The 144,179-nt window shown below is 43.2% G+C and overlaps 3 protein-coding genes across 7 annotated transcripts; 2 read left to right on the top strand and 1 right to left on the bottom strand.

The window, feature by feature from the left end:
• Nucleotides 1-15,699: 15,699 nt before the first annotated feature.
• NPAS2 (neuronal PAS domain protein 2) lies at nt 15,700-72,741 on the top strand. Its single transcript, XM_061988492.1, has 20 exons — nt 15,700-15,746; nt 23,106-23,254; nt 26,445-26,536; nt 29,768-29,857; nt 35,409-35,529; nt 36,550-36,663; nt 45,537-45,655; nt 47,925-48,007; nt 48,703-48,809; nt 49,966-50,113; nt 50,715-50,796; nt 51,482-51,623; nt 52,883-52,989; nt 53,161-53,253; nt 59,580-59,726; nt 66,847-67,041; nt 68,115-68,302; nt 68,831-68,923; nt 70,576-70,762; nt 72,142-72,741. The coding sequence occupies exons 1-20, from the start codon at nt 15,715-15,717 to the stop codon at nt 72,313-72,315; spliced, it is 2,463 nt and encodes an 820-aa protein (XP_061844476.1). The 5' UTR covers nt 15,700-15,714; the 3' UTR covers nt 72,316-72,741.
• Nucleotides 72,742-75,929: 3,188 nt separating this feature from the next.
• RPL31 (ribosomal protein L31) lies at nt 75,930-81,837 on the top strand. 3 transcript variants are annotated; one of them, XM_061997646.1, is made up of 5 exons: nt 75,930-75,991; nt 76,707-76,823; nt 79,134-79,259; nt 81,087-81,199; nt 81,771-81,837. In XM_061997646.1, the coding sequence occupies exons 2-5, from the start codon at nt 76,717-76,719 to the stop codon at nt 81,800-81,802; spliced, it is 378 nt and encodes a 125-aa protein (XP_061853630.1). In that variant the 5' UTR covers nt 75,930-75,991; nt 76,707-76,716; the 3' UTR covers nt 81,803-81,837. The 3 variants fall into 3 exon arrangements, with proteins under 3 accessions (XP_061853630.1, XP_061853639.1, XP_010201143.2); XM_061997655.1 differs by lacking the exon at nt 75,930-75,991 and adding an exon at nt 76,180-76,183; XM_010202841.2 differs by lacking the exon at nt 75,930-75,991 and having other exon boundaries at nt 76,685-76,823.
• Nucleotides 81,838-82,773: 936 nt separating this feature from the next.
• Nucleotides 82,774-136,519, bottom strand: TBC1D8 (TBC1 domain family member 8). 3 transcript variants are annotated; one of them, XM_061997606.1, is made up of 20 exons: nt 136,203-136,519; nt 119,758-119,913; nt 115,353-115,471; nt 113,231-113,459; nt 109,250-109,490; nt 102,053-102,260; nt 100,642-100,836; nt 99,215-99,397; nt 98,663-98,813; nt 97,337-97,551; nt 96,259-96,376; nt 91,829-92,114; nt 91,202-91,331; nt 90,261-90,359; nt 89,671-89,739; nt 87,800-88,040; nt 85,992-86,057; nt 85,273-85,362; nt 85,029-85,129; nt 82,774-83,762 (listed from the first exon to the last, which is right to left on the bottom strand). In XM_061997606.1, exons 1-20 carry the CDS (start codon nt 136,327-136,329, stop codon nt 83,301-83,303), a joined length of 3,486 nt encoding a protein of 1,161 aa, XP_061853590.1. In that variant the 5' UTR covers nt 136,330-136,519; the 3' UTR covers nt 82,774-83,300. The 3 variants fall into 3 exon arrangements, with proteins under 3 accessions (XP_061853590.1, XP_061853598.1, XP_061853606.1); XM_061997614.1 differs by having other exon boundaries at nt 119,803-119,913; XM_061997622.1 differs by lacking the exons at nt 91,202-91,331; nt 91,829-92,114; nt 96,259-96,376.
• Nucleotides 136,520-144,179: the final 7,660 nt, after the last annotated feature.

The raw sequence follows: 144,179 nt of genomic DNA, 5'->3' as shown, positions 1-144,179 counted from the left end.
CATTGGCACAGGCTGAAAGATTCAGAGTTCTGAAGTTTACACATTCACAAAGTCTTGGTGTTCAGATTTAACATCATGTACTTCTTTCACTTGAAGTAGAAAACAATAGGAACCAGCAGAAAAGTTTTCTCAGGAGCTTGCCTTTTGAAGTATCTAAAGGAAGGAGAATGAGGGGGAAAAAATGCCACACACAGAGAACCAAGTATTTTTCTGTTTAAAAGCAAAACTCCCCAGACCCAAATACCTACAAAATAGTAGGGCAGTAAGATGAAGTACAAGTCATTTAAAGTGAAGTGCTGTGATATCAAGTTTTATACTACCTTTGGCATGGTTTCTATAAATGAATGTCTTTTCTGGACACTAAAGCTGCCATAGTTTCTATAGCCACCCTTGAGACAGCTTTAAACCCACCAGACAAGGAGCAGCAATTACCATCTCCACAACCAAACATCCCAATCCATCCTGTGACAATAGCTTTTTTCCTGGAACTGCCTTTGAGATCCCTCTTTTTGTGTGGATTTTATAACCGGGATACGGGACTTTCTCTTTTCTCCCCACCTCAACCCATAGCCCTGCAATTTACCGCTACCACTGCTTCATGCAAGGCTATGAGCCAGAGGACTTGACTCGACCTCAGCCTCAGCTCCCTGCCAGCTGCTTCCCTCTCTTTTCTCCTCTTTCTCTTTTTCTTCTTTCCCACCCCCACCAAATCGAGCCACCCTAAACAACCTTATTTTGGTGACACTGGGTAGATGTGTAAACTAGCAGACCTACAGTGAACTGCACTGGTAGTTCACTACTTGTTTAATGGCAGATCAGATATGCCTGCAAGAGCTTCAGTCACAGTACTGGCTACAGAACAGAGGCGATGGAAAGTTTCGCACTTTCTGTGGTACAGTTAAGCCTGATTTTTTTAGATTAGTAGCAAAATTCATGATGCATTAAGAGTTCAAGTCCTATTTTCCATATGTGGTGTTCCAGTAACAGCCACGGCACACTGTTTGAAATTAAATGTGATTCAGCAAGGGTAGAGACCTATAAATTATGTCATTTTTTTTCCCCTCCTAGTTTTTACCCTGGGAATGATGAAAGACAGGTAACAGTGTGCAACAACTCAGGCCTTTTGGGACATAGATACATGCTTGGTGTGTCTGTATGAATATTTGACACAGCATGCAAATAAAATAGCAAATCAGCTTGACATTCTGACAGCAAATTTTCTTGCAAGTGGAAAGGGAAAATGCGCGTTCAGAATGGAAAGCAGCACTCATCATAGCCAAAAGATGCTTTCCCACCAATATCATCTGGCACAGATGAGATAGATTATTTTGCAGTTCTAACTCACCCAGTACATAAGTGTGAGGTGAATCAGCACATCAGTATTTCACTGTGGTTTTCAAAGTGTCTCTGCTCTTTCTTTTCAAAGTTAATATCTGGCAGAGGCACAATTTGATATTTTGCTATGGGGCTTTTAATGACTTCTCTGTTTCTGAAATGCTGCAATTGAGTGAATATGCTAAAATTTAAGTGTGCTTTACACTCTGTGGACTGTGTTTTGCTTTTAGCCCATGTTCAAGAGGACATTAGCCTGAGACTTTTGGAAATCTCTGTTTCATTTGGGTCAACAGGGAGAGTTTAATGTACAATATGAAGCAGGAAGATGCTGGTGTGTGAATAAAAAATATAAACAAAAGGAGCTATAGTACTCTCTTGTTACCTCATTTCATCAGTTTAAAACTGGTTTCATGCTAATGAGCCCCAGGTCACTGAACTGTAGATTTTTTAAAATTGAGGGTTTTGAGTTGTTTGATTGGGTAGGATCCCTAGGAGGATGTCTGGACTCCGAAGTCAGATCTGTTTTAATTGATCCTAAATAATCAGATCCAGGAACAACTATATATTGAAATTAATTAATTCAAGCTCTGTATTTAAATTGACAACACAGCTTAAGCTGTAAAATTTGTTTTCTTTAGTGTTCTTCAGGATCCCCCTTTTCAACTCACACCATTCTAAATTGATGCCTGGCCTGGGGGCTATTCCTGGAGCACCAAGGAAGAGCAAGGCTGGCTGCCTTGCAAGCTCCCCATGCACCACCGCCACGCCACGTCACGCAAGACAGCAGTGTTGTACCACAAAAATAGAACACCTATCAATTACGGTTGAGGAGGCAAAAACCTCCCTACAAAAACTCGTGTAAAATTCCCCGTGAATGTTGAAGCCAGTAGCAGCAAAAGGGATATAGGGTGCAGTAAGAACTGATGAATTAGAGAATTTCCCATGAGGGAAAGTGATTTTGCCTGTTAAAGTTGGACTTTCACTGCAGAATGATTAAGCAGAGATCTTTTTTTCCTGCTTCTGTACAGGCTTTGGGTTTGTTTTCTCTTCTTCACATCTTATTGGTTTTTGTCATGCTGACCTATAAGAATTATTACCTGAAATAAATTAAAAAAGGAAACAGGAGATACGATACGCTCAATGCAGTAAAGGTTTGAAATTCTCATCTTTTATCATTTTGTTCTTGAAATCACTGTATTCCCAGTAGCACAGCAAAAATCATTTGCTTTAATGCAGTTGCTAATAATGATGGTATCAACACAAACCTCTGTTTGTTCATATGTTGAGCCCAATGAATAAAGAAGCTTATCATTTATCTGTGTAGAAGCTTTTAATTAGTTTTCTGAATTTACTCCAGAGATTAATGGGTAGATAATAGTCAATATATGCTTTATTGTTTTAATTTCTTTATTGAGATATCTGAATTTATGTGCTCTTCCCTCTTTGATCTTTTAGTCTCTCTCTGTGTTAGTGAGTAAAATATTTGGCTGCAAACAGACTCATAAAAAAGTTCCACTAGTCCATTGCATCTGGATGGTGGTGGGTGGTTTATAGTGTAGGGGACAGCAGCAAATTCTGCTCTATCAGGGATTATAAACTGAACTCAGAAAAGACTGTTTATATTGGTATCACTTGCTAGTGCTTTTTAGGGATTTATGGTAGCTGATTTGGGAGGTGACTTCTGCTCATACACAAGATGAATACTTTATGAACTTAGGCATTTCTTTTTTGAGATTTCTTTTGACCTTTTCCTCCAGATTCCCCTTTTCCTCTAGGCCTGACCTCCAATTACTGTTCGGCACTGCAGCATGGCTCCTGCAACTTCTTGGTCTCCCGCTCGCCATATCTGGTATGGCAGAGCAGTCCTGTTCAACCACCTGATCTTTTAGAACCCTCTGGCAAGTCTGTGTTCCATGCAGTGGGTCACATCCTCTGTCTACTCACGACACACATGAATCTTGTTGAAGCCCACCTGAGGACCCAGAGCGGGTGAAGCTCAGGCCTTGGGCTGTTCAGGAACAGGGTTTTCAAATTTATCCACCCAAGGGAGCAGTGGTGTCACAGGCTTCCCTGACAGCAGCCAATATCCACTAGCAGTTGCCATCACGGTGCAGGGATTGTGCCCTGTTGTTGACAGGAAGGGAAATTGAGCCCAAGCTCATGATTTGTCTTTACTCTTCTTCATTTTCTGCATCTTGTGACAAGGTGCACCTTCAAAGTGCAGATAAAAGGGAATGGAAATCTTAAGTAAACAGTGTGTTACTTTTATTAGAAATAGTGCCCTGTGTAAATATAAAGTTCAACATTATGGTTTTGTTGGCCCAGTAGGAGAAGTATTAAAAATGCTCATTAATGGGATTTAAAAGCAGGAGTTCAGTTATATTAGCTACAAAAATATGATTATCATAATTAAGATTGCAAAGCACTAATGAAGCTCTTTAATAATTATCTCTTTTCCCTAGAGATTCATTTCATAAAACTTGATTTGAATTTTACATCACATTGGAGAAACTTATCCATTGTAAAAAATGGGAACCACTAGTAGTATGAAGAGACTGAGAACAGCGGCACTTTGCACATCAGTGCAGGGGACATGCCAGCTCCACAAGTAGAGTGTGATTCAGACTCACATAGGAGGGACTCAAGGGCCTAAACATTCAAGATGGTGCAAAACACAAGTGCGACCTTGGCCTGATGCTCTGTCTGAACTCTTGCAGGTTTATGGAGTCAGACACCAAATTGGTGAGAATTCATCCACAAAGTGTCACGCAATGGAGCAGGTTGTGTGCCTCTGTGCCCCCCACTTCTCCCCATCTTAGTGGTGCCCAGCCAGACCCTGAGCTGATTGCATCCTTTCTCCTTGGTCTTATCAGAAAGTACCTTAAAACCCCCTAGGTTATAAGGTTCACAGGAAGCAGTACAGAGCAATAGTCTACATAGTCACAGGCTTGCAGGGCCCCTCCTGAGAAGAGAGAGATGGCAAGTCCTAAAAATTAAATGGCAACAAATTGTCCATTTAAAAATATCTCCCCAAAACAGCTTTTTATGATTCATCTCCCCAGATGATTAAATATTTAGTTCTACTGACAGGAATATGATAGCTACTACAGAGCAGAAAATCTATTGCAGTTTGTGAGTTGTAAGCAGATATGTTATCAAGCTGTTAACACAAAAGTGTTGGGATTATTGTTGTTGATATCTGTATTTATTTCCTTATATTATATGGGGATTTTTTTTCACCTGTGCAGCAGCAGGTATAGACCACAGCTTTGCCTCTTGCACAGAGCAAGAGTTGTTTCGTCTTGCAGGCTTTCTGCAGGGACGACCACTTTTCCCCCCACACATCCCACCTCTGGGCCACATCAGTGGCAGAGAAGCTGAGATGGATATCACCCATGGGTGATGGGTATCATGCTGGAATGGGTGGGGATGAGGATGGGGAGAGCACTCACTGCTTCACTCAAGTCCAGATCCACTCCCTGGAGCTCACCTGTTCTTACTGGTTGAAAAGGCAAGCAAGGTACCACTGGAGGAGATAGAAGGCAAGTACACTGAGAGAGGTCAATCCTTCATTCATAGAATCATAGGATGGCAGGGTTGGAAGGGACCTTTAGAGATCATCTAGTCCAACCCCCCTGCAGAAGCAGGTTCGCATAGGAAGTCAAGTGGCATAGGAACATGTCCAGGCGGATCCTGAAGACCTCCAAGGAGGGAAACTCCACAACCTAAGGTTCTGCTGAATGGAGAGGGAGCTGCCACATCAGATTAGGTGCCTAAAGCTAGAAGGAAATTTGGCTTCATGTTTAGTTTCTGCTTTCCTGCTAAAATTTGAACAGAAATTTGTGGCCTTTTATTTCAGCATCTTATACATGAAGGGGACACCATCACAGCTGTTGCAAATAGTGACAATTCAACGCACTCATAAAAATTCAGAGTTCCTTTCTGGAGTAAAGTTTTCTACTATTAGCAAAATTACTCCCAGGCTCAGAGCTTTTAAAAGAAGAATAATTTGGTCCTTGGAGAGCCATCCATAAATGGTTAACAAACAAACAAGTGGAAGGAATGACACCAACCTGTGACAACTCCCGGACTTCTTGGTTTATACTCCAGTGCCACTGTACCCTGTTAAATTAGATGCAGAAGAGCTTGTCAAGACTAATAGTGATAGAAAAAAAGAAGATGAGTTTTCAACAAATACATCTTTATATGTTATATTCACACATTCTGCCAGTTTACGTGTACTGACTGAGCATTTTATCGTCAGAAGATCATAGGGCAGGTGTTATATCATTCTACTTATTTAAATGTTTGCAGAAGAAAATAAACTTTAACAGATTATTACAACCTAGAATATTTTATAACTGAGACCATTTTGAAGGGAAGATTTCAGAGCTGATAATTGCAAAATAATCTGTGCAGCTCTACCTCCACATTTAGGCCTGAAATTTGAAAAGATACACAAACATGAGGGATTTCTTATAGCAGTATAGAGTTAAGCATCTGTTAAAATCTTTGTCCATTTGGGACTTCTGATACTATGAGGATTAAAGTTTTATAAATACCTAAAAGAGATTAAGAACATGAGAAGCAGAGAGAGAAGAATAACAGGTTTTGCAGTCAAGGGCCATTCTCTTCTTTTTTGCTAATAAAGTGAATATTTTCTTTAAATTAACATCTAAAAGTGACATGACATACACCTAACATATAGATATACAGTGTTAAAATGTGTATCTCACATTCTTTTCTCCTAGATGGCAGGTTTATAAAGCAGGAAGGATGTCAGCATAGAGGAGAGAGTGCACAAGCTATTTCACAGAATCAGAGAACAGTAGATGTTGGAAGGGACCTCTAAAGATCATCCAGTCCAACACCCTGCTTAAGCAGATTCTCCTAAATCAGGTCACACAGGAATGCATCCACACAGATTGTGAAACCTCCACCCTCCCTGGGCAGCCTGTACCAGGGCTCCCTCACCCTCTCAGGAAAGAAGTTTCACCTCGTGCTCTAGTGGAACTTCCTGTGTTCCAGCTTCTATCTATTATCTCTTACCCTGTTACTGGCACTACAGAAAAAAAGACTCCCCTCATCCTCTCAACACCTGTCCTTTAGGCATTTATAAGCATTGATAAGCCCCCCCTCAGTCTTCTCTTCTCCATACTAAACAGACCCAGGTCTTGCGAGTTTCCTCATGAGTGATGCTCCAGCCCTGTCATCATCTTAGTAGCCCAAAACTGAACTCTCTCCAGAAGCTCTCTGTCCCTCTTGAACTAGGGAGCCCAGAACTGGACACAGGACTCCAGATGAGGCCTCACCAGGGCAGAGTAGAGAGGGAGCAGAACCTCCCTCGACCTGCTGGCCACACTCTTCTTGATGCACCCTGGGCTGCCATTGGCTTTCTTGGCCATGAGGGCACATTGCTGGCTCATGTGTAGTTCATTATCAATCAGGACTCCCAGGTGTCTCTCTGCAGAGCTGCTCTCCAGCAGTTCGATCCCCAGCCTGTACTGGTGCATGGGGTTGTTCCTCCCCAGGTGCAGCACTCTGCACTTGTCCTTGATGAACCTCAGGAGGTTCCTCTCTGCCCAACTCTCAAGCCAGCCGAGATCCCACTGAATGGCAGCAAAGCCTTCTGGGGAATCAGCCAGTCCTCCCAGTTTGGTGTCATCAGCCAACTTGCTGAGGGTACACTCTGTCCCCTCATCCAGGTCGTTGATGAAGATGTTGAAGACTGGCCCCAGAATCCATCCCTGTGGAACTCCAGTGGCCACAGGCCTCCAACTCAATTCTGTGCCACTGATCAGCACCCTCTGGGCTCTGTCATTCAGCCAGCTCTTGATCCACCTCACTGTTCACTCATCCAAGCCACACTGCTTGAGCTTTCCAATGAGGATGTTATGGGAGACAGTGTCAAAGGCCTTTCTAAAGTCAAGGTAGATGACATCTGCTGCTCTCCCCTCATCTAGCCAGCTGGTTATGCACTCATAAAAGGCTATCAGATTGGTCAAGCAGGATTTCCCCTTGGTGAAGCCATGTTGACTCCCCCTGATAACTATCTCTTCCTTCATGTGTTTAGAGATGGCATCCAGGATTTGTTCCATCATCTTTCCATGAAGAGAGGTAAGGCAGACTGGCCTGTAGTTTTCTGTGCTCTCCTTCTTGCCCTTTTTGAAGACTGGAGTGACATTGGCCTTTCTCCAGTCCTCAGGCACCTCACCTGTGCTCCATGATCATTCAAAAATTACAGAGAGCAGCTTAGCAATAACACCAGACAGCTCCCTCTGCACTTGTGAGTGTATCCCAACTGTATTTGTAGTGTGTGATGCAGTATAGAAGAGCAAAAGTATAATAAAATAAGCTTCGTAAACATATATAATATAGGAAGCAATTCAATGGGTCTGACATGCTTAGGATGTTCCCAGTGGTAGCCAGCTCAGTGGATCCAGAATCACAGGACAAATCAGGTTGGAAGGGACCCCAGGTATAACCTACTGCTCAAAGAAGGGCCAACTCTGAGGTCAGACCAGGCTACTCATGATTTTGCCCAGTCAGGTCTTGAAAGCCTCTGAGAATAGCAATAGCACACTGCTTCTTTGCTGGGCTGTCCTCATGAAGAAAAATTTCTCCTCTCTTCTTTCCACATTCTCCTTTCATCTTGCAACTTATGCCCATTACTTTTTCACTCTCCCATGCTGCACCACCACAAGGAGTCCAGTTCTGGCTCCTCAATGACTCCTTGTAGACAATATGGGGATTGTTTGGTGTCTCCAAAGCTATCTCTTGTCTAGATTGAACCAGCCCAGCTACCCCAACCCCTCCTCATAAGACAAGTATTCCAGCCTCCACCACAGTGGAGGCTCTCTGCTGAGCTCCCTCCAATTAATCTATATCTTTTCTCTGCTGGGATCCCAAAACCAGACACACTACCCTGTGTGTGGTCTGACAAGTGAGGCAAGGGGCATAATACCTACTATTGATCAGGCTGTGTTCATGTCTGTAGTGATAGACATCCTCATCACCAAGGCATACCACTATTCCATGCACAGTGCATTGCCTGCTGCATGCCATGACTTTTCTTCACGTGCCCAGACATATGCTCTAAGAGGACTCACTCCATGATTTCCAAGGGACTGAAGTGAAGCTGACTTGCCTGTTGCTCCTCTAGTCACCCTTTTGGCCTTTTTTGAAGGCAAATATTTACCTTTATCCAGACATCAGGGACCTTCCCCATATCTGTGACCTGTTGAAGATGAGAGACGTCAGCCTAACAAGGAAACTGCCAATTTCCCCAGCATCCACGAAGGGAGGTGGTCAGACCCCATCAACTTGTATAAGTCAGCTTCCCTCAAGCTCCTTCAAGTTCCCTGAGTTCCCTCACTCATTGCTTGTCCTTCTATTCCTCATGGACCCTGCCTTCAACACAGAGTCCTGGGAGACTTTGCTGGTGAAGACTGTAGCAAAGAAGGCATCAGTACCTCAGACTTACCTATGTTTGATGTCACTAGTTCATCTCCTCCCTCACTCCCAATACGGCAGCACTTTCCTTATTCAACCTTTTACAACTGATGTAGCAGCAGAAGCTTTTCTTACTGCCCTTGACATACCCTGCAAGTGTCAAGTTTATGTAAGCTTTGGCTTTCCTGACACTATGTCTACACATCTGGTAAAATCAATACAGAAAGACAATACCTCGACTGGTTGATTTACCATCTCTTTGCTCATGCATAAGCTTTGACAAATGTTTGTCTGTGCACAAATTAGGAATAACTAAGCCTTTAGCTGCCCAGTGCCTCAGTTTCCTTGTTGAAATGCACCCATTAACTCCAATGAACTCGTCAGGCTTTTAAAAAACCCTGTTTCTACAAAAGGCACAAGTCATCCTTCATCCCTATGCAGGGGTCTGAGCTATCTCATAAGCACCATGACAGGCCCAGGTGCTTCATCACCATGGCCCATTCAGAAGTCAAGAGGGCTGCCAGCAGACCACTGCAGTCACATCCTCCATTCATCACACACAGCGGTGTTACCAAACTGACCTACTTTCCCCATCCGCCCACGGAAGGCTAATCCTGTTTAGCATTGCTGGAAGGGGACGGGCACGCGGAGAAGTGCTCCGAGTGATACAGATGGCAGTCTTTGCTGATTAATGTTAGTTTAATTTGTTTGCCTTTCTATTTCCAGCCGTGCAAGGGGAGAGCTAAGCAGTAGTTGAACTCAGGAATTCACTTAGCCTGTTCACTGGAGTCTGAAGGGCTTTAGTCATTCAGTAATAATAATAAGGAAGATAACGAGCACATATGTACTGATCTTCATCAGAGATCCCAAGCACTGCACAAACTTTCTGTGTTTCTCACAAGCTAGAGGTAAAGGATGCCTCTTGCTTACCCTGGCCACGCTCCAGCATGGCACTGCTGACAGCAGCCATCACAATCCAGACTTAAACTGATGCAAATTTTGCCATATCCGTAGGACATTTGCAGACAACTCACCCTAAAATTCAGTCAACACTGGGGCAGGGGCAGGGAAGCTGTCACACAGCAATTGAAGCAATATTTCCGACCTACAGGAAAGAATACTTCTTTCCACTAAATGGGAATAAGAAAAAAAAAAATCTAGAATACATTCTGAGCCTCATCTTCACCTCATCATAATGTCATCACACTCAGCTGCATTACCTGTGCCCATGTCCCAGCCATCCCTGATTCAGAAGAGTATTAATTTATGTGAAATTCCATCATTTTCTTTGTCTGCATTTGGATTATTTTTAATGTCTGTTTTGCTTTAAGCCTGTTACCATTGATTGTACACATATGTATGAAGCATAGAGAAGCCCACAAGGTTCATGAAGTCCAGTATTTTCTCAAAAAGTTTCTTTCTCTTCTTTTTTGGAAATCTCTAAATAACTTCTTCTCTAGTATAAACATTCAGTAATCCACTGAATGCAGGAAGACTAAGCTGCATGCTATCAGGCAAAAAATAGTCCTAACTCTGAAGCTACTGGACACTTATGCTACTTGATTTTGTCATTCCTCATAAAAGTAGTAATTCCCATAACAATCACAGTATAATAACTGCAGTCTGTTATTCTCCCACTGAAAAGTCACAGTCTCTTCTCAAATAACAATGTATATCATCAGGAAAGTGATTTTTTTTACTATATTTTCTTAAGTTTTCTTGAGGCTGCTCTGTTTGCACTTTGACAAATCTCTTTTGATTGCTACAGGTGGGATCATGCTGTATTTAGTTATGGACTCCAGCATGTTCTTGTAACAGTTCACAGGTTTTCATCTGAAAAATAAGGATGGAGGGGCACAGATCAGCTTGATGTGTCTATGAATCTGTTGATTTATTCTGATTTGTGTTTATATAAATCCTTCCTGTGTGTGTTCATGCTATAACTCTCACAGTGGGATATCTGCATGCTTCTTCCATGTCAAAGAAACATGGAACAAGATAGTTAAACTGGTCAGATGATCATCTCTTGCCTATGACCTTTGTTGTTGCTTCCCATTTGCTAATCTTTCTCTTTGCCTCACAGCAAGACTTTGGAGGGAAATGCTTTACTTTTTAGTGTGGTTTACTTCATTTTAGAGCTCTGCCTTAGCTGAGAAGGGGATACAGCTGCTAGTGCTGAGCCACAACAGTGCTCTCCAGGGTGCTGTGGAGTACCCATGGAATAACACCATCATCCAACCCCAATGCCCATAAGACTTTGCCCATTATCCCTGGACAGGAGACCTAGCAGTGGTGCCAGCACAGCAACCCAGCCACACTGTCCCCTATGCTAGTGAGTGGCCAGAAACTGTAGCCTCTGGCTCATGCCCAGAGCCTGTACTCCCCTTCAATGCCTTTTTCCTATGTCTTGGATCCTACTCACTATTCATGGAATGCCATGCATGACTCAATCTCGATTTTAAAACCTGAACCACTGAATGTGCCCAGATGCCTCCTGTATAATGTCAAGCTCTTCACTAACAGCTTCTTTTCCCCCCTTCAAAGCGGAAACCAAGGAGTAACTAACTCCCTGTTGAGGCATCACACAGCATCTTGCAGAAGTAGCACTCAGCAGAGATGGGCACTGGAGGCTAAGTTACGTGTCTGGAAGGCACAGGGGAATGTCTACCTTCCATTCTGTTGCTCTTCTTCTTCCCTCCTCACAAAGTTTTTGGGAAGGGTCTGTGCAGAGGCCAGAAGGTAGGTCAAGATATTTCTTCAGTTTTCTGTCCCAATTTTCCATACAGCCCTTGCCTATCCCCTGTCTCAGAGAAGACTGTCCTCCAAGTGCAATATCATCGTCTTTACTTAGGATGGTGGTACCACACCAGCATCCAAAGTGGTCTGAGGGTGAGATTGGAGGGATATCTGTAGTGAGTGGGATGCAACATCGGGGTATGGTGGGCAGCACCCCTCTACCCAGACCCGAGTGTGTCCTGTACAGGACAGGTGGCTGAACACCTCAGGCAGGCTGGTGGGATGGTGGAGGCAGACATCCCACCATGTTGGAGGGGGAAGGGGAGGAAAAGCTCAATCTTTTCCCCCCAGCTGCCCAACACAGGGCCTAAGGAGCACAAACACTGTAATTTGTCACCAGGCTTCCCCAGGCACATCCCAAGACCTCTAAAGGAAATTTACATCTCTGATTTAATTCATCTGAGTTGCACGAATATGATTAAAAATTCTTGTTAAATGTCAGGCTGATTTGTAGGAAGTGAGATTAGCTGGCCACGTGGAAATTTAGTGGGAAGTCGACAGCTGATTACTTACATTTCAGTGTCAATTAGTTTACAGCAGATTCTTTTGAGCAATAGGGCAGGAAGGGGAGAAACTAACCTCATCCACACAGAAGAGTAGTAGTTTAACTGACTAAAAAACATGTTTCTAGCACAGGATAAGGTGATCAGTGCCAGATGAATTTTATAGTGCAAGCTCCATGTCCACTGGGAATAGACTGTATCAAAATAAACATGTGCAACCTTTCTTCTGTAGAGTCCCTGGAGTGAGCTGGCACTCTGCCTGGATTACTTCTTTCCCAAGCAACTATTCATTGTATGAGTGAATGTGGGGGGGAATGTTTGTGTTATAATTCTCCATCTGATAACTAAGCCAGGGGTACGCAGTTAACAGTTTTAGCCAGTCTTTTGTTTCCAAAATGCCACTCTTCCCCACTTGTGGGTATGCATCTTTCTGTGTGCTGCTCTGATGGGAGTACACGAGCTTTCTCCTTATTCCAGGTGCTTACCATCTTTTGAGTGGTAATGTCTTCACTCTTTGTTGATAATGATGATAGTAATGAAGTTCCAAATGTAACTATCTCTGTTAAACACTCCATTGGCAGGAGTTATATATTGTGGTGTTATTAACCATAGGTTTCCAAACTCTTTGTTAGCATGAAAGAGTCATTCAGATTTCAAGAAATCCTCGTGTCACTTGGGTTTTTTATGTCACTATTTTGCAGGGTAGCCATAGCAAGGAGCCATGGCATTTACTGCCTTCCTCCATCATTGCAACGAGACAGAGTCGCCTCCTAAACCAGGCACCGAAGGAGGACAAGAGAATAGATTACCAGTTTGCTATTTGGGACCCTCCCAGCAGAGGCTCTGGGAGTATAGTGTAAAGCAAGTAGGTTGCACTAAGCACATACCTAAGATCCATGCCATGACTTTCTCCTCCAGGTGTAAGCCAGTGTAGCTCAGGAGAGGGATGGCATTACAGCTTTGCAGCTCTGCCGTATCTATTTTATTGAGAACAGTTTTAATTTCACATGGTACATATCTACTGGCAAACACTGTTAGCAATGTTTATGATGCTCTGGAGATTTTATTGTATGAGCAAACAGAAGTGAAATGACAATTAGAGATTGTCTAACAGTAGCAACAGCACAGCAGGTCCAGAATTGTATGTCAGTCAGCGAGGAACCTTGTTTACTGGAAGCTGGCCATGAATTGCTTTACAGAACTAGTCAAATCCTTGGCAGAACAGAACAGTTAGACCTGTTGCTCTCAATCTTAAGGTTAGAGCTTCTTATCAGTGTAATTCCTTGATGGTTTATAGGGCACAGCTGTAGGAAGCTTCTTTTTTTCCTTTGGCACATTGTGTCTCTCTGAAACAGCCAGAGCTGAGCAGAACTGATGCTGACTGCCCCATCCACATCCATCCTTCCTCAGAGCCACACAGAGCTGCCATCCTCCTTTTCCTGCTTTCTACTGGGAATCTGTTACAACCTGGGGAAGCCTTGGTGCAGCAGAGGAAGACCTTCAGGGATTCAGGGAAAGTGACTCGTTCTGCTGACACTGCCCCATTTTGCTTGTCATATCCTAGATTCAACAAGAGTACATGCAACAGAGTATTTTGAGCAAAGTTCTAGCAAGGAAAGACAGCAAAATCGCAAATGCTAACCCTTGGTATATTACGGATGCCATCTTTATTCTTGAATAACTTAGGTTCCAGTATATGAATAACATTTTGGTTCTAGTAAATGAACAAATAACAATAAACAACACTGAAGTTTGTCACTACATTTTAGCCTGAATTATTTGAAAACACCCTTGCTAGGCTAACATTCTTATTCTGGGTCTGGGAAAATAACCATCTAAAGTATTTGTAAAACACTGGTAAATAAAATGTAACTGGGTCTATAAATTCGCCTAGTCTAAAATATGGATTATGATGTGGCTGACTTGACTATTTTGCAAGGCCAAATAGGCAGCTGAAAAAGACATCTAAAAACTAATTGTTATTTTGTTCTGTATAATAGCATTCAGCAACTTAAGTTTGCTAGTTATGACTAAAAAAGCTGGTCCCTTGGCCTTCATATTTACTATTTATACTCCTCCACCAACAAACTGAATGACATGAAGTAGCAGCTTTACTCTCCAATCGGTGACCTATGGCTTTAATTCCTCATAACTCAAATGTTTCATGAGGAATTACAGGGTAGATTCATTTTCTTAGCTAACCGTTGAGTAATGAACGGGTTGAATATTTCTGTAAGAGAACTGGTAGCAGAAGGAAGGAATGTATCCCCTGTTCTTACTACCAGTAAGTTTTCACTCCTGTTTTTTCATAAAATGTTCTTTAAACAGGCAAAATTGTGTGTGACTCATACATGGAAAATAACATGGGCTTAAATAATGCCTAGCAATTAACTTTCCTCCTCCCGCCCTCCAATTTTTTTAATGCCTTACATGTTGAGGACTCATTAAATGAGAAGCGTTGACTTTTGGAAGTGTTAATGTTGCCTACCATTACACCAGGTTTTGAAACGACACTTTGACAATATCCAGCGTTTGTGGAGCCACTGTGCTACCTGTAGAAGCTCAGAAAATATTTGTGAGGGATGTGGCAGCAGGGTGGGTTTGTGCCTGGCATGAGCGCAAGGTGCCATGAGAGTCTGCAGCAGCACAGGGCTTCCTCCTCAGACTGAAGCAGTCTGAGCATCAGACTGCTCAAGCATCACTTTCTTCTAAGGCTGTGGAGCAAAGGAGGTAGACAATTAGATGGCAACAAGTATTTCTGAGGATCTCAGCCTTCATTTGGGCTGCTTTTCTATTATGCCTTGTCCTTCCCTGCACAAATTTAATTTACCTAATTTACCCTCTTTTACTTTGCAGCTTTAGGAACACACCTTGTGCACAGAGTAATTTCTCCCTACATCTCTGACTGGCAGAGCAATTTGACTATAAACCTGACAGCAGGTCACATCATTTTGGTGCAGCTTGGCAAAAAGAATGTTGAGGATTGAGTAGTCCCCACACTCGGTGCTAGCACCACCAGATAGGTGTCTGTCTGGGCTATGGGGGAATCTTTGCACAGTGCAGTTTAGTCAGTGAGATTTATGAGGACTCTTTGAATTTGGAGTGTAATTCAGTAGAGTTACTACTATCTCTTATGTCTTCACATCAGGGACCACAGAGGAGGAACAAGAGCCTTCCAGTAGGAAGCTCCACCTGAGAAGTCAGAGGCATCACTGATGCTGGCTCTTGCACTGGAGATGCTTTAGAGGGAATGTGGGCATGCTGAAAATGCCTTTTCACCTTGGGCAGACCCCAGGGATCATCCAGCATGCAAGTTTTCAGAGAGTAACCTTCACACAAAAAAATAAGTGGCTGGTTTTGTACTGTGCTGGCACATCACGTTGTGCCTGGGAGTCTTGATCCCTGGCCAGCATGATGCTCAGGAATAGCATTATCCACAATGAATATTTCCTACAATCAAGGACTGTAGCATAAAGCACTGCTGACACATTTATCTGACCTGGATATCATCCTGTTATTAAAACGAAATAGAACAACTTTGAGATTAACCTGCAAGTAGAGCTAACAGAATGACAACTCGTAATGACTCTCTCATTCCTTCAACAGAAAAAACTGCTTAGACAATCTAATGGATGAAGATGAGAAAGACAGAGCAAAGAGGTGAGTACTGTTTCTTTTATAACTCTCTGTTTAGCTTGTGATGAGCTTGATACTGTTTGTTGCTGCAGAAGCTGTATTATTCATAATCAATTAATCAAAGAGAGAGAGAGTAAAATACAGCCAAGCCCAATTTGAAAAACTGCCATCTCACAGATTATTGGCTACCCTGTAAGAAGACTAACATAGCAATGTTTCCCATGGAAAATGTCAAAAAAGCCAAGGCATTGATCATTTTCTTCGCATTACTGCAGAACGTGAGAAGTGAAGAATCAAAAATATACTCCTGCTGCTATAACATATGATCTGAGCTTCTCAATGTGGTTTGGGATGGGTTTTTTTTAATTTAAAAACTCTGCAAAAAGTGAAGAAATTAAAAAGGGGTGTTTTTCTCCCCTATTATGATGATCATTTATGCAGCAATGCCTTTCTCACAGTAATGAAAACACCCAGAAGTTACCTTCAGAGCAGAAAAAGACTACGACAAGTGCTGTGTCAGCCTTAAACCTGTCACAAACCTTTATTCACATACATTCTTCATTCCATCACCAAGTCCTGGTTGGCAGGAAATTATTGCGAACACTTTGTGGGGACGGGAAGGGTGTGTTTCAAGGCTGAAGGCCCCTGGCAATGAAACTCTTAATAACTGTCAAATCTGACTGGCATTTACAGAAAAACTGTTTGGAAGCATTTGAGAGTGGTTTTTTTTCTGGACATGATATCAATACTGCAGACCACAGTTTAATTGCTTTAGAGGTAGACATGAGCTGCCTGCATTTTTCCCCTTGGTTCCCTCTAATGAGAGTATTTCCAGTCCAGGCACAACTAGTTGATCCAGTTTCATCTCTCTTGATTCCGTCTCTGCTTTTTCCCTCCCCTCAGCTTTTTCTCACTAATATAGGTCAGCACAGATTGCAATCAAGCTCAGCTGTTCCCCCTTCATAGAATCATTTTGGTTGGAAAAGACCTTTAAGATCATCAAGTCCTCACACTGCCAAGCCCACCACTAAACCATGTCCCTCAGCACCTCATCTGTACGTCTTTTGAATATCTCCAGGGATGGTGACTTCACTACCTCCCTGGGTAGCCTGTTCCACTGTTTAACAACCCATACAGTGAAAAAAGTCTTCCTTTACACCGTCCTATTAACGTGTGCATGCTCAGGCTGCAGAAGTCTTGCCTTCCCTACTGGGAGCAAAGTGCTAACCTAACTGGTTACCCTTCAACCTGCAAGCAGTGATCTACTGAGGCCAGAGCCCTGGCATCCCCCAGAGCTGCCCCATTGCTCCTCTTCACAAGGGCCTTCATGCCTAGGAGAAGATTGACACAGGGTACAGCTCTGCGTGTGACTCTGCCCAACCATCTCCCAACCAAGCAGGCACCAGGGCCCAGAGGATAAAGTAGATTTGAGGGAAGATTACCTCTCACTACATCACATCACAAAGAGATAGGTGTCACACTTCCCCAGAGCCCCAGGATCAGAGGAAGGAAATAGAAAAAGGAGGACCTGGGATTTCTGATGGACAGCAAATTAAACATGAGCCAGCATTTGATCAAGACAAGTGGCATCCTGGAGTGCATCAAGAAGAGTGTGGCCAGTAAGCTAGAGACAGTTATCCTTCTCCTCTGCTCTGCCCTGATAAGACCTCATCTGGAGTCCTGTGTCTGGTTCTGGGCTCCACATCTCAAGAGAGATAGAGACAACACAGGCCTGCTGTCGAATGAGGCAGGTGCCCTGGTTACAGCAGATAGAGAAGGTGGAGGTACTGAATGCCTTCTTTGCCTCTGTCTATACTGCTGGAGACTGTCCTCAGGAGCCCCAGACTCCAGAGGAAGTCAAGGTAAAGGAAGAGTTTTGTTTGGTTGATGAGGACCGGGTTAAGGATTAGTTGAGCAATCTGGATGTAAATAAATCCATGGGCCCCAATGGGATGCACCTGTGGGTGCTTGAGGGAGCTGGCAGAAGTCATTGCTAGGCCACTCTCCATCATCGTCAGTAAGTCATGGAAACAGGAGAGATGCCTGAGGACTGGAGGAAAGCAAATGCCACTCCAGTCTTCAAAATGGGAAGAAGGAGGATCCAGGTAACTACAGACTGGTCAGCCTCACCTCCATCCCTGGAAAGGTGATGCAACAACTTATCCTGGGTGATATCTCCAGACATTTAAAGGACAAGAGGGTCATGAGAAGCAGTCAACATGGTTTTACCAAAGGGAAGTCATATTTGACTAACCTATAGCTTTTTATGAAGACATAACCAGGTGGATAGATGGTGGTAGTGCGGTGGATGTGGTTCATCTTGACCTCAGTAAAGCTTTTAACACTGTCTGCCACAGCATCCTCACAGCAAAACTGAGAAAGTATGGGCTGGATGATCAGGTAGTGAGATGGATTGTTCACTGGTTGAAGGGAAGGCAGAGAGCTGTGATCAATGGGGCGGGATCTACTTGGAGGCCCATGTCTAGCAGAGACCCTCAGGGGTCAGTGCTGGGACTAGTACGATTCAATATATTTGTTAAAGACCTAGATGAGGGAATAGAGGACACTGTCAACAAGTTTACTGTTGATACTAAACTGGGGGGAGTGGCTGACACACCAGAAGGCTGTGCTGCCATTCAATGAGACCTGGACAGGCTGGAGGGTTGAGCAGGGAGAAATCTAATGAAATTCAACAAGGGCAAGTGTAGAGTCTTGTATCTGGGAAAGAATAACCCCATGTACCAGCACAGGTTGGGGAATTAACTGTGAGTAGTGTAGGGGAAAGGGACCTGGGGTCTTGGTGGACAACAGGATGAGCATGAGCCAGTAATGTGCCCTCGTGGCCAAGAAAGCCAATGTCATCCTGGGGTGTATTAGAAGGGCTGTGGGCAGTAGATTGAGAGAGATTCCCCTCCTCCTCTACTCTGCCCTCGTGAGACCTTATCTAGAATATTGAGTCCAGTTCTGGGCCTCTCAGTTCAAGGACAGGGAGCTGCTGGAGAGAGTTCAGCGCAGGTCCACAAAGATGATTGAGGGAGTGGAGCACCTCCCTTATGATAAAAGGCTGAGAGAGCTGGGGCTCTTTAGCTTGGAGAAAGGGAGACTGAGGGGTCATCTCATTAATGCTTACAAATATGTAAAGGGCAGATGTCAGGAGGATGGAGCCAGGCTCTTCTCAGTGATGTCCCATGATAGGACAAGGGACAACAGGTACAAGCTGGAACATAAGATGTTCCAAAGAAACATAATGAAAAACTTCTTCACTGTGGGGGTGACAGCACCAGAACAGGCTGCCCAGATGGGTTGTGGAGTCTCCTTCTCTGAAGACATTCAAAACCCACCTGGATGAGTTTCTGTGTGACCTACTCTAGGTGATCATGCTCTGGCCGGGGAGTTGGACTAGATGGTCTTTTGAGGTCCCTTCCAACCCTTAAGAATCTGTGTGTGGTAACTTCTGTGTGTGATAACTTCTAGAGAGAGTCCAGTAGAAGGCTACCAAGACTATTATGGGACTGGAGCATCTCTCTTATGAGGAAAGGCTGCAAGACTTAGGGCTGTTTAGCCTGGAGAGAAGAAGACTGAGGGGGGACCTCATCAGTGTTATAGGTACTTAAAAGAGGAGTCTTTTCTCTGTAGTGCCCAGTGACAGGACAAAGGGTAACAGGCACGACCTAGGACACAGGATGTTCCACTCGAACATGAGGTGAAACTTCTTTCCTGTGAGGAGGAGGGAGCCCTGGCACAGGCTGCCCAGGGAGGTTGTGAAATCTCCTGCTCTGGAGGTTTTCAAAACCCACCAGGTTATGCTCCTGAGTGACTTGATCAAGGTGAACCTGCTTCAGCATGGAGCTGGACTGGATGACCATTAAAAGTCCCTTCCAACTCCTACTATTCTGTGAATGGGGGAACAGGAGAAGGGAGCCCACCTTACATCACTGTATCACATGCTTATGATTTCATTACCTTCAAAGTATTTGTGTGCTAATTGTTAAAAAAAACCTGCATGAAATGAATGCATAGAGGACAAAAATAGGATAACACATATCCTCGCTATTGGCGATTGTCATCACCATATGGTATAGTTTTCATGCCATTCCTGGAGGAAATTTTTGTCTTGTCCTGGGGCAGGCCTCTATCAAGGTGTATTTAAAAAAAGATAATTTTAAAGAGGAAAAATGGAAATTGCTTCTTCCAATTGTGATTTAAGTATGTTTTGGTTTTTAGAAAAAAAATCTAAATTTGAAATGAAATTTGAAACGGTGAGAGGCTTCAGAAAGTCCAGTTACTACAATATTAGTAGTTATTAAATTACCCATTCAGAGTCATTTAAATGCTACAGGTTTTCTTACAAAGCTTTAAAGAGAGTCAAACTTGGGAGAAGCCGTTAGCTGAACATTTTGCTTTTGTGTCTTGAAAACTGAGGACTCCTATCTGTCCTGTGCTGCAGTGGAAAGATTTTCTTTGGCTTTTTTCTCTTTGATTTAAGGACCAAGTCCCTCAGTGCTGAGAAGTATAAGAGGGAGTAAGAAAGCCAAGAAAAATCTTCAATTCTTTAATTTTCAGTGTTAAAAGTAGGTGAGACTGGAAATATCTAGATCTACCTCTTTGGGCATGGTGCCAAGCCAGGACATGGGTTTCTCAAGTTAGAGACACATACACACATCATTTACTCTCTGCTGAAGTTTATTAGGCACACACAGACATGAGAAGCAGATTCATCCTCTCCTAAGGGAAGATATCTGCGCTTCCACCTCTGCACCAAGTATGTAGTATTTGGTCAAAATGTAAAGCTTTTCCCTCAGGACACTGGTTATTTTGAGCCCCAGTCTTCATCCTCTGACTGCCTAAGGCACTGCTTCACTCCAAAGACCTGAGGACTGAAATATGGATATGATGTTACTGCACTTGGGAGCGTCGAAATCTTCTTTGAGGTCTTCTGATCTTCCGGTGATCAGAAACCGTCATTTCATTTTCAATTCTTCGGTGCCAGACAAGGCTTACTTTGTTTCATAGATTTATTAATTTTAAACAAAAAGCAGGCTTTGTGCATTTTTTCTTCTATCTGCCTTTAATTTAGCTTGCTTTAATAATAAATTACTTTAAAACCTTTTTTTTTACAATTCAATCGAATTCCAAATTGCAGACAAAAAACAGCTTGAGATGAACCATAAGTGTGTGCATAATAAGAAAGGACTATCACCTGCCATTTTCCACTCCAATAAAAAGTACTTCTAAGAATCTGAAAGAAGGTGTGTGGTATAGTTACTTGTTTTGATGCATGGACAGCAAAAAGAAATAAGAAATTTAGTGTAAAGTGCCACTTCATTGTAAATCAACAAGATGTAGTAGCTACAAGTCAGCAAGTATCAGTCTCTCTTTAAGACAACAGGCAGTAAATGTATAAGAGAATGAAAATGGATGTTTAAAACACATTTTAAATTGCTGATTTTGATCATTCTGAATTCAGGCTGTCCTGTATTGCCTTTAGCTGGATTTACTAAAAATACAATTTTTATTCACACTGTGTCTCCTTCTTCCCCTTGGATATGCTGAGGGTTTTTTTGGAGTAGTAAGGAGAGAGGAGAACTGGGTCGAATAGTATGGAATTTAAACAGAAACTATTTTGCCTTACTGTAAATTACCTGCTCTAGCAGTGAAGTAAGCAAGGCTAGGAAATAAGCTTCCAAGGGAAGTGTTGAAAACTGCTTTATTTAAGACATTTACAACTGGACTGAACAAAGCATTTACAATTTTACAGGGATAGTTTAGATAACCTAATGGGAGAGTGTCTCCTTTTTTTTCTTTTTGAGATTTTTCTGTGATCATCATTTCAAGTCTTTGTAGAGTTATTTCCACTAGATGAGTGGGTTTTAATATTTCCTTTGTGAGTAAAATGTCAAATGATAAAAAGAAATACTTGATAGTTCTGTCAAGGCATCTTTATTTTTAGGGGGGAAAAGCATTGCTTTCCCTATGGACAGTTGGTGTTTTATTTTCTTTTCAGGGCAATTAAGACCCTTTGAGTTTAAAATGAACCAAGGATTGAATTATGAGGGAGCAAAATGTTGATGTTCTTAACATCCCCTTGAACTGCACAGAAATAGGATAAGGCTGGAGCTTTTCACATCTTGTTCTGACAGCCTTTTGCGCAGTAATAAGAACAGGCTGAAATCAGTCAGGCAGTATCCACCCAATCTCTTGTGTTCAAAGCTGTAAAATAATCAAGTGTTGGCTTCTATCCAGTGTATCTCCAAGTGTGTTCAGGGTTGAGAGCAAGACAAACAAAAATTACCCCTCTGTCAGTAGTAACACCCAGAAGCCTCTGCAGTGATTTCTCTGCTGAAAATCTTTATTGCCATCCTGGTCCTTGGAGGGAATGTAGATGCTGGGCTAAATTTTGCTCTGGTTTTCAGCGGTATGCATCCAGAGTTGCTTACAAAGTACAGCGGAGTTAGCTGAGACTAAGAATCTCAGACTGAGAACCAGCCTCTTGGCTTCTCTTTCCTGTCTACTTGTAACCAGATTTTTAGATCTTTACGTAATTAACAAGGCAAATCTTGTCTGCTTGAGGACTTTTCAGAAAAAACAAACAAACCTCCTAAGCTGTATTTGTTTCTGATTTCACATGGCTACAGAAGTCTGGATTATACCTTCCAAGTAGAATGATTGATTGTCATATTCAAGGAGACAATTCAGGAGAGGCTTGCTTGTGTATAGGTTGACATATAATTAAAAAAAAAATGACATGCTGAAAATATTAACAGCCTTAATTATGATTATGATGGTGCCAAAATACCCTACTTGAAAACAGGTCCTTTCTTCACGTGAGCTCTTCAAACACAGGAGCAGAAGTAGGCTCTCTCTGAGGAATCTGCAAGCTAAACAGAAGGGAGTGCCAAAGAAAGCTTTAGAATCCCCGTTTGACTCCTAAAGGCTCAGGGCACCACGACACACTCTTCTTCTTTATGGACACTATTACTATTGTCACAGTATTCCTATTTCTTCTTGCCCTGAGCACCTCTTCAGAGGTTGTGTGAACTTTCAAAATCCTATGCATGCCTAGGAGACAGACAGAGATCCTTCACCTATAGGCTTCATGCCAACCTGATAGGCTCAGCTGGTGTTCAGAGGCAGCACAGAGTGCTGAACAGAGCCTCCATCGCCCCACGGGGCTCTAAAGGGGGCTCAAAGACAAGAGCAAGAGGTGGGAACAGTTGCCTTCTACTCGTCTCTCCAGTTTTACTGGAGGCCACAATCAATCTTCACATGATGAGGCGCACACCAAGCTAATTTCTATGTGTATACTTTGCAAAGAGTAGGTACGTTGTGATTTTTCTTCTTGATTTGCTCATCCTTTCTTCTTTTTATTTTCTCTGTCTACAGGGCTTCACGTAACAAGTCTGAGAAGAAGAGGCGCGATCAGTTCAATGTTCTCATCAAAGAGCTCAGCTCCATGCTTCCAGGCAACACTCGTAAAATGGACAAAACTACTGTGCTGGAAAAAGTCATTGGCTTTCTGCAGAAACACAATGGTAAGATTTACTGCAGCTCTTCATACACTTGCCAGACGGTTACTACAGCATCCTGTTTCCTTCAGTGATTATCAGAATAGCTCAAGGGGCCTAAAAGTGCCAACATAAGGTATTTTTTTTCTATCTCATCAAAAAAGATCATTTGCAGGCACTGTGCTGCCCAGATACATCTCCTTGGCTCCTCTTTAGTTGAAGATGACTCTCAGCCTGCTAGAGAAGTGGATGAATGGCAAGAACTGAGGGGAGGAGGGCAGCAGTGCCCTGCAGCACATGTGAAGAGGAGAGTTGCTTTGAACAAGAGATATTTGGGGCCGGAAGGAAGATTCCTTTCCTGGAAATTTGCAACATTCTGAGCATAAGAGCGAAGCATTCACCCCAGCTTCTCTGCAGAAAAATGCAGAGAAGCAATCTGTTCAGCCCCCCTGCTCCTCAGTGGACTGTGTAGGATGAAATTTTCCACAGTGAGCAATAAACTCAGACCAGAAAAGGCCCCAATTTTTGAAGTTAGATTCAGTGATTTGCATCCACAAACAGCTGATGTGCTTCTCCTAGTTTCCATCAACAGAAGCTACGTCACATTTGCACAGCATGTAGTTGCAATAGTAAAGTTTATCTTCAGAAAGCCAGGAGTTCATTTTTTAAACTGCCCACAGCAGTCCTAAGACCCTTAGAAATGTCTCCTTACAGTGAGCAGAGGAGATTTCTGTCCCTGCTGACCTAGTCTGGTTGATCTAGTTTCCAGTTGGTCAGAGGAATGCGGACTGTGGTCTCCCTAATGTGTGGACATCCACCAGCAGCAGAAAACTGAAATGCTTCCCCCTTACAAATCAGAATACTGGTTGAAAAGATGTCTCTTTTGCTCCATCCCTGTGAGAAGGAGGCTTCAGCAGGTGACCACAGGGAAAGCAGAAAGGGCTCTCATGAGCTGATACACCACATCACCGGGCTAGCCTTCGCTCATCCAGCACTTCCTGCCCTTGCTCCCTGGAGAGCTCTGGGTGAAACAGAAAAGACCATAAAAACGCTTATATCAAGATTCCCAACATAATGGAGTCACAAATGTCAAACTTACCGAGGAAATAATTGTAGTGGTTCTGTCCTTAGAGCGCAGTTTCTCCTTAAATGAATTTTTGCCACAGAGATGATTTCATACAGGAGGGCACGACTAGGACATCTCAAATTTTAATAATTGCATATACCTATTAAAAAATGACAGTAATAACATATCTCTTTTTATTTTTTTTTTAGCTGCCCAAGGCAGAGTAAAAGAGGATGTGAATACACTCAACTATAAAGTCAAGCAAAGAAAAATCATATGAGATTTGAATAAGTGTAGACAAGTGTAGCTTATAGCCCAAATAATTTACTCCAAAAGGAACTCCATTTCTGGAAGAACAACTAGGTAAAAGAAAGCTGACAGTCACAAATCCTTCCACAGCAATTGGGTCAAACTGTGGCTGGATTTTGTGCACTTGCTAAAAAAAGCAAATGTTATCTATTTTTAAACTAGATTAGTAGTCACACAATATAATACAAAGCATCAGCACTTTAAAAAGTTGATTATCTTCAGTGTACTTTGGATCTGGTTTATTCAATTGTATTTCTCTTTCATTTAGTAGGCTAAACCAAGATTTTAGTCATAACAGAGGAGGAGCAGGTCAATCTTCAGATTTTTCCTTCATAAACAATTGCCTTGATAATCCACAGAATCTTCCAAAGCTCAAGTAATTCTTCTGACAGTCACCGTTTTGTGTATATCAGCTTTTCCAAGCTATGGATCTGCTGAAAGTATCATATATGCTGAGACTATGTAATAAAAATGTGATGGGCTGATCTCTCTCTTTTTCTTTAGTCTGGTTTTGCAACCTCTGTGTAAGACCATGGTGTATGTGGAGAGCCACCATGCTGTCAGTGACAGCCCCTAGCTGTGCAGAAAGTGAATCGAACAAGCTGGTAGAAGCAGACATCTGCAACTCCACTAATAGAGCCTGAAAGGAGGCTTTGGTTTCTTTCTAGGCAACAGTATGCACAGGCACTGGTATAAATTTACTGTCTTTAATATCATTTGGCCACTTGCATTTCTCTAGCCAGTTTGCACTCTGTGCTCCAGATAGGGAGCATTGAGGATGACATGCTCTGGAAGTGTTAATCAATAGGATTAATTAGCAGACAGTGCCAAAAGGAGAAGACAGGCTGCGCTCAGCATCCCCTCACTACTAGAGCTGAATGAGAGAGGACTCTCAGACAAGCGGAGCGAGTAATGAACAAAACCAGATCAAGTCTCTCTAAATAATCAGCTCTGTCCCACATAACCTCTCTGATTCAGGTAGAACTAGTGTGAGTGGCTGCTTTTTTAAGGAAAGGGCTCAGCACAGTGCATCCAACTGGTCCCCAGTTTTAGTGTGAAGCTGCAACTTTTTACCCCAGTCAGCCTGCACCCCTCCGAGAAAAGCCCTTGGGGAGTGAGCATCCTCAGGCTGCTGCTGAGGAGTCAGGACTGGCCAACAGCAGAACAAAATACCTGTGCTGTCTTATGGACTGACAGCACAGGAAACCCTCCCCTCCAAGGAGATGAGATGGGATGGGATGCTGGTGCTCCATTCCCGCTCCTGAGCTGTCCTGCACTATGGGGTTTGTGGTAGGCATGGAAGAGAATGGGGGCAGCAGAGCCAGTGCAAATACTCAACATTTCATTCACATTTTGGAGAAAAGAGTAATAGCTCTGTTGTTTGGAGTCATAACTCTCGGGGGTTGCTCTGAAGGAGTTTTACTGCTGTTCCCTATCTGACACAGAAGCTGTAGACTGAACTCTCTGGCACTCTAATTTTGAAGCTGTAAATTGTAAATATCAATTTGACATGTGCTAATCCTTGCATACATTTAATTTCAAGCAAAGTGGTTTTATCTTTTGATCAATACCCAAGTAATGCTCCTTGAGGCCAATGGCTATATGAATACAGGTTCCCAGCAAAGTCAGTTTACATTGAGCAGAGTAGAAAATGAGAAAAACATTTCAGAATCGGGCCTAGTAAACATAGTTGTTATTGCCTCTGTATGCAAAACCCATGCTTGAAAACTATATTTTTTTTAATACAAAGATGATTCCTATCCTTTCGTAGCAGCCCATTTATAGTCTTCCAAGATACAAGCTTCTTTTATTTTAAAAGACTGAAATGTTTTATTTGTCTAGAAGTCTCAGCACAGACGGAGATTTCTGAAATTCAGCAGGATTGGAAGCCTTCATTTCTCAGCAATGAAGAATTCACTCAGCTGATGTTGGAGGTGAACATGCACATATACCTTTCTCAGTTGTGTCTAGCAGTTATGGAAATGCCCCTTTGCCTAGAATAAAAAGTTATCTGCAGTTCCAAAAGAGGTTTCAGGTACTGCTGTATTTGACCATCAAGCAGGACTGTCACTGGGACACGGGATTAGAGCCCCTACGTGTTGCTTTTCACTCTCACAGGTGCATTTGCACTGTGCCACTGCAGTCTGCAAAGCTGCACAGGGACTCCCATGAAATGCAATCCAGGGGAGAGATTCAAATCACAGGTTACATTTGATTTTTACGAATAGAGTTGAGGAAAAGAGCAGGTGGCAGTTTTTCTCCTGTTCTTGGAAGGTGTTATTATTACCTAATATTTATGCAAGGCTAGCGCCTAAAAAGCAAGAGTGTTATGTCCCTCTAGTGCTAGGTGCTGTACAAATAAAACAAACAAAACCTGACAGCTCCTTTTGGGTTGGTATAGTTAATACTTCCATTCTAATGATTTTCAAGGTCCTTATCAAACTTTTTCTTCTAACAGGGAGAGGGGTAATATTGCGATGATGGCTCTAAAATTACCTTTAAATTATACCATAGGTGCTTTTAACGCTAGCTGGGATTTGAAGGGAGGTGACTCAATGGCATTTATGTGGGTTCAAGATGAAATGCAAATGATCTGCAAAACCTTCTTTAGCAGGGATCTTTTCCTGTACAAAACACTTGGAAGTGGCATGGCCCTGCAGTGTCCTTTGAGAATAAACTACTTCTACCACCACAAATGATGTGAATGCCAGGTTCTGGCAGCAGGTAGGGAGGGATGCTGAGGAGCTGCTTGACCCACCAAGGGGTGGCACAAAGCCAGGGCACATTGTTTTCTCCCAGGGGCTGGCAGTCCCTCAGCCACTACAGTTTGTTGTGTTGAGACCCTCCTGGTCCAGCATAATGAGATTCTTTGCTGCCATTCCCATCTCAATGTGCAGGAACTTAACGTATATAACTCCTTCAGTCTGCCCTGAAATATTTCCCTCAGATAGCAATAAATTGGCTTGACTGGCCGGGTCTTTGTTGATTCTACTTGTATGCCACACAATTTTAGATTACAACAATTGCTTTTAGTTTCCCAGCTTATAAATCACCTTCTTACTACTGTGATTTTCCATGCCCTTCAACAAATCACTGGGTATTGGGATATCCTGTAGAGCCAGCTGTTCATCATTCTCCGCTTTTTTACCTTTCTACTAATCTCATTTTATTAACATTTGGACAAGACTGCTCAAAGTTTTTCACATTCTGTTGTTAAAAGACGGGAAGGGTTTTTTCAAGCACTGATTAAAAGAATCAGAGCATAATTGACTGCGGTAATACATTAGCTTTCCCTGAAAATGGCCTTTTCTTAGCTCATTGAAAAGGCTGTCATCAAATTACATAAAAGTAGGCATTAGGCTCTGTTTGTCCATCTAAAACTGTTGCAGTAGTGAGATCTTTGAAGGAGGATATGCCCTCTTAATGTTGAAAGGACCAGTTTGGTATTAAAAAAATAGAATCATGTATGCATACATTAACTTGATTTTACCACAAAATTCTGATGTGAGTCACTTTGTGTAATTTGCATTGGATATGAAATAAAGACTCGGTTTTTTTAAAAAAAACAACAACCTTCACCATAGTAACAGGCACAATCCAGCTGCCTTCTAAAACCACTGTTCTCTTCTAGGGTTAACAGCTATCATGCTTTTTTAGAAAACAGCTTGAATGTACTACACTAAAGAAAAACACTCTGCACTTAGATTAACAAAATCAAACTAACTATAGCAGCTGGAGGGTTTTCAGAGATGCTAAACACAGGCTTTTCTACTGGGGTATAAGTTATTGACCTGTTTTTCAAAGGATTGTAGCACCAGCAGATTCCCATTGAATTAAATAGTTGTGGGTGCTCAGCATTCTTTGGAAAAAGGAACATATGTTTGTGTCTTTATTCAAGGCTTTGTGTTTTCCTTTTTTTTTTCCTCTTTTTTTTTTTTTTTTGCAAAACAATTAGCATTTTCCAGTGTTCTCAGAATTCTTTCCTTTATTGAAGTCAGTAGGGGGGGAGGATGTGCTGCAGGCTCACAGGATCAATGGCTAGTCCGGCTTGGAGGCATGCCTAGGTTTGCAGGGCCTAGGTTTTGTAACTCCAAGGCATCCCTGATCAAGCTGTTTGCAGTACACTTGTCTCCAGAACAAGTATTGCCTCAGCAGTATAGTGGAACTCTGTTCTGCTCTGCTTAGATTCAGTTGTGCTTCCAGTGCCCGTGCTGCTCAAATACTGTAGGCAACACTAACTCTGGATCACCAGTGAACTGACAGAAAGGCTCCAGTCCTGCTCCACTTGAAAGCATTGGGAGCTTCACCAGTGACTCCTTAGTTACAATGGAAAGGTTTTAACATAGTCTCTGAGCACTTAATTTTCTGGGGAGTCCTGTTCAAAGTAGGTTGCTTTAGATCTGGCGGAAATCTACCTAGATTTAACTTTGAACAACATTTAGCTCAAAACTTTCAGCTCAGACTAAAGGAGAAACTCCTTTTGAAGGTGAAATTGCTCCTGTGCAGAGAGGATGGGGAAAAGGCTGACTTTTGCCTTCAGTCCTAGGAGCAAAGGGTCTTACTGCAAGGTGGGACCAAATTGAGGAAGAAACTCTGCAGAACAGTGAATTCTCTTGGAATGAGTAATCTAATACCATGACCTTTAAAATAAATCACTCAATCAAAACTCAGGCTAAGGATTACTTGATCATTTGCATTGCTTTTACTCACATGAAAGCCCAGTAATATACAACGTTACATTAATACAAACTGAGATTTATGGGGTTTGCAGAGAAGTACCATTTTGAGATAGGACTGCATCCTTTCATCGTCCTTTGATATTTACACAGAGCTCAAATGTTCATTTTAATAACTTCCAAGGGATCCCGTCTTAGTCATTTTGCATTATTAAAATGTGTGATTAATTTAAAAACTGAGACATGAAATGTTCCTGGGAGCCCTTTGTTGCTTCAATAGTAGGTTTTACTAGACTACAAAGAGTGTTGTAAAAGTTAAATCAGACTGGAAAATCAGAGAATTACCGTTCTGTGACTTCAGATAGCGTTCCTACAGCTAGATAACAATATGGTGCTGAAGTCAAACTGTTTTGATCAACACTCAATGACATGTCCTGTTTACACCACTTGCTCCTACTAAAGCACTCCCCACTTGTCTGCTTTCCCTAGGCATTAGATGGCTTCATTATAGCAGTAACCACAGGTGGAAGCATCATCTACGTGTCTGACAGCATCACACCTCTCCTAGGGCATTTACCAGTGAGTAATTTTGGCATTGGCTTTTCTACTACACACCATAGGATCGAGCCCTGTGTTTTTAGAAACAGATGTAAAAGGGTGGTGGGGGTAGGTGTTTTCCTGAAAAACTAGTGAGGGGTTTTGTCCCTGCATTCTGCTGGTTGCTGCTGTTGATCAGCTCTGTTCTCTCTCTGGCTGATTCATACCCTTCAGGTTTTTGTTGCTATGAGGCACTTCGGCTTGAATAGAGAAAGCTCCACGGGAATACTCTGGCCAGGGGAGGGACAAAGTGACCTGGCTGATCTTCTCCATCTCTGATTGCTAAGCTAGCAGAGAATAGCACCAGTGCTGCTGGCAGCCCGGCAAGGAGCTTGTTAAGGGCCTTACTCTGCGCCCAGGGAGGTAGAGGACAAAAACCCCATTGAATTCTGAGTTAGCCAGGGGCTGCTGCTGAGCTGTCCCCAAGGCTGAGCTATGCTTTCCCAAGGGAGGTGCTGGGGTTTGGCACATACAGCTTGTTTTATCTTGCTGTGAGAGATACTCCTGCATGTGCTGGCTTGGGCTGGAGGAGCAGGGGAGAGGGACTGCTTTGAACCCTGCTCCTGTTGCTAAGGCTGCTCTAGAAGAAATGGCACAATAATTAAGGATTAATCCTCTCGCTCATTTTTAGTAACTTGGTCTGTAATAAATACATGCCCAGGAGAAAAAGATAGCTGCCAAATCATTATTGTTCCACCCCCCCCGCCATGTTCTTAGGAAAATTACAATTATTTTTCTCGCATTTACTTTTTCACCAAATAAGTGTTATGTTTTCGACCCAGACAAATGTATTTCACACACCCTACCTTGCTGTAATAGGAACAAAAATTATTTTCTTCTGAGACGAAAGGAACTTGATGAAAGGTGGCAGCTCCTGGTTAATGCAAGAATATTGCTATGCAACAACAGATTGAACTGAATCTATCTGTTTCAGTTCTCTCTAATCCTCAACAGTTGAGGAAACCAGTAGTTGACTGGTTTCTGACATTCGCCTTCACTTCAAAGGCAGAGCGCGTCTTGTCCTGCATGCAGGCTGTTGGGTCTTCATACACTTACTGATTTCCATGGAATTTCCTTGTCTTTCGAGGTTTGGGGATCTCATTGCTGTCCCTTCCAAATATTGATTCTTAGCGGAGATGGTACACCAGCTGCAGGAGACTATTGCTCTACAGGAAGACATATTTCAGACCCTGCACTTAAAACCTTGAGGCCTGGCAGAACATGGATGGATTTGTGTTTGTAATTCCCGAGTTGGATCATCAGAGACTAAATCATTTTTTCCTCACAAAGTCATGCCTTGCGTGACAACTTGCCTTGTGTGACAATCTTTCACAGTACCCAGCCCAAAATGAAGACAAAGATGAGCGTTATTTTTTATTCACACAGAAGCAGCACATAGCATCCCCAGTCAAAGACTAACCTGCCAGGGCTGGAGGGGAATCAGGAGTTCCCATAGACCTTCTCAGAGCTGATGGAGTGATAAGGGTAAACAACTGTCCCACCAGCCTATGCTCATAGAGTGACTGAGTGCATCCCAGAGAACTCAGCTAAGCAAGTATCAAAGACTTCTACCTGCAAATGGTTATCAAATTGTTACAGCTGTGGACAGGGCCTCATCTGGGCATTTTAGTTACATGCCACCCTTTCCGTGTCTTTTTAAGTTTTAAAACTGATCAGAGCACTATCTGTAAAATTGATGGGGTTTATTCTGTTTATCTCCAAGATCTATTTGTAAGGTAAATTCAGTCACTGTTTGAGGGACAAAATACCAATTCTGTCTCCTCTATGACTGCAGGGAATGATAAATAAATAAATGCAAAGCTCTGCAAATCTTCTGCTTTGAGCACTGAAAAGAAAGCAAAAACAGGCAGAACTCAGAGCAGGGCTCTCTGAGGGCTCCTATCAAGAAATCTGATGTATTTTCTGTCATTAAAATCATGAAAGACTCTGGTGCTGAGAACAAATATAACCAATTCTCTTTAATACAGCTTCCCTAAGTTCCATTGAGCATTTTCAAACATAAACTTCCTCTTTTGTAATTCTAAATGGTTTGTTATTACCATTTCTAGAGGCTACTCCTCCGGTCTGTTGACGTAAAGAGAAGTTTAGCTCACATGGTGAGACTGACTATAGTTGAAGCAAACTCCTGGAAATCTGTTCACAACTCATAGCACTTGCCAGTCAGATGGTATGCTACAACTCTAAGACTAAGCAGTCTCTGGAGGAGGGTACTCCCTGTCCCTTCTTGCCTGCTTTGCTGAATGAAACATCTAAATACAGGCAGCAAAGATCCTGTTTCCCACCTACAGAAGGAGATGCAGCTTTCTCACAGACATTCCTGGTCTGCAGATTTGGGCAGAAAGTATTGTGCTTGTTCATGGATTGGGAGACTAGTGTCCATCTCACCCAACTTTAGTCCAGTAGCCAACAGGTCTGCACTCAGTGCTTGCTCATGTGAGAGGCTCCTTGAGGGTTGGTGGAGAGGTGGTTGTACAAAGGCAGGAGGTCCCTGGAAGGGCTGAGCTTCTCCTGGGAAGGGTCTTTCTCCCCAAGGGCTCCTTGGTGAAACTTAGGCTGCTGCTCTGGTATGTTGGGCACTTAAGCATCATGGAAATATCCGGGACGCAGCACCTTGTAGTGCACAAAAGCTTTGCATGCCACATTGCTGTTACAGGGTAGCAGTGGGCATCAGTCCAAGATATACAGGTTGATACAGGGGACAAATCCCAGCACATGAGAGCAGAACTATCTTGAGTTTTTGGGTTGATGGGAAAGAAGTTTGTTTCAATTGCAGCTTTGCACCTTTCCATTCCTGTAGTGACCATGTTGTTCAGTTCCTCTGCTTTCTTTTTCCTTGCAGCAGGAAAAAACTCATCGTATTTCCTCCTCACTCCTCCAAAAAAACAATGAAAAGGTGAAGGAGCTCCATTTGGGAGTACAATTGTTTTTGTTGAAATTGCAGAGATATTTACATTATACATCAAATGATTGAAGAGGTGAATTTACTTTGCATTGGTTTTGGAATGGACCAACATCTATGTATGCAAAAGCTGTGGTTTCTTCTCCCACCATAGCTATCTGGAGTAAATAAACACTCAGAAGTTTCTGTTAGTGGAATCCACAGGTTCCAAGGTGCAGAGTAGTTTCCGAGCTTAGAAGCATAAATACACATTAACGTAGCTCATCTAACCACTATACCCACAATCACTGTAATTTTTTTTTTTTATCTGCTTTGCCTGTCTCATTCAACAATGCTTTGTGGTTATGTCAGCCAGCAGGGCAGAACTGCCCGCTGCAGAATAATTAGAACAATTAGACAAAGCTGCAAACTGTTCCACTCCAACTGATACATTGTTTTTGTCTGTGGTGATGAAATTCTGTCCATCTCCCTCGTCACCTTTCTGCCATGGCACCAGTTGTCTGCCCTTTGGTTCTGGTGTAGAATTAGCTCTGAATAGCTTGCCTGGCATTTTCTACAGCTCCAGTGAGACCACGGAATATTTGTGTTCTTCTCTCTTTGCTTCCTTCTCTCTATTTGACCTGTCAACATATTCTTGTTTGGTATATTGATTCAAGAACATTGTTGAAGCTTTGGTACCTACAAGATCCAGAAATTCTGTGTGCTGCTTTACAAGGGGTGCCTACCCTCTGCAGGAGGAAAGAGTTGTGAAACATAGTAAGAAGTAGGTACTTTACCATTTTTTTCAAACTCATTAAAAAAAAAAAATGGTATTTCCTAACAGCAAAGATGCAAAAAACATTAAACTCTGGATACTGTCTGTGATGGCAGTAAAAAATATAAATGCCAGGACTTTCAAATCATGGAAAAGCTGGTGCTCAGGGCAGGAGGTCGCTCTGAGAGGTGTGTAGAACAAAAGCCTCTTGCAGCTTCAGCCGCAGGTGGAGTCGCAGGGCTCCACAGCTAGCACCTTAAACAGAAATGACACCCAGAACTGATAATAGGTTTTGAATCAGAGCTTCATCACAGTGTGGAGACAAAAGGTGGTACATCCTCAGGTCACTGAAGAAGCAATAATGAGCCTGAGGAGCAATGACAGCTCACATCTAGTCCTCCTGCAGTTACTGCTGAGTGAATGCGAGATTAATTAACCTCCATGAGACTTACGTAAAACTGATGGGCAAGTATCATTATCTACCATTTACAGGTAGAAAGGGAATGGGAAGGAAATAATTACTTTTCTGAGATTGTACCATAAGCCTTGAACAGGACTCACCACCGCAATTTCCCATCAGGTGCTCTTTCCTCACAAAGTAGTATTCATAAAAGGAATATTCAAGTAAGAAGCACATGTAATAAATAAAGATTATAACTGAATAATCTAAAGTGATATATTATAAGATCTTAAGTATATAAAGTGTAGTATTCTGATTTTCAGAGTACACTATATGCATTTCTCTAAACAAGAATTCCACATAGAACAGCAGGCATGGGTAGAAAGCAGAGGGAAACCAAAGCTCAATCTCATGTAAATACATAAATAAATGATGATGATTAGTAACTTGCCAGTCTCATACAGGGCTAACACATTTTCAACATGCCTATACAGTCTGATAGCAGCTGCTCTGACAACACATAAAGCTGTGTCAGTGTGCCAGCTCAGCCCAAGCTAGTCTCAGGCAGGATGGATGGAAATCAATGCCTTTGGTCTCAGGACTTCCTTTCAGATATGCTCTTCTAGTATTAGCTTAGTCACCATGCTAAAAACAGTGAGACCTTCCTCTTTGCAACCCTGTGACAGACTCTTTGTCTTCCTCACCTTGGGCCAGTCATGGCCTTTTGCACCTCCTCTTTCCATCCCCAAATCACAGTACCTAGATTTCAGAGGGATTTTGGGTTCATGCCAGCTGATTGTGGGGCTGGACAGGCTGGCCAAAAGGCTTGTGCCAGTGGCACTGTAAAGTTCCTCACCTTGGAGACTAAGTACTGCTGCTGCAAAACCACAGCCAGCCTGGGGAGTCCCATTCTCCCTGCTCCCATCTGCCAGGAAGCAGGAAAGGGGGAGCAATGGCTGCCACCCGAAGGGCACTTCCAAGGAGCTGAGGGGACTCCCCCCAGGGAGGAGCTGGATCCAAGACTAACCCAGATCTCGGGGCCAGTGGCTCAGGATGACTCCCAGCCTCACTGTTCTGGCTAGCTGGAGCCTGACAGGGAGAGGGCAAGCTCCAGTGATCCACAACAGGCCTGTTCATGGAGCTGGCAAGCAGTATGAGGAAGCAAGCACCCATTTTCCAGCTTATTCCCAGATCTCATCATTTAATTGTCTGATCATCTCTGTGAAATGTTAGAGGAGCACCACTGAGGATTAAGCTGAGACCTGACCCATGGAGAAGCAGATGCTCAGTTTGCCCAGCAGTTTCCCTCCATGTTTTAGGCTTTGTCAGGAGTTCCTGGAAATGAGTGGGAGAATTCCCGTCAGCTGCCACAGGCTTAAAATCCAGACTGCTGTGCATCTCTGCTACCGTTGCTCGTCATGACACTTCTGCTTTTCTCAAAGGTTCTTTTTCTTTGCAGTGTGATGTCTTGGATCAGAATTTGTTAAATTTCCTCCCAGAACAAGAACATTCAGAAATTTATAAGATGTTATCTTCTTGTATGCTTATGACGGACTCGGCCTCACCAGATTACCTAAAAAGTAAGTTTTATTTTATCTTCCCCAGTAAACAAAACAGCATGGGCAGAATAAAATTTTCTCTCAGAAAGAGTTTTTTTAATGTGATGTGCAATATAAAATTTAGGTTTGTAGCCTTTTAAAAAGATCTTGCCACCTGGAATGACCCTTTGGTTCTATTTTTAAATGAAACTCATTGCTTGTATTTTACTAGGCTAAGACTACTTGCAGTTATGTTAATTATTAAATATCGTATCTTTTGAGACAGCTAAGGAAAATAGGTTAGCTGATGGAAACTGAGGGTTTGCCTGAGACAAGTCACATCTTAATTGATATTTCAGCCTGTTCAAGTCAGATGCTGTTCAGAGATACGCTCGTGTTGCAGTACCTTTGATTTGCCTTATAGTTGAAAAGTATCCTTAAATGTCATCCTTTTTCAAACCGAATTTCTTTTTCCTTAAGAACACTTTTACTTGCCTCACCCTTATTTGCTCTAGGGGGTAAGATGTAGGAAACCAGAAAACATACAATGATATAAGATGTACAGCTGCTTAATCTACTGTATATGCAAAACTGCAGCTGATGGCTAATATGCCAATGTTAATTTAACAGATATTTTGAGATAATTAGGCATAGTTTTCCAATACAAGATGTAGAACAGCTGTGAGTGGTGAAAAACCTAAACAGAAAAAAAACAACAGACCTATAAGTGAAGGATCCGTTTCTCTCCTTCACTTACACTGATGCTGAGGTAGTGGCAGTCCTGTGATGAAGGTAGTGTAAGAGAAGGGCGAGTCAGTCTCAAAGGCTGTCCCTGAGCTGCAGGCAGAGCTGTGCACAGCACTGAACACCCTGCAACCCTGCAAGGCGCTTCCTCACAGAAGCTCTGGTCCTGCAGTCCTGCACATAGATGTACAGGACTCCTGAGTGGTAACAAGCTGCTCTTGTACTGCCAGTTGCAAGATTGGGGTTGGAAGACACCGTTGGTTGTGTTTAGCTTACATAGTATATTTATTTCTTCTTCTTCTTCTTTTAACAATCCAGCTGACAATGAACTAGAGTTTTATTGTCATCTTCTGAGAGGAAGTTTGAACCCAAAGGAATTTCCAACATATGAATACATAAAATTTGTAGGAAATTTTCGGTCTTACAGCAATGGTAAGCTTTAATTGTTGTATAAATGTTACTTTAGCTGTGTAAAATAAAATATAACTATTGCTCCATTAAATAAGACAGGCTTTTGACTGAAAGGACTATTTTTAACATTGTGGGGTAAAGTTTGCTTCACGTGGATCTTGCAGCTGATTTGCAAATGCTGGACAAGTACCTATGAAGAATGAGATTGTGTTAGTTGCTTTTGTTACTGCTCTTCACTTATTAGCAGTGATCCTGGACTGTGGTAAGTTTGCAAACAATGACAGGTTCAGAGGAGGGTTTGTTTGTGCTCACTAATACTGTGTGCTAAGACTGCACCTATTAGCTAAATAATAAGCTTGCTACCTTGTCTGCTACCTTACATTAAACACGAATTCTGTGCCAGAACTGATAGTCTGCCAAATACTCTCTCATTCTTCTCCGCAAAATGTTGCAGCAATCCCACTTAATTGAGTGGCTGCACCCACCACCCCTCGCTGCAGTGAGGGGTCCCCTGCCGCTAGCATTGGTGTAGCTGAGAACATTTCCACATGCCTCTCTCTCTGGCTGCCATTTTATATTCCTCTCTAGCACTGCAGAACTCAATACTCAAAAAAAACACCCAACCAAAAAAGACTGGAAAGAAACACAGCATAGTCACTAATGCACCACAGTCAGTCTAGGGAAACCATCTTTAAAGGGATGAGGAGCAGATTTCCACCTCGCCTGCTCCCTAACAGATTGCTGCAAGGCCATTAGTGTCAGAAATGAAATACTCTTTTATTACTTTCCCTTCTCCTGCCTGCCCAAGTTTGCTTTAGTTACTTGCCTGATTGAACTCCAGAGTGGCATTTCCAAAGTTGCTGGTATTCTTCCAAATAGGTCATCCTCAGCAAAAAATTCCCCACCGTGCTTTCCAAAAACTGCATGCCACGCTGCGAAAAAAAATGTCCCTGTCCCCATTTAACTTTCTGCTCTTGCTCCACATGACTAGAATAGAAACCTATGTGCAGGATGGAGATATGTATTTCTTGTTTGGTGTCATCTGATTTGAGGCTTTATTTGTGTATATGAAAAAATCTAGTTTGAATGAAGCAAAATGCGGCTGCCTGACAGACGCACACACCAAGCTGTTCTGCTTTCTAGAGCAGAAACCAGATTTCAGGTGCTGACTCATAAGGATACATTTCTACCGGGGGAATTTCTGATCCATTTTCTTCAAGGATTTGCAGCCTTTTATTTTGGCTTGACCTTAATATTGCCCTCTTACCTGTTAGGATTTTATATCCCAGAAATTGTATCAGTGACTGTTTCTCAGAAGAAAGATAAAACTTACATTACAGATACCTTCCCTAGCTTAATGTGTGTAAACTAAATGGGAACATATTGATTTCAGAAGACACCAAATCACTTTCCAAAGACCCCAGCTTATAGCTTTCAAATAAGACATGTGCTTTCTGCTTCAGTTTTCCTATTTTGTTTTTCTTTTGTGCCACCTTTTTCTAAATCTTCCACTTTCTTCGTGTCTCTGCTGCAGTCTGACCCTCCAGTCGACTGGGAGGGGATGGCTCTTGCCCTTACTTTGCGAGATGATGCTTCCCGAACCTTTCCCCTGTCCTCATCACAGAATGGCACCTTGTCCATCCTGACTTCAGTTTCCCCCTATTGGTTCAGAGCCTCATGGAAGTACTTGCTGTGCACTGCTTTGGACAGGAGTCATCCCCACAGCCCTCCCCACCCACCAGCTGGGCTCCTCACAAAGCCACCCCCCAGCAAAGGTAGCAGTAAGTGCACTGGACTCCTGATGCAGCAGCGGTAAACTCTGCTTGCTGGGGAGCTGATAACCTTGGGACAAAGGCAGAGTGAGCAGACAGAGGAAGGTGCAAATCTCCAAAGTGGCTGTCATCAGCTCCAACAGGCTTCTTTTGTCAGCCAGCTACACCCTGAGCAAGGCATGGGAGACATCAGCTCAAGTGAACATCCTGTGAAGACAACAACCCTTTGGGCAGCTTGCCCTGGGGGCAAGCAGCTGTGCTTTGGTACAGGGCCTTGTAGCACCTTCAAGCATCTGACAAGTGCAGCGGCAGGCTGAGTACCCACCTCTGCTTGGCTCCCACATCCCAGGACACCCCATTGTCCAGCACCACCCTCCCAGCCCATGCACTCCAGAGCTGTCACCTGACCTGCCAGCAATTGCTCTCTTCCTCCCTCCATTAAATGCGTACCTGTTCCCCAGACAGCTCCCCTTCCACGTGAAAGGCCAAACAAGCAAGCAAGCCAGCAGTGGGAGGGGTGGTGAGGGACAGATGTTATCACTCACAGGGCAGTGCTCATCCTACCTGTGTAGCATCAGCTGCCCTTAAATCCTGCTTTTTGGAGATGTTTGTGGAGGAAGAAGGCTAAGCTAAAGATAAGAAAAGAGATAGCTGGGAGAGAAAGACAGAAATTGCAAATTAAGCTCAATTAGCAGGAGACATTCCTTATGAATATATTCAAGAATGCTTTTCCCTGTAGCTTTTCACAGCAGTGGAAGTGCAAGCATGTTTTTACACATGAGAGACTGATACAGGATGTTCTTCTCTAAATACAAATCTCTGCTGTTCCGTTTGAGTCGCCCAATGCCAAATCCTACCTTTGTTTCCAATGGTTTGCTCAGCAGACTCTGAGTCTGCCCTGCCTTGGGTGTTCCTGTCACAGGGACACCAGAGCCCCTTGTGCATGAGGAGGCCCTTTTATCCTGGAACAGGCTGAATCCCATCAGGATCCCCTCGGAATACTTAACTATTCCATTGTCATTGACATAGGGTGGTGGGAGTGATAGTCTTAATGAATCTTTCCTCCTCACTTAACCTTGCTCAATGCTCATATAATGGTGGTGCTTAGGGGAAGGGGGCCATTTGTGCTGAGGTCCCGGTGACTTTGTCCCACTCCTTCCTCCCATATACCTTCTCTGATAATCACATTATGCCTTACAGCTGAGAACATCATAAAGGGATGAGTTTGAATGGATTCATTTGAAAGACTGAGGCTTACAAAGCCAGTTAGGGGCTTAGTTGCTGTCCCTAACTTCAGTGGAAGCTCTGGGGCTTTAAAGGACATTGTACTGACATGCTAAAGTATTTTTTTTCTGTTGAAGGAGAACAAATACATGATATCTACCAAGGCCACCTGTCACCAAGATTGCTGTCAGGGAGGCAGATCATGCAAAAGCTACATCAAACCCATGCTACACTCCCAGAGAAGCAGTCACTGGTATCTTCCCCCATCCCAGAAGGGGCAGTCAGATATGCATCTACAGACCCTAGAAATTGCTCAGGAAGGTTCACATAGCTCATGGCATGTGTTCAGTCTTTCAGAAGATCCCTCGAGCTCCTGGGTTCAGCTATAGCTGGGGGCTAGAGAAGCTGCATGGGTAGGGTTAGCAGGAGGGTCCACACTTGGGCTGGTCCTGGAGATGGTATGTGGGAATCTGTGCTCTGTAACCTCTACTGCAAGGACATTTCTGCAGCTGCATCTGCACCAGGGATGTGACATGAGCCGCCTGCACACGAGCAAACCCCACTCGAATTAGCTGTGCCCAAGCGAGAGCGGCCGACTAGCGAAACAGCAGAGCACGAAGTGACTGCATGAGTCACTGCCTGTGCTAAATCAAATACGAGAGATTTGATTTGCCATTTGGGAGGGTTATATAATCATCATTAATTAAGCTTCAATGAGAAAAGCGGGACTGTAACCTGACGTGAAGGCTCAGTAGTCTCTTGAGAGGAGGGGAGGTGGCCCATGGGCTACTCAGAGAGGAAGGAAGATTTCCCTCTTTGCTTCTGTGAGAAGTGCCTACTTGCTCTCAAACCATAAGGGGTCTTTTTTATTTTGCAAATAGGAACTCTTTCCAGTATTTTTTATATATTTCAAATTCTGACCCTGTAATCCAGATTTAAACAACAGAAATGAATATATGCAAACATCTGAGGGAGCCGAGTATTGTACCTGTTGACCTGTTGAGTAGTACCTGATAAGGGTCAGAGTCATGTCAGCCTCGCCAATGAATAATGCAGCAGCTCCCATCCAGATTTGCCTGAGGGGAGAGGCAAGCAATAAAAATCACCCTCCAAAAAATCCAAGGAAATGCTTAGGTCCCAGCATAAAATGTCAAATTAAGTGAATATAAATTATTTTAAAAAGCTGCTTAATAGCTCACTCTGATAAGAACAGATAAGGCAGGCTCAATTTATCCATCCTGTGAAAACTGTTTGTACATTTGTAAACAGAAAAAGATCTCTCGTAATTATATAACCAAATATTGGCTTTGGTATCCTATTTCTGAGGTGACATACTTGCTCAAAAACTCCTGAAAAGAAATAGAGTCCTGATTTTCAAAGTGTTCACCAATATAAAAAAGGACCACCAGCATCTTTAAAGTGGCAGATGTGTCCTTTCATCCAAAATGCCTGAGGTTTTCCATTTGAAGAGGGAGATAAACGTTACGTGAAAAGAGTTCCTGATCAAGTAATATAATTAAATATTATAGTGGAATTTAAAATTGTGCATTTTTGTTCCCAATTACATGGCAACTCAGGAAGTATCTGGTTACTTGATGCTAATAATAGCAGATACTCTACTGTTAGCTGATATATCTCTCAGAGATAAGAATAACTATCATGAAAACTATTATGCCAAGGAGAAAAAAAACCCCTTTTCATTCCCAGAACAATTAATTCAATCTGAATTCCTTTTTGAAAGAAAGAAACAGATTTCTACAGCAGATACATTGATCTTGAGCCTCCATAAGCATATGCAGAAACATCTGATAACGAGAATAAGTCACACTGAAATGAATGTTTTGATCAGAACCGACAGCTACACAATATTATTTGCTATTAGCGATACCATAGAAGCTGCAGCTAGCGATCTGCAGTGCTTATGCTGGGCTCTTAAGGAAAAAGGCACCATTCCTGTCTTAAAGAATTTATTTGGGATTCATATCAACACCGGATGGTGAGGGGAGAAACAGGAGGAGACCTGAAGGGAGAGCAGATCAAAGTAGTCAAGTGTTGTATCGACACCGTCACTGTTACTCATCCCAAGCTGCTGAGTGAAGTCTGGCTTGCCACTAGCACTTTAGATTTCTTCTTTATATATATTAATTGATGAGTATTCTGTTTATCTGTAGTCTGAATTTATTTATATGAAACAATCCTAATTTTATTCTGGTCTATTCAGCTTGTATTTCTTGAAATCGCTGTTCAGTTTGACAGTCACTGAGACTGGTTCTGTAAACATTAACATCTATGGATAAAATAGGAAGGAGGGATTTCTCCTTTCAAAATTCCATAAATGAGAGGTTTCCTGTTATAGGAAGAATATATTTTAAACATCCTAAGTTAAAATGACTGAGAAACTGACTGATGTGCTATTATTAATTGAATTATATAGCATCTGCAGGTTTTTAAAGATGTTTTCATTCATTTCACATGGCATGATTTGTATCCCCAGGGATAATTTGTTTTTGTCTGTGGTAGTTAAAGACTCAGTTCCTTATACATATCACTTATTTTTAACATCTTGTCTCTAGTGTCCTGGTCTTTAAAAAATAAACCCCAATGAAACAACAGCAACTATATGTCAGCAAATCAGTTTCTTTCTATCTTCTTGTGTGATATTTACAGGGAATATAATCCTTCTACAAAAGTATTTAGTGGTAGCTTTAGGAGTAACAGGTCTGATAGGTAACCACAAAAACCATTACAATTCATGCTAAGGAGCACCAAGTAACTGATACATACAAGACAACTGTTTCACCTTTCTGATTCTCTATTTAGTTTTCTCACACAACCTTCTAACTCTCCCCTCAAGTTATTTTGTCTAGATCATTTACTTGGGAAACACACATGCCCTCATCTACCTGAGCCCACTTGTTCAGAGCCGGCTTTAAGTTTTCATCAGGCACCTTCTGCCTAAAGCATTCCAAGGCTTGTATTTGACTTATATATGTTAATGTCATCATAACCTCAGACTTCATCCTATCTTTTCTATTCCACTGTTTTTCTGTGGTGGTCTCAGAAAGTTCACTAATGAACTTTGTTACTTCAAGATGTTGTGTGTTTCTATTAAGGAGACTTGGAGAATTATAAAGTATGATTTTTCAGAAGGCATGCTTAAAAGATGCTTTTTAAAAAACACATTAAAAAAGATAAAACCATGCAATGATCTCTTTTTTTAACCACACTTTAAAATTTATCAACAAAATAATTTGTCACTGACCAGCTGCAAGAGCAGAGAGAAACAGACTCTGAGAGACAGAGCTGTAGAAAGAAGAGATACCAACAAAATGTGTCAGGCAGCAAAGTAATTCAGAAACAAATTGGAGGGGCATCTTTCAGTCATTGTGGTTGTTTTTTTCAGATGGAGGTGTGCATGGCAAGACAGTGGCTACCTGCCTGCATCATGAAGTCTTTTAATGCTCTGGAGTTTGCCAAAGGCAGTTGGGTATAGAGATGGCACAGCAGCTATTGTAGGATGACTTTCAGCCAGGCCAGCTCTATCTCATCTCCTTGGGTTTGCTCATTCACTACCACTTAAGTTCAACATTCCCAAATGTTGTGATGAAATCACAAATTTAGTACGTACCTCTCCTAGAGGATAATTATTACCCTTTTAGTATTGCATCTACCTCTTGGAAACATAATCCTATTTTGTAACTGCCACATGCAGGGATGTGTTACATTATCTTCTGGGAATATGTCTCAGGCTCACAGCTACTTACATCAACGAGCTGACATAGAAACGCCATCTCTTTGGTGCCACAGTCTCCTTCACCTCCTTCTGTAACTGGTATCATTTGCAAGCCCATGGCTTCACTAGCTATGTTAACTTGCCATACCTATACTTCAGAGGCTCAGTGTGCTTATTTCCATATCTTAGAGCCCAACCTGCAAACATTTACTACTGAACTTGGCTATTACAGAGAACAACCACCCCATTTACTTCAAATGTGACAACATATTATGTAGTAAGCCTGAAAGTCACTTTTTACAGTATATTTAATGTGAGCTAGCAATCCCATTCATTATTAAACAGGACTGACTACAGAAATTGACCGATTCACCAAATAATCATATCAGAGATGAACCAACAATGCTTCTCCTGTTTCCTGTAGCCCCTAACTCTTTTTTTCCATCTCTTACATTAATAATCCCACAGAAGCCCTTATATATGCACATAACCCCAGGAGCAGAAAGGGAATACATATTCCTAAAAAGTCCCCAGAGCAAGTGTGCTTTGCTGGTGAAAGGAGGAAAATTTTGCCCATGATTTTTATCTCAATATCCAGTCAGTCATGCCCTCCAGTCTCAACTACAAGAGAGGGCTGTAATCTCTATGGACGTTCACATCTGTGCTGCCTTCTCAGAAGAGGAATCTTTCTTCCCCTTTTTTTTGCACAACACATGTCGCGCACACAGTGGTCTAAACTAGTTAATCATAGGTGTGAATTCTCCTCAGAGTACTTATTTTTCCATGTCATACCATGTCACCATTGTTGTCAGCTATATATTGTTATTTTAAGGCTTTTGATAGGTTGAATTAGCTTCCAAAAGCACATGTTGAGACTTTTTCCATCTCTAGAGCTTATGCTAGTGAGCTAAAGCCCAGTGCAGAAGCCCCCAGAATAAAAAATACTAGGTATCTCCTCCCCGGATAGATACCAAACTCTTGTTTTCACAGGAATGGACATGCTTATCCTTGCTTTGTTCTGTGCAGAAGAGACAAACTGTAAGAAACTTCATAAAGTTGAACATAGGAGACTAATAATAACAACAATAATAATAGTTTTATATGAACATAAATCCCCATGAGCATTAGAGTAGCTCACATTGGCAAACTCTGGCTGCTACGCAGGACCTTCCGTGCCCTCATAGGAGACAGTCAGCTGGGCAGGGCAAGAGCCCATGGATCCAGCTCAGTTCCCACTGCAGCTTAGCACACAGTTTTCTTCCATCGCTGTGGCAGCAGGATTACCATCTCTAAACAGCTCGACTTTGGATGAAGAATGTGCATTTTGTCATTTTAACATGGGGCTGTGGACTAGCTTAAGGCAACAAGTGCTTTTGGCAATGCATCTCTGTGGCAGGAGGTGCTAGTGGGCTCTCAAAGCAACGCCAGAGCCATGCAATCACAAAAGACGGAGATGAAAAAACATACACAAAATCTGCAGCCACATTGTGTCCAGTTTTTCCTTCTGCTCAGTGTTTCAGGAGACAGCGGGCCATCTCCAGGCTCACCAGAAATGCCCAGCTCTGGAAGCCACTGCCCTACATAGGATCCTCTTTGCTCTTCTTTAAAACAAGGGGATCTTGAGCAAGCTCAGGGGGTTGGTTCTCCTTAGATGCAGAAGGGAAAGATGCATTTCAGCAGCTGAGAATCACAAGCGGCCTCTTGCTAGCTTGATGAAGCCCCGCTGGCTGCAGGCCCCAGTGTTTTGCCACTTATGACTTGACGAACTCTTCAGCTACCTCCCTTGCCAACACTTTTTTTCACTGCTTCATGTAAGTCAGAGTGCTAGGCATACTGCAGCATATATTCTTCTCCTGTGAGTGGTGAAAAAGAGCAATTGGATGCACGGGGTTTCTTGGAAGAAAGCTGGTTTATGCTCTGTAATAAGTTTTGGCCTTATTTTTATCAGGATTAACCTACAAGATTCATACTTGAAGTTAAGCTCTGATGTCTTTCTGCCTAACATGACTGACTTGGATTTAAATATATGCATATCAGCTTTAAAAGCTTTTAGAGCACTTCTCTGAATAAAATTAGCATCAGCGCTCTTCAAGTGTGCAAAATATTCAGGAAGAGCAAATGTTGTATGAGGCATGACTGCGAGTCTCGTTTTTTTCCCTACCTAGTGCCTAACTCCACTTGCAACGGCTTTGACGAGGCTGTCCCAAGGGCTTACAGAACATCCCCAGGAAAGCAGATCTGCTTCGTTGCGACTGTTCGTTTGGCAACGCCTCAGTTTTTAAAGGTAGGAGCATACCTCATGTCCCATTCATTTCAGAACTTCTCAAAACGCTTCCCGACAAGGTAACAACACAAAGTTCTCAGTTTTGCTAATTGAATGGATTACAGATATCACATTTCATGCATAAAAATCCAGTGAAGAGGATTATCAGCATGAGCCACAATCTACAGAAGCAGTGTCACTTCTGCCCTCCTTGCACAGGAAATGGAAACCCTCCTTGGCATTAGTAATTGCAAAGCCACTTTCAAATTGGGTTCTTCATTGCTGCTGTCTGTACCCAAGATGTACAGATGCTCACCAATGCCGTCATTTGTGCCCCTCATTTCTTGGGGAGACTGCTGCTAGCTTCCTCCTCCCAGATTCTGGTAGTAAGATAGCTGCTTGTGGAAATTAGGATAGACCACCCAACTCCGTGCCTGGCACTGAGGTTCACTAATTTAACACGTATGAGGTACTGCATCAGGTGTTCCATCCTCAGAGTTGAAATCTGAAATCACTGCTAACTTGGCCTGGCTCCATTGCTGCTCTGGGGCTTGCAGGGCACTCTTGACTGATTCACAGCCTGGGCAGGTGAGTCCCTTCTGGGTAAGTGAGGGCACTTCCCATAAATCTTAACCACAGTAATCATAAGAGCAGTAGGAGCTGGAGTTAAGGTTCTCCAGGAACCTTAAAACCAAATTCCTTTGGCTTTGGATAGCTAACATCTCAAAATATACAGGGGGGAAAAAAAAAGGGTTGCATGTGGCAATGAGCTGCCCAGGGCTAGGGAGGAAGCATCTGCTGAACAATCCAGAAAAGGTGTAAGCTGCCGTGAAATCCTAAACACTGATCTCTTTAATTCACCTGGATGACTCACTCAACCCTGCTCTTGACTTCCTTCTCTAAAACGAAGGCAAAAATATTTGTCTGACTGGCTAAGGAAGGCAGAATTAGCAGGATTTTTGCACACAGCAATGTTTGCATGTTGCACCTTGAATTTTATGGTCATCAGCATGGATTTTGACGTAAACCAGAGAGGGGTGGGGGGAGGAATTTAAGATATAGATGCTTCTGCCAGCAACTTTAATCAACATTGTGAGTGTTGATATATAAATCAAAGAAATACTTGATGGCAGTGCACCTCAGCTTGTCCTCTGGTCCCAAGAGGTTTTGAAACACTGGTAGTCTGAAAGACTTCTGTCCCCAAGAGGGACAGCAGAGAGAGAAATGGCATTGGAGATGATTGGAGGAGGTCACTGAGCTCATGGCACAAGGGAGTATGGCACCAGGGAGCAGGGAGACAGCAGCATTAGGGCCAGTCGGCAGAATGTCTGTATCAGTGATGATGGAGATCCTCCTGACATGGGGGACACAATAACCCCAGATGCCACCAGATCCTGAGCACTGATGCTGTTAAGTCCCAGGCCACAGATCTCCAGGCTGACCCTAGACAGTTTATGGAGCTGGAGTTGTCTCTGACAGCCACCAACGGGAGAGGAGAGGTCAGCAGAGAGGGGCTGCAAGAGGGCTAGGAGCCAGCTGTGAGGCACACAGCCAGGCTCAGCTCATGCACAGGCGTGCACCACAGTGTTATCCTTGCTCCCCTTCACACCTCCACCCAGGAACAAATCACCACTGACTGCCTCTGGATCCTCATTCCTCTGGGGCAAGGATGTCCTGCCTCACAGATAGCTCTGTGCCCTGTCTCCTGCAGTTCACTTATTATTCTCATTGAGCACCAAGGGCTACTGTGAGTCTTAAGGGCTGGCTTATTCACTGCAAGGGTTAAGTGTGAGACAAAACCACTGCCTTTCATCCATCTGACAGGTCCCATGCAAGCTGTCTGCTGGAAAAGCCATTTACTCCTCTGCAGCTATTAAAGAGAGTATCCCCCTTTCTCACGGAGGGCTTGGAGGTCAGCCATCCAAAAGGGCCAGGCAAAGGTGGTGGGTATCTTCAGTAATACAAAGAGAGCAAGGAAAGTTATGTCAAACCCAGGCGGGACCAAACACAGGCTGAATGTTGGGAAGGGGTGTTGCTCCTCAGGCCCAGGAGAGCCATAGCCATCACACTTTGAGCACTGCTTTGAAGGGGTGAAAATGTTGGCACCCTGAGGAACAGTCTCAGCCCTTAAGTCCATGTGCATCACAAGTCCTTCTTCCCAATTCCTTCAGAAATATTGCTATTGATAAATACAGTAGATTGTTATCTGGAACTGTCAGAAAATTTGAGGTAAATGAAGCAGAGGGATGAAACTGCACCTCTCAGTGTGTCACTTTTCTTCACCATGCAGGAGATGTGCATCGTGGAAGAACCTCTAGAGGAATTCACATCAAGACACAGTCTAGAGTGGAAATTTTTATTTCTGGATCACAGGTTTGTGACGAGAAGCACTCCTGCTTGTGTTTGGTGCTTGTCTACTGCTGTTTTCATTAGTGCAATTCTCTCGGGTTAGTGTACATTTCATATTGAAATCACATGAATGGGAGGGCAACCACTGAAATTCTTACAAAAGGTTATATTTACTATTTTACCCTGCATTTATTTTCATAAGTCTTTAAAAAAAAACTACCCTATTTCTCAGGGCCAGTTTGTGAATAGCTTGTTCTTATTGCTTTTAAAAATATTGGTGGACCAAAGACTGTCACATGGCAAAATGATCTCATTATTACACAGCTGTGGAAATTATTCTTTACAAATCCAGCCATTGATTGTGTGCATGCAATTCCCACCAAGTTACTGAGAGAAAGTCTGTGCTGGCCTGAGGCAACCATGCTGGCAAAGGTACAAAGCAACTGCCTCAGGATGCCACAGACAAGCTCTGCAGGCACCAAGATGGAAGTAGCACAGATAATTGCCTCCCACTCATGGCACTGCCATGCCCAGACAGACATCCGGGGCGGGGGCGGGGAGGGGAATCAGATGAAGGAAAGTCAGGATCTGGTTCCCTGGGGTGGACAGTTGTACACTGATTATGGAGAGCAGATCTGGGCTTTTTGCATACCTGTGTCAACGGGCAAGAGCTGTTGATTTGTGGTTTATGACTTCATTTCTATTGTGCCCAACTGCAGAGCACCGCCCATTATTGGATACTTGCCTTTTGAAGTGCTGGGTACTTCTGGCTATGACTATTACCACATAGATGATCTAGAGCTGCTAGCACGGTGCCATGAACACTGTAAGTAATGCATGGCCTAGGTGCCTGGGGAGTCACTGTTATACCTCTTTTCAGTGAAATGCAGTCTCAGTTAAAATAGTGTTAAATTTGGCAGGTGAAGTTTGTCCCTTGCCCCATGTCTGTATGTCTCAGTGAGGTTACAGCAGAGTGAGGGCACTGCAGCCGATCAGCATCTGGGCTGGCTCATTGAATGGATAAAATATGCCAGATTAGACCTTTCCTCAGTTGGCAAAGAACATGAAGGAATTGTTCAAGCAATCTCAGAGGAGATCCTATTTGTAAAATTGTAAAATTCTCATGGATTATTTACTCTAATGTTGTTCATGATGTATTTGGGATTACCTGTGATTATTTGAATATAGGTCTACTAATATTTAAAAGAAAACCTCTTTCACTAAGTAAAGTAAATGAGACAGTTTTTTCTCAAATATTTACTTACAGAACTGCCTGGAAGACCTCAGCATACCACCTCTGGGTGGCCTGAAAATATCCCATCAACTTTAGTTTTTATATGTTGACATTAAAATATAGAGAAGCTAAATATGTGCACGTTGGGAACACCTTGAAATCATGGAGGGGAAAATAAGAGATTAATTTTGTCAGTGAATCTTTAAAACCTTTAATGTACCTCAGTTTACCGCCCTTTGAGTTCTTGTCAATCTGGTCGTTTTTCTTTCTGTTTCAAATGACATTTGTCTTTGCACAATACTATCTCCTACACTCACTTCATTCTGAATCCATCTGCACACAATCCTCACCTTTTCAAGCATTTTTATCCTGTACTTCTCTGCTATAGAACTTAAGATGATCACTGCTAGAAATGAATCCCAGATGCCTAATTAAGCAGTATGAGATTAGCACATAAACCAGGGTAAGATCTATGTTTCAGTTGTAGCAGACATTAATGCATTAGTGTCCAAAGTTAAGGTTAATTGTACTGTGTAGGAATGTCCCCTTCAGAGTGTCAGAAAAAGATACCTACTGATCTTTATGATATTTGCTCTATCATAAGCCTGACACTGACTCAAAAGGTGCTTAGACTCCTGTCTCTCTTGAGAATCAATAGCGCCCATAGACACTTTTGTCACACTTTTCACATGTCATGTCATTTTCTCATCATAAATTGTGCTACAAGCTGTGTGTTTTCTGATGACAGTGATGCAGTTTGGCAAGGGGAAGTCGTGCTGCTATCGATTTCTGACCAAAGGACAGCAGTGGATCTGGCTCCAGACCCATTACTATATCACCTACCATCAGTGGAACTCCAAGCCAGAGTTCATTGTGTGCACACACATGGTGGTAAGGTATGGAAAATCCTATCAACCAGCGGGGATGTAAAGGACAATAAGATAAGGGCATCCTCATGACTGCCAAAAATTTCTCTTAGAAAAATGATGTCATTTATGCAGAGAAGAAGACTGGAAATAAGAAGATTGGATTGTGTGAAGGATATATGTTCATGATAGAAAAAATGATCAGACTAAACTTCAATTTATCCTAAGCTTGATTTGTCAATCAGAACTTTAAGAGCAGATTAGTTGTTGCATTTTCCATTTTGTGCATATATAACCACTAGAGAGATGCTTTAATCATTCTAGTAATTAGTTAAGCTCTAATCCATACATTGTTTTTTAAAGAGATGCATGGAGGTTTTCCAACAAAGTGGTTGTAGGCTGTGAACCTGATTTTTATAAATATATCTTTAATACACCTCGTGACTTCAAGAGGACATGAACTGAGAACAAACTGAAAATTTAGTCACTCAAATGTTAGTCGGTAGTATGTGACTCAAGTGATTTTTCAGCTATTCATTTAACCTGTAAAATAGTCCAATAATTTGATCCTCTCTTTGCTAAAAGCACATTTTATGAAATGTCGATGCATACAATTATATTTTACATTCAGTTATGCAGATGTTCGGGTGGAGAGGAGACAGGAGATGGGCTTGGAAGAAGTGTCCTCAGAGGTTGTGTCTTCAGCACTAAAGGTACAGAGAAAAGCAGTTTTTTTCATGAAAATATGTAGCAATCACAACTTGTTCCTACGTTAACATCACTGAAGACTTCAGCATGGTATTTCTGGGTGGATTCTCTTAACTTCAGAATGAGGAAAGGCTCACTTAAATAATTTTAAAGTAAATTGGATAAGCTCATGAAAGGATAAACAAGTAACAGCCACAAATGAAGTGGAACATGGGCAAAGGCAATGTGAGATATCTCCACCTTACCTTGGCAAGGTACTACAGTTGAAAAAATGCATTTGGACATGTCTTGACAACCAGCCTTCTTGGCTACATATTGATGATCTGCCCAGAGAAGAAAGAAAAGCTTCTCCTTTCTGCATAGCTGAGTGTCTCACAGAGGTTGCAGTTGCTGTCACATACAACTGAATGCAGAGGAAAGCTTCAGAAAGACATCTGAAGGAACAAAATGAATATGGCAGTAGCTTGCTATTTATTTCCAACTCAGTGATAGCTCTTTCTAAATGCTTTAGGTAAATGCTAGTCATAAGGGATATTGACACCTGTGCCCAAGTCTTCTGTTGGCCTACCTGGTCAAGTCATTTTAGGCCAGACAAAGAACTGGGTTTGTAGCCATTACTAGATGCATTTCAAAATGGTTTTGCCCTGACAGATGCAACAACTATTCCTGGTTTTTGTTTGGTTGGTTTAGGACAGTGGTGCCAGCTTGGATCCTGAACAGCACTTTAACGCACTTGATATTGGTGCCTCAATCCTCAGTGCTAGTCGGACACCCTCAGTATCATCCAGGAGCTCACCAAAATCTTCCCATACACCCAAGTCGGACCCAGCATGTGAGTGGCACTCCTGAATTATTAAATACTTTTGATTTAGCTAAGTTACAGAATGTGTGTCTATATATCACGGTTGCTAATTTAATGCTTGTGAGGTACCATCGATATGTTTGTCACTGACCATAAAGTGCATCATCTGTACTGGGAAAGTTCAAGAGGGGAAGTTCTAGTGCAACCGCTCATACACTGGAAAATGGGTAATGGGACTAGCCATGAGACCTCTGCCCTGTTAAGGCCACACCTGGGGTACTGTGTTCAGTTCTTGGCTCTCCAGTTCAAGAGAGACAGAAAACTTCTGGAGAGAGTCCAGCAAAAGATTACAAAGATGATGAGGGGACTGGAACATCTCTGTTATGAAGAAAGGCTGCAAGACCTGTGATTGTTTGGCATAGCAAAGAGAAGACTGAGGGGAGATCTTACCAACACTTATAAATATCCAAAGGGTGAGTGTAGAGAGGATGGGGTGGCACTTTTTTCTATAGGGCCCAGTGACAGGACAAGGGGCAATGGGCACAAGCTGAACACAGGAAGTTCCACTTGAACCTGGGGAGAAGCTTCTTTGTGGTGAGGGTGAGGGAGCCCTGGCACAGACTGCCCAGGGAGAGTAGGAAATCTCCTTGTCTGCAGGTTTTCAAACGCACCTGGACATGTTCCTGGGTGACCTGATGGAGGTGAACCTGCTTTAGCAGTGAGTTGGACTGGATGATCTCTAGAGGTCCCTTCCATGCTGTGATTCTGTGATCCTGTGACCTGTTCTTTTGATGTTACGAAAAAGAGGACTTTTCAGATTTAAGGGCATCAGTTCAAGCAATATGAAGCCCCTCTAGACTTACACAAGTAATAACAGCCTGTAGATGATTCTCTTCTGGCCAAGATTTAGGATGATCCAGCCAAGACCTTATACACACCTTATATATTCATTCTGCTCTCTGGTCTGGAAGAAAAGCCAACAAGCTAACCTAAATTTATAGCTATTTGGCCCATACAAAGGGAGTTCCAGCTGTTTTAGAACAGCTCTTGGGTCCTTTTGCTCCACTCATTGGAGCACAGAATCATAATCTGTCTCATTTACTTTTATCTTTGCCTGGGCCCTCCTTATCAGTTTTATTTTACTGCCATTGAAGTCAACACAAACAAGCCTTGACTCTTGCTGGAATTTGGCCAGGCTATAATTGTTTCTAGCTAGGTCTCGTTGCAATTCCAGCTTCAAACAGGGATGGTTTCCAGCTTGTGAGAACTCACTGGTACTTTTTTTGCAGCTACACCAACAAAGCTGATTGCAGAGTCTAACACTCCCTTGCCAAGAACACCGAGTGCGCAGCAGGATTTATCTGTGCACAGACTCAGTCAACCTACTACTCTTCAGGTAACTATAAAATAGTCGTCAAAACAGGCAGATGATGTAAAGCATGTGCCACTTACACAGTTTAGCAAATACAAATGTCTTACACGAAAGCCACAGCATTAGAAGAAACCTGGAACTGAAAGGGGCCAAACTTATAAATAAAGTTTCGTTTTGTTTTGTTTTTTAACCTAGGTTTCTTTGCCTTCTCAGCCTCCATGTGAGCTTCTCCCACAGCAGTTGCTGCCTCAAGCAGCTCTGCAAAATCAGACTGCACCTCTGGCACAGGTTAGTTGGGGATTTGGAAGTGGAATAGGTCACTTGCGTATCTTCAGGTATTTTTTCCTTTCATCTAGTAAATAAATTAATAGGGTCTAGGTCTTTTGAGGCCTTTAGTTTATCTCCTTAGTAGCTTTTACCTCAGAATCTACCAGCTCTCAAACACTTAAAACATTGTGGGAAAGTAATCTGAATTGTACATTTGTGTGTTTAAACATGAAAATGCATACAGGCATTCAGAGCAGAAGCCTAGGTATATGTAGGTTCAGGTGCACACACAAATTTATTTCACAGATGGCCAAAAAAAACAGATGGAAAAAGAATTTTCAGCTTTGCTTCTACACAATCAGATCCCATGAAAATCAAGGTCACAATGAGAATTAAAAGCAAACTGAAAAACTAACAAAGACCCAGACCTAAAAACACCTGTTTGTCTGTGCCGATACGGAACTAGCTGGCAGTAAGGGGAACACAAGTTCAACAAAACCTGTTTTGTGAGTGTGCTAGTAATGGTGAGGAGATGGCTAGAGAAAACTTTCTCCAGTGAAACCTATTAATCCATATCTCAAAAGTGAGTGAGGGCCCAAAAAGACACCTAAATGTTTCACATGCAGCAGATTTTGAAGGAACAAACTTGAGTACCATGGTCCCACCCTTGTTTCTGTGCTGTGGTCATGATATGATGACACACCCCATCATCATACACTGATTTGGGAAATGACAGTATAGTCCTGGACCTAGGCTGCTTCTACTATTGGTATCCCGTACTCCCTCACGAGATCCCAAAGTTTCTTCCTGTAGCACATAAAACATGGAAAGTCCTAAGGATCTCTGTTTTAAATTAACAAATTCTCATTTATCTTCTATGCTTAATATTCTTTTCATGACTCCACACCAGCACACAGTGAAGAAACAGTATATCAATTATCTGCTCTGAGCACTCGTTCTCTTTTACAGACATTTCTCTCCATTTTTCATTAATGCACTTCCAAACATCAATTAGCTTATTTATCATAGAACCACACATGTTTTGCCTGACTTTTTCATCATCTCTTTCTTCTCCATCAAGGCTCTTTCAAAAGAGATGCTTGCTTTCCAGTCATTCACCAAGAGCCTCACTGCCTCACCCTTTCCCATTAAAATGGTCCTATTGGCATGACAGCTCCATTTCTTTTCTGCCAAATTGGAATGCCATCCAGTCACATGGCTGCTGGTTAAAGTCTGTCATGGTCTTGGCTGGAAAAATCTTGGTGAAAGGCACAGAGCTAATTCAAGTCTATCTACACAGCTGACTCAAGTCTGTCTACATAGCAAAGTCACGGCAATGTTCCTGGTGAAGTTCAAGATGGAGCTTCCCTTGATGTGGAACAGGGAAATGGGACCAGAATGACACAGTTCAGGTTGCTGAGGCTTACATCCCATAGCGATACAAAAGGTAGAACTCCTCCAGAGACTTGTGTGATTATCATAAACTATTAATTGCCTCCTTTGATTACTTACATCTCACCTTAAAATAAGCATGTCAGCCTACAGCAAGATAATCCATTATTTAAAAGAGAAGGTGCCTGCAGCACTAAGCGAGTGAGAGATGAAACCCAGGTACACATGCTTCCCACCACAGACATTTCCTTGGTTTCCTAGTTGACGGATTCATAGCAGTTCAACAGCAAAACAAGCTCATTGTTTTTTAAAAATAGCATGGCCAGGCACCCTGCTGCCAGTTCACAAGGAGTTGCTACACAAGGTACTTGGCACTGGTGAGGTGGCAGCTCAAGTACTGTGTTCAGTTTTGGGCCCCTCACTATAAGAAGAACACTGAGATGCTGGAGTGTGTGCAGAGATGGGCACTGGGGAAGGGTCTAGAGAAAAAGTCTTATGAGGAGCAACTGAGGGAGCTGGGGTTGTTTAACCTGGAGAAGAGGAGGCTGATGGGAGACTTGATCACTCTCTACAGTTACCTGAAAAGCAGTTGTAGTGAGGTGAGTGTTGGTCTCTCAAGTAATGAATGACAGGCCAAGAGAAAATTGGCTTAAGTTGCTCCAGGGGAGGTTTAGACTGGAAGTTAAGAACTTTTTCACTGAGAAGGTTGTTAGACATTGGCATGGGTTGCCCAGGAAAGTGGTGGAGTCACCATCCCTGGAGATATTTAAAAGTCCCGTAGATGAGGTGCTGAGGGACGTGGTTTAATGGTGGGCTTGGCAGTGTGAAGTTAGTGGTCGAGCTAGATGATCTAAAAGGTCTTTTCCAACCAAAACAATTCTATGATTCTAAGAGTTCCCCACTGCCTTTCTGCCCCTCATCTTCAGCTGATGACGGCCGACGACAGGAGCTGAAAGGCAGCATGCCGAGCCTGCCCACACAGGCCCCTGCACTCTGATGGGCATCTTTGCAGCTAACATTTGGCTACAGGGTAGCAGCAGGAGGGAAGGAGGGAAGCATCCACAACCACATCTGCAGTGAGCAGCTAGCTGCTGCCTCAGGCACCATCTGCCTGAACTTCGATTAGTTTTATTTCGAGCAAAGGCCACGATGCTTTTGTCTCTACTGAAATGCAGTTTTAGCTTCTGCCTTGCTCGTCTAAATGAACAGGCAGCACGGTACTAGATGTTGCCTGAATGCAAATGGTTTACTTTAAACCAAGTGCTCCCTATTAGAATATTTGTTTGTTTGCCTTCCTCATTGTAATAAATTAAAATCCCCTACAACACAGCGGATGTTGATGACTGAATAATAATTAGCACTAATAATCCGTTTGGGATTGCACAGGTGTTATTCAGAAGACAGAAAGAAAGAACAAGTTGTTTGGTGATCTGCAAAACTAATGAAACCTGGTTTCCCAGGGGCTGCACCTTTCACGGCTGGTGCGAGGAACCAAGCTTTCCCACAGGAGGAAGGGACAAGTAGATACCCCTCTCCTTTGTTCAGCTAAAGCATTAATGAAATTACAGCAACCTGGTATTTTTGAGCCTCTCAAAATTCTGCTGCATGTCTCTAGCATTGGCCAGAAGGTTGAAAAATAGGCAGAGATGAAAAGTTTAAAGGAAACTGAGCTAATAAATAGGGTCTCTTCTCTTTACCCAGCTATGCATTGTCATGAAACTTGTAGGAGCAGAATGCTTTTGAAGTGTCCATCTTTTTGTTCATCACCTCTGAAATGAGGGACTGTCTCAATAGACAGAGATGCCCTCCTCTGGCTGCATTCCCCCCAGCACCTAGAGAGGGAGTAGTCCCAGTGCCCCACAACGGCACCCACTGGGGAGAAACACACATCCTGGGGCATGGACCAGCCAGTCCTTCTCACATGTCCATGCTGGGAGGGAGGAGTCAACAGTCCCTCTCCCTGGGCTGGACAATCTGGCTGGACCATCAGTACTGGTGCATCTGAGCCCATCCTTACCAGAATATCTGCTGAAAAGATCCCAAAAGCATCACTTTTTCTTTTTCTTTTTTCTTTAATACATCAGACAAAAATTACTGCTGTGGGTTTGGGTTTGGTTTTGTTTTTTTTCATTTGTGTTAATCAACCTTAATTAAACTTGTGCAGTTCTAGATATCTTCCTTGTTTGATTGTATCTGGAAAGCTGGCATATAGTGTGTAATACGCACTTAGAATCCTATGGATGTTTCTAAATACCTGAGACAGGTACCAATCTAATCTGAAGCCAACAGCAGAGTTAAAGCTGTGCAATGTTTTCTGTGGAACATTTTTAGTCAAGCCCTTTTACTATACAGTTACAGGTTTCTCCACTAATTAGTAGAGAAGTTAATGATCTTGAGATAAATACTCTTTGGTGCAGGTCAGTTGTCTCATTGTACTAAAACAACAGAAGCTCAGTAATCACAGGGGTCACAGCTAGAGTTATCAACCAATTTGGGGGTTGGAGTGGGAAAGGGAAAAGAACAAAAGAGAAAGTTCCTTGTCGTCTTCTGTAATGCGTTCACTCTAGTATACCCACTAATTGTTGTTAAGTGTATTAATACAAAAAGCAATGTGAAAAAGAGAACAAAAAGACAACACTAGGCAAATATGCTAAATAAAAGAAGGTGCTGGAAAAAAAATTAAGGAATAATAATTTAAAATCAATAGCATACCTTTGCATGCAAATTTGCAAAGCAAATTCAAAACTATGGTCTGGAAATAGATTTTGTTTCTTACCGAAGTATAAAATTATAATAAAATTTTCAGTTATAAAATTCCTTACATTTATTAATTTAAGAAAATCAGGTTCCTTTTTCAAAGTGTCTTCAAGGAGTTCATTAATGGAAAAATGAAAAAGGAGTTCACAGTAATGAAAACTCTGCCATCAGCAAAACAGGCAGTTACAACGAAGCTTTGGGCTAAAATTGCTTATAATTCCTTTCTGTTAAGGACACTTTTAAAGACTTATGAGTAGTCCTTACTGACAGAGTTCATATAGAGATAATTAAGTGGCAAAACTTGGCTTTTTAAAAATTCCAGTACAGACCTAGGCTAAAGCAGGACTGAGCTGCACCTAATCATTCCACTCCTAAGGTCAGGGTACCTGGGACTCTTCAGAAACACGGAGTCAGACTGCAAGAAGCAGCACTGGACACCCCTTTGAGTCACTTGTCCTTATTGCCCAGCATTTGGTTTCCACTCTTCTACTCCTCACATTAATACTTTATATAGAAAGATACATCTCCTCTTTAACATGAGTTAGAAGTAACACAAACTTCCCTTTGAAAATGGTCCCTCTGGCACCATTTTTTTGCCCTAGGGGAGGACAGGGTTGTGGGTGACAGCACTGCTGTTTGAAGGCAAAAGCATCATGAAACATGGTGCCAGAGGCCAAATGCTCACTTTCTCTCCTTGGGCAGATGGTGCAAGCTGTGACCACCAGCAGATGCCTCTGAGGTGGCTCTGAGGGCCTCTACCAGCAGCAACTGCACAGGCCACGTTAGTAGCCTTCTTCCCTTCCTCCTAAGCAGAATTGGCCATGAAACTCCCCTCCACTTTGCCAACACTTTCAGCAGTGACCTCCCAGACTGTACGGGGAAAGTCACTCTCCCCCTGGCAAATAGAAATAAACTCTCTAAAGTTCTCATCCTTTCTCACCTAAAGGCCATTTACAGGGAGATTTCAGCTTTGCTAGAGGAAATTTGAAGGTATTTTCACATATTTAACTGATTTAAGGCAAAGTGGTCGGCTGATACAAATCTGACCTACCACATTCAGACTCCTCTAAGTAGCTAGCAATTTCATTGAACTGTACAGTGCTGCTAACACCAGACCTCTCCCTAATTTCCTTTTTGTTACTATTTTTGTTTTCCTATTTAAAAGCCAGAAGTGGTGTAAGCCAATGCATCTCCACAGGAATAGGACACCATTTTCAAGTCACGGCCAAATTGTTATCTTTTGCCTGGACACTCATGGCACCACATGTTTTCAGGGATGCCTTGATTACAGAAAAGCCTAAAGATTTTTTTTTTTTGAGTTTCTGTTGGTTTGGGTTTGGGTTTTTTTTTTTCCATAGACTGTTTTTTACTTTTTGAATGTGAGCTCATGCAAAGCAACTATTCCAAAGCCTATTAAAGTAATAACTAACTTTGGTGGACTTTGAATTACACTTGAGAACACCAAATAAAACTAGGAATTTATTGTTGTTTTAGTCTCCTCCACACTTCTTGAATTATTTTACTTTGTGTCAGGTATTGCTGCTGCTGGAGGTTCCACTTACTTCTTGACCTTGATTAGTGATCTCTGGTTTATATTGTTATTTAGAATAGCCTTTCTCCTACTGAGCTGAGCTATTCATTTCACGTCATGTATAAAAATAATGAGTACTCCTTGTATCCTGACTACTACTCAGCTGTAGAAATCTAGAAAATGTCTATTGTGCTGGGCTGCTGCACTATGCTATAGTAAGTCATCTACAGAGAATATCAAGCACTGCTATTCCTGTGTGAAAAAAGGAAAGCATTACTAAAACACATCCAGAATATACAGTTATGCCACACTAGGGGCTCCAAACTACAGGCTAATAAAAATAATGCACTCAGTTGCCTTCCAATTAAGATGCTCTTGATATTTTAAAGTAGCATACTCTCAAAAACAGTCCTTCTGACAATTCCCTAACAGAATGGGGTCAGTTTTAAGCAGGTCATTCTAACTGAGGCAATTTAACATATGTGTGTAAAACAGAAAATAGACAAGATTTATCTCCTCCTAGATGTTAGTATATTACAAAACCATCTTTTATTCCTTTGGCTGTGCTTTACAATCAAGAAAGCAATAACTTCTTACAGAACAATATTCTATTGAGGCCTCTTTGGATTATAATGACTGGTTTCTTTTCCCCACCCCCTTATTTCAGTTCTCAGCACAGTTCAGCATGTTCCAGACCATCAAGGACCAGCTAGAGCAGCGGACCCGGATCCTGCAGGCCAACATCCGCTGGCAGCAGGAGGAGCTCCAGAAGATACAGGAACAGCTCTGCCTGGTCCAGGACTCCAGTGTGCAGGTGCGTTACTGCTGGGAGGGGCAGAATGAAGCATCCTCTCTCCCATGGCCCTTAAAATTAGGTTGACAACTTAAACTTAGCTCCAGCATCCAGGAAATCTGGACATGTGGAAATCATCTCATCTGAATGAGGATATTTGCCTCTGAAAGCCTCTTGAGTAACCTATGTCAAGGAAGCCTTCAGAGCTCTCTGTAAGAAAAGTACAATATATCTCAACCTTAGGAGGAAGAGTGGAATTTGAGTCATTTACAGCTGCACTTTAATACTTTACTCACTGAGTCTCTGACTGAGCAGCTGTAATAGAAAAGTGTTCAAGTTCAGACTCAGCAATGATTATGTCTCTCCACTTTATTAGCTTCCATCCAGTCACTGCTTGCTTCTTGTTGGCATCACTAGTGCTCAGCATCTCATCTGTCCAGCTCTTTCTTAGCCAACAGCCCTCCTTCAGGCAGTGCTCATCTCTTTTATCTCTCCCTGTTTTCCTGAACCTCCCCCAGCCTGGATAGAGAGCACAAGAGATTAATTTCTTTGTCATGTTAAAAACTGACAAACCTCTGCTGATGTTCACACCTGGGAGGTGTCTGAACTTGTTCTTCACTGGACAAGCTTAAGCCTTTAGGGTGAAGCTGACTGAGCCTGCTCTTCTTCTGCCTTTGATACCTCCTACACAGAGACAGAATTCACTAAGTACAGTACCTGCTTTTAATTCACCAAGTACAGTATCTGCTTTGTACTACCTCTTATGTCTACCAAAGCTCAGAAATAATAGCAAATGCAGTTCAGTACATCCTAGGTTTCACTTGACAAATCATCCAGTTTTATAGAAGTTTTCAAAATACGAGGTGATTACCACCATGTTCCTCATAATTTAACTATAAATGCCAGGTCAAATAACCTTTGCTAGAAATGTTGCACTGGGGACTCACTGCAAGTGTTGCACTAACAAAATTTTTTAAGAAGATAATCTCTGTCACAGAAATTAATGCCTCAAAAAACCTCATTCTAAGCACAGGATGAAAACATGGGACCTGATGAAGCCAGCTGTAATTTTCCTTCCAGCTGCCACAGAAACAGATTCTCACCCATCATGAACAACTGTGAAATACAGTTTCACATATTAAAATAAATTGGGATTGTATATTTAGGCAATTAAAGGATCAGTGAAGCCAAATTAGAAACTCTGTCACCTAAGTTGCTGCCTGTGTTCTGCTGTAAGAGAGCACAGCAACAATGGGACTCAAAACCAGGACTCTGTTCCTGGTGCCATAGCAGCACATAGGTAGACCTGGTTTAACTTCAGTCTGTTTATTCTACCGGTTCTCCACTGACTTTGATTAATGGGAAGGGAAAGTCTCTCTGCAATTAACTGACCTTCAGTTCAGAATCATGTCATATAACTGAAAGCTATTAATGTTATTATGAATATCAAGAGACGTGATATTCTCACTTCCTCTCTTTTTAATTGGGTGAAAACCATCCCTCTCTCCTGGTGAAGCCTTCAATAGTCTCATTCACTCAACTCTTTTTCTTTTCTTTTTTTTTTTCTTTTTTGCATAATTCAGGCAAAAATAAAAGATCAGAGCACATTCTTCTACACAGGAAACAGATCTTGTTTTTACATAGCTGCCTCACATATGTTCTGGTGTGCATTGAATAACCCAAAGACCATGAGACAGATTCTCTGATGCACTGATAGGGAGCTCAAGCAAACAGAAGAGGTTGCCCAGTGGGTAAATGGTGGGTAGTTCTGTACTGCACACCTGTGGTGGTTTAGCCCTGGCTGGATGCCAGGTGCCCCCCAAGTCATAATATCACTCCCCCTCCTTAACTGGACAGAGGAGAGAAAAATATAATGAGAGGTTTGTGAGTCAAGATAAGGACAGAGAGATTACTCAGCAATTAGTGTCACAGGCAAAACAGACTTGGAGAGAAATTGTTTGATTTATTAATGAATAATCACAACAGAGCGGGGAAATGAGAAATAAAACGAAATCTTAAAACACTTCCCCCCATCCCTCCCTCTTCCCAGGACTCTCCTTCCTTCCTCCCCAGTGGCACAGGGGATGAGGGACAGGGATTTCGGTCAGTTCATTACAGATGGACTTTGCCGCTGCTTCTTCTCAGCAGGAGGCCTCCTCACACTTCCCACTGCTACAGTGTGGAGTCCCTCCCACGGGAGACAATCCCGCATGAACTTCTCCAGCGTGGGTCCTTCCCATGGGCTGCAGCTACTCACAAACTGCTCCAGCTCCCACAGGGGCAGCTCCTCACAGCGTGGGTCATCCACTGGGAGAACAGTCCTTCAGGTACCGACTGCTCCAGCCTGAGTCCCTCACCGGATCACAAGCCCTGACAGAAAACCTGCTCTGGTGTGGGCTCCTCTCTCCCCACAGACTCCCAAGTCCTACCAGGAATTCTCTCTGACATGGGTTTCCCACAGAGTCACAGCCTCCTTCAGGCATCCACCTGCTCCAGCGTGGGGTCCTCCACAGGCTGTGAGTGGATCTCTGCTCCCCGGTGGCCTTCATAGACTGCAGGGGCACAGCTGCCTCACCATGGTCCTCACCACAGGTCACAGGGGACCCTTTCTTCCAGGGCCTAAGCACCCTCCTCCCACTCCATCTCCACTGACTTTGGTATCTGCAGAGATGTTTTCACATTCTCACTTCATGTTGCCGCTGCAGTTTAGCAACTGCACCACAACTTCTTCTCCTTCTCAAATATGTTATTCACAGATGCGTCACCTCAGTCACTAATTGGCCAGGCCTGGGTCAGCTGCGGGGTCCATCTTAGAATTGGCTGGCACCAGCACTATCAACTACAGGGGAAGCTTCTGCCAGATCTTTGTTTAAAGAAGCCGCCCCCGTAGTCCCCCCATTAAGAAAAACCTGTCCCAGGCAAAACCACTACGCCACCTCATACCAATTTGCATCTCTGAGTTATACCATTTGAGTGATCCTCTCCCCCATGAAGACTGTACCAGGCTGGACCAAGTATTTTCAGATTGGTTCAAGTTCTCTGGTACTGATTATTTCCCAGCTTACTGTGAGTGCAGAAATGAGAGTCAGGGGGAGTGGAGGGCAGCTTAGAAATGCAGGGACTGTATATCTGCCCAAGAGGGCAATGCTGGATAGGGAAGGCCATCCTCTGTGGTTCAGTTGCTTTTCAGTCTCTTCTGAGCAATCAAACAAGACAATGAGATGTAAGCAGTCACACTGACTCGTTGCCAGGGTCTTCTCACACCTCCTCTAGGTTTACTTAAAAAAAAAAATAAACAACATACCCAAAGAAATTACTATGCTGTTGCAGGGATAGAGTGAGACTAGAAACTAGCTTTGTCTTATTTGGCATGGGGCAGTTTAAAAGAAAGCTTCACACTTTTGCATACAGCCCTTTTGTATCTCACAGGCAGTGAGGAGTAAACTGTTAAATCAGAAACCCAGCCATGTGCCTTGCCGCACCGATTTCATCACTGAGAGAGCTGGATGTCTGCAGACATTGATCCGTGTCTATTATCAGAGCTACAAAGCATAATAGCAAACAGGCAAGCATTCCTATCAAGCATATTTCTAGTCTCTTTAATATTCTGAGTGGAAGAGCTGTAAGCATGTGGGAGTGCCGTAGGCTGTCTGAAAAGGGGCAAGTGTTCTTCGATTTTCCCTCGTTAGCTGATTTATTAGCATATCTTCCCCACTGGTTCACTCCCTTCCACACAGAAGTGTACGGGTAGCTCTGCAGAGAATTAAGCCCCATTTCCATTTCCTTCAGAGATCTTCAATACTGTAGCATGGCAGTCCACCAAGAAACGCTCTCCCATCTGGACAGATGCTGAGCACAGTAGTCTGTATTAGAAAGTATTTCCAAGAGCCTTGTGTGATGAAAGATGAAACTAGCAGGGGGGTTGTGGGTCCTGAACAAAAGTGTTCAAAACTCCATTAAATCCCTGTTACTGCTTTTCCTGACAAATGAAAGTATGAAGGACAGGAGCAGCAAGAGTAACCTCAGAAGTCTGAAGGATGCTGTGTCTGCTCCAGATTTGAACAGTCTAGCTAACGAATTGCAGATAGGAAGGAAGGCAGAAGGGCTTAGCCTGACCATCCTGCAAGAACTTCAAATGAGACCATCGACAGCCACTCCTCATTTGCAAACCAGGCTCCCTTCAAAGTCAGTGAATCTCAGCTTCCCAGCACTCTGCTTCTCATCTTTCCGTTTTTTTACATAAAGAAAGAGTCCTGATGTCTGTAATGATGAGCCCGAAGTCTATAATCCCCGGATTATCCAAAGGGCAGGTAGAGTCAAAGAGCCGTTTTCCTCACGATGTCTCGCCAACGTGATTCATTTCATTAGCTGTAGGGACCATCTGTCTTGGAATGAGGGGGCAGCAGTGTCAGAGGGTCCCTCCCCCCCTCACTGCTTTGCTGCCTATATTAACAAGCTGGCCAATTAAAAAATATTTGTAAGATGCTTCACTGACCTCGCAGCCTGCAAAATAAGCCACGAGACATGTCATTAGCAGCAGTGCAGTTAGGGGGCTGCTAATTTACCTACTTGGATTTCCACAGACTAGGAAAGGTTTAATTCTTTACTAGGGGGTTTCTGTTGTTTAAAGCTGCCTTGTTTCAGGGAAATTCAGGCAGGACTGTCACAAAAGAGGCACATTGTGAAAAAAACACCATTAAGTTTTGCATGAATGAAACACACTCTTGCTTTTAGGCTTAACTAGCAGGTAGAATTTCCACTCTTCTATCCTCTCAGATTAATTCTTGTTTTGATGGTCCATCTTGAGTCTCCCAGTTCTGCAGGCACATGATGCAGACCATCACCAGCACCATCGCTTCCTGCCCTGAACTTCGTTTTTCCAGGACATTTATGGTCAGACAGTAGTAATGTTGCTTTGAACATTATAATGCAACAGAAGGTCTCTAGGTATGAAATGCTCAGAGCCCTCTCGGGCTCTGAACAAATGAAATTGGTATATCGGGATAAACTTGGTTGCAAAGGTAGAGCGTGTTAGCTGCCGACCATTACTCACGTACGTTCCCACCCAAAGGCACACTCTGGTAATTGCAAAGTAGGTTACTAGGCTTTCTTTCAAGGATAAGCTCCTTGGCCTTCATCTGGAAGTGAGGCATGTACACAGGCAAGTCCCCGCAGAGTAAGTCATTGTCTGCAAGTTCACTCCCTGCCTGACATTTTCATCAATAGACATTGGCTTTGCATTGGGTAAACTTGGTATTTCTCCAGCACTGTACAGGGAAAACACTGGAGAAAACCATCATAAAGGTCTTAATTTGCAATGATCTGGCCAGTACCAGTGGTTTCACATTCTCCACCACAATTTTGAAACACATCACTTGCTTCACCTGTTCTCAATTTTATAGCAAATATTTTACTTCAAATTTTATATTAATGTTGAACAGTCTCGTTGCTAGAGCTAATCAAGTTCATTTACTAAACATGTCCAAAGCTTAGCTGCTATATACAGAAAATAAACAAGAAAATGAATTTTCATCATTTCTGCCTTTGATTTACTCATACGAAGACCTATTTACTTGGCAGGAGTTGTGAGACCATCTGTCTTTCTGATATGTAATGGCTCCAAACTCAGGGAGCAATGTTTTTGAAAGAAAACACTCGGAACTAGTTTCAGACCTGCTGCAATCGGCCACAGCTTTATTCCTCGACCCATTTATTTCTACCAGACATCTTTGAGACGCGGTTAGCACCTGAAACAAACCACTGCTTTAGGTCCATTTAATGTTTTCCTTAATTTCCCTCCCCTCTTACCCAGCTGATGACTGTCAGTTTTGTCTGTACCTTTTTTTTTTTCCTGAGTAAAAACCTTGGCATGCAGGAATTCATTAAAAATTTCTCATATTTAAATTAAAAAAGTGGTTTAAAAACTAGATAAATAAGTACAAGCACGACAGATCAACCCACACTAATACCGAGAAAAACAACGCATCGTGCCTGTCCTTTGGAGAAAGGTATGAGTTTCTTCCAAGAAAAATTAGAGGGGACATGATAGTTGAGGGAATTGTTAATATAGCAATAAGCTGCAGAAAGGTGTACTAATTACCGGGCGTACCTCAGACGTACTGCTAAGCATCAGATTGATGGATGAATAATTAAGAGAATAATTGTGATTCTGCTTTTATTTAAACCCTAAGTAGCTCCACTTAAATTAATAGAGTTCCACATGTGTAGTAGTGGTGCAGAATCAGAATCAGATCCATAAAAATGCCTTTGATTACGTGGGACGCCTACCTCTGTAGAGCTCTTGGTGGCAAAAGGTTCAAAATACTGCAAAGATAGCTTGTAGCATTAATAATTCATTGTTTTAAAGGATGCCTTTTTCCTTTGTAGAGATACAATAAAAGAAATAGCCTCCAGAAAAGCAAAAATTCCCAAGCCCTACAACTTTTAAAGAAGAAAGCCTCATCTTGCAATGCAAGAATGGAGAGCATATCATTTACAGGAGCTGCCAGCTTTTTTGCACCAGTCAAATGCATGGCACAGTTAGGGAGAACACCAGGTGACAGTTACCTGATGGGAAATCAGATAAATGACAGTGACTGTCTGTTTACATGTCTTCTCTATGATAAGGACACGGCCATTCAACACAGAAAGCTCTGGCCTGACTGTGGCCTCATTAAAAACATTCAACAACCCAACTGTATGTAAGGTGTTGAATTTCCAGAGACAAATTCAAAAGCAGCCCTGACTGAAAGGCAGGCTGATTTTTTTTGAAAGGAGGAATAAAAGAACTGGAAAGACATGGAGTTTCTCTCTTCTCTCTGGTCAGGATGCCCCAGAACACGGTGAATGTACAGGGAACTGCTCCTACTGAGGCTCTGCCTGCCTCACTGACGGAAAACTCGTGCCTTCAAGGACACATTTCACAAGTAATTAGTGCATTTGTAGAAGAGGAAATCAAGAAACTAGAGAAAGCAAAATCATTAATGTAGGAAAGATAGATGTTTTCCAACTAACGGGAAATGCATAGTGAATCCAGAAACATGGTAACTGGTTTAGAATATTTCTTTAGATTTAGTTCTGTCACTTTCATTACCCAAGACGGCTGAGCTATGGAAATAAACCCTCCCCCCTTCTTTTCCAGATGTTCCTACAGCAGCCGATGGTGTCCCTGAGCTTTAGCAATACTCAGCAGACGGAGTCACAACAGCTACAGCAGAGGTCAGGGACGATTTCTCAGCAGCAGCTTGTCCCCAGTCCTCAACTTCAAGGGCAAATTGCGTCTTCACAAACAGTGAACCAGCAGGCACTGAGAGAAGTAAGCGTGATATCCAGCCAGGTAATCATTTATTTGAATAGAGAAGCACTTAAATGGAAAGAAGATACCGAAGCAAGCAAGCAAAATCATGTTAGTCCTTTAAGTGTGCCGTTGCCTTTTCTTCCCTTCCTAAATCTCCTATATTAGGACAGCCTATATAAAGGGTCTCCCTACAGCATTTACCTTTAATCCCTTTTTTAAGACCTCAGCCAGAGGGGTTACTTGATCAGCTGTCTCAGCTTGAAAACCGAGCAGGCGGGTATGCAAAAGGTATGGATGACTCGGTATGGATGACTTCAGTTGATCCTGGAAGAAACCTGACCGACCATACTGGAAACTAGCAATAGTGGTGTTGACAGTCCAACTTCTCCAACTGAGCTTTATCTCTGCTCACTTCCCGAGTCCAGTCAGATGCCACTGACACAACAAAGCCCGCCTGCTGCAGTGGCACACAGTTGGCATACACGGAGATTTGTGTGAGAACACCAGCATGTGAGTGTAACAGACTTCGACACAGGGAAATAAAAGTTCAGCCACGGTTAGTAGGAAACGAGATCCATGAAACCTGCTAGGTTGGGCACAGCTTTTTTTTTTTTTTTTTTTCTTTAATTGCTGGTTTCTCAGCATTTCCAGCGTTTATTCTTCTACCTACCTGTTGTACCTGCCCTCACAGAACACATAGGTCATGTTTTCTGCTACCTGGATGTGCGACAAACACAGACGCATCGTTATCTTCAGATTCCTCAGCTGCAGCTCTTCCCCTCCTACACACCTGTATTACAAGGACTCTATTAAAAAGTTATTATAGAAAAAATTATTATAGACAAAACCCACTTTTTAGTTTTTCCTTTAATAAGGTTTATTCCCATCAGAGGACTCTTAGGGCAGCACTAATCCCACATAACATGGCTCGTGTCTTCATGGGGTGTCGTTTGTCTCATCAGTTGCCTGAGGGCAGGACCCGTGGGGCTTTTGCATTCGCAGCGCTGGGGTCCCAGGGGTGCTGCAGCCGGGTGGCCGCCTTCTTCGGCCATTCTCCGCCCTGCAGTGCCAGCTACGCTCCAGTTTCCCTCTCTTCCTCCGATCTCTTCCAGGGCCCGAAGGCGGCGAGGAGCGCGGAGCCGTCGCCGGGCGGCGGCCGCCCGTCCCGCCCCGCGGCCCCGCCGTTCGCCTCAGCGCCCGCCACCAGCGGCGGCACGACAGCGCCCCCTGCCGGCCTGCCACGCGGCAGCACCCCCGGCCCGCCCGCCGCCGCAGGCTGTAGCCACGACCAGCAGCTCAGGTACGGCCCGACCCGACCCGGCCAAGGCCTCGGCCCCTGCCGCTGCCCGGGAGGCGCCCGACTGCAGTGCTCGGTTTGGATGCAGCGTGCGCCGTTCCGGCTGCCGCGCTCCCCTGTTCTGGTCTCTCGGCCCCGGGGGGTGGTAGGATGTCTCTGCTTTTCCTTCACAGTCTTAAGCTGCTCTAGGTGGGCAGTGGGGGATCCACCGTGGCATCCAACTAGACATAGGAACCACAACCAGTTACATTCCGATCCTCTGAAAGCTCCAATACAAGCCATTCCCAACAGTAGGAGCAAAACAAACAGTCCTTCTCCCGAAATCCTAACGCTCGGCCCCTCAGCAAGGCACCCACATCACCAGAGCCCCCCACCTCCACCTCGCAGCACCCAGGACAGAGCTGAGCTTAAACCTAACACTCAGCCTTGTGGCGTGCCTGTGAAACGGCCCCGTTTCACTTCTCACACTGTGGGATTTGTGAGGCCCTTCTGTTACAGCCATGTCACTTCTTTCTCTTTCCCACGTGCCAGACTGTTGCTGAGCCAGCCTATTCAGCCCATGATGCCTGGGTCCTGCAACGCCAGACACCCTTCAGACCTCAGCATGGCTGGATCCCAGGCTAAGTATGTGACTTGTCAAAGATAAAACATCAAAGTTGCTTTTGAGGAGAAACAGCCTTCTTTAGTAAAGCTGACAAAGTAGTTATAAATACAGGGAACGTGTTACTGCCTGCCTTCCAGTGTCAGGGTCAGCCTTACCCTGCCTGGTCACATCAGGAAGGATGTCAGAGAGAAGCACAGCATGCCAGTGGCATTTTAACAGACCACGGCTGGTGGGAAGTTTTCTCCCTCACATGATGCTTGCTTCAGCACTGGAACTTCTGACCCACCAAGGCTCATGTGAGAGAGAAAATCAGCACTGTCCCAGACAAAATAACCATTGCCAAGAACTCCCGCCCCTGCTCTCCGGGCAGTGGGAGGCTGGTGTGATGCTAGTAGAGCTATGCCTAAGCTACACCAGCAGAACTGATAGAACCATCATGGCCCTATACCTGATTGTTCTCAGAAAAGCTGCTGAACAAACCACCTCACTTAGTTTGTCTCCCCAAAACTTGGATGAAGGAAGCAGAAAACAGCATCCAGAATAGGCCTTTTATTTTTCTTAGCTGGTTTTTTTTGGTCACTATACTTAATTGTGAACTGCTATAATAACAGGCAACTGTTTGCACATCATTACTTTAAAAGTAATTCTGTACATTACCTCAGGAATGTAGCTATTCTGTACTTCTTTATTTAAATACCACTACGGCTGTTTAAGATTATCTTTAGTTAAATTTGCCAACTTTAAATATATGGCATTTTAGATCTCCTTTCAAGCATCTACACAAAAGAAGCCTGATTTGAAAAGATACCTCTTCCAGTTCATGTAGACTTCCTGACTCACAGCATCCTTTTTTAGGAGCTCACATCCTAGTACAAGTGCCCAAACCGTAACATTTCTGACTAACCCCTAATGCTGAACAGCTGTTGAGCGAACACACGCCACACTATGATCTCATCACCCATTACAGGATAAACAGAATTAGGTTGGGCTGGCAATAACTCCACTGTGGTTTTGCCCACAGCCTTCTACAAAACAACACGTATTTAAGTTTAGCTGTGCAAAAACAGACTGACAAAAGGAGACGAGTATCTAGTTTCTCTCCCATCCCTCACTCCAGAGGACTTCCAGAGGCTTCTTCTGTTCCCATAATGTGGCTCACAGCGCTGGGAACTGCTGACCATACTTGGCAATATGTGTACGAGCAGCTTAAGAAGTAATCAACCCTAGCCATCTTTCTGCAAGAGATTATCACACCACAGGCAAGGCGCAGGGGAGCACCGGCAGCAGAATGGGAAAGTGGATTTACTTCTCTCTCGCTGCAGTTCAGAGCTCGGCATCGTAATACAGAACCAAAGGCCATTTGGTTTAATGAGCCTGGGATGTGAACGCTGTGGCTGAAGGGAAGACACGCGTAAACCAGAATCCTTAATGAATCTAAAATGAGGTCTGGATTTTGAGGTGAGATGTGGGCTGCCCTTTAAGTGCAGGTCACGTGCAGAGTGAGAGAAAACAGTGCTGCCAGCGGTGCAGTCTTTCGTATTAGCAGGCACCGTGCACTGGAATCTTTTATTAGGAATTATTTATGAAGACGAGAGACTTCCATCCCTATCCAAAGAGAACACTTTTGCTTCCAACAGTTTGTTCTTAATTCTTTTATTTCTTTCTTCCACAGGTATTCCCAAACTCAACGAATGTTTCAAAGTCTGGAAGTGCAGACTTCCAGCAGCAGCTCTCCAATCGTACTGATGGGACAAGCAGTGTTAAACCAAGGGTTCACCACTACACCTCCTTCCCAAACATCCTCTCTGCCACCTATGCAACTCCAGCACCAACAGCATCAGCAACAACACTACCTGCAGGTAGGGTAGGACAAAGAGGACGATGTCTAAAATGTATGCGCAGAGTAATAAGGCAAAGGGACTGTGCAAATAGGACCCTAGTTTCAGTGGGGGGACCTGATCATGGCAGAAATGGCCCTGTTAGAGGTAGTGAAATGTGTGAGATGCTGACACAGTGCCGTGTGTGCCCTTCCCATAGAATAAAGGAGGAGTGAGAACAGTCAGAATATTTCAAAGGACATTACTAATTCTGTACATAATCAGATTACCCTGGATATATTTAAAGTGTATTTCTAGATGGAGAAAATTGCTGCCTTAGGACTTATTCTGTACTCTTTATTCAGTATAAAATTTGCTTAGTTTACAAGTCAAAAGATGATTTTTAATTACCAGCATCGGCATAAAATGAGATCTGGATCAGATATCTAGATCCCTTCAGTTAATTAACATATTTTCTCAACTGCACGAGGAAGAACCTGCCTGGAAGAACCTGGTGATTTGAAGATTTAAAAATACTCCTTTTTTTTACCTAATTGAACACATACCAAAGTAAAGGGGAAGAGGGAACATGAGGAGTCTTTGTATTAACTCAAAACGAGCTGAAAAAGAGTTCAGCTATAAGACCTGATCACATGTCCGCTGGCATCACTGAAAGAACATCATCAGCCTCAAATGATTAAACTCTTGTTATTGAAATGAAGTCCTTATCATAACTGAGAATTAATGGGGGGAAAAAAACAAACCAAAAAACAACTAACGCAGATACTGTTCCAAATAAAAGCATCTACAAAATTCACATTGACTTCACTGCTACGAGCTCACACCCTACCGTAAGCTCACAAAAAGAAGGGGCTAGAAGGGACACCATGAGGTACCCCAGGATCCCTTGTTTCATTTCTGTTTCATTTCTATCATCTGTCTGTTTCATTTCTGACGTGTTCATCCCACCCTGTCCCCAAACAAGCTTTTCAGGATAACCTGCAAATCCTAGGCAGTGCACTCCTATTAGAAAGCCTTTCTTGATGCCCGATTGTGGAAGGAGGCTGGGAAATCTCCTTCTCTGGAGGTTTTCAAAACCCACCTGGACATGTTCCTGTGTGACCTGATTTAGGTGGACCTGCTTTAGGAGGGAGGCTGAACTAGATGATCTCTAAAGGTCCTCTCCAACCGCTACCATTCCGTGATTATGTGTGAATCTGTGTGACTCTGTATTCATGAAGATAATTGTAATGCTCTTCATTGCAATTTTTGCCCATTCCTTCTAGCACTAGGCAAGCTAACCCCACATCAAACAGACACAGAAATAAAAGCCAGCAAACCAGCAGTATTTTTAAGCACCTGGTACATTGAGGATGAAGAGCTTTAACACGTGAAAGAATCAAATTTTATTTTATCTGTAGGTGCAAACACCAAGCTCTTTGCACAACGAGCAACCTGACTCTTTGCTCCTGCCATCTTACTCGCCACAGCAAGGAAACATGGGGTATCATCAGACACAGCAGCAGCAGCAACTAACATCAAGAAGAAGCAATAGCTTATCAGAATCGTCGAATTTACCACAGCCACTGCGGTAGAGTCCCACCAGCACAACCAATGCACGATTAGCTTTAACCAATGGGCACATGGGGCAGAAGAGAATGACTCTGTACTTACTGTTTTGGCTTTTGCACAAGCGTTTGTTTCCTAGCTCTGCAGAAAGACACAAGTACGGCCCAGAGCGCGGCCTGCCACAGGCAGCATGTTTACGGCACACACAGGCTTCAGCCTGCGCTGTCTCCCGAGCATGGGGTGTACTGACAGAGCAGAACAAAAAGGAACACTGTCCTGTGCAGCCTCCATCATCACTCTGAAAGCTCTCTGGCAGTTCCCAAAAAGACTGTCGATGGACTCATGAGGTACCTGGCCTTCACTGTTTCAGTTCTTCTTTTGTGTACGAAAAGCACTGCATCAAAGGTCTATTGAGGAGAGAACAAGAGATTATTTTTATTATGATTATTGTTATTATTTTGCACAACTGCACAGAGGAAAAAAAACCTAGGCACTTTCCTGTAAAGAGAAGTTTCTTTCCTTACTCTTGTGGCCAAATCAGCACATCCGATGGAGGAGAAAGGCCAATCATTGGTGAAGATGGTCTACAGCTCATAACCCTTGATTTAGAATCTGAAAAGTATTATGCAGCTTACCCTAACTGTTCTTCATTACTGAAAAACGAAACAAAAACAAAAAAACCCACCAACCCACCAGACCTACACTGGACTGTTTTCTATATGAATTGCAATTGCAAAGGAGAACTCAAATTGTAAGCACAATCACGCAACTCTCCAACAGTACAACACGGATCCTCTAACAACCTAAACTCGCCCACTGCAAGTCTCTGAGAAATATGCACTGTGTTTTGGCCCACTGACTTGGGATGCTGCAGACTATGACATATCTCTTTCATTATAACATTTAGGATCAAATTTTCCTTGGGGAGAGGCGGGGAGAAAGAAATGCACTTTTCGCTTTTTTTGTATGTTTTGCTGTTGATATGTTTCTAAGAAAGATTTTATGTAATTATTAAATGAAAAGTAGTGTATTGTACAGCTGTTGTAATAATGACCTATTTCTATATAAAATAAAACTATATGGAATTATGTGGAAATTATTTTGTATATGAAATATCAACTCATTTCACAAGTATAAAGATTGTGCTTGTGCTTTTTTGTGAGTGGGTATTTTGTAATAAACTAATGAATAGAAATGTTTTTGTGAAGGGAACTACTGTTTCATGCTATATACAACTCAAACTATTATTTTTTTTTCCATTTAACGATGGACAGTTGTCTTTATTTGTAGAATAAAATAAAATAGCCAAAAGGCTTTATTGCAGGACTTGTACACCTTTTCCTGTGGCTGTTCAACTATGTGATTTACTTCAGATCCTTAACATTAGCTGTAGCCTTGCACAGTGGCACACAGTTAGCAAAAACAAGTATTATCCTATGGGATTTCTGTCATAGCATAGACAATGAGAATGATAGCTCAGGAAGTTACGGTAGCTGCTAGCCAAGACAGCTTATTTTAAGCTCCTTTAAAACTTGAAAGATCTCAGGCAGCTCTGTACTTCAAACCAGTTTTAGATTAGGACAAACCAAGTGGTTTAAAGAGTGGTTTAACCTAGTACATACCAGGGCTTTGACCCACGTCCATCTTCAGTGTTTTAAGACATTGCTGTACTGAGTTTTGTGATACATCTCTGCTGGAATTGCTACTGTGTCCAACACTGTAGACAGTCTAGTTACCACTTTGGCATCCCTGTGCAGACTCTGTCGTGTTAAATTCAAATTGACTACAGGATGGAGCAGCCAAGGTACAGGTCTGCTTTCCCTCTGCTGACCCCCCTGCAGGAGCAGCAACCTCCAACACAGAATGAGGTGGATAATCGAGCATAATAATGTTCCCATCCACCACAAGATCAAAAGGTGATGGCCCTCAAGGCAACCTGTAGCTGCCCAAGCCAGCATTAGCTTCAAGAGAGTGCAGGCTACACTGCATTTCCCATCCTTCAGTACAAAGGTCACCAGGGCCCATGTGTTCAGCTTTAGTTTCTATTTCATAGAGGTAATGGAGAGCTGGAAATGGTAAAAGTACATTTCCTGCGAAATGAAAAAGGTTAATTTGCCCTGAGTGTGAAAAACCTAAAAATCTCCTGAAGGAAACCCCCTGGCAAAATGACATTGCTGCTTCCACAGCAACGCTGTCTGGTAGCACTGATCAGTGCACATGTTATTTCAGTCCTTACAATCCCTTTGTTAGTCTTCACTGAAGGAAGATGAGGGAGTCAAGCATCAGGTCTCCAAAAAGTGTTTAGAGATCAGGTCTGGTCTCTAAGACCTAAAGTGGTTTTACTGCTAATTTAAGTACCAGTCTAAGTTAGTCTGCTCATCTGTTTAAATTCTTGCACTCGGTGAAGCAAGAGTGACCCCAGCAGCTGAAGATCAAGAAGCTAAACCTAAGGTGCTTTCACTTAATGTTTGAAGGAATCTCTGTCTTTCTGTTAACTGTAGACAAACCCAAGCAGAGGCCACTTGGCTAAGTTAGAGCCTAACTTCATAAATTCCAACAACTCCTCTAAGGGTTTATTCTGGGAAAGGGGAGGAGAAATCTCTAGGCCAAAAAGTTCATGCAGGAAAGAGGCAACGAAGGAACATGAGCACCTCAGAGGAAATATGTGTGGAAGCAGCAGTCGGTTGATCTCTACTATGATGGAAGTCAGAGAAAAATTCCTTTAAGAATGTTAAGTGTTTTAACTCTCAGGGATAGTTATAACACACCCACATCTCTCCCGATTCCCAGTGTGTAAGTCCAAACCAAGCTCAGCCTCAGAGGAAGCACTTATCTTTCTAAAACCAGCAGCACTGTAAGCTGTTAACAGGGAGAAGCTCTAAACAGGGTGGAGTAGCCTTTCTAATAAGATGGCTTATTACATTGTCTGGAAGGATACGGAGCACTTGCAGGAACAGACTTACGTCAATACCTCATTTTTCATGCCTTGTCTCATTTCTTCCCTGTACACACATCCCAGCTTTGGATTGTTGCGCTCGCTCCCTGTTGCACACGCACACACAACACAACATACCAGTCCTCTTCATACAGCCAGGTTGCTGCTCTAGGCCATTATAACCGAAATACGGCTTGTTCCAATGCCATCACTCAGCTCTCGGGTCATTCTGCCAGGCAGGTGGCCAGGGCAGGGTGGGTACTGCAGACCCATGATGGCACATCTCAGGAGCTGCAGCTAGAAGCACAATCACCCCCAAGCCGAGCTCCCCACACAACGCATCTCCTAGAGGAAAAACTCCAAAGTACGGGGAAAGAAAGTTGGCAGCTATCCGAGAGGTGGCCAGCCAGCCCCTCGCTCCCTTTGCGACCCCTGAACCCAGATTGCGCCCAGAAGCAACTCTCAGGTCGGGACAGGCGGGGGCCACTCCCTCTGGAGCCAGGAGCGTCCCTCCCAATGGCAAGCAGTAGCCAAAGGCAGGTGGGCAAATCCACCCGCCCGCCCCTCTCCGTTTCTCGGTAACGGCAGACAAACAACAAAACAAAGACGGCACGCGCGCCGCCGCCGCCTGCCTGAGCCCGCCCGCCCCTCGCCGCGGCGCGCGCCTCCGCCTGGCGCCGGCGCACTCAGGCCCCGGCCGCATCCCGGAAGGGCTCCTCACTCCCACAGTCCTTTGCGCGCTCTTTTCCGGCCTGTGCCCGGGCAGGGTGAGTGTCAGCCCGGCGGATCCGCGGCCATCCGCCTCACAGACCCCGCGGCGGGAGGGGTTCCTTGGGCTGGCCCGGTGCGGGAGGCATCCTGGTGCGGGAGGCACCGGGTAGTAGCTCTCGGCGGGTCCGCGTTCGGCGGGACTGCGGCCCATCTCCCTGCACCCCGAGGCCTGCGCTGAGCCGGGCAGGGCGCAGGCCCAGGGAGGCTTACGGGGGCACTTGCTGGGGGGTTACGGCCCCATGGAGGGCCTCGGCGAGGGAAGAAGAATCCGTAGACTGCCGTTAGTCGCTCGAAGGAGCCTCTCCAGCAGTGTTATCTCCATCCCCGGACGGGCCAAGCTGCTCTCCTGGGTTGCCCTGGGGAAGGAGGGAGCTTGGCTGTACAGAGCCAGGACAGAGTGGTTTCTCAGGGGCACTTGGGACTGATCAGGAGCCCCATCTTCATGGGAAGTGGTGGAAGAGTCTCAGATATGTTTCATGCTCCTGTCGTTGAGATGGGAGTAAAGCATTTATGGTGCCGAAAAACTACTGTGTAAAATCTACAACTGGTACGACCCCTGGGATGAGTTAAGTTTAAATTTATGTTTCTGAATGTGGGAAGTAGTGTGGCTTGTAAGGAACTGGGAGTGATGAGAAGGAGGGTGATGGTTGTGGGGAAAAAATCCTGAGGGAAGTTGAGTCAGGGTTTGATGCGTGTATGGATGCTTTCCAGCGTTGCTCAGATGGCTCCTGCAAAGAAAGGTGGCGAGAAGAAGAAGGGACGCTCTGCCATCAATGAGGTGGTGACTCGGGAGTATACCATCAACATTCACAAGCGGATCCATGGCGTGTAAGTTGTACCTTTTATCAGGGCTTCTGGAAGTGGCATTTGGAGGTGGGTTTTAAACGGCAAGGAGTGAAGTTAGATATCTGCCCTCCGTGCACAGCTGTCAGTCTTTCCCAGGCAAAGTTTAAAGTTTAGCACCCCCTAGTAAGTTCTAGAAATTAAATATTGTAATCCAATGATTGTCTCCGTGCTTCTCACTAAATTGTGTGAGGTGTAAGCTGGGGTGTGATTTGAGTTGATAACAGTCTTAGTTGTATGTAGACGAGAGTAACTTTTTCCCTGACAAAATGCTGAACCTGATGAAACCGAGCAGTAGTAAAAAGCTTGAGAGGAGTTGTCGAGAAAGTGTCTCCCTTTGATTCTCTTCGTATGTGTATGGCCACAGTCCTGTGGAAATAAAACTATATCTGCATTCAAGTAACTGCTTAAATTGCTGAAGTTAACCTAGAACAGGAGAGAAGCACAGCAGTGGACTATTGCAAAACTGTGTGGGGATGGGAGGTAGGGGTGTCTTTACAGATGTTCTGGTCTCGCTTCTTGGTTGGTTGTAGTAATTCAGTCTTATTTTTAATGCTGATGATTGTAGAATCATGGACTCACAGAATGGTAGGGGTTGGAAGGGACCTCTAAAGATCATCCAGTCCAATCCCTTGCTAAAGCAAGTCCACCTCTACCAGGTGACACAGGAACACATACTGGTGGGTTTAGAAATCTCCAGAGCAAGAGACTCCCCACCCTCCCTGGGCAGCCTGTGCCAGGGCTCCCTCACAGGAAAGAAGTTTCTCCTTGTGTTTAAGTGAAACTTTTTGTGTTCCAGCTTCTGTCGATTGTTCCTTATCCTGTTACTGACGATCTTGCTGTCCACTTTTCTTTTTGGGTTATGCCCTTTCTTTTGGGGCATGAAGTACTAGGGATGAAACACTTTGTTCAATGCTTTTCTTACTTATAATCACTTCCCACTCCCAATGTCTAGCATGAAATAGCAATATCAGTATGCAAATAACACTAAATATGACCCACTGCGGGATACTACCGACTCTGAAGTTGTATGTCTCGGGATGGGAAATGGCAAAACACTCACAGTGCAGCTGTAACTTCTAGTGGAAATGCCCAGTCATGCACAATCTGTCCATATACACATAAGGCAAGCTATACTTCCTATGGTGGTATTGGTGCAGTCCTGTAAAGGTAGCCATCAGATGTTGTTTAGCAGAAGCTATTTCTCAGCATAGCATCAATGTTCTAACGTTTATTTCGATACCAGTACAGTTCTATCAGGTTTTTTGTGTTACTGTTGTTGCACTACTTTTCTCATAGGCCTTTTATTGAGAGTATCTGTTAAAGCTCTGTAATTCACTAATACTGCCATAAGTTTGAAAGTCTGTGTTTGAGTAAGACTTTAGAACCAGGAGTTGTGACAGCTGCAAAATGTTACTGAAGTTTTCTGCCTAACTATATGGGGATTGACCTGATGGGGAGCAGCTCTGTGGAGAGAGACCTGGGAGTCCTGGTTGACAATAAACTAAACATGAGCCAGCAATGTGCCCTTGTGGCCAAGAAGGCCAATGGCATCCTGGGATGCATCAAGAATGTGGCCAGCAGGTCAAGGGAGGTTCTTCTCGCCCTCTACTCTGCCCTGGTGAGGCCTCATCTGGAGTCCTGTGTCCAGTTCTGGGCTCCTCAGCTCAAGAGGGGCAGAGAACTTCTGGAGAGAGTCCAGTGCAGGGCCACCAAGGTGATCAGGGGACTGGAACATCTTCCATATGAGGAAAGGCTCTGGGAACTGGGGCTGTTCAGTGTGGAGAAGAGGAGACTGAGAGGGGATCTTATTATTTGTAAGTATCTAAATGGTGGATGTCAGGAGGTTGGGGTATCACTTTTTTCTGTTATATCCAGTGACAGGACAAGGAGTAATGGAAAGAAACTGGAACACAAGAAATATAAATAAAAACTTCCACTGTTCAGGTGAGGGAGCCCTGGCACAGGCTGCCCAGGGAGGTAGTGGAGACTCCTTCCCTGGAGGTCTTCAAGACCCACCTGTACATGTTCCTGTGTGACCTGATCTAGGTGGACCTGCTTTAGCAGTGGGGTTGGACTAAGTGATCTCTGAAGCTGTGATTCTGTGCTGTGTGGTTTCTGTTAGGTGTAGACAAGGTTAGCAGCTACCTACCAGATGAGAGGTCTAGTCACACTATGGTGCAGTTCTTGGGCTACTGTCAAACACAGTTCATTGGACTGCACATTTCAAGAAGGTTGGTGTCCACCACTGACAGTTTCCTGAAGTTAAAGAGATGTCTTTTGCTTCTGTCATAGGGGCTTCAAGAAACGAGCCCCGCGCGCTCTCAAGGAAATCCGTAAGTTTGCCATGAAGGAAATGGGTACCCCTGATGTTCGCATCGACACCAGGTTGAACAAAGCAGTCTGGGCTAAAGGAATCAGGTGGGTGTCTGCGACTTTCCCTGTTGTGTGAGGAAGAACGATGTAGCTCTGCATGTGGAGGTACGGGACTTAAGAGCAGTAGAAAGATGTGTATACTCCTTGCAGTATTTGCATTTTCTCTGCAAGTGCTTCCTTTCTGACCGTGTACCAAGGAAAGAAGGAAGGGGAAGCTGTAATAAGTACCTCTGTCCCTATCACAGCAGGCAGTTTTTAGAAACGCAGTTTTTTAGTGACAACTGCAGTCCCAGGCTGGGTACCTGGGATTTGTGTTACGTGTGTGAACAGGATTAGTGTTTGAAGCATGCTGAATTGATAAATGCTGCACAGATACTAACAAGAAATAGTTTAAATAGGGTCATTAATCTTGTCTTGAAAATACAAATGATGAGTAATTCAAGAGTCAAAAAATAGTGGCTTCTGAAGCAGATGGTTTGGCATTTGACATGTGTGAAGGTGGTCCAGAAGGACTCCTGTGAGGAGTGGGACCCGTTAAACCCTAAAAAATGGTGAAATGCCTGAACCCTCAATTTAAGCCATGTCTTCTAGGAATTAGATTCTGAAGTGTAGCCTACGAAATAAATTACAGTCCTTTACCTGGTGTTGCGTGCTTAGGCCAACAGAGTGCGAAGTTGGGACTAGGTTACTGGGTCTTCTGGGCAGGGATTCCGTGTCCTTCCCATTGAGTTGTTCTGGTTCACAGGCAGTGAAGCAGCAGCAGAGCCAGGTGACAGCATCACTTCAGAGCTTAGTAGTGAGGCCATTAACCAAGACTTCCTTAACTGGTAGAAGCACAGTCTGTGGAGCAAGGAGTCATCACGTCTTGTCTTTCCAATGTGAGTTTAACTCTGACTTTTACTAGTTAGAATAGATAATATATGCAAAGTAAAAATACACTCCTGGAAGGGTCAGGAGAGGCTAAAGTGACCATGTCAGCTAGTACGATAGTCAGTGATCCGGGTGAAGTAGTGAAAAATGCTTTTGACTTGTTTAATGAAGGGAGTAAGTTGAAGCAAGTTCCTATGTCAAAATTGCTGCATCCATCTGATTTATTAAGTATGGTTTTGAGAACACTATATACAGCAGGGAGGAAGTTCCTTCAGCTATTCTGTTGAGCAAAAGTACTCTGAGCAAGAGTTTTCCAGAATCCCAAGTTCATTTGAGGTGGGAGATTACTTGAAAAATGCTGTGGATAAATATTGCTGTGATTTGACAAATGGAGTTATCCAAGTGATTTGTGGTTTGGTGGACTTGCAAGGAAGAAATGTTTTATCAGTCATATGCCTGTGAATAAGATGTTGGTTTGGGTCTACTGACAGTCATGACCTTTGGCATACAGGTTGGACAGTGTTCTGAGCCTTGACAGGAGCCTTCTAGGATCTCAGAACAAGGAGTTGGGAGTTTTTTTTCTGTTTTCTGTTCTAGTAAGGAATGCTTGTTAGTATCAGCTGCTGGCTGACCATGCTCACGCTGTGCTTCACCATCATCTCCACAGGATTATTTCCTGGATCAGTAGGAGACTCATGATGCGCTTGTATGCTTCCTCTGCATTACGGATTCATCTTATTCAAAGCTCCATTAAATCTTAGCTTTTGTTTTAAAAAAACTGAAAAACTCCTCTAAGGCAAACAGTGCAATCTCTAAGGTACAGGATTTCACTCTGGTTATGATGCTGAGTTAGAAACGGAATCAACTCATTGTGTATTTACACAAAGAGGTAAAGCTAGAGAATTTGAGAGGAAGCAGTCACCACAGAACAAAGAACTTTATATGAATTAGCAGATTTCGATACAGGTCTTACTGAAAATTCATCTGTCCTGTTTGTTCCAGGAACGTTCCTTACCGTATCCGTGTGCGTTTGTCCAGAAAGCGCAACGAGGATGAAGATTCACCGAACAAGCTGTACACGCTGGTTACCTATGTACCAGTCACAACATTCAAAGGTGAGGTTGCATGATGTCTCTCTTTCTCCTACATGTGTTTTCCTGAACAAGTAGCAAAGTGGGACAGCTCCTCTGGCACTGTACAGTTGAGATGAAAAGCATGTTGAAGGGGTCAAACTGCAGGCTTTAAACTAGCTCAGCTGTAGAGAACAGGGCTGCTAGCTTGCCTCAGCAGCATTACAAACTAAATACAGAATGTAGTGAATGTATAAATATATTTGTATATAAATACAGAATGTAGTAGAAGGGCCTTGTGAGTGTTGTGAGAATAAAAAATACTGGCCATAGTTGTAAGGTTTGTTTTCCCTTACACATTACATCCTCTGTTGTCAAAAGCTCAAGCAGGTTGAGCCTTTTCTGCGTGTCTGAGAAGTATCTTCTTTGCAGAATTGGCTTTAAATGAAGTTTTTGGTTTAACATTTGGTGAAGTATTTGCCTCTACCTTGCTTTTCCGGAAGTAGACCAACAAACTAGTTTTAAACCTGTAGGTGCACTTCCTTAAGAAGGATGTGCACGTACATAAAGGGACTTTTCCTAGGAAGCGGTGCTGATGCAATTTCTTGTTTTGCAGGTCTACAGACAGTCAATGTGGATGAAAATTAAACTGATTTTCAGTACAATAAAAGGATAAAAAGAAAGTTTATTCCTAAATTGTTTTTATTACCCAGCCTCTCCAAGCTCTCATCCCCAAAGAATTGAGTTGAACAGATGACAACATCTTAAAATATCTTGCTTTCCTGGGGCTTGTACACAGAATCATAGAATGGTAGGGGTTGGAAGAGATCTTTAGAGATCATCTAGTCCAACCCCCCTGCAGAGGCAGGTCCACCTAGATCAGGTCGCATAGGAACAGGTCCAGGCGGGTCTTGAAGACCTCCGAGGAAGGAGACTCCACAACCCCTCTGGGCAGCCTGTGCCACTGCTCTGTCACCCTCACGGTGAAATAAGTTTTTTCTTTTTGTGTTCCAGCTTCATCCCATTACCCCTTGTCCTGTTGCTAGCTACTATAGAAAAAAGGGATGCCCCAACCTCCTGACACCCACTATTTGGATATTTATAAATGTTAATAAGATCTCCCCTCAATCTCCTCCAGACTAAACAGCCCCAGTTCCCGCAGCCTTTCCTCATATGAAAGATGTTCCAGTCACCTGAATACATACTGGTGTAATTTTCTTAATTAAAGATACTGTAGACTTCTGTTACATGTGAACAGACTAAGGATGAGATGTGACTATTCTTACATGGGTAGTGAACTCCTGGTGCTTTGGTTTTGCTCTTAGGGGGAATAAAGAGCTATTATACAGCTATTTTAAGTCAAGGCCAAGTTTGTTCAAGAAACAAATAATCAAGAAAAACCCCCAGCTCCATGGGATCAGTACATCCTCTATGTAATCTCTTGTGGATAAAGTAAACTCCCTGGGTTTTTCATCCCCCACTGGTCTCCAAGGCACTGAAACACAGGGTCCTGACCAGGGAAGGAACTGTGAGCACACCAGCTAAGGGAGTTTATGTAATGAAGCAGGAGCTGAAGGCCTTTTCCTTCTGTAAATCAATGAAGACCGTTGATGCGAGTCTTAGTACAAAAAGGGGTTTATTGAAAAGTGCATGTTTTCACAGACCAACATGGGAAGAAGCACAGTCCATGTACACTTAACATTGCAGCAAGACATACAAATTGGAGTACAATCAAATATATTAAAATAGTTTCAATTACCAGCATTGAAACAGTTTTCGGTATTAGTGCAAAAAAGGCAACCCAAACAAACTGCAGACAGTAGCTGAGAAGTGTTTTCCCCTGTTTAAAAAAAAACAACAATAAAAACACCAGAACAAAACGGGACCCTGGAGCCAGCCTCTCCTCTCCCAGTGCGGAAGAAGGCTTCAGTGTCTTCACACCGTAGACAGATGTTTCCTTTTACATTCAAAACAAGGAACATAATTAATAAATCAATGGCACGGAACAAAACTTACACACCCTTTAGCTTTTAAAGCTCTTGAAACTGGAAAACCACAGACCAACCAATTGTTTCTCAGAAGTCCACTGCTAACTGAAAGCCTTTGGCAGACTGCTTTGGCATCGTTTTGGGTGCAGACGGCCTCGCTACTGCTGCATGTTGGGTTTTGTGTGTTCGCCCCGCGACTGGCAGCTCGTTCCGTTCGCTTTGAGGCTGTATTGATTGACCTTTGCGTTCTCGAGTTTTGGCTTCAGTTCTAAAGGTTTTTCAAAGAAGTTAACTAAGGACTGTTCAGTTAAGAGGGATGCTAAAATATGTTCAAAAGAGACAGTCCAGTCCCCTTCAGTCACCGGGGAAGGTTGAGAGTCTTTGTGAGGAGCCTTCACAGTGTCGGTAAAAACGGCGTCCTGCTCTGAAGCAGAGGCCTCGGGCTGCAAGTCCTCAGTGAACTCATCTGATCCGCTCCCCAGGCTGATGCTTCTTTGTCCTACTTCTCCGATCTGAAGTAACAGCGTGGTCACAGTGGCAATGGCTTGATACAAATCATTCTCCTCTGGATCTTCGTGAAACATGCTGTACAAGGTTTTGCAGAACTGAATGAACTCCCTCTGTAAAGGATGAAAAGCCAAATCAAATACTGAGCAGCCAGGCTATGGGTATCTGTAGGAGTCAGGTGAGGGTATTTATATGCTCACTTATAGCACTGTTTGCCTGCTTTTTAAAAAAGAGTAGCAAAGGGATTTCAGCCTTCGCTGGCACTAGGAAACTTTGTGCTGCAAGTCAAAAAGGGAACAGCAGAAAAGTACTGCTCTGCCTTGATGAAGGAGAGGAAGACCTCCCAGCTGACCAAATGGCAAGGGAGATAAAAGGCAAAGGATACAATTCATTACTGGTGGGAAACTGGTGGCTGTTACACAGAATCAAGTACAGCCCAAGTGACTGCCTACCAGCCTAGGAGCAATTTTTTTTTAGCTGTTTCTCTTCCCAGCTTTCCCCAGCTCTTTTTTTCCTTCTTCAGACATCTTTCCTGCCCAAGCCCTTGCTCACCCATCAGAGATGATTACCAGGCTATGAGAGGATGTTCCATATCCTATTACAAAGTTTGTCAGCCCTCAAGTTTCTCACAGTCATAGGATGGCAACTGAGGGTGGAAGGGACTGCAGGAAGCAGTCAAGTGATGCCTTTATGAGAGATGACGTGGCCCTGCTGAGCTGAGAGGTTACGTAGACGTGGCCCATTTAAAACTTCATTTAGCAACACCAGCACAGAAGGGATCCTGGCTGTAGCCCTATCTTTCTTTGCATGTCTGTACATTTGTTTTACTAACACAGGACCCTTTTACCTCCAGTAGATTTCCTTATACCAACAACACACACAAAGCTCTACTGTTACCAGGGAGGCAATGGTAAGATGACAGCCTTCAGCTATCTTACTCCACACAGTTCCACTCAGTGTTTGACTAAGACAGGACAAGTCCCAGTTGCTGATGGACAAAGAGAGGAGTTACTGGTTTGCTGGGGAGGAAGTGGGAGGAAGATAGAACAGCAATATGCATTCTTGGAAATTCCCTGGGTTTAGGAGGGGGGCTTTCTTCAGCCTGCATGAGCCCATTTTCCAGCCTGTCACACTGGGTGAGGCCGAAATCCTGCCTATTCACCAGAGAGTTTGAGCAGAAGGAGCTGCTAGAAAGGTGGCTGAGAGTTTCCTTACACCTGCTGGCTGGATCAGAGGAGCTCAGTCCTCCGTACCTAAAGAGCTGAATCTAAAACCCAGGCCAAATTCAGCTTCCTCAGGAAGAGCTGAAGCCTTGCATTGTCTTGTCAAGTACTCCCCCACTTCTTTAAAAACACAATACAGCCTCTTAACGTACGTACCTGGCTCATTTTTGGCAATTCTTTTTCCATTTTAGTATCCTTTTCTTTGGCTATATCCTTCAGCATCTGCTTCAACTGCTTTTGGTAATCTACTGCATCACCTTTTTTGGAGCAGACACAAAAAAGGAGAATAAAGTTTTCAAGTTGCTGGAGTAAACTGCCATTTCAAAATCAAACCCGGAGAGCAGCTCCGATGGAGCTGGTTATCTCACACGCACACATTACAGAACTGTTTTGGACGTACCGTTTGCTTTTCCGATGACTAGTGGTCTTGAGGTTGACAGCAAAGGATTCTTTAACAGGGACTGGCTGTCTCGTTCATTTTCTGTGAGAGCTAGCCAGAACAAGAAGGCAAAAGAAGCAATGATTAATCCTTTTGAGTGCTACATGATGGCTGCTTGCACTTTTTCAATTCACATATTTGAAGAAAATAAAATCATTGGGCAGAGACGTTGCTTTAAAAACCCAGCACTTCATTAAATCACACTGTAAGGTTATGTTAACTGTAGGTAAGGCTGGTTCTGCACTGACAGAGTCAGAAGTTTGCCTGGAGTGACACAATTTAATTAAAAACTTTGCCCAGAGAAACTACCACAGAATTTTGTCAGCTGATCAAAACTGGATCAAGGATGTTTCTACTGTCTATGGAGTAGGAGCCATCCAAAAATGTTAGGTCAGTTCGTATTTTGTCTAGAAGTCACCATACAATTGTCTGCAGAAGATCTTTGAATGCAGCAGAACTGAGCTTTGACGTTGTGTATCTATAAATCTTACCCTTTGACGTTGTGTATCTATAAATCTTACCCAAAAAGGTTTTAACTGGAGCAAATTTTAGTGAGCCTGAATACAAATGCAAATCTCATATGCTCCCAGCTGAAGGATGCAAGATAGGGTTCACCATTAAGCAGCCTCTTCCCAAAAGCTTAAAGCAAGAGATTTCTGGGGAAACTGAGGATTTCTTACCTGGTGGGATATGCAGCTTATACAGTAACTTTATCTTTTCATTCATTTCTCCATTATACATAACATCTGCAAGGAAAAAAAAAAGAAGGAAGTAGACCAGAGCATTTGCTTCCACAGTTTAAAATAAATCAGGCATCCCCCTGTGCACAAAAGAGAATTGTTTGCTTGGACAATAGATGAAGACATATGGCCAGTATATTACATCGACACATTTTAAGTGGTGCCTGTCGCTGAGGAACAGCAGGTGAGAGCCATCTGGTTTGGTCTTTGTTCTTCCAGATAGGCTGGGAGTCCCTGACCCTATGAAGCTGCAGCACTGCTTAAAAATATCAAGGAGGAAGGCAGGGATTTTAGAAAAGGCTGTTTACTGCTGCAGATGAACAGGAATGTCATGGGGGAGAGACACAAATCTCCTTTAGGGGTCATCGTATCCTTAATATTTCTCCCCATCAGCCCTTACTGCTGTTCTCCAGAACAAGCCCAAAGGAGAGAACTACTCCCATGCAATATAATTCATATTTTCAGTGACCAGTAGAAATGAGATACTGTGAAAAACATTAAAGTTCTATCCCTCTAAGAATCAAAATCAATTTAATACAGAGTGCTTTGATTCACATCAAAAAAAGCTTAAGTGGCACGAATACAGATCTGCTGATTTTTTACTGAAGCTTTTAATCTTGATTGGGGTTTATTTTTCACGTGGGGTCAGGCAACAATTGAGGTGTGGCACTTTCTTCTTCAGCCAGATTTTGGCACAGGCAGCCTAGTATCATTAGACCAGATGGTGGCCTCAAGACCCAGCCTCAGGCAGCTCTTCAGTCCCTGCTGGCCAAAATGGGTTTTGTTCTGCTTATTGTCAAGGTAAAAGGCAAGCAGCAGTTTGCTGCATAAGTCTTCAAGAAGCAGTAACAAAGAGGTATATACTGAGATTTCCAAAGTATGCCGAAAGCAACAATCTGGTACAGGGGATATCCTGGCATTCCGTGCAGAACTGAGCAGAATCTTCGTTCATAAAATATTTACAAGAAAATTACTATTGTCTGAGAAATATTCAATCGTGTCCTTAGGTTCTTTTAAATGTAATTGACTTGTCTCCCTGTACTCAGCGCTGGTGAGACCACACCTCAAATACTGTGTTCAGTTCTGGGCCCCTTGCTACAAGAGGTGCTCACTGCTGAGGTGCTGGAGTGTGTCCAGAGACAGGCAACAAAGCTGGTGAAGGGTCTGGAGAACAAGTCTGATGAGGAACAGTTGAGGGAGCTGGGGATGTTTAGTCTAGAGAAGAGGAGGCTGAGGGGAGACATGATCACTCTCTGCAACTACCAGAGTTTGAAGGAGATGGGGGTCAATCTCTCCTCTCCAGTAATGAATGATAGGACACAAGTAAATGGCATCAAATTGCACCAGGGTAAGTTCAGATTGGAGATTAGGAAGAATTTTTTTACCAAGAGGTAACAGGCTGCCCAGGGATGTGGTGGAGTCACCATCCCTGGAAATACTTAAAAGACACATAGATGAGGTGCTGAGAGACATGGTTTAGTGATGGGCTTGGCAGTGTGAGGTTAGTGGTTGGACTCAATGATCTCAAAGGTGTTTTCCAAACGTGATGATTCTGTGACTTTGGGTGACTGGAACACAAAACTTCAGCAGACGTCACTGGTTTAGGCTAATCACAAGACTAAGAAAACCCATCTGCACATGAACCCCCTGCCAGCTGTGTGGCACTTTAACATTCAAACATTCACATCTCCCCCACACCCCCCAGCTCTGCCTACTACCTCCCACCCTGTGGTGGTAGGAGCTGGTACCTAAGCAGCTGGCGAGCCCCTTGAACTCAATCAGCCGGTCCATGTTGTCATCCAGGAGCCGGAAGGTCCTGTGCGCGAGGACGTCGGTGTGGTCGCCGCAGGTCCAGGGCGAGAGCAGCCTGTAGAGGCGGGCGAACTGCTGTGCATCGATGCGGTACTGCTCGGCGTACGGCCTGCTCGGGTCGTGCCGCTCCGCCGCCGCGCCCGGCGCGTCCCAGTAGCACCTCAGCAAGTGTTCCCTCTACGAGCAATCAGAGGCGGGAGAAGGGGGAATGGCAGCGTGCGGTGTCAGAGAGAGCACAGCCAACAGAAAAGTCACAATCGCCAAATGGTAGGGGTTGGAAGGGACCTCTAGAGATCATGCAGTCCAACCCCCTGCCAAAGCAAGTCCACCTCAATCGGGTCACACAGGAACGTGTCCAGGCAGGTTTGAAAACCTCCAGAGCAGGAGACTCCACGTGCTCCTGGGCAGCCCGTGCCAGGGCTCCCTCACCCTCACAGTAAAATAGTTTCTCCTCATGTTCAAATGGAACTTGTTGTGTTCCACCTTTTGTCCATTACCCCTGTGTCTGTCACTGCAGACTACAGAAAAAAACTGTTGCCCCAAATCACACGGAAGTGTGCTGGAAATGCTCAAAATTCCCTCTGTGTGAGGTGTTACAACGGTACCAAGACCATTCCTATGAGAAAAACCAAAGTGTGAGTTTAATTAGAGCAGCCAAGAGCTCTCGTGATTTCCAGCAGGTAATAAATCTGAAGGGAGACTGGGCAGATTCTTGGAAGACATTCACTGTAGGCTACTGACACCATTAGTCACATCTGACCCAGGATGTCTCTCACCAGCCAAAGGTAAGAGGGTTGGAGAAAATCCACAGTAAGCTTTATACAAGCGTGACCTGTTCATTTATTCTCTCTCAGGCCTCCCCGTTTGAGTGCCATCCCTAATTAGCCTTCCCTTAGGAACAGGCTGATGCAAAACAAAGAGTCCTAACAAAGCGAGCTGTCCTGGGAGAGCGAGGGAGCTAACGAAAATGAACCGCCAAGAAACGAAATGAGGGAAGGGGATGAATACAAGCCAGTCAAAGCTCAAAAACAAGGAACAGGAGGGTGGTGCCGCAGAGCAAGCCCCAGCAACACCTTCTTAGAACCACTAATTGGAGGGGAGGATACAGCTGCTCTTGGCCACAAAGCTACTACATAACACTAAGGACACCATAGTCATCTTGTCAGTACCCAGTATTTACGGCTATGAACAATACACAAAAGGAATGGTCCATTAAGGGCAGTAATTACGTGCTCAGACCTCTAAATCAAGTAGTATTGGATAAGCATAGATGTCCCTCTCTCCAAATCATTTTTTCTAGCAGTTCTTTCAAACATCAGCTTGACAGAAAAGAACTGAAGTAGCAACCCCTTCTAGTCCTAAAATAATACATCATTATTAAATCTATTAGAAACAAATAGCAAGGATGCAAGTTTGTGGGGATTTTTTTTCCCCCAATGAAAAAGAGAGTCTACCTTTAAAGACCATTAAAAGAGCAGGACTTACAAGCACTGCAGAGTGAGCAGAGCTACATGTTATTTAATTTATTCTGCATGTGAAACTTACCAGAACCTAATTTCTGATGGATCGTTTCCAAGCAGCAGGTTAGAAAGGAAATGCTGAAGCAATTCTCCTTAGAATGATCGGTACATTACTATTCCTCTCTAACAACTGGGCAACCACAGGAAGGACAAAACGACAAGATCCCACCCGAACGGCACTGCTCGGGCAGGGCACACGAGGTATGAGGTGGCACTGCAAAGCGGCAGCTACAAGTTAGGCCCAGAGGCATCAATTAGATGCATCTCTACTTTTCAGGGAGACCAACCTTGAACAAGTCATACAGTTCCTCTAAATCTTCTGGAAGAATTGAAACATCTGGGATGACAACTCGGAGCTTAAAAAGAAACAGAAAGAAGATCATGTTAGTGATCAATCTTTTCTCCCGTTGTCACCGACGCGGGCAGGCCCAGGAGCCGTGCAGAAGACTGTGGTTACGTGGTGGAGCTGAAAAACACGGTATTGGAAAGTCTTTGTAATTTTTCTCACTTCTTTAGGTTAACTGCTTGGGACAGATCCGTGAAAAGAGATATCCCACCAGGGCTACTAGAAACAAAGACAGGAAGTCCCCAAACTACAGGTCACAGGAGGCCGGGGAAGCACCGCATCGTGCTCGCTACGGTGCGAGTCGAGGTGCTGGGATGGACAGTCCCCTTCTTAACGTTAAAGCCACCCTAATAAACAATGCACATGTCTGCAAACGAAACAGCAAACCCATCAGCATCCCGGGAAAGGGCTTTTTTTCCAGAGTCAGTAGGGATCCTTCCTCTTTGCAGGATATGGTGGTGCCTTTTGAAAAGCCGCCTCCAGGGAGGACGCGTTGACACTGCCTCAGTGGAAACGATACCCCATACTCACCACATTTTGCTTGGTTGTGTCTTCGTGGCCCTGCAGGACACGGATCCGATGCTTGTAGCGCATGTGCTCTATCTGTGCCACAGAGTGGTCTCCGAATTTCTACAAGGGAGGAACCAAAGTTTGATGTTTTGTAATAGTTATGGCATTCACATTTCTCATTTACTAGAAATACAACTTTTGAAGTACTGTGAGCACTGTGAAGAAAAAGTATACCCAGACTCTAACTGATCTGTCAGTGTAGGTATTTATACTACACATTGCTTTCTACATGTGAGCAATTCATTGAGGTATCTGTAAAGATCACAGAATCACAGAATGGTAAGGGTTGGAAGGGACTTCGAGAGAACACCTATACCAACTCCCCTGCTAAAGCAAGTTCACCTTAACCAAGTCACACAGGAACACATGCAGAGGCAGGTTTTGAAAACCTCCAGAGCAGGAGACTCCACACCCTCCCTGGGCAGCCTGTGCCAGGGCTCCCTCATTCTCACAGCAAAGAAGATTTGCCTTGTGCTTAAATGGAACTTTTTGTGTTCCAGCTTCTGTCCGTTACTCCTGGTCCTACTATTGGACACTACAGAAAAAAGTGTTACCCCATCCTCCTGACATCATCCTTTAGGTACTTTGAAGTGTTAACAAGATTCCCCCATAGTTTTCCCTTCTCCAGGCTGAACAGCCCCAGGTCCCACAGCCTTTCCTCATGGGAAAGAGGTTCCACTCTCCAGATGTGGCCTTACCAGGGCAGAGTAGAGGAGAAGGAGAACTTCCCTCAACCTGCTGGACACACTCTTCTTAATTACATCTTGGTCACGAGGCCACGCTGTTGGCTCATGTTTAGATCTGTACTCACTTTCAAAACATCCATGTTGAATTTAACCTTTCTCCTTTTTAAACAAAAAAGTCTAACTTAACTGAGCAGTAGGCATAGAGCAGGATTTTACCTCGTAAGAGTCATGAATCAGGTTAGCTATTTCGGTCACCGGAGAGGCTTCCTGCTCATCGCTGAAGAACGCGTGGTGATTACCAATAGGTGGCAGAGGGCTTTCCTCATTTTTGACGTGCTCTAAAAACCTGAAGGGAAGAAATACAAGCAACAGAGATTACTCTGCACTCTGCTCTTCTCGATACAAATAGGCAAACAAGTCTTATGGCTCTGGCTTTGAAATAAATTGGGTTTGAGGCTGTTAGGCTTTTCCAAAATGCCTTCACGGTTACTCATCTGAGGAACGGCAAGCCAGCCAAATGACTAAATGCTGCCCAAGGAAGAAAACTTCTGTCTCCTTCAAGTCTGGAGCAGGAAGCCCGTCACTCCAGGGAAGGCATGAAGGGCAGCAGTAAATACTGCACGCTGACGCAGCCGGTGCATGTCTCAGCAGCACTGCCAGGAAATTTCACAGGACATCTACTTATCCCATGTACAAAGCCCATTGTTTAAGGCAGACGCTGCAAAAGCAGCAGGGGTGAGGTAACCTGAAGGGTCCTGCCGGTGCCTGCAGCGTATCATGATATCACAACGGCATCCAAAGTTTTAGGTCTGTGATAGAAGGGGCACCCCTGCATGGCTGTACCTGCTCAGGATCATCAGAGCCTGCCCGTCGTCCTTGCTGTTACACAGATCCACGGCGTTGGCTTCCAGTATGGCCAAGCCCAGCTGAAAAATGGCTTTGATGCCATCATAGAAGAAGCAGTCCACCACATTCACAGCACTTTCCAGGGGCATGATGCTAAGGAAAAGGGTAAGGAACCACGAAAGAGAGATGGAAGCCAAAGTTGTCAGATCCTTCATATGTTCAGCCAACTCTGGAAGTTGCTCTTTTATCAGCTCTTCAAACACCGACTGGTCTACCTGAGCACCTGCAAGTCATAAAGGAACAGTGTTAGCTAGGACTGAGACAGGAAAAAAATAGTCTTTATAGCTAATGGTTGCTGTCAACTGCAAGACCCTCTTAAAATTTAAACTGACAGGACACACACACATCTACGATGGAGAATCCCATTATCCTCCTGCTGTGACCTCAGCCCTGACCCTCACGGCTGTTATCCTTACTGTACAACTTTCTGCAGAAAGACTGTGTTGATTCTCCTAAGTGCCTTTAGGGTGCAATGAAACAGTGAGAGCAGCAGCTGTTGTTTTGGGATAAAAGAGCACGTAATAATTAAGTGCTAGCAAAAAAGCAGTCTTAAAGCATTTTTACTGGGATCTATGCAATGAAAATTCAGCAGCACACATTTCTCTCCAGTCTGTGCACTCAAGCAAGCAGACAGCAGAGCTTTCATTCTACAAGGGAAAATCTAAGATGGAAATCCAGACATTGCTACCCATACTAAGCAGGAGGAAAAATATCTAGAGAAATACATGTGCAGATACACTTACACGCATATGTATCTATATGCAAAGAACATGATATTTCTGCAATGCCCAGATATAAGCTTTCCTAACTGTCCCACCCCCAATCTTTTCAGAAGGAGCAGATCTGGGCTCTGTTTCAACGACTAGCTCAGTCCTGCTTGTCAGCAGCTATCCTGTAATCAGTGTAGTTTCATATCGCTGAAGTGGCCTCTGTCTGCAAACCAGATCTGCAACATCAGGAACTTGAACCAAAGACACTACAAGTTAAAAATGTTCCTGAATATAAAATGCAGTTAGCTTTTCTGTTATTTTGCCTTTCCTTTCCAGTTATTCAATTTCTTTCTCATAGTGTATATTCTGCTAATATTAGGAGATGATTAATTACTATGAAATTGCTGAGACATATATATGTCCTATATATAGGATATATATATCCTATGCGACCTGATCTAGGTGAACCTGCTTCTGCAGGGGGGTTGGACTAGATGATCTCTAAAGGTCCCTTCCAACCCCTACCATTCTATGATTCTATGATTATATATATATATATATACACACATACACCCTTAGCACTCAAAACTTCTGCTGTCCAAAAGCAGAATACAAGCTAGGCAATTTGTGGCAGCCAGCCAGCATCTTTTGGCTTTGCATCTAAATGATCAAAAAAATAAACCAAACCAAATCAAACCAACCCCAAACCAATCCAGCTCTGACATTTCGCTGTCTTAGAACTTCACACATCAAGCCACAAAGAGGTTTTGCTGGTGGCTGAACAAACACTACAGCACCACAAATCAAAAATAAGTGCCCAGGGACGTGCAAAGAGCTTTTGAGAAACACATCAAGCACAGTGCTTTTCTTTGAAGAGAAGGCCTTCTCATGTCAGATGGTCATAAATAAGAAGGGTAAAGAAAACAGAGGAGAAAACAGACTGAGGTCACTCAACAGAGGACAGGTTTTGTTTGTTTGTTTTTAACAAGCTTAGTACAAACAATTTCATAACCATAGTTAACATAGATCCAAAAAAAACAGAGTTGATTTTAGGGGTGTTTGAAGGAAGCCAGAGACAGACAGGCAGATACAAATGAAGAGATCATCCCAGACTCGGAGGCAGTACTAGGAAAAGCATTAAAAGGAATGCGCAATGCTGCTCAGATCTCACTTTAATTAAGTGTTGACACTGCAGATGAAAGTCAAGCAGGTGTATTCAAAGTTACTTTCATGCCCACCTTTTCACTAGGCTCACAGAAATCATGAAATAGGAGCAACTCAGTCTCTTAACATATTACAGCACGAAAGCATGGTGAGATAGGAAAATACCAGGGTATCCATTTAAAAAATGGTGACCCAAGATGCAAACTAAATGACATCTGCAAAGACTGAAAAGGCAACTCAGAAAAAACAAAATGAGGTTTCCAGTGTTCTGAGAATTATATTATCAAGATGATGACAGTCTATGAGATAAAGAGGGGTAAGATGGCCTGCTGGTTTATGCACAGGATGGAAAAGTCATGAGAATGTGAGAACAGCATATGCATGACTTTGCCACTGCTCTTGACTCAGGCACAACTTGTTGCTATCTTGCTTTTGACTTCCTCTACACTTTGCACACAGGAGAAGGATGGAGGGAATTCCTGATGGGAGAGATAATGGATGCCAGCTCTCCCTGCAGGTTCTTCCCATTTGCAAGCAGTGAAATGATGAAAAGGCTGTGAACAGATAGAGTGATCTGCACAGTGGAAAGGGAGTGGACGGAGGAGAAGCCCAGAGATGGGTACCAAGGTCAGAGATCACGGAAGCTGGATCAAAATTTGGGCAAGTGTTGGCACTGCAGACAAAGCTGGGTCTTGGAAATGTTATGTAGGAAGAAGCAATACAAAGTTTAGATATGATCTGGTTGCAAATCAAAAGAGCAGGTCAACTGGAATAAGAAGCCAAGAACACTAACTCAAGCAACTGGAAGCACAAGAGGGGCAGGGCAGAGAAGCTCAGGAGCACCGATTTGGGCATGCTAAGGTCTAGGGTAAATCAAAGCTGAAGAAGTAACTGCTCTGTGAAGCAACCATACTGGAGAGTGCCACCGCTGCCATTTGACTCAGTGGAGCAGGGGAAGTTCTGAGTTGAAGCCCCTGGCTCTTCACAGTGCGGCGAGCCACAGCAGTACCTCTTCTAGAGATATGGTTCTTTTTCCTTTGGGGACAGGAAACAGAAGCAGAGAAACAGGGCAATTGAGACTATCAGCACTCAGTGTAGGCTGTAGCCATGGCAAGTGACAGGCGGGACAGAACCCCAAAATTAAGTACAACTCGGGGCAGTGGTAGGACCAACAATGTGGGACTCAAGTTTCAATGTGGAAGGGCAATAACACAGCAAGCACCAAAGTTATCAGCAACTCACAGACAACTGATGGTATCTAGAAATGCACAAGGACAGATAAAGCTGTGTTTCTTTTTTAATCAAGGAAGCAGATAGACAAAGATGAAAGTAAGTCATCAAGATAGCAGTTTAACGTCACATTTGGAGACAAGAACCAAAATTCTGACAAGTGGAACTGTTACAGTGCCCAGTTCGCTAGCTGAAAACACCATCAGCACTCAGAGAACCACAAAACACCCTAAGCATTCGGTTACCTCTGGAATAACTCTGCTTTACCTTACCTTACCTGCCAGTTCAGTGATAAGACAATAACTGTGCAGTGCACAGTGTCAGCAAGGAGGTAACAATCCCATCCTCCAAGCAAAAGACTGTCAGTCTTCTCAGATGTCTCCTCCCTCTCTCCAGGTAGCACATGAGTGCCCACACCATTTCTAGCTCCCAGAAGCACTACCACCAGGCATCTCCCCTCCTATGCCCTCCTCCTCACAAGCAAACCCAATTCCTCCTTTGCTACAGTGATGGTGGACCAGCAAACACTGAAGCTCAAGAGTAAGGTCAGCATTAAAGAGGGAAAAGCTACCAAAAAGTTCTGTAAGAGGAGGAAGAAAAGAGACTGTAAAGAACAAATACTCTTTCTTGCATGCACATCTGAAATTACTGTGTCAAGCTGCTCAGTCCCTCTCTTTCCATGCATTTGGCAGACATTTGCACAACAGTCTTAAAAATAGTTGCATTGCAAAGAGATATAGCACATGCAGTACAAGACATGCACTGTAGAGGGACCGGGCTTATGGCTTAATGCAGCATCTCACACTCAGAGGGCTTTCAGCTATCAGCTCTCGCTAGAAAGGGCCAGTTCAGACGTGAGCCTGTATTACTCCAGCAGCCAGGCAAGGCAGATAGGTCAGATGAGAAACAACTGCCCTAGCAGATCTTTCCTAGGTTCATCTTAAACAGCTCGAGTCTCCTATACTAAACTCTCCTAACCAAGACACGCGAGCTCTTCTATTTTTACCCAACAAGCAAAAGTCTCTCTGCCTCCTGACCAACAGGGAAAAAAAAGAGACAAACCCAAACTGTAAAGCTGAGCATATATTTATAGTTCTTGCAGCTCAAACCCTTCAAACCCAAACCAACCCAAGCTGCAGCCTACAGAGCCACCGCCACTGTCGCTGCACACAAAGGGACCACATCGCTCGTGGGGTCTGGAGCTCAGGAGACATAGGAGCCTTTTCCTCATCCCAGTTAGCAAGATAGGAGACATGAGCTCACCTATCACTCGGTGGTTGAAGTAATCCGGCAGCATTCGTTCACACACAGCAACCAGCAGCCAAAAGGCTTCTTCCTCTTTGGCATACAACAGCAACACGGAGGTCAAAATGTTCATAGACTTACGAGGGCAAAGAAGAAAACAGGACTTGTAAGTGACAGCAAATCCTACCAACAAAAGCTAAATAGTGGCTATTTTAAAACATGGAAAAGTACCCCAACTTGATGTAAACAACTAAAAAAAAACCAAAAAAACCCCAAACCCACAGCAAGAGAAAGGTAACAGACAGTGAACGAAGAATTGCAACCCAAAGGCATAACAAGTTTTTCAAGCTTATCTATACTGCTTTTCATAAGAGCAATAGGAAACAATGGAAAAAAGCATAGTACTGGATTTTCCAGGTATACAGTAGGTAACTGATAGTGCTGGATGCTTTGGGGCTGTTTTCTCTCTCTTCCTCTATCTGGACCAGTCTGATATTAATTAGAATTCAGGGGGCTACATGGGAAGTGGAGTTACTGTTTTAGCTGGCCAGCTGGGCAAAGTACTTTCATAATTCATCGTCAGTTTTGGAAGAGAGGGGCAGAACTTCAGTTCATTAAACGCCTGCCCCAGTGCAGACACTTCCCCCAGTCTGAATCTTATCTGTGTGGGCCAGTTTACTGTGCACTCTGTCCAAGTATTGTGCAAGAAACTTCCTGTGTGACTTGCTTTAGCAGGGGGGTTGGACTAGGTGATCTCTAGAGGTCCCCTCCAACCCCTGCCATTCTGTCATTCTGCGATTTTGAACATGCAGAAGCATCAGCAACTTTCTTTCCCCCTGCCTTCCTTTAATGCTAAATGCAATTTGCAAAATGCTGAAGGAATGCTTTGGTTAAGCCAGAGCCTTTTGCTGAGCCCATGCACTTGTTTTTCCAGGGTGAATGCCATTTAACATCTAAAAGTATGTCTTTTTCAACACCAAAAGGACATTGGTTATTGAAACCATCACTAAAAACGACTAAAACTGATAAGAGCAGAAAAAGGGGGAGAAACAAAAGAAACCAGGCAGGGAGCTTGATCTGGCTGTGAGTTTGTCACCTGGCAGTATCCTATTTTGGGGTTCCTGTGGGCGTAGGCCGTGAGCACCCTCCGGAGGGCAGCTATGCCCGTCTCGCTCTGGAAGGCGGGGTGCTCGGGCAGCGAGCGGTGCAGGTCGCGCTCGATCTCCTCCGTCGCCATGCAGCACTTGCCCATGGATGCCTCCACCAGGTGCATGTAGTAACCAGGGTGCGAAGCCAGGTCTGTTACGGCATCTGAGGGAAAGAGGGAAGACAGAAAGGGGAAAGGCAGCAATGGATTAGCAACAGGAAGAGAGAAAGAGGAAGGCACAAATGGATTAGGACGATGCTCAGGTTGGTGTCATGGGCATCACTGCTCCAAAAGGATGTGAGCAAGATGGATTTTTACCCACAGTCCACTACTTAAGTGCAGTCTCCAGATTCAAAAGAAACAAAGCCCTAGCGGAACTGTGAGGGTGAGGAAGCACTGGCACAGGCTGTCCAGATGGGTTGTGGAATCTCCTTCTCTGGAGACATTCAAAACCCACCTGGACGAGTTCCTGTGTGACCTACTCTAAGTGGTCCTGCTCTGGCAGGGGGTTTGGACTAGATGATCTTTCGAAGTCCCTTCCAACCCTTAAGATTCTGTGATTCTGTACCAGGTGTCTTGCAAACAAAGTATGTATCAGAGAAGCAGCTTCAAAACACTTTAATATTGACACTGAGTAGAGAACTTTCCCAGCAGAAAGCGTTACTTTCTGTAATGAACTCAGTGTCGTTCACACCCTCCGAGGAGGATGGAACTCCACAGGAAGGAATAGTTTTCACAAATGTTTGAACATGTCATCTACTGGATTAAGGACTAACCTTGAGAACACACTGCAGCCAGATTCTGGCTCTGCCAGATCTGTGGGTGAAACGAGCTGTTTTTTTATCCCCTCTAGTTTCTGTTACCCCTGCCAACGCTCAATGAGAAGCAGGAGCAGGACTGTTGACTTTAAGATGTCATTATTTTGCAATGATTTGATTTGTCTAGGTTTCAATCAGTATTTACACTACAATCTAATCCTTGCTTGAAGATGAACATTACTTTGTGAAACCATGATGTTAATTTCAAATTGCACCCACGAAGATGTTATTTCAATTCTTCTGCACCTCACGGCATGTCATCCTGAGATAAAATTTTTACAGTTCTAACTACTTCCTTGCACTCATTAGTTCAGTTCAGATCCTCTCTCTTCCGTAAGCAGTATCATAAGCTCCAAGTAAACAACATTTAATTGCCCTTGGGAGATTTCTTGCCTAAATGCTTTGCCATGTTCAGAATCAGATGATGCCTACAGCCAACATTTCTAAGCGTGCCCACCTGAGAAGAGCAGCCAGAGCTTGCCTCTTAAGGATTCAGGGATTCCCATAGCAACAAGTTTTCTGATCTTCTCTGTGCGAAACATGCACACGGTTCTGCCATATTCTACAAAATGGTCATCCCACAGGCTCTCTTTGATTTGCTCTCTAGACTGGGAACAAGAAGATGTATTTTAAAAGAACAAACTGTGTGCATGTGAGAATGGGTAAACAGAAAAATTCAACGTATTATGATTGTTTCAAGGTATTTCCATTACTAATGGAAAGGGGAAGTCTGCTGTAAGGACCACAGCTTTCCCCATCTTGCACACACAATTCACCACACAGGAAGAAAAATTTAAAATTCATCCATTTTCCATTTAAGAAAATTAATAAAACTATAAATATTCACCAGAAAGAAATGGGGAGGAGGGAAGGAGAAGAAAAAACTCCAAGCTGACAGAAAAGCCGTTATCCCATATCTAACTCCAGCCAATGCAATGTTCATTTTACTAAAAATGAGTGTCAACTGTTTGAATGTCACTCATACAGCTTCCCCCCAAACGTTACATACCTTTCCGAAATCAAAGCCTGCCATTCCTGACTGATGAAAGTCTGACCTTAGTGCTTCTGCGTTGAGCAAATAACTGCTCTCCTTTCCACATTCACTTCCCTCTTTGCCTTGTGAAGCCTCTGCTCCCAGATGTGCAGGCTCACTGTCCCCAAGCATGCACATGGATCCAAAGGCAGGGCTGTTCTGCAATGCAGAATCAAAGTAGTAATCAGCGAGAAGAGGCTAAGAACTACATCTTCAATTGCCTTCAGGACAGAGAGCTGCATTAGCCTTTGCCTTTTGCATCAAAACCTTTCACACCTTTCAGGAGGAAAAGCTTTACTCAAGACTTGATACAAATTATCACTTGTGATATAACGTCAGGAAAAGGGTTGTTACTTCAAAACAGAAGTCCTTAGTAAGTTCTAAGTGTCCTTGATGACAACCTGCTAAGCAGTTTTCTACTTCAACTAGCATTTGAAAAATAGCATCAGAGAACAATTTAGGTTTGAGGGGACCATCTTTTCCAATATCCTGCTTTAAGTAGGTCCCTCAGGCTGACGAGGGGCTGTGTCCAGTTGAGTAGCTTCAAAGAAGGTGAGTCCACAGCCTCTCTGGGTAGCCTGGCCCAGCTCTGACCACCTTTGAGGGGAAATCTTTGTCTTTTTATCTATTTGGATTCCCTTGCTGCATCTTTGGACTGCTACTGCTCATCTTCCAGCTGGCATCTCCAAGAAGAGTCTGGCTATATCTTCTCTGTAACTCCCCATTAGCTAGTGGAAGACAGGCTGCACAAGCTCTGCCCCCTCAACCTCTTCTCATAAAGCATATGCTCCAGACATTTACCATCTCGTAGCTTCCACTAGAGTTACTCCAATTTGTCAATACTTTTCTTGTGTGAAGGGGTAGAGACAAAACTGGACACAGTCCTCTTCATCAGCCTCAGAAGTTATGAACTAAAGGGAGTAGCAGCATCCCTTGACCTGCTGATTACAATCCTGCTAGTATAACTCCATTTACTGTCATCCCTCTTCACTGTAAGAGCACACTGCTGGCTTATAAGCTCAATCTGTTGTCCACCATGACCTTTTTTCTACATGCCTGCTCTCCAGCCAGCCAGACCTCAGTCCTTCTCATTGCATTGGGTTACTCTGATAAGCTCTGTGTTTGCTTTTGTTAAACTTCATGAGATCTCTATCAGTCCATTCCTCCCAACAGCTGAGGTGTCCGTGAGGGACAACCCTGCCCCTCAATAATATTCACTGCTTCCCTCAGTGTGTCAATCACAACCATGCTGTAGGTATGCTCCAACCCATCAGGTAGGTGTTTCAAGAAGGCATCAGGCAGCACAGGCCCAAGATCAGCTCCCTGAGAAAGGCAGGGCAATGGACCAATGGATAAACACACTGAATTCAGAATAAAAAAACCCCACCCCACAAGTTCAGTACCTGGTTCTTATCTTGCAAGTTGTTACAGTGCACGAGGTTGCTGGAGTTCACTTCTTTTAGCCTCTGGAGTAGGTTCTCCACCAAAGTATCCCGGTCCTTCAGCTCAATGAACTGAAAGGCCATCTTGCTCCTTATGCTAACGATGATGGGATTAGGGAGAAGGCTTGTGTCCTCCATCTTCTCTATACTGATTACCTTTTCCAGAAATATTAGAGCAAACAGATTATGCACTGCACCCACAGAAGCATCTTCAAATATTCTACGTGTACCAAAATGTACAAACACAGCATTCGGATGCACACAGGCTTTAAACATGGTTATTCGTATTGGCTTTCCTTGATCAGTCACCCTGTCACCTGAAGTTCATGGTCTCTTTAGAAACACAAAGCAGGCACCAAAAAGTACCCTGGTTGTCTTTTCTTTTTTTGCTGTTTTGCGTTGTTTGGGTGTTTGTTAATGACTTTGCCACCTACTTCTGGAGAGTGGATTGAGGGGAAAGACAAGAAAGCGGAGTATGATTAAAATAAGATTTAGAAAAGGATCAGCTTGGTCAAATTCTGGGAGATGGAGGTAGAAAAAAATACTTTCACGTTTCTGAAGGTAAAGGGGAAAGAATTGTTTTGTTGTTTCTGAGATATATATATAACACTGTTATCTTGTTGTTTTCTGTTTCTGTAACAGTGGAAGGTAAGTCGCTACAGTGAGGGTATCATTTGGATGCTACTCTGTTATTAGTCGAGGATGAAAGGAACGCTTTTATAATTAAGAGATCATAGCAGCCTTGTATTCACAGTAGATAAGGCAGGTGTTTGCTGACAGCCTCCTCCTCCTTTTCTACTCCCACCACCTTCCCATGTGCTCTCTCTCCATTTAAATAAGTCTCTGATTTCATAGCAATTTGGCAGCTTGTCACTGAATCCAGAGAAATCCCCTTTTTCTTTCTGTCCTACAGCTTTGCAAAGTATCCACAGGTTTGGTAGAGTTTGTCTGTGGAGGGAGATCTTCAACACATCTACTGTTGATCCTAGGCAAGGATGCTTTTACATTGGTAGAATGGGTCCGAGCTGAAGTCTCCATCAACATCAAGCTGGATGTATGTGCTTGTGGGGCTGGGAGGGGAGCCCTGTCCAAGCCCTGGACGGAGCACACTCTGCTTTTGCAGTACTCTCTCCTGATGCATTCCCTGGCCATACTTCACTTCAAGGATGACATTGAATCACCCATATTTTTAGGACCTCACATCTTAAGGAGTTCTAGAATGAGCTTTACAACAATTCTGTAGGCACGACATACATAAGCATCCTACTCTTTTCCATCAAATGACGGTTTGCAGGTAAGTGAATTGACAGCGAATGCTTACGGCAGAAGAAGGCAGGTAAGAGCCCAAAAAGAAACAAACAAACAACTCTACCTCTCTAAGTGGGATGATAACATTGCAGCAGCCATTTTCTTTGCTGGCAAAACAGATATAACTGTCTGAAGTATACATCCTTCCCGCTGTGTGACAGCGACTAAACGGCGTCCAGAGAGAACAGTCTACAACTTCATGCAGCTTCTCCTTCCTGGGCAATCTGAAGAAGGCCCGAAAGAACTCATTCTGCGCTCTGGCTTCAAGATCCCTTAAGAGAAAGCAGTAAGAGCGAATCACAAGACCCCGAAAGCCAGGATAACCAGTGCAAAGTTGCCCTGGCTTTTCTTGTTAGCCTCACCGAGAGCAAAATTAACTCTGTCCCAGCCGAAACCAGGACGCTGCTGTATGACTTTCCAGCCTCAAAGAGTTACAGATTTCAATGCCCAGGAGATAACTACACTTTTCATCTGATGAACATACATTAGGCAACACAGATTAGCTTTAGGCTCCTTGTTTCCCTTCCCAGTAGCATTACCAACATCCCCTCAGGGATTTGCACCCGCACCCACAAGCATTTTCTCAATGAGTACTTCTTCGGAAGTGGTCAGTAATAAAAGAGTTAATGACAGTGGCATTTACATCATCAGCATCCTTGACTTGCAGAGGCATAAACTTCTGAGAGCCCTCGGAACAGTTGCAAAGTGCAAAACGGTTTCAGGTCACTTACAGACTCAGTTAGGTATAACAGCGCCAGCTACATTCAATTTAGACTTGGCTTCCTTCCAGTCACCCATCCACATTTATGTGGAGAGAAAAGACTTTAAATAAATGAAGCTTTCATTGTTGAGTTATGGTTATACGGACTTGGCTTTGGGATTGGGTTGTTTTTCTTCTCCTCCTTTTTTTTTAATGAAGAAGTCTGCAGTAATTTAGAGAGCTAGGCAATTACATTATAAACAGGCCACGGCAATTAGCTCACCAACAGCAGCTCCAGAAACATCAGGGCTCAAATTCTATCATTTTCTAAACTACAAGTAATTTTTTCCAAACATGATTCACCTTAGGGAGACAAAAAAAAAAAAAAAAGGCCTGACTTTGTTCCATTGAAAGAATTTAAAGCGTGGGCTGAAGCATAACAGGGAGTGGTACCTGGGTGCTGTAAACCCCCTCTCTGCGCCTTTCTTCTCCCTCCCCTTCAAGCAGACACCTTCCCCTACCCCAGCCCTGCCGTTTAAAAATAAGGTGAGACGGATGAAGCCTCTGCTTCAGTAAGCAAATCAATTGTTTGGGGGTTTTGATTTCAGTTTGATCCAGAGAGAAAAACTAAAAGCCATATATGAAACAGGGAGGCAGACAATCCGGAACAAACCGAGACCTGAGAAGGGAGGATTTGTATCTGCGACCAACAGAAAAGACAGAACGCTGCCGTTTCCTCCTCAAGCATTATCTTCCTTAATAATATTATCCAAGGAAAACGGACAAATAGTCTCCTGTTTTTCACAGAGAACAAAGAGAAAGCCTCTTTGTGAAGCAAGACAAAAAGGTTGCTCTCTGAGTTAAAATTCCACAGCGAGAGCAACTCTGATAAGTGCCCACAGCGATCTGCTATTGTGACAAAGCTGGATCAGGATATGCCTCCTAGTTAACTCACCACTAAAATATGTTCCATTTCTGCGCAGCACAGATGAATGCTGCTGATAGCATCTGCAGTCAGGTTTGGGTAGAACTGTGCTCTCCTGCTATTGTGCTGAGAAGGTAAAACCCTCCCTGCATCTACTCTGTTGTGAAAATTTCTCTACCTTTATGCAAAAAGAGGCTTTATCCAGAAGAGTGGGACCTTCTGCTGGGGCAGAGATTGTCTGTTACTTAAGAGCTGACTGGTTTTAATGCTCAAAAATCTGCAGTTTCTCAGTTTTCAGGATTTTTCAGCATCTCTTGGGGCTGCAGGCTTGAGGTGTGAGGCCTTTCAGACAAGAAGCCATGGGTTAAGCTGAAGAATGACATTTCCCACATCTGAAAATAAGTACATTCACCAGGCACTGCTTTCAACTCCCTCACCCCGTACCAGGGGAAGGCTGCCAACCCCAACATCCCTGTAACTGCCTTCCCCCCATGACTCATAACACGGGGTCACACAGGGCCACTGCACAGACCACACCGCAGCCAGGGCTCCCCCAGACGCAAGTGCCAAAACAAGAGGCCAGCTTGCTGGTGGGAAGGATCCCGGAAGGAAAAATGGTAGCATGGGGATGAAATGCTGTCAGCACCTACTCCTGTGGGCTCAACCAAGAAGTTTTAGTAAGAAAGTGCCACACCATGAACGTATTTCCCATCAGGCAGGCAAATTCTAGGGCTCAAAGCAATTGATTCCCTTCATAAATACAGCCAAATAAAACTAGACCTGGTTAAAAAAACCCAGACTATATAACTCCAAAAACCTCACAAATAAAAATAGCTCCTGAGTCAAGACAGGCAATCATTTCAACATGATACAGCAAAGATGTTGTGACTGGCTCATGTCACCAGGTCTCACAGCTTCCATCTTGAGTTTCACCATACTTCCATTTCCAAGCAGAAATGCAGCCTTTCTACCTGCAGCCCAATCTGCTTGAAATGATCATCAGGGGACTGGAACATCTTTCTTGTGAGGAAACGTTGAGAGACCCGGGGCTGCTTAACCTGGAGATGACTCAGGGAGGGACCTCATGAACATTGGGAAGCACCTAAAGGGTGGATGTCAGAAGGATGGGGCGGCACTTTTTTCTGCAGTGCCCAGTGACAGGACAAGGGGTAATGGGCACAAGCTGGAACCCAGGAAGTTCCCCTTGAACATAAGGAGAAATTTCTCTCCTCAGAGGGTAAGGAAGCCCTGGCACAGGCTGCCCAGGGAGGGTCCTTCTTTTCTGGAGGTTTTCAAACCCACCTGGATGCATTCCCATGTGGCCTGATCTAGGTGGACCTGCTTTAGCAGGGGGGTTGGACTACAAGATCTCTAGAGGTCTCTTCCAACTATGACCATTCTATGATTTCTACAATTCTATGAAATTTTCTCCTCTAACTTAATTTCCATATTGGTTTAGCAAATGCAGCACAGAAATCTGTACATAAGACAAAGAAAAGGAATGCTTTAATTCTGTAAAAATGTTTACTGAATATTTACAAATGCATCAAAAGAGCAAAAGGCAAGAAGACGCCGTTGCCTTGTTCCCTACTTTTCAGAAAACTCAGCAATTCTTTCAAAGTGCAGCTCCTGACTTGCATGTTACAGGACCCTGGACTGCCTCCAACTCCAGCACTTCAAAGGGAAAGGCAAGTCTGAACTGCGATAACTCCTTGTGTGTGACCCCAGCGTTACCTTCCAAGAGTTTTAAATGAAAGGAAATAACACACAAGACTAACAAAATGCCTAAAGGTATCAGGACACTTAAAACGATGTCCTCACTGTCAAATGTTTTTCTCTGCTTTAAATCTAACAGAATTTTACTTGGCAAGATTTCAGCCCTGCTGAGTGACTTGCTGTCTGTCAAAAACCTAAACAGACTGGCAGACCTTTTGCTTTTAGAGACCAGTTACTAGACTCTTTTTGCTATTCAGACTCCAGAAAATGACCAATTTTGGAAGTAACACATCCAATTGATACAGGTCTCCTTCACTGGAAGAATGGCTAAATTTGTGCAGCAAGAAAAGCCTTCTTGCAAGCAACACAAAGGAAGTTATCTGACAAGAGCCAACATGGACTTGTCGGGACACATGCAAGCTGAACATCATTCTCTTACATAGCAGGAACAATGGACTTGTACGTAGATGGAAGAGACACATTGGACGTTTTAGCTAGAATTTATGCAAGTCATGATATTTCCTGACAAGGAACTAATAAAATTGCACTGAAGTGAAAAAAGTGTTGTGCTAAGCCACCTGAAAAAGAGCTGCCCTCAAAAACTCCCCAGTAAACTGGAAGGGTGTATCAAGAGGACCTCCTTGGGGGTCTGTTCTGGACTAGCTCCTGTTCAACACCTTCATCAGCAACCCACACAACAAACCAAGAGATTGTTGTTATTAGACTTGCACGTGACACGAGGCTGCTAGAGGCTCATGAGCAGAACAGGATTGGAGTCAGTTTAAAGAAGGGAAAGGAGATGCAGATCAACCTCCAGACACACAAATGGTTGCTCTAAAGAAAGATCTCTTCAGTAGCAGTGGGCAGGACAAGAGGTAACAGACTCAAAAAAGCGGCACGAATAATTCAAGTTAGATGCAAGACAGACTTCATAAAGATTTTTCAGTGATAGGACAGTGAAGTACCAGTTGGATGGATCCTGATACTTCCATTACTAGAAATCCTTAAAAATGGATTAGGCAATCATTTGCCCCAAGTGACACACAGATAACCCAAATGCTGCCTTTTGCCAGGCAGATGCAATACAAGCAGGTTCTTTCTAGTCACATCTTCCTCATTGCTCAAGGTTTACAGCATTCTCAGATTCCCTCTCTGAAAGAATTAATGCGGACTGAAGTGACATTTACGATTCAAGATACTTCAAACAGTTTCCGCTCAGCTTAGATCAGTGTTAAAACCCTCCTTTGCCTTCATGTGAAGCAAAATCATCCTCGTTGGTAAATTCAGAGTTACACATGAAGAAAGGAAACAGAGGTGGTTAGAGCCTGGAGAAACGTATCATACTTTTGACACCAGCACTAAAGCTTTTAAATCGCGTGTTCTGCTCCAGCCAACTTCCTTGCTATGTTTGAGGAATGCAATGGATATTCTTGCACCCTGAAAGAGATGGAAATCAAAAGTACGAGAAACATATACCAGAGATTTTATCGACCTTCCTATTAAAAGACAAAACCCAGTAGCTCTATGTTCAGCAAAATTGTTTGGCACATAAATGTATCTGCAAGAAATGGCATTTGTAGTTATCAAACTCCTCAGCTTTATTTTGCTTTTTATGGCAATTAACTTAATTTCCATTAATCCCCTTGCAATCCAGTCTTCTGAGCTTTATCCTCTCATTAAGCAGCACAGAAATTTGTATATTAACTTGTTTGACTCTCTCTGCCCATGATATAATTTGTCATAGACTATGGGCTTAACCCCACAGCGTATCCCATCCTCTCCACTGCTCAGCAGGATGACCCCAAAAGCTAAACAAACAGCTGCAAAGTTTCTGGTTTTCAGAATGTGGAATATAGAGACTATGATAGCATTAAAAATGCATTTTTTAAGAATAAAGATAAAAGATAAAGATATTGAGACAAGCCTCTTGCAAAAGAAAGCCTAATGAATGGAGCACTGGCACAGGCTGCCCAGAGGGGATTGTGGAGTCTCCTTCCTTGGAGGTCTTCAAGACCCGCCTGGACATGTTCCTGTGTGACCTGATCTAGGTGACCCTGCTTCTGCAGGGGGGTTGGACTAGATGATCTCTAAAGGTCCCTTCCAACCCCTACCATTCTATGATTCTATGAAAAAGCAATCTACAGCAACTTCGTTGGTTTGACAGAGCCAGAATAGTTCTAATGGTGTGTGAATTATTGCTTTAATTTTGATAGACTACTATTTTCTTACAAATCATATACAAGGTTTAACAAAGACAATTATTAGGGGGGAAAATGTCAAGAGGAAAACAGTTGTTCTTGTAGTACTACAATGGCTTCAGGAAAAAAGCAGCAATAAAAATCACACACACCAAAAAAAGTTCAACCCCCCACCCCCCAAACATGTTAGCATTAAAAACCAGTTTACCAACTATTCAAACTACAGGCTTGCTTAATCATGTTACATCAAAGTGGTTGCTGAAGTGTGACAAAGGGCACCAGAAACAGCAACTTATCCAACCACTACCTAACTCCTGCAGAGGAAATGGGATTTTGGCATCTTCCATGTTTCCATGTTTTCTTTTCTGTCATCTCAAATTAACAGTCCAGGTTAGAGACGGGATTTACTTTCCTTGCGTTTCACTTTTCAGTCCAAAGTGGGAGGAGAATTGAATGGTAAAGCATGGAAGAGATTGTAGATACAACCTATTAAAGCCACATTCTATATTAGTTAAAGTAGATACCCTGTATTCTTGGTCAAAAAGCCTACGATGTTAATGACATCTAGTTACACATACAGTGTAAAAACAACAGTGGTTCTTATGTGGAAAAGTTAAAAAATAACCAACCTCAAAGATGTTGGTGACTGCTCACCCCTATATCACCTCAAATGAATCCCCTGATTAACATCAGGGGTGAAATCCTAGTGTCAGTTATTTCCTTTATCATGTGTACAAATGAAAGTGCAGAGAAAGTGCCAAGATGTATGTATATCCTACACCACTGCAAAAAATAGCCCTCAGAAACAATAAAACAGCTACTGGACACATCTGTCTTTTTGGGAAAACATACTACGCATTCCTCATGTTTTAGCCAGGAAGCAACACCTGGGTCATTCCCTTCATACCTCTGGCAGAGGGAGAGGAAGGAAGAGCAGGAAAGGGTATGATTCAGGAAGGGATAAGCACTCCACTCACACCCCACTCAGAAAAGAAGTACTTTAAACCAGCACTTTAACCCTGACGCTCCAGGCAGATTCCAGTTTGGGCTAATCCGTCCTGCCCACCTAAAATTCCTCTGAGCAGTTTCCCTTTCCCACAACAGCAAATAAACCACACAGTTGTGTGTTGTGTTACCAGCAGAGAAATAGCTATCAATCTTCTCCCTGAAAGCCCAGTGCATTTCTGTAGTGGGAGAGGAATGCAGAGATGCATTTCGGGGACACATAGGGTAGAGCTGACAATAGCACATTAATCTGTTGCAACTGCCAGTGGCCTGTTTAAGTCCTATAACTGCTTGCTAAGTCGACTATGGCAATCATGCTTAGTGGTAAGTTTTGTGTTTCAGATATGATCGAAAGCAATAATTCTTCAGAACTGGCAGCACTAGGAAAACCTCCACATTGCCAGAATTATAAACAAAGTGACGCTGCTCTTCAGTGAGGATGGAAAATAAACCTTGCAATCTACTCTTCTACGCAGAATGGTACTTTTAAACAAACAAACAAAAAGCCACAGTGCCGTTTAAGGGAACCACATAAAATGGAAACAGGTATCTTGCACACAAGTTAAAATGCACCTACTGGATATGCCATAATAAAATAGAAAAATCTCTTCTGGGTCCAATGAAGTAAACCTTTGAAATCTTACCCAGTTAACACAGCAAGGCACGAAGACCACCACCGACCCTCCGCTCATAAAACAATTCAGCGGGTTTTTTTACCTCTTGGTAATCTGAGTAGGATCCTGTAGGCCTGGATCCAGTTCAAAGACCTCATTATCCAGTAGCCTTCGGAGAGTCACATCTGCCAGTTGCTCCATGATCCTGAAAGCCTCAGCGATATTGAGGAAGGTGGAGAAGTCGCGCTCTTTATTTGGAGTGGTGACGCGGACCGTGTCGGTCATAAAGACATTGGAGGTTCTTTCCAGCTTCTGGACCTCAACCCAAGGAATAATAAGTTTCACTGCCATTGGGGAGAAAAAAAGATAAAAAGTATGTTGGAAACTCTGCTTACATTTTTGAGACATTGGGAAAAAAGCAAATTCAGAATGAAACACAAACAACGGAAGAGAAGAAAGACCCATTTTTACAGATAGAGACCAAGCAAAAGTTGAAATGCCTGTTATTACTCTACATTCATTCTCCCCCTGTTCCATTTCTTTGAGTATCTCTCCCTTCAAATTCCACCTATTTTCATAAGAAATGCTGGACTGACGAGTTGTGCCTTTGTGGAACACCTGACTTCTTTATAAGTCATTTCTGCAGCCTGCTTCATCAGAAGAAACAGTTCACTTCAAGAGTACAAAGATAATAGCAAAAGGCTTTGTAACCTCCCAGAAATATAACTGTAGGCAGGTGGAAACTCAATCACATGCCCAGTACTTTAACAATAAAGCTAATTCCCATACAAAAGGATGCTTTTGCACATGGACATTTTAGTAAAGTTTAATTACTATTATAAACAGGGCATTAAAAAAAAGCTGCCTAAGCATTGGGATCTTGCCATTTTGGTTACTTTTTACTGAAAAGGTGCACAAGGAAATCTTGCCCTAAACGTTAATTGTAGTCAGACTTGCTTACAGAAAAGAACTGTTCTCTATACTTAAACACTGCTGAATCACATAAATACAAACGGTAAACAGAATCAGCTTATTGTAGATAACCACTGCAGGATGTTACTTGCCTCTGTCATACGAATCTCTGGGTAGAAATTAGGCTGGGAAGGACTGTAAAATGGATTAAATTTCTGTTTAACAACTGTTGGAAGCTTCCCAGTGTTCACCGTGCCAATAACATCAAGACTACATCCCCTAACATCCCCAGCCGGTCTCCTGATGCCAATAAAGCAATAAAAAGGCAGTAATAGCAAACATTGTCATATATATATGACACTTATCCGTGATCATTCATTACCTAAGAAGTCATCCTCAGCAGGTTTTCTATACTACTTGAACCACAGCTGTCAAGATTATTTGCAGATTGCATTTTTTCTTACTTAAATAAAGCACAGCTGCGTCAACACGCACAAACTGTTGCAAATGGTCATAAAATCATCTGTACAGGCACAGCCAAGGGAAGAAAGATTAAATAGCACCATAGCAATAGCACTATTGTTCACACAGCTCAGAACCACGGAGAGATTGGTTATAGAAATAGCACAACAGACTGCAAGGGCCTCAAAACACTGATGAAAGGTACAAAGTCTCCAAAGTTTTAGAAAAACACGAGTTTAATTAAAAAATGTGGAGAAATCTTGGCACACCCTTTAAAAAAATCCGACATTCTAAGCCTCTAAAATCTTGCAAATACTTCAAGGCTTAGATAAAAGGGGACTTGTCCTGGAAAAAATGTTCCGTGGAGTTTATGCTCGCGTAAGCTGTAAGTTAATTTTATGAGAGGCTGAAAACAGGTTCCATTATCACATTCCAGCTCATTTCAACGTAAAATAAGACAAGGGGGAAGGGACAGACTTGCCAGAAGCAGAAGATTTAACACTTTGGCTATAAAGAGATTTCAGTCTACGATTCGGAGGAATTTTTATAGAGTTAAAATACATTTAAGAACTATTTTTATTGCAACTCTTTTATTGGGGATTTTCCCCCTGTGCTATATTGAAGAATGCATTAAGTGTGATTTCTTAGCAATATTTTCAAGATCAGATTTAACCAGATTTAATTTGTGATTACTACCTGGAAAAAAACCCCCCCCCAAAAAAACCCCAATGAATCATTTGCACGTCCCTGTGCGACCTGATCTGGGTGCACCTGCTTCTGCAAGGGGGGTGGACTAGATGATCTCTAAAGGTCCTTTCCAACCCCTACCATTCTATGATTCTATGATTTGTTCTACCTATAATCCGCATCAGCTTCTCAAACTGTAAAAGCCAGAACTGCAGTAAATATGGATTACTGAATGTAATACAAGTATTTCACAAATGTGACAAAATACCGTCTTTGACACAGAGGCAATCTTGATTTATCAGAATCATTTCAACATATCATGCTTCCCACTGGGCCTGGGAAGTTTTCTTAACCATAAGAAAATTCAGGTATTTCTTTCCCATTTCTATGCAAATGCATGGGAACACAAAGGTAATGCAACTGACTGTAACAGCGAAGGAACAGTGTATTTTCCATGGTCATAAATGGAAGTTTACAAACATGTAGCTGTTTGTGGGGTTGGTGGTTGGGGTTTTTTTCTATTTTCATAATGAATTCTTATTCAAACAGATAAGAAGCAATTTCTTCTAAATAACACAGCGTGATGTTGTCCTTTCAGTATCATTTAACAATCTGTGGCACCACATAAACAAAATTTTTGGAACAATATAAAGGGTTTTTTGTCTTTCCCTCCTCCTTCGCCCCTTATCTATCATAAATAAGTATTATTTTTGCTTTGTGTGCTTTGGCAGCCTAGATATCTCAGATTTAATGAGAGAAAGCCTGCAATGATAGCAAGAAGAAATGACAGACAAAGGACATTATTTAATTCCAACCAGAAAACAAGGAGATTGAACAAGAACATCGATATCTAGAATGTATCAAGCGACTCCATTGTAGTCTTACCAGCAAAACTCAGCTTTTGTTTTTATAACAACTAATGAACTTACCACCATTTTAAATCTAACTGTGCCACCTTTTGCAGACAGGACACAATAATTGTCCTGAAATAATATCAGGGAAAAAGAATCTCTAAGTCTAAGCATGTCTTTGCAAGTTTTAACCCTTAGAAATTAACAATTACTACCTTTCTTATCTTTACATTAATGTATTTCATTTTTAAATCTACAATTTTATTTGACAAGCTATCCCAACACTAAATCCAGAATAAATGGTGATGTTTTTCTTCATTGCTCTAACTGACAATTCTTGCTATATTTATGGCAATGTGAGTTTACCAAACTGTCCTTGCTGAAGTTCCAGCAGGGGAAACAGGACTTAAAATGTTATCAGTTCATGCAATATCTTACTAAATGGAGAAATGCTACAGCGTTTAAATGGCTACTTTCATTTTTTTACCATCTCATGTCTATTACATTCATTTTTACCTTCTAATAGCTATTCTGACAGGCTTCTCATAATCACATGACCTCTCCTCTGTAGAGGAACACCATGACCAAGGTCTTACAATTCTTCTTGTGACCTTCCTGTATCGCCATTCAGAAACACAAAGGAAACCCTAAACTTCTGTTCTTTTCTCTTAAAACCTCTGAATTTTCTCTTGGTTCTCCAAAGCATGGCCTTGTTACGTTTCTGGGCTATTTTCAGGTAGGCAGCTGGACTTCAGCACTTCTGAAGCCCCACCAGCCCTTCCTTTGCTGCCCAGCGGCAATAACTCTGCTTCCCCATCTACAGGAGGGACCCATTTTACGCACCAAAAGTCTCTATTTTAGAATCTGTAGGAGTTCTGTTACATTTTAAGGCTCCTTCACCATGGTAAGAAAAAAGAATCAGATAGCAGCTGTGTCTGCGTGCTCTTATAGTTTCATTTTTATTACTGGATTCATGCTAAAATATAAACATAAAGGCTGAAGTGAAAACTAAATTAAACAGGATCTTTCATTTGAATACCACAAAGACTCAGAAACTAAACTTCAGAGGCAAACTCAGAGGCTTTTCAAAAAAATCCAGCTATTCCTGTTTTTAAACACGGTTACACTTATATTTAAATATAGTTATATCTCTTCTCAGCATTTACACTTACATTCTTTGCCCAGGAAGAAGGAATAAAAACAGAGATGATTGATGCTCAAATAAAGCCAGCCCTGCCGAGGAACTTTTCCTTTCCAACAGCAGCAGGAATAATAGGTGATCAACTTCTCTGCTTCAGGAAAATTAAATCTGGATTCAAATTTCACCAGGGCTTCTCTGAATTTCTCTGGGTCTTCCTCCTGCTCGGCAAGCTTGCTGCTCGTTTCCTCTGCAATCAGTGCCTGAGTCCATAACGAGATAATATATCAGGATAAAGCTACAGCATCCACACTTGAGCAAGTTGCTACAAGATACCCATTCAAATTTTAGTAATGCAGCCCTTTCTTACAAAGAAATTCAAGTTGATTTGCAGTTTTCACAAACTGAGACATTTCTGCAGTGTTTGCATCTCTTGTACTTTTTAAATCTTCCAAATCATAACTTCTGGGTTGGTTGGTTGTTTTTTTTTTTTTTCGGTGAGCCTGGCAAAACCATATTTCTACAGTTTCTCTGCTGCTTGTAACTGCTGTTATCTGGCATGTACAGAGTAAAGGTAGAGTAACAATTGTGTCTATTGACCAGTACTATTTTCCTATGAAGAGGCGACATGGTGAGATGTGTCAGTAACTTGCAACATGTTTGGAACCATTAAAAACATGGCTTCATGAACAATTAAGTAGATATGATTAAGTGTCGAGAATTTTAACAGCGGTGTTACAACAAAGGAGTTAAGTATGTATTACACTGTTCAACCTGTATGTTACAGCAAACTGCAATTACCAATCAGTCCTAATACATCAAAAATCTACAGCAGAGGAGAGGGTTCAAACCTGGACTTAACATTAACTAATGACACTTCAAGAATTTTAAATATGTGCTGTGCTAGGTAGCAGGCTGCCACAGCATTACCAAGAGAGATTTACTGTATTCAAGCCTTTGAGTGCTCTTAGACAAAGGGCTATTATTTAAGGAAGTAGGATAAAAACTAAGGTTTGCATGGTAATGTTTTGCCTCCCTCTCCCCTTCTTCCCCAACTTCATTGCCCACTGAAACCACAGCAGCAGGGTTGAAATTCACCCTGTTCAAAAGCATTGTGTTTCTATAAATTTTCCAGACAAAAAAAGGGGTATGGGGAAAAGAGCAGGATCTGAGGTAGGCCAGTCACCAGCAGACCCACATCCCCACCAGTCATCAGCATGCTCCCCTTGGAGTGTGTATTTCACTAGGAGCAGCACACAGGACACGATGCCTTCTAAGTTTTACCACACATGTCATTATTTTAGGATGCTCATTTCAAAGAGCCACTGGCAGTTTCCATGCCAGACCCTATTGCCTACTGACACCTATAAGCCCCATCAGTAAGGACAGGAGTATGGAAACAGGTAGGAGAAACTAATGGGTTAAAGCTAGGAACATAGGAGACAGGAAGAGAAACGTAGTAAGGAGGAAAAGCTGAGATACAGGAAAGGAATCACAGAATCACAGATCATTTTGGTTGAAAAAGACCTTTAAGATCATCAGGTCCAATCACTTATCTCATACTGCCAAGCCCACCGCTAAACCATGTTCCTCAGCACCTCATCTATGTGTCTTCTGAACATGTACAGGGATGGTTACTCCACTATCTCCCTGGGCAGCCTGTTCCAGTGTTTAACTCGCTCAGTGAAAAGGTTCCTCCTAATCTCTAATCTAAACTTCCCCTGGTGCAACTTGGGGCCATTTCCCCTTGTCCTATCATTCAGAACTGAAAGCAGATGCTGAAGAAAGCTCACCTGCACACAGAATCACTTAGGTTGGGAAACATTATCCAGTTCAACCAACCATTAACCTAACGCTGCCAAGTCCACCAGTAAACCATCATAGAAAAGAGAACAATGAAGCTGTAAAGGGACAAGTGGTATAAAGAATAAATTATTTCAGTTTTGAGATGTTTCCAAGGAAATCTAAGAAAATATGTACAGATGCTGTCCAGATCAGGTGCAAATGCCACACAAGTGCAAGTGCTGCACAGAAAACCGATAAATAATGTTTAGATGAACAAAACCAAGTATTAATGACAAGAACTTCATGACATTACGTCTAATAAGCCAAATGCAATCAGGTAGGGAAGGATGACAGTCAGACAGCTATCTTACCTTCACTTTCCCTTTGACAAAACTAACAATATCTTCTTTATTGTCAAACACAGACAAAGTATGAAGCAAGTTTTGTTCCAGCCATTCCCAGTGCTGATTTATCTCCTCTGCGGTGGCACCTAGGAAAGCAAAAAGTAGTGTACTGAAACTCATCATACAAAATGACATTGAAAAGGTGGGGAAAAAAAAGCAATAAACTGCATTATTTCATATAGCTATTACGAGAAACTGAACTTTCAACCTCAAAATTCTTGGTAGCAAACAGGTCAAAAAGGTCTTATTCATAGCAGTATAGTTAGAGGAAAACAAAACCCTCATTGTCTTAAGAGAATTAGTTTTAGTGCTTTTAGTTTTATCTTCTCAAACACACAGCAAATGCTGCATTAAAAGTCAAAGCAGAAAAACCAGCAAAACTTTATCCTGAGCTAGCCTACAGCTTATTCTGATGTCACATTCCTTAAGTAGCCACTGGAAAACTTTTATTTACGTCCTGTTCTCAAAAGTCCCTGATCTTCCTTTCTCCCTCCCTCAACACACACATGCATACACACCCCCCACACACACATACATGCACACCCTTTGAGAGGAATATGCATGGTCATCATCTGCAATCTATTTGAAAAGCTCTCTATAATCACTGAAGAACTTGCAAAAGACTTCGATTCAACAACACTGAAAAGGTCTGCAAGTGCACATTTCTGAAGTTTGAGGGAGAAATACAGTAAACAGAAAATCATTGACAAATGCAGATCTTAAATCTTTAAGGCTTCTTTCTCTAAGGAACTATTTGAGGGTTTTGCTGCTGCTGTTTTAAATGCAATGTATCTGCACTAACTCCAGAAATAATATCTCATTCACCACCTTTGCTTTGGCTCTTTCTGCGTGAAAACGAACTGCCACTGCATCACATGATGACAGAAAAGTCAAAGCATGATGGGCAACATACCGGGCATCACAAGAAAATCTGGTCCTTACAGATCTTACTGGTCAGTGATTAAATGTTATAGGTAAAAAAGGCTGCAAAAGTTGCTTTTCCTAATGCCTTGCTAGTAGAAGAAAGTAGTTGGATGAAAGAGATATACAAATCACATACTACTATAATAAAAAAGTGTATCTCTAATAGAAGAACCATTATCTCAAGATTTGATTTACGGGTACATTAGGGATGCATCAAATTGTTTCACAATAACAACAACAAAAAAAAAAGAGATAAAATTAGCTAAGGTTTTTCCACTTTGCTCCATTTTCCATGAAGAATGCCAACTGGCAGGGAAACTTTCCAAGCTTTAACTTCCTTGACAGGAAGGTCTTGTGATGGAACTTCATAAATACCATTAAAGAAGGTTAAATAAATTTAAAAAACCAAAATCACAAAAGAAGAGACACTTAAATGCCCTTTAGATAATAAAAACAAAATAGATCAATGGTTAAGAACACCAGAAATACAGTCACTTTGTTTTGAAATGGCTCTGCAAAGCAAATACTGCATTGAATTTGTATTTCTGAGTAACCTAAAAGATACCAACCATAGGAGTGAGCTGGGTTGTGAAATAAGCCGTGAGCAAAATGCCTTTCACAGCAATATCCACATTGTTCAGAGTGCTCTAAGCCTGGGCTTGTGGCAGTGGCTATCTCCCACTGGGGCTACTGCAATCCTTCTTGCCTGTCTTTAAGCATCTCCATGGATTCTGTTCAAATACTGAAAAATCTCTTTGCCTCTTTAATTTCATCAGGCCACTTTCTCAGCTTTTCAGGCCCCTTTATCTCTAATTTCCACTTCATGGTTTAAAGTTGTCCTGTGATTTGACCCAAGTATTGCCAATCTCTTTCTTATTCCTCTTCCTGTGCCAACACTCTGCAGAGCATTTTATTCCACCTTTTACCCACCCCCTTCGTTTGCCTGTGCCAGATGTATATTTAGTCTAACCACAGCCTAACTCTTCATAATCTCTTCATTAAAGCCACTTCTTACCAATCCCTTCCCCTTCCCAAAATATACTTCACTCAACTAGGACTTGGGTTTCTGTTTTACCCCACAAACCTTCTGAAACGAAAACTGTTAAGTGGCTTTACACTAGTGTTGAGGTTAGCCTACTTTTTTATGGTTTTTGTACCCTGTACTGGTATAACATGATTAACTATTTGGAATAAAACATCTCTGCCAGAATAGCCATGCTGGGCAGTGATCAGACCTCCTAGCAGCCCTTGGAGATTTGCAAAAGTCTGTAGCACAGATCTGACCCTTATGCATATATTATCATTTAAGCCTACAGCTCCTGGCACAGACCACTGGCAACACACAATTAAAAAATGACGTTTTAATTAACTGCCTAACGACATGATGGCTATCCCTAACAAAGTTACACCAGGAGATTGGAAGTAGCTCCTGGAGCTGCCTGCTCCTTGTTCTTGCTATACAGCAAGAACCTTAATTTGACTCTATGGTCTTTCCAAATTCAGTAACAAAACTCTTCACGCTGTGTTGTTGCTCAGACAGGGCAGAGCTGAGTGAGCAGCAACAGCAGCTTCTGCATAGGGAAAGCCCTGCAGCTTTCCATGCAAAGGGTCGGGTGATGCTGTTCCTCTAACTCCTGTTGCCAGCACCAGCTCTCCCCTGGACACTCCTGTCAGGGTTTCACAGCAGTGCTATTATTCACAAACAACTGCTGCTACCACAGTTCTTCATTTTCTGTTCAGCTCTGGCAACAGCGTACATCCTGCCCATGCAGCATACAAAACAGAGCCCTCTGCTTTCCGCTTGTTACTATAAATCTCCTTTTCTCAGGGCTGAGCATCCATTCAGGAGAGCCAAGGAGAATTTTAGAAAACATTAATCAAGGAAGTTTATTTCAGCAAAATCCTTAACCATTCCAACAAGGCAGGTTTTTGATTTGTAGTTCCTTTAGTATTAAAAAAAATAACCACGGGCAATAAGAGTGTGGACTGGGTAAGGAACATCCCTATCAGCAAGGATCATCCCCAGGAAGAAATATTAAATATATTCAAGTGCTTGAGAAGCCCTTGACAGCAACACTGAGCTTACTTTTCCAGTGAAGGCTACCTGGCTTCACCAAAGGACTGTAACAGCCTGAAGCTCTTAAATTTCTCCATGAGATGGCATTATTTAAATATAAAAAGGAGTGGAGTAGGATCACAAAGCATAGAGCAACTGCAAAATGAATAAAACCTAGCCACGAGAAAAATAACACAAACAGACTTTACACGAGCTTCTTCACATGCGTCTGGCACAAGGAAAAATTCCTGGTATTAATGAGGGATCTCTGCTGAACCAAAGAAGAAATGCTGAATGAGCTTGTGCAGAGGAAGAGGGTAAACATATAGACTGCCCCTTCCAATTAAAGGACTGCCATGTCAGACACCATCAACAATATGTCAACAGTTATATTAGCTAACTATTTCATGGCTTGATCCATGTAAGAAAGGAAAGAATATAACAGAATAGGATATTTTGAGTTGGAAAATATCTATAACAATCACCTAGTCCAGCTGCCTGACCGGGGCTGATTGAAAGCTAAAGCATTCTGTTAAGGGCATTGCCCAAATATCTCCTAAATACTGAAGGTCCTGGGGCTGTCAACTACTTCTCTAGGAAGCCTGTTCCAATGTTTGACTACCTTCTCAGTAAAGAAATGCTTCCTAATGTCCAGTCTAAACCTCCCCTGGTGTAGATTTGAACTATTCCAAAAGGAAAACTTGCTCTAAATTTTAATGCTAGAATTTTATAAACTTGGAGCAGAAGGGATGAGAACAGCCCATCAGACTGGCCAGTCAAGAAGATGACAAATGGAACAAGCCATGGCCTTTACTGTGCCATGGCAAGGCTGCTGCAGTTCACATTAATATCACTTTCCTAAAGATGAGCTCGACCTTCAGAGGTTGCAGAACCACTGCAAAAAGAGATTAGTGCATCACAGACCAGGCAATTAGACATCCCCTCCTGACAACTTTACCTCCTAAATTATGTAGCATCTTCCAAATGGCTCAGTTATATTTCATTATAATCAAGTGTGGTAAGACATTTCACATAAGCAAGCGGAAGACTAGGCTCGTGAAAGCCTAGACTAAGTGGCTTCTTGCTGTAAGGAACTGTTACTACTGTAGGAAAAGATATACATATGAACAGAGACAAACTACTTTGCAAGAGAGAAAAAAAGAACACAGAACACCCTCAGCTAAGTAGGCTTTCTATAGAAACTTAATGTTCCTAATAAATACTTTTTCACAGTCTCTGAGATTTTAACCAGAGGTTAATTTGGTTGTTAAATAAGCTATAGGCAATAGCTTTCCACGCACACACTACTAGCTGGGGTTACCTTGAGCTTCTTGGACATGCAGACACTGACCATGCTCAGAATCGATTTGGGGTTTTCCGTCTGTGACTCACCAATAGCTACGGCCCAGTAAACTTCTGATCCGCTCAAAAACTCACCACAAGCAATGGCAGAGTAAACCTGTGACCCTGGAACTTGCAGTAAAATTCGAAACGGGGCGACACGTGCGTTAGAGTCTAACACGGCATCCAGGGCACCAACCAAGCGACCTGAAAAGAAAAAGGGAGGGAAAGGGAATTAGCACCAACTCTTGCTTCAGTATCCTGCAAGTTTTTTCACATCTAAAGTTGTAAAATTAAAATACAGAATGTAACAAAAATGATTTATTCCCTATTTTACACTGCGATTTATAGATGCTCAAAATGCAAAAGGCAAACAAAATGATGAGATCAAAAGCATATTGAGTTCTTTGAGATTCTGGTTTTGCCTCATATATATATGTATATAACCACAGAATTGAAGTGGAAAGACCTGAGGGCACCATAAGAAGCTACTGTTCCAGGCCCGCTCTGAAGCTGGATACATACACCTATGCCGTAAGTAGTGTCTATCTAACTTGTTCTTCAAAACCTCCCACAACTAAGACACAAAAACTTCCCCAGGGAGTCTGTGTCAATATTTTCATGAAGTATTGTTAGAGAAAAAAAAACCCACTCCAAACAAACAAACTTTCTTGTTGGAAATTACTCCCACTCCCTAGAACATGGACAGTAATTGGCCACAGGTATTTTTGTTATTAATGCTTGACATACTGAAAAAGTAACATTATGATTGCCTGTTCTTTAATCATTTCTCTTTTTCTAAAGAAACTCACATCTCCTTATCTCTTCCTTATGGGTAGTCTTTTTCAAGCACCTCATCATTCTTAAACTGGAATCTGTCCAGCTCATCTTTAAGCGTGGCACTCCAAACTGGACATGATGCTCACTACTAGTGAAGTCTCAGCCACACAAAGAATGCAACATCACCTCCCGTGTCTTGCATACACATCACCATTGCAAGAAAGGATATCCCATCAGTATCCCATTATAAACCGTCACTTGACAATAAATACAGGCAAACTCATTTTGGAGAGCTACAGCAACTGTTGTCCGAAAAAAAAGACTGCAGCCTAGAGGCCAGCTGCTCTTTCTTGCTAGCCACCCTCACCATCAGTAGGAAAAAACAAGCTATGTATGAAAATTGTTCTTGAAATACCATCATTTGCAAGCTGAAATGTTTGTGGGTGAAAATTAAGGGGCATAGGTGGTGCTGTAGTGGGGGTTTGTTACAGGCCACCTGATGAGGAAGAGAAAGTGGATAAAGCCTTCTACAAATAGCTGAGAGCTGCCTTATGATCACAATCCCTGGTCCTCATGGGAGACTTCAACCACCCTGATATTTGCTGGCAAAGCCACACAGCCAAGCACATGCAGTCCAGGAGGTTCCTATAGATTGTTGATGGCAACTTCCTGTCACAAGTGGTTGAGGAACCAACACAGAGGGGTGTGCTGCTGGACCTGGTGCTGACGAATAAAGAGGGTCTGGCTGGGGATGTGAAGGTTGGAGGCAATCTAAGCTGCAGTAACCATGAGATGATAGAGTTCAAGACTTGTTAGCCAAGCTTAACACTCATAAGTCAATGGAACCTGATGGGTTGCATCCAAGAGTGTTGAAGAAGAGGCCTGGTGTGGTTGCTAAGCCACTCTCCATCATTTTGAATAATAACGGAGGACAGGCAAGATGCCTCAGGACTGGAGAAAGGTCAATGCACTCCAGTCTTCAAAAACGGCAAGAAGGAGGACCCAGGAAGCTACAGAGAGGTCAGCCTCACCTCCATCCTTGGAAAGATGATGGAACACTCATCCTCAATGCTGTTAACAAACATATGAAGGAAAAGACATTTATCAGGGGAAGTCATGGATTCACCAAGGGGAAATCCTGTTTGACCAACATGATAGCCTTCTATGAGGGCATAACCAGCTGGCTAGATGAGGGGAGAGCAGCAGATGTCATCTACCTTGACTTCAGCAAGGCTTTTGACACTGTCTCCCACAACATCCTCATCAGAAAGCTCAGGCAGTGTTGCTTGGATGAGTGGACAGTGAGGTGGATCGAGAGCTGGCTGAATGACAGAGCCCAGAGGGTGGTGATCAATGGCACAGAGTCGTGTTGGAGGCCTGTGGCCAGTGGAGTTCCACAGGGATCGATTCTGGGGCCAGTCTTGTTCAACATCTTCATCAATGACCTGGATGAGGGGACAGAGTGTACCCTCAGCAAGTTCACTGATGACACCAAACTGGGAGGACTGGCTGATTCCCGAGAAGGCTGTGCTGCCATTCAGTGGGATCTCGACTGGCTTGAGAGTTGAGCAGAGAGGAATCTCATGAGGTTCAACAAGGACAAGTACAGAGTCCTGCATCTGGGAAGGAACAACCCCATGCACCAGTACAGACTGGGAGTTAAACTGCTGAAGAGCAGCTCTGCAGAGAGAGACCTGGGAGTCCTAACTGATAATAAACTAAACATGAGCCAGCAATGTGCCCTTGTGGCCAAGAAGGCCAATGGCATCCTGGGATGCATCAAGAAGAGTGTGGCCAGCAGGTCAAAGGAGGTTCTTCTCCCCCATGGTGAAGCCTCATCTGGAGTCCTGTGTCCAGTTCTGGGCTCCCCAGATCAAGAGGAACAGGGAACCTCTGGAAAGAGTCCAGCACTGGGCCACCAAGATGATCAGGGGACTGAAGCACCTTTCTTATGAGGAAAGGCTGCAGAAACTGGGGCTGTTTAGTCTAGAGAAGAGGAGACTGCAGGGGAAGGGAGGAATCTCATTAATATTTATAAATATCTAAACGATGGATGTCAGGAGGTCAGGAATCACTTTTTTCTGTTGTATCTAGTGACAGGACAATGGGTAATGGAATGAAGCTGGAACACAAAAAGTTCCATTTAAAGAGAAGGAAAAACTATTTTACTGTGAGGGTGACAGCACTGGCACAGGCTGCCCAGGGAGGGTGTGGAGTCTCCTTCTCTGGAGGTTTCTGTGTGACCTGATCTAGGCAGTCCTGCTTGAGCAGGGGGGGTAGACTAGATGATCTCTAAAGGTCCCTTCCAACCCCTACCATACTATGATTCTATGATATTAAAGTAACTCAGAACTGGTCTATGGCTTCTACAAACATCAATTCAAGAGCAGCTTTATATTCTATTTCCTCATACTGCACATGCTACAGAGACACAAGCTGTTACAGAGACGAATGGCAGACAGTGAGGAATGGCTTTACCATGTTTGCTTATGCCACTAGAGTATCTAGGAAGTTTTCTGCAATAACACATCTTCCCTTCAAATATTTACTTTCTCCAACATCTTGTACTTTTGTTCTTTTACCATAAGCGCACAGCACAAAACTAATTACTCTCAGCCTTCAAAAGTTTTAGCAGCCCTTGGCACCAAGTGCAGTTTTCATAATTGCATTCTCCAGTCCATCACCTAAGTGATTAATAGAAACAATAAAAAGGGACTTACAAAGTACCCATCTAAAATGCCTCCTCACTTGGACAACAAACCGTGGCTAATTAATTTGAATACGGCACAACAAAGCAGCAGTGTAACCACTTTCTGGTCTAGGAGGGGTAAGAAGCTCACATGGAAGCATCAAAAATCTTTTGAGAGTGAAGAAAATTACATCAAGTACTTCCTCCTTGCATTCACACACACTGTTGATGATGCTGTCAAAGCCAAGTAGAAGTTGGACACAAATATGTTTTAAAACTGTACAGTGAGATGTCAAGGTATTACACTCATCTATTTCAAAGGGAGACCTGAATTGGCACATCAGTACTGTGTATAATACTAGAAAATGCTAAATGATCTCCTGTAACTGCAAGAAAAAGACACAAAACTTTATCCAAGTATAAAGGTAGCAATTGTCTGTTCTCACAGAAAAGAGCACCAAATTCAAGGTGTAGCCTTCAAAATGGCTGGATTAAGCCAGTAAGAGAGCATCAAATAATGCAGAGTACAAAAATAGGGGTTAACTTTCAAATTTCAAAATACTTGAGACATGACAAGAAAGAAAAAGAAGATACTAATGAAATGCTGTGCATGTTTTCCCCTGATTATACAACTAGGAGAAAGACTTCTTTTTTATTTCACAGAAGTCCTGGAAAATAGTCAACTAACATTAAGCACTGCCAATATCCCAAAAGAGCGTTCAAGGAACATCTGATTTGTGAAATATCTTTTTTTTTATACATAGAAATGATGAAAGAACACAAGAAAGCACAGAAGTAGCTGCAAAAGTTTGTTCCTACTTCTTAGCCACTGCAAAATTAATTCCTTTTTCTGTTCCTGAATAACTGACCAGAAAATCCAATTCCTCTTCTCACTGTTTACTTCTGCTTACAATTTCCAATTTCCAACGATTAAAAAGTTTCCTCCCTTAATTACGCAAAGAAAAAAAATCATCTCCCTTGTCTAAATTACCCACAGCTAAAATATTAACTAAAAATGACAAAGAGGAACCAGAACTAAGAATCAAAGAGAAGAGAAAAGGAGTGTGGTTATCAGGATAAAGCCCAAGGGGCCTGGCCCTGGCCCCTCTACAAGGCCTTCACAAGGGCACAGCAATCCCACACCTAAATCACTCCAAGCCATGGTTGACAAGGGCTCTCGTCCTGTCCCACCTCAGTCAGGAGGTTTTACAGAAAGGTTGCTCCAGAAGGGACGGAAGGATAGTGAGGGGAAAATAAAAGTGAGTGCTGATGAAGCCAAGCAAGAGCCACGCGTAGGTCCCATCCCTGTGTTTGAGTTTCAACTTACCCTACAGCAAGGCTGTCCACCATCACCGTGCAGCAGTCACTCTGTGCATCTTTTTAGTTTTCTCCTGCCAAACACGGAGCAGTAATTGTTTGGCAGGACCTCATGACTGTGTACTTCATGCTCCTGTACTTCAGCAGTGCCTCAGTTGCACGTGAAGTTGATGCTTAAGTGCCAAAAAATAGAGACCAGCAGGAGGGAGCATGAAAATTATTCAACAGTAATAAATATACCCAGCCTTAAGATGATAATTTAGTTGAAATAGTATGAAAATTACTAAAACTAGAAGCAAATTTTTTCCAGTGTGAGTTGCCTCATACTCATTTGGGGTACCTTTCAAATCATAACACTTGTGTTACACTTCTAAAGGAAGCACTGAAAAAGAAACGATCTAAAAATCCCTGAATAAACAAACAAGAAACATTACAGGTTTTTAAACATGCTTTAAAAAATACTTAGCTTGTGAGCAAGCATCCTTCATGTCATGACAGTTTGTTCCACCAAAGAGTCTCTTATGAAATAGGGTCAGTTTATAAAATAAAAGGATTTGTGGGGCTCTCGGGTACACACTGATTATATAAAGTGTCTCTGGCCCACATGCTGATGCATTAAGCAGACCTCTATCACAGGCACCAGTGAAACCATTTCTTACTACAGGACAGTAAAAAATTAAAAGGAAACAGAAGCAGAAAGAGAAAAGGGAGAACTACTACACTGCTCTCCTTTCCCGAATTCCCATTCTTTGTTTCTTCTTACTGTATAAAGGACAAGATTTCAATGAGGAATTTAAAATTCAGAATACATCTTTCTTTTTAACAAGCCACTCCATCAACTTCTTGGCCACTTTCTGACCTCCCAAGATGCAGGAGTATTTCGGGACTGTTAACTGTACAGTAAATGCAGTAAGGCAAGCTGCAGATGAAGGTTTGCAAAGCCTTCTGCTAAAGATCACTGACAGAACACTACAGATTCCTTGAAATATACAACTTTCTTCATGCAGAAAGAATACTCCCAGGCTAAAACTCATACACAAGTTTCAGGTGTGAGGCTTACTTCTGACAAACATGGTGGAGAAGACAGAAGTGGAAAAAGACACACTTCCCCTGAAATTATACTCTGCTTCTTAATAAAGCTGAGCACTTTAGCTGTAAGCAGGATTTCAGGCAGAGGGAACACCTACCTGTATTTTTTCAGAAGTTAAGTCTGTAAAACAAATCTGAGAAACTTGCTACAAATCCTACGTTTTACTTGGTAGTTTTCATTTCATTGAAACATCTACTTTTGTGCATATTTAATTGCTTCAATACAGGAAACTGGAATACCTCCAAGTAAAACAAGAAAACTGTACAATTGCAAACCAATTTTTTATCAAGTGTACTTGCATAATACGGTCATAATACCACAAGTAAACTGAAGTATAAAAATTAGTAATGAGCCATTTAAAATTCTGCAACAGATAGGGAGTGTTTCCCATTTACAGAGGTCAGTCTGTAAACAACCAGGACAACATGAAGGATGAATTTGTTGAGTATTTCTTCACAGAAGAAAAAAAGTAAGAATATTTTATAATGATCAAGTTCTCAAATGAAATATGACAAGTGCACGACACGCTTCCTTATACCCCCAAAGAAAGATAAAAGATCCCATTACAAGTTATCCTGCGTCATGTTCATAACTAATCTAGGAAAAGGAACATATTTACAGTAAGTTAATCTAACATTCATTTCTACTAAACATATCATATCTTTCAAGCTAAAGAATGTAGGCCTCTTTCCCAGATCAGTGTTAATGATCCACGTGGTATTTCAAACATTCTTTTAAGCTTCTCAGACACTGGGTAGAGGGTGATTAAAGCTGAACTCAAACTAAAAATTGGAACTGAAAAACTATCTATTACTTCCATCTTTTAGGACAATACTCAAGAGACAGTCCAAGACACTAACAACTATGCCTAGTGCAACAGCATATGAATTTATGCACTCTCTATATAGAGCAAGACAATTTCTGCTTACCTCCATCACATTTTAAAGGCCTTAAATAGGGTAGTCACTTCAGCATTTAAGCCATGCTGCAAAACAAAGGACTTGGATTGATCACTTAGGAGTCTGGCACCAATAAACTAATAAAATCCTCAAGAAGAAAAAGACAAAGGCCAAAGCGGCTATTGTTTTTCTGGGGGGAAGTGGGGGAAAAGAGAGTTAAATCTATGGCTTAGTGACAAGAATCCTGCAGTACCACAAATACCGAGCAATGTTACCCTTATAGTTTTGTTTTTAAATAAGACATCTGGTCACAGCCAAGATCTTTTGTTTAATACAAACTCATAAATACATCACAAAGCAGGGAGTGAAGGTCAAAGTAATTCAAAGCAGCAAGAATATGTGGTATCTGCAATTAGTTGGTACATGGCACATGTAAAACTCGGTGAGCAGCAGGCCAGGTTCACACAAGGAGGCACGTCTTCCCACCTATATGCCACAGCCCTGAACCTCTCAAATCAAGCTTTTACACCCTCTCTCCCAAAACCAAATGGGTCACAGAGAAGACAGAGTCCAGCTTGCATCTCTGGCATCCTTAGAAACAGCTTTAGCCACTGTACAAGCCAACTGACTACTGCAGAAGTTTGAAGAGGAGAGAAAAATGTCCTGCTTCTCCTTGGTCTACTTGGAATAAAAAAAAAAAAAAAAAAAAGACTTGAAGTTTCTATTGCACCTGAGAACAGCACAGCTGGGCAGATATGCAACAAGGCCTGCCTTAAAAGTATCTGCAGAATCATGCCCTTCTGAGAAAACAGGCAGACAACCACCACAGTATCTACAGAATCACAGAGTGGTAGGGGTTGGAAGGGACCTTTAGAGATCACCTAGTCCAACTCCCCTGCAGAAGCAGGGTCACCTAGATCAGGTCACATAGGAACATGTCCAGGTGGGCTTTGAAGAGAAGGAGACTCTACACCCACCCTGGGCAGCCTGTGCCAGGGCTCCCTCGTCCTCGCAGTAAAATGGTTTTTCCTTATGTTTCAATGGAACTTTTTGTGTTCCAGCTTCATCTCATTATCCCTTGTCCTGTTACTAGATACAACAGAAAAAAAGTGATGCCCCAATCTCCTGACACCCACCATTTAGATATTTTGTAAACATTAACTGTATCCCCCCCACACACTGTAGTCTCCTCTTCTCTAGACTAAACAGCCCCAGTTCCCACAGCCTTTCCTCATAAGGAAGATGCTCCATCTAGACCCAAACCAGTTTGCCAAGATGCTCATCTCTTCCAAACTTGAAGCTGGCACTTCCAAAATCAAGAACTTGGTCTCCATGGACTGCAGTGACTGCTCTGCAGGGCCATACAGAAGAGCTGTTAGTGGCTACGCTCACTTGTATCATGCCAAAGCCCTGTTTAAAATATTCATACCCTTTCTTTTTTCAGACTAGGTTATTTTTGTAAGACAAAACCACCAAATTGAAGGATTTATGATTACAGCCACAGCTCAGCAGCCTGCCAGCCTCTCTCTTCCAATACGAAGCCGCAAAGTGTAAAGTGTGCCTCTGAATTCATACCCAGCTCACTGCTGCTTTTCACTGCTGCTTGCTAATTCTGCTCCTCCATGAAAAAGAAAACAAGCCCGGGAAACAAAAACCAATACTCTACCCGAAAGGAGAGAGCTTTTCCTGGGAGGAGAAAGCTTTTCTCAGGATGTGGCAGGAGCCACAGTATAGGCTGCTTCCCGGCAGATGCAGCTTTGTAAGGAGAGTTAAGAGCTGCAAAAGTCACTCTAAGCTGTTCAGGCATGTGAATTGTGAGAAAAGAGCAAATCAGATAATTCAGATTATCATAAAAATAAAGTTGGGGTTTTTTTCAGGACAGTGAAATTGAACAGCTTCAATAAAGCAGAATTAGTCTCCACTCTTTGAGGCAGAGAAGCCTTCCATACCCTGAATCCTAATTACTCTTCTTCACATAGTTTCCTCTATCTCAAAATGATTTGCAAACAATTAGAGTCTCACAATAGCCTTGGTGGGCAGCAATTAGCCACCCTAGAAGAGGCAAGCAAACTGGCTGAACCAGCAGCCCATCACCAGGCAGCAGAACACGGGGAGGGACACATGGATGTCCCTATTTCCTGGCCTCGCACAGTCCCTGTGCCCCAGCTGGAAAGCAGAAAGGTGGTTTTCACATCAACCAGGGTAAGCTCAGCCTGCCAAAAGAGCACTCCAGGGAGAGCATCCAATGGCAGGAGTTTCTCATCTGGCTCTGTATAGCATCTCAGAAGCTCTCCCTAGGAGCAATGTCCTTGCTAAGCCAGGGATGGGGGGGTTATGAAGCTGGCTCCCATCTGGCCTCAACCATCCAACCACGCAGGAGCCCTAACTGCCCTGTGGCTGGCTCAAGGAGAGACCTGGAGCTGAGATGCACCAAGGACTACCACTGTCTTCATGCTCATCCCAAAGAGTAGCACTTATCCCACAGACACTGGGCATTCTAAGCTAAGGTGGAGGTCTTCACACCGAAGTGGTAAATGGCTCAGGACAAGGTGTTTCCCCTGCGTGAATGTTTGGGCATGTCTCTAGGTCTTTCATTCCACCTTGATTTGATGTCTGTAAAAGCTCAGAACTCAGATGTTTAACAGGTTTGCTACTTTCACTCAGGCCGCCCTAAAGTCTATGGTTTTTGCTGTCAGTTAAGAATACTGTCAGTTATGCAAGGGCACTAATGACAAGAGCTTGACTTCCTAGTTTTTCACAAGCCACGTTGTCTTCACTGAATTCTGCAAAACTACATAAATAGGTTTTGAGATAATATTTCTTACTTCTCCCATCAAAATTAAAAGAAAAACTTGCAGAATTTATTTGGGCAAGTACATAAGGTTGAAGGAGGACTCTTCCAAGGGCTGTAGGAAGGCTGTGTTTCCTTTGTAACGATAAGGGCTCACCACATTTGCAGATAAGCACGGACAACATTAGATTTCAGCCTAAAGAACTAATGCTTCAAGCATTTATTCACCTGGGGAAATATCAACATTCAAGCCCTTAATTTACTTCCAACATGGGCTTTGCCAGATCAAACACTACCTCTAGGTAAATTGGCTCCTTTTGTTTTTTCAGTCTGGCATGTACAAACAAATTGCAACAAGTTGTTTAATGGTTATTTCTCAATCTTGGTGGTCTAGGGAGGCTGGACATGAGAAACAAGGGGAGTTTGGGCATTTCACTGCAGAGGTCAGTGCCCCGTGGCTCCCATATCCCTGTCTGGGATGCTGAGATCTTACTCTGGCACCAGACCACTGCATCAGGAGAGAAAGACCACACCGGAGAAAGAGAAGTGAGCCAAACTCTGCGTCCATTTTCCTGGGATGGTGGAAACCACACTGTGGCCCTGGGACTGGTTACTTCTCCCCGACCCTGCTTCACAGAATAGAATCATTTAGGTTGGAAAAGACTTTTAAGATCATCAAGTCCATCTGTTAACCCAACACTGCCACATCCACCACTAAACCACGTCTCCGTACATCACATCTACACGTCATTTGAATAGCTCCAGGGATGGTGACTCAACCATTTCCCTGGGCAGCCTGCTCCAATGCTTGACAACACTGTTGGTGAAGAACTTTTTCCTAATATCTAATCTAACAACTTGAGACCATTTCCTCTCATCCTGTGGCTTGTTACGTGGGAGAAGAGACCTTCCCCACAGGCTGTTTCCCCCAGCAGGCATGCTGCGGTGGCAAAGCTTACACAGCTGCTTATCTCAGTTCTCTGCCACCAGTTCAGGTCAGGCTGGGCCTATTTTTATAGCCCCGAAGGCCACAGAGACAAATGTTTCAATTCTCACATTACAAGCAAAAATAACCTGAAACTGTTTTCCACCTGAAGACCAACAAGAAGGTGGGATGTACAAGCTGCTGCTTGGGGAAATATAAAAGTGTCTCCCATTTTCAGTGGTTGTATATAACACTGAAGAAACTGATCTAGTGTTACTTAAAACTCTACCACCACAAACATGAATGATTATTTCCTATGAGGATAGTGAGGCATTGGTTGCCCACATGCAGATGCCCCATCCCTGGAAGTGTTCAAGGTCATGATGGATGGGGCTTGGAGCAACCTGGTCTAGTGGAAGGAGTCCCAGCCCATGACAGGGGAGTTGGACTAGATGATCTTTGAAGGTTCCTTCCAGTTCAAACCTTTCTGTGGTTTTCCTGCCTTTCTCTGTGCCATTCGGCCTCTACAACATGAAAATAAAACGCCACTATAGCTGTTCACTGTATCAGAGTTGCACAGGCTAGTAGTCAAGTCTCTAAGTAAACAGAATCTAGCCTTTCCTCCACGTGCACAGGTACATCCTCACCTTTAATATTAGTATTTAACACAATGGTGGTGTTTCAACACAAGCACCTGGGATTTGCGTTATCCACCTTGGCATCACTGTGGCTTTAGAAGAGGAAACGCACTCCAGGAAGGCAAGCGGTGGGAGACAGAGCAGCATGCACAGCTCAGGAGGCTCAGGGGTCAGAAATCAGGATGCCCAGCTTTGCAGGTTAGGAGCCTGGCCCTCACACTCAGATCCCTCCTTGCAGCTCATATTTCTCAACCAAATGCTCTGTTGGAGAAGCCACCCTCTTAGGAGAGCTTAGAAGAATGCATTCTCCTTTAAAAAAAAACTTACAGTGAAATAAGGAAAAAAAATAACATAAGAGGAAAAAAACCTGCCGATCTGAATTCCAGTCATGGGCAAGGCTAGATAACATTTTTATGAGAGTCTAAACTTTCAGGAACGTATTTGGATTTCCCCCTCTCCTTGTGTAAGGCTTCAGAAAGAACTCTTCCTTAAGAAAACAAAACCATGATAGTTAGCACTACTCATATCCTTTAACAACATCATTATGGTGGTGTCTTTCTCTCCTCAATCTACTGCAACTTTTCTTTTCAATTAGGGCTCAGATTGAGTATTAGTAACTTGCTTTAGTATCTTGGACATATTTTAAGGCAAAAAGGTGAGCTGTTTTGAAGATTCTATCGGGATAGATCTAATGTTTCTCATTTTGCCTTTCACTCCTTGAAAAGCTAAAAAAGTTTAAAGGGATACCTATTAAAATTCTACACTAAAATTCCAAGTCTTCACCATATGTTTTGACCCTCTCCTGCTACAATGTAAAGTACAGAGGAAATATAGATGGATTCCTCATCTGAGTTGCAGGAGCCCTCAACCTCTGTTACCTCCTCACTGCCTTTGATTGAAATATACTCTGTTATGAAATTTGTTGCCTAGACCTTGGGAGATGCACAGGGCTCATAAAAGCTGATGTAGTTACAATAATTATATGTGACCTACTCTAGCTGCTCCTGCTCTGGCAGAGGGGGTTGGACTAGATGATCTTTCCAGGTCCCTTCCAACCCTTAAGATTCTGTGATTCTGTGACTGGAGAGTATAGATAAAAAAGCAGCAAAACGTCTTTTGCTTTTTTAATTTCCAGAAACGGACATAGAGCTCATCAACAGCCATTCTTCTGTATGCATTAAAAAATTAAAATCTAAGCAACGTGAAAATAAGGAAGAGAGTTCTTATCATATAAGTAGTCAGATCTCTATTCACAGCCACGAGGTGCTCGACAGATCAGTTTCAAAGCTATCACCCTGAAAGAATTTTATTTAAAAGAAAAAATAAAATCCTAAGATGGAAGTTGACTTCAGTTGCTGGCATATAGCTCAAGGAAGTGTATTTATCATGCCCACCACATTTATTTTTATTAAAGGAATAATAAGGTTCAGACTCATGTACTGAAGATGTTTGGTTTTGGCAGCGTATAAAAGTTCTGAACTGTAAGGGTTTATGAGAGCTCAAGGAGAAATTAATTTCTTTTCAAAGTGTTCAGCTTCTGTGAGCTGTAAATGATGTCAGATCAAATCCAGCTTGGAAAATGCTGTGAACTGAAAAATGGATGCTGCAGGAATAGTAGGGAGGAAAAAAATCATAACTGAATTAAAAACACAGGTACAAAACATAATCTTTTATTGATCTACTGGAAGCAAGAAGCTGAAGAAGCACCGTATCTCATCAAGTAAAGACAAAAAGTAGCCTGAAACACGAGTTCATTTTAAAGGTTTATTTAACCTTCTTTATCAAAGGGCAAAAGCTCAAGTATCTAAAAGAATCCTAAGCGGGGTTTTATACAGTAAGAGTGTGCAATGTGAAGTACTGTGTAAACAGCAACTGCACAGCTAGCTGCTTGGGAAAAGTGCAAAACTACTCTCAGTCCAGTGCTCATGACGAAATTATTCCCAACACCTCCCAGAACATGCAGTTTTACTGTCAAAATGCACAAAACTAATCTAATCAAACAGGAAGGTGAATTAAGCTTTCAACATCCCCTAATAAAAACGATAACAGTAATTCATTCACAGGCTAAAACTTCTTGCATTATTCTACCGTAAGAGATGTGATGGTATTTTTGACTACTGATGGCATCTCAAGCTTATCATTAATGTGTAACCTCAGAACCAAAGATATCAGGAAGTACCAAATCCAGTCAACTTTGACCTGTTAGTCATGGCTACATCACAAGTCTCTTTGTAGGGATAACTATGACAATCTCCAATTAGGCAGAAAGAATTAAAAATCTGTAACTCAGAATTAGTTTTAAAATCAATTATTAGTTAAAAAATGACAATTCAGCTTCTGTAAAGCATTTCTAAAACATTACCAATTTCCTTCTGAGGTCTCTGATCCAATGCAGCTTTGAAGCAGAGATCAAGGTAAAAGTGGCAAGTTAAACATTTACTCGAAAAGCATATCCCTCAGGAAGGAAGAAACCAGAATGACACTGGTCAGGTAATGAAGAGTTAAACACAGCCTCCATCATTTTTTGTACCGCTGCTTGCAAGCCCAGTGTGCATTCAGTCACTGCCTTAGGATGCAAATTAAATAACAGCAGTAAATATAGTCTCTCTCTTACAAACATCTGCTCAGGGTCTGACTGAAACACAGTACTCAAAGGAAGAAACATAGACACGGAAGAAAAGCGCTTTTGTGTAAAAGATCTTCTCTAGTCCATCCTTCATGTGGAATTAAACCCACATAGAGTATACCCTCCAGCTGCACTAACTTGCTCTTAGGTAATGGATAAAATGGTCTGGGAAAGGAAAGAAGTGTCCTAGAAGATAAAAAAATATGAGACAGATGTCCTCACATAGGTTCAGTGCAAATACCATGTTGTAGTAACAAGCAGAAGGGCAGCTCAGGCATCGCAATCCTACACCCTGTTTAAAGCAGGTGGTCCACTGCCCCATGGACACTCTTTACTTACAAAATCCAGTCTTCTGGAGATTTTGGTCTGCCAGTCCCACATGGGTCTACCACAGCCTGAAGATATACAGCCTCCTACTCCTTCCCAGAGCATATACAGGATTCTCATTTACCATGGCACCTACTTTCACTTAGAAGATCTTCACGTCTTTGAAATTTCTACCTTTCCATCAAACTTAACTGCAATAGGACAGGACTCCAGTTACCAAAGGGGAAAGAAAACAGGTATGGATATTGTTCTCACTTAAGCTTTGCTGCCCCAGTAAAACAAAATCTTCTAAATTACAGCTCTACGGCTTGGTAGGCCATACTCTGAAACATAGCAGTGCTTAACTGCCCTTTGTATCTCTCAGTTTGGAAAAGGCAGGTACTAATCAAGTGTCTCTATAGTCACGTAAAGTAAGAATCCAGAGGCAAGCTTTGCACCAAACACAGTTACCAGTAAAGACCAACTGTTTCTCAGCACAGGTCTCCATTTCACTCACCCCAAGCAAAAACTGCAGAAAAAAAGACCCAAATTAAGCAGTCGAACTCCAGCTATGCTTAATGCTCTCCCATACTTGCTTTTTGTTTATAGGGCTCTAATTTCTAAGCCCTTTTACATACAAACATTTCCAAATGGTTTAGGAGACTGTCAGAATTTACAGTTCCCTTGGAAAACATTGTCTGAGACAGGAGCGGCTTTCCTTTGCCAGCCAATAGAGATTTATGCAAGCCTGTGCACTGTAGATTCAGCAAAATGATTCACCTGAAACTTAACCAGAGAGAAATGCAGTTTGTTTGGTTTAAACTTGCAAATTTCTGCTGTGGAAAGCTCAGACGCAAGGAGTTAACATTTGTGGATCTGAACCTCATGATTGTCCTGGACCTAAATCAAGCAGCTGTAAACGGCTATTTTTAACTCTGAAAATTAATCCACATCGCCTTTACAATCACAAAAGAATGGCCTACGACTTCTACACAGGGAGCAGAGGAAAATATGAGGGAGAACATTTAACTCACTGGCAACACTTCTATTAACTTTACCAGAGCTAGCATTTCATGAGTAATACTTTGACAACGTGCGATCTACCAAGCCACAATTAAGTTTGTGCTCTTTATGACTCCACAGCTAGGACAAGCTCTGATTTAAAAAAAACAAAAACAGATGCACCAAGCAGTATTATCAAGTGGCATGGTTCAAGAGCAAAAGGTTTTAGTAAAAGAAACATCAGATGTTTTAATGTATCTTCTCAGACTGCACAGAAAATAATCACTTTGGAAACATGTGACTATCTTTTCAAATAGACAAGCAATCCAATTTAAAAATCGGGTTTTTAAAAGGCATAAAAACAGTCTCATCCTGCTTTTAAGAATTATCCTTTTAAACTGTATTGTTTCTCCAAAGTATTGTTGTTTGGTTGAATTCAGTTGCTGATGTCTTTGAACTAAAAGTTTGGCCCGAATTCCTTGCTCAGTTACTTTAGGACGTCAACACAGCATAACGTGCTGTTCTCACTGGAGTTATTCGTGGATCTACACTGTTGCGAGGGCAGAGTGTGATCCTCCTTCTTCATGTACATCTTTCATTAGTGTCACATGGGTATAACGTGCCTTATCTACAGCCACACAACACGCAGCGTAATTAATGCAAAAGTAAGTCAGAATCCACTTTTCCACAGCACTGAATCAACACTGCGCTCCCCGAAACATATGTGTCGGCCAAAAGTCAGAAGCACTACATGTATTTATAGCATATCTATAGGAGGAGTGAGCTTCAGCGCGGGTCGCGGCGGGTTGCGATGCGGGGGGCGGGGGGGAGTCCAGCCCAGCCGGGATGCGACCGGCTGCCCCCCGGATCTGTCCGCTTCCCACTGCGGAGCCCAGGGACCACCCGCTCCGTCCCTGTTCAGGTTCCTGCGGCCGCCGCCAGCCCTGCGCGGAGCGAGGCCGCCCCCGACCCCGCGGCCGCCCTCTCCAACTGCACCGCGGCAGACGGGCTTCGCTCTCGCCCTCAGCCACCGCGAAGGGCCGGGGGAGCGGGAAATAAAAAGAAAAGTGGCTTTAGCGGCGCTCAAGGCTACAGAAGCACGAAACTGCTCCCGGAGGCTACTCGCCGGGGAGACGGGGCAGTCCCCACGGCCCGGCCGGCCGTAGCCTCCGCACCGCCCGCGGCGGGGGAGCCGCGATGCACCGGGCCGGCGGCGCTCCGTGCTCTCACCCTCTCCGCTTCACGCCGAGCCGTGCCGTGCCGAGCCGACCCGGCGAGGGGCTCCGCGGCGGGTCGAACAAAGAGGCCGCTCCCGCCCCCCGCCCCACTGACGCGTCTCCCCAACTTCCCGCAGGTCAGAGCGGAGGCAGAAGCAGCGGGGGACCCACTGCCCGGCCTGGCGCCCCGCCGAGCCCCCCCGCGCCACCAGGTACCCGTGAAGCGGCCGCCGCCGTCTCCGTGCCCCCGACGCCGCTGCAGGATGAAGTAGCCGCTGCTCTTCTGGGTGACCCACAGCTTGAGGGCGTTTTTCAGCAGCACCTCCTCGGGCTTCAGCCACATCTTTCCCCGGCTCGAAGGGAGTCTCTGTCCCTCTCTTTCCTTCGCCCACCTCCCGCCCGGCCGCCCGCCCTCGCCGCTCCGCTGCCCTCCGGCTCCACACCGCACCGCGGCCTCTCCGGGTCACATCGCCCCCCGCGGCCTGCGCCGCGCCGGCTCTGGCTCCAGCTCCGGCTCTGGCTCCCTCCGCGCGGGCCCGGCCGCCGGGGAGGAGCGAAAGGCGGAGCCCGGCTCCGAGCCGCCCTTCCCGGGGAGCTGGGGGCTTTGTGCGGCGAGGGTAGCTGCCAGCCCAGCAGTTCCGTGCTGCCGGGCTGGGAGGAAGGGGGATTCGAGTGGAGGGTGGGGGAACGGGGAGGGAGATTCCGAGTCACTCTCTGGGGAGTCCCATGGCCCCTCGAGCTCCCCACACAGCACAATGGGGTTCTGACGGCACCCCCGGGTCCTGGCGCATCCCTGACACCGGCACTGCAGCCCGGCGCCGGACAGCACCTGCTTTCTTACAGCGGGCAGCGTCTGTATCAGGCTTCCCCCGGGCTCCCTGGCCCGTGCAAAGCTCCCTCAGCATGTGCACACCCCACCCGTGGGTCCGTGTCCCCTGGGCCCCCGCGGGGACTTGTCAGGGGGGTGTCCTGGCTGTAGCAGGGCGGCAGGGAGTGCACTCTGCTTTCCTGATTTCTTTCAGATCACAGCCTCAAGCCCGATCCCACAAATACTTGCTTTGACGTTTGAATGCCAGTCCTTGAAACTTCATATCCCAACTGAAAAGTCAGAATCTTAATTTTTTAGGTCGGTGGGTTTTGGGGTTTTTTCTCATTTAAAAAATCACCAGGCACTGCTTGTGGTAGAGTTGTTGGTGGGATCGTTTGTGAGCCTGCACAAATGGTTACTACTGCAGCACCTTAGGCTGGTAATCCTCTGATGCTGTATTTTACATTTTCATTAACCCAGATTGCCATTAAAACATGACCCGGGGTACTTTCTGTCAGTCACGTTCGGCTTCCGATTAACAGCAAATACTAAATGCTTTCTTTACAACCACTGCAGTAGCAGGCTGTTGAATCTCACACACTCTCCACTTGGATTGAAGACCCCAGTCACAGTGGGTTAAATCACATGCTCATAAATTAGGTGAAGATCCCTCTTAACTAGAGAATTTCGATTAGGGGAAAAAAATATGAGCTCCATTTATCTCAAGCTGTTGTTATGTGAGTTGTGAACTTCCCAAATCTCTGGAAGGGACTGGTGCTGCAGTGTACTGCGTAGCATAGCCAGCGGTAATTATTAACTGGGATTTGGAAGGTGCCCATCTGGATTGGTTTCCAGCTGCCAATGGGAACATTTAGCAGGCAAAATTCTGTACTCAGCTGCAATCCAGTAAACACTGTGACCTGTGTTCTTTACAGTTTTGATCTAAAGCAATGATTTCACTTCCATACATAGAAGAGCAAGAAAATATTGTGAGCATAGTACTTGCCTGATATAAAAATCAAAGCTGTTAAAAGGAGATGATGGACATCCAAGTAACAATGTATTTAACAATTAACAAGAGCATAAGGAGTTGTTTAAAATGCTCTTTCAGGATAAGAGTAGCTCAGAGGTTTCCCCTGTCCCCAGAAAAATCCTGAAGACACGTAAGTCTTGAAAGCTTAAGTGCTTGGTGAAGTGACGGTAAATATTCCTTCCCTTTTCAGATATTTGAAGATTAATTTCTGTTATTATTTTTGAAGCATTTTTTTACATTCAGCCTTGGGGTTGGGACAAGCTGATTTGAGACATAATTGAGAAGAGGAGCAAGCAGATTACTGACCTTTGAGGTGCTTTTGAGCTTGAGGGTTAGCAAGAGAGTAAAGCAGTTGTCTTCAAGATCCGGTGTCATGCACTTCTGCCTCTGTTAATTACATCTTGAAACACACTTTTGATTGAACCCCACCAACATCACTCCTTCAGAATCATGGGCTTTGTAATCACATCCAAGCTGGCCTAACAATCATTCAATCAAAATGGGATCATTCATGCTTTTTAAGTAAGCAGCTTTTCCCACACGTGGAAAGTCGTTAACAAAGAACCTCTGAGAAATGGCTTCAAAGGGGAAAAGGGGGATGGATGAGATGAGGGAAAACTGATCCAGGACAACAGAGTAAAACAAAGCACTTTGTAATGTATATTGTAATAAACACACTTAGTGAGGGCAGGGGTGTGCTTCTTTCTCAATGTGGCATTGTTCTCCAACACCTCTAGGAGCCTGCGAAGAGGTGCTTGCTGCCAAAACACCTGTGCGTTTTAGGATACCACCACCCTCGCTCTCACTCCCCAGGATGTCCTTTCCCACAAAAGGCAGCAGGACACATGAACCTGCCAGAGCCACTTCCCACTTGAAGCCGTTGGACATCCACCATGTCTCCCTCACTGCTGGGCCTGGTATTTCGAGCGGTCCCTGGCCTTGGCCACCACAAGGCTTAGAGCTGTTCACATGTCCCCTTCTCTTGGCCTGCCCTTCCTAACCCCAGGCAGACAGACAGCCACAGGCATGAGGAAGCAGTAACACATCCTCTTCGGCTCCAAAAGAGGCACCAATAACCTGCAGGTCAAAAAGGCTTGAAGAAAGAAGCTGAATGTGCTTATTACATATACTTAACCAAAAACCAGCCAGGAGTAAACACCCCACACATATGTCTCATCACCAAGTGGCGCAGCCTCTACCTGCTGACTAGATACTCTTTAGCGACAGCTAACAAAAGGTTGATGTTCATGGAGAAAGTCCTGCAGAGATGTACTGGCTATTTCCACAACCACTATTTCAACAGGATTTGGATGATCTGAGGATCCTCTGAAATCTCCTGCAAGGCATTAGTTTTATAAAGCTGGTGCCTAGAGAGGTAAATAAAAACAGGGACGACAGGAATCTCTCAGATTGCTAGCCAAAAAAACAGAGTGATGTGAGAAGTTATACACCTTTTTACACGTAGCTTAGAAAAGATAGGCCTATCTTACTCAATTGCTTGAAGGTACTTAAGGTTAGTAGGCTTTAGAAAAAATGAAGATGTGTTTGAAAGGAAATAACGGAAAGAAAATGAGGCTTCTGGCCTCTTGCCACTCATAACATATACTCTTAAATTACTGTGTTTGGGTTATTTATGATGCTATCATAATTTCAATACCAAATAGCACAAGGCAGGCTGTGTTAGAGCACAGCATCAGTCATACCTGAAATAAATCACAGACATCCTGAACATCCACGAGACAAGAGTACAAACTGTGCAGAGCACAGGTAACAGTCACAGGGAAGACTTTTCTTTCCCTTCTTGCCTTTATCACCAACTGCCTTCCCAGCCCTAGGCATGTCCTTTAATTTCTCATGGCTTTATCTTTTTCATCCACCAGATACATACATAATTTTTATTCTGGATGTCACCGAGATTATCAAGGAGGACAGATTCCTCGTGTATAAAATGAATGATGTTTCCATGGGCAGGAAAATGGCAGTCGTGGTGGTCTGGGCCTCCTGCCTGTCTGACCCTCTGCAGAGGGTACTGAAACCTCTGGGCCTACAATTGATGAGGGGCTGGCAATGCTTCAACACACTTAACATGGATGTGCAATGCTGTAGGTTAGGCTTCAAGGCTTGTAGTCACATAGTTGAAGCTGGTACATGTATGGGCTGCTACTGAAACAGGATGTCCATGCTCCTTTCTCTGCCCCAGACCTCCTGTAAGTGAAGTGCACTAACTAAACTAGTAAAAAACTAACTTTATTTAAGTGTCTTAAGAACAGGTTATTTATTCTTATTTATTTATTCTTATATAAGTGTCTGAAGAACAGGTTAGTTCTTCAGTCATGTTGTGACTGCAGAAAAAATAGGGTGAAGATGCATGTCCTGGGCTGAGGGAAAGAAGCAGGCTGATCTCTCAGGCAGAAAACAGTAGGGACATTCATTTGCGTTTATCATGAAATGAAAGCCTAAAGTTGAAGCTTAACTTATTTATACTTATAGCAAAAGAATAGTTGGAATTTGGCTAGCATTCTGCAAGTGCAGACTCCACTCCTGTCCATGTTTGCAGATTTGAGTCGTTACCTTGCGTCTTTATTAGTGTCTGAAAAAGCCCTAATCAGTGACCGAATTCAATTCCCAACACACAGCTGATGAAATTCCCAAATGACACTGTATTTGGATGTACTAGAGGCAGCAGTGAGTGCAGAGAAATAATGCATAGAGTGCTAGAGAAATAATATACATTAACAAATATAACATTGAAAACTCAACCTGCTGGATAATACCTAGGACAAATATGTAGGAGAAAGTAACTAAAATATACTTATTCCAGGGGACAAAAAAAAAACAAAAAACCCAACAACCAAGTGACTCACAGAGATTAATCAACAGCTGCTGGTTTCAACCCTTTATTTTCTGCAGCTCCAAAAGTTTTCTACTATGGCTTCAGTCTCCTGTAGACCAGTTGTCAGCAGGCATTAATACATTTGCTTTTCTTAGCGACGTGTCCCCTTGAAGCCACCCGCTAATGTGGAGGTCCACAGCCCTCTGGCTGAAAACTACTGAGCACTGACAGCAGGGAAGGGATTTTTCTGAAGAACTGAAGCCACAAGGCTTCAGATTCTTCATGTTGATATGTGGCTGGATTTTGAGAAGACCTTATCTCCCACCTACACCGAACTAAGGAGCAGATAAGTTGATGCACTTGGTCAACATCCAACAGCAGCCTTAAGCCCTCAGCATGCTGCTCCAGGCACCGGGTCACCCTTGAAAGAACCTTCAAGATCCTAAAATCCCCCACTGCTAAGGCTGCCAGGCTTCCCATGTAATTTAGGATTATATTTCCTGCATTGTGAAGACAAATCCACATCACAGACCAGGCAGATAACACTACTCCTTGACAGAAGCCCAAAGGGACCTTGCTTGATATATCAATTTCAGAGTACTTCAGTGTTTGAACAATGTAGGGTTTAAATCTGACTCGTGAGATCAGATTGGATGGATCTGATATATGTGTACCTCCACTGAAAGTGAGAACTGAAGTGGTGCACAAAATAGCTGCCTATAAGTATCAGTGTGTTAAACATAAAGAAGAGGATGTATTTATTGCATTTGAAAAACAATTATCCAAAAGCAGTAAGAGAGACTATTTTTTTTCCAAAACAGAAGGTTTAAATACTAAGCAAGTCATACTAATCAGGAAGGGTTTTTTCCCTGTGCTGAATGGTGTACTGAGGGAACAGAGGCATTTTGGAAACGGTATACGATGAATCATTTTATATAAGACAGAGTTGCCTTCTAATGTAACCCCGTGATCAGAAAGATTAGGCAACCAAGTCAAATGCTTTCAGCCTCCTATGCCCAGATGATGACTTTCTTCACTAGAAGAAATTCCCCACAAGAGGGGATTTTTAAAGATGCTTTGAAAGGCTCCTCTTTAAGGTTTTTAATGTCAGACACCCTCCCAGACATTGTCTTGTTGGAAAAGGGCCACAATTGCTTCTCATTTGCAAAAAGCCCACTTCAAATTTGGCAGAAACGAAAGGGCCCAAAGCGAAACCACAGTAATTCACATGCAGCTCCCAGCTCCTGGCAGCATGCCTCCATTTAAACCACACTGTAAAGACCCCTCCTTCCAGACACATCAGACCCCAGGAATCTGCAAAAGCAATTCGTAAGCTTAGATCTTTAAAACAGATCCAAACACAAGATGTATTTGGGTTTAAAAGGATCCAGGAGTTGCCAACAGTAGTCAAGGCCTTGCACACCAAGAACTGATGTGGAAATGTCTGAGAGTTCTCAGCTACATTTCCAAGTAACTTACTCTTCATCCTCTTTCTCCTGTAATGGTTGGATTGCAAAAGCCAGTTAATGTTTATAAGTCCACATGTTTTTGTCTTCCCACCTGCTCTAGCAAAGTAACAAAACTGTTATGACCTGTAATTAATTCCAGAGGTTTCACTTATTATCTCTGATTAAATTAATGCCTGTGTAATAATGAAGCTGTAAGGAGATGTAATACACTATCAGGAGCAAGTGCAATTAAGCTACAGGCAGTGCTGTAAAAACACATTAGAGGTCTTGACTCACAGTTTTATGCAATAGTATTTAGTGGCTTTTTTTCCTGTCAGCAACATTATCTGTGTCAACTGGCTGAACTCGTTCAAATACTGGGTCTTTTGATTAACTGTTTAGGACAGCAATGTCTGAAATGTTTGTGCTGTTGATTCCACTTCTTGTTTTACTTCCAGCATTGCTCCCTGACTTCCAGTTGCAAAACCCACTTCTGCAATTTAGGACTGCCAAACCTCTTCTGGGAACCACACAGTTAGTGTGACACTGGAAAGGCCATCACATTTCAAGGTGTTTGACAAACATTTCCTAAGAAGACAGCCCCTCTCAAGAAATGTAATTAAAAGAAGAAATTCTCCAGCTTTTTTCTTGTCTCTTTCAAATTCCAGTTCTCCAAACCACTAGAAGAAAAAACAGTCCTTGAGCCCTATACTCACATACAGTAAATCCCTGCAGAGCATGATGATAGGGGAAAATCCAAGCAGGGGTTTCATACAGAAACTCCCTGTTTCTTTGAAGGACAACAGAGGAGTATGACTGTGACTTGCCCTGGCAATCACTTGACACTCCCCTCGGTCAGTGCTTAATAATTCTGCATTCTGCCAGAGTTGAGTTACACCTGCTTTCCTCTCTACCTTCAGCAAGTGCAGAAGACCTCTGTTCATCACAGCTTATCCAGACTTCTTGGTAATGAACTCAGGAAGCCAAGAGGAGATGATGCTGATAGCTTCTGGTATGATGGAAAAAAGAAGTTGCTTCTCACACTGCTGCCCAGGATACCCTTCCTGTCCATCCTCCAAGGATCCGACCCCTTATCTTAGAGGTATTTCCATTCTCAAAGACGTGGCTATGGACAGACCCCATCCTCTCAGGAATTTTATGTATTACAAAGTTTGATGGTGAAATAAGACACTAAAATTATTCTGATGCAAAAGGAGAAGAATGCCCAGCTCTATGTAAGAAACTTCAGAGCACACAATTTCTTTTTGTCATGGCATAGTCACTATAGGGCAGTGGAAATGGAAGAGCTGGCCTCTTAAAGGCATTGTTTAAGGAGAATGAAGCAAGCAGACAGTGGTTTTGATACCTTTTGGAATCTAATGAATTGACCTTGGTGATAAGAGATCTCAAAAAACAGAGTGAATTAGTGGTGCCGAGAATAAAGGTAGAAGAATTAGAAGTAAAAGTGCAAAGGCTCCACAACCTGACACAAGAGAGCACAAAACTTCCTAAATGGTGGTTGTAACCTGCTCATTTTCTACTTGCAATCTTCTGTAGAGCAGTGTTGTTTCAGCAGCAAAAGCAAACGACCTTGATAGGAAAAGGGTATTGCTGCACTGACACGTTACTGAAAGAGTAGCTGCTGGCATTCACCCGCACTAGACAGTCTCAAAGGAAGCCTGAAGTGGAGTGGCCGGTGTTAGCAGCAGCTTCCTCCAGGGCTGTTTCCTGATCCAAAATCCTCATACCGATTCATCTCCCAAGATCAAAAAGTCTTCAGGAGTGCAGCAATAGTTGGGTGATTTGGGGAGAAAAAAAAGAAAGCCAAAACTCAAACCACCTCCTAAAGTATGCCAGCGTTGTTTATAGTGCCTCATCTTACTTCTGTACAAAGATGGGCAGTGGTATTTCTGCCATAGCTGTCTTTTGTTGGATCTGGGTACAGTCTGCCTTAGCTAAAAGTACAGCATAGGAAGCTGGCAGAATTTCTATTTTGCTTTGTTGTGCTTGGAGCCAGAGGTTCTTCTTGTTTTAAAGATTTCCTTTAGGTGCTTAAGCTGTTTTTCCTTTG

This window comes from Colius striatus, chromosome 1, assembly GCF_028858725.1.
Source record: "Colius striatus isolate bColStr4 chromosome 1, bColStr4.1.hap1, whole genome shotgun sequence".
NCBI classification, from domain to species: Eukaryota; Metazoa; Chordata; class Aves; order Coliiformes; family Coliidae; genus Colius; species Colius striatus.
The sequence above is the reverse complement of the archived record's forward strand: the minus strand, read 5'-3'. Positions and strand labels throughout refer to the sequence as shown.

What these genes read in the sequence shown, in the direction of transcription:
- TBC1D8 (XM_061997606.1), bottom strand. Translation starts at nt 136,329, where the DNA reads ATGTGGCTGAAGCCCGAGGAGGTGCTGCTGAAAAACGCCCTCAAGCTG. An exon ending in TTACTGGGCCGTAGCTATTG is followed by an intron (nt 115,472 to 119,757) that starts GTGAGTCACAGA and finishes TTGCTTTCCTAG; the next exon opens with GTGCCACCGCAGAGGAGATA. An exon ending in AACTGTATGACTTGTTCAAG is followed by an intron (nt 88,041 to 89,670) that starts GTTGGTCTCCCT and finishes GATTGCTCGTAG; the next exon opens with AGGGAACACTTGCTGAGGTG.
- RPL31 (XM_010202841.2), top strand. Translation starts at nt 76,696, where the DNA reads ATGCTTTCCAGCGTTGCTCAGATGGCTCCTGCAAAGAAAGGTGGCGAG. An exon ending in CACAAGCGGATCCATGGCGT is followed by an intron (nt 76,824 to 79,133) that starts GTAAGTTGTACC and finishes CTTCTGTCATAG; the next exon opens with GGGCTTCAAGAAACGAGCCC. An exon ending in GTCTGGGCTAAAGGAATCAG is followed by an intron (nt 79,260 to 81,086) that starts GTGGGTGTCTGC and finishes TGTTTGTTCCAG; the next exon opens with GAACGTTCCTTACCGTATCC.
- NPAS2 (XM_061988492.1), top strand. Translation starts at nt 15,715, where the DNA reads ATGGATGAAGATGAGAAAGACAGAGCAAAGAG. An exon ending in CTCTCCTAGGGCATTTACCA is followed by an intron (nt 29,858 to 35,408) that starts GTGAGTAATTTT and finishes TTTTCTTTGCAG; the next exon opens with TGTGATGTCTTGGATCAGAA. An exon ending in TCCAGGACTCCAGTGTGCAG is followed by an intron (nt 59,727 to 66,846) that starts GTGCGTTACTGC and finishes CTTCTTTTCCAG; the next exon opens with ATGTTCCTACAGCAGCCGAT.